Source organism: Mirounga leonina, unplaced genomic scaffold (assembly GCF_011800145.1).
Source record: "Mirounga leonina isolate KUSES-001 unplaced genomic scaffold, KU_Mleo_1.0 Mir_201, whole genome shotgun sequence".
Taxonomy (NCBI): Eukaryota; Metazoa; Chordata; class Mammalia; order Carnivora; family Phocidae; genus Mirounga; species Mirounga leonina.
The window spans coordinates 20271462-20408096 of record NW_023270504.1 but is presented as its reverse complement, the minus strand read 5'-3'; the positions used below and the strand labels follow the sequence as shown (position 1 = coordinate 20408096).

Here is a 136635-nt window from a genome sequence, read left to right as displayed (position 1 = left end):
AGAGGCTCCATAGGGGACAGCAAGGACGTGTAGAGGTAGTCTGTATTCTCAAGAAACTTACAACTAAAAAAGAAAGAAACAACTAGCTGGGGGGGACACAACTCATAAAGCGATTTTCAGACGACAATGTATAATACAGGACTGAACTGTGTGGTCAAGACAGTATTTACTATAGAAGTCCGGAAACCAGGAGATCAACACAGGCTGCAGTCCTCAGAGAAGGCTCCATGAGAACTGCGGCAAAGACAATGTTCTTTACCTTGCATTCTGCACTAGTCTTCCTTGGCCTTCTCTGTAATTGTGAAATCCTGGTATAAACCTTTTGCATAGTTCAAACATTCTCGGTTTTGGAGGCTACAGTGATGTCCTTCATACCATGTCATCTGAATGTCACTTCATCTTTATTGGCACATTTGGGGGGTAAAACCCCAAAGGTATGCAAACACCGTCATGGATACTTGCTTCAAGCCATGGGAAGTTTCATGCAAAACCAGTTTCTCAATAGGGCAAATGTTGTGTAAGGTGTAAGAAGCTTGAGAAACCAGTTAAAGGCAAAGCCTGTCACAGCAAGAACCAGATTTGAATGGGGACACTTGCCTGTCTTAGTCACCTCTTAGTCTGCCTCTGGCCCCTTACCTGTGGAGACCCCATGCTTAAACATTTCTTCAACACTTTGGCCCAGAGGTCATAGGACTTTGTCCCATTTGGTAGGAACCTCTTATCTCTATAACAACCACCCCCAATCTGCCCACTCTCATGTGCACTCTACTGATAAGAGACTCTAGGTCTGAAAAATTGGTTCAAAATTCTGGATCCGTCCTCACCCTCGGACAACTAAGTGTGTGTCCCTTTCTCCAAATTCTACCCTAAATATAATCAGGGACTGTGATCCCAAGAGATGGTCTGAGTTGATACAGTAGTCCAGTAGATTAAATATTCACCATATTTACTGTGTATTCCAAAACAATGCTAGACTGAGGGATATTTTCCAAACTAGCTGAAGACACAAAACGAATATACAGGAAATAGTATCTAAGCATACCATATGCTAAATCAAGGGTAACTGTTTCAGAAATGAGAGGAATTAATGAATACAGAAGTAATAAGAGAAAGATATATAGAGGCAGGGTTTAGGACTGACCTTAAATAATGGGAAGAATTTGGATAGTCAGGGAAGATAAATTATGACATTCTAGAAAAGAAAAGTACTCTAACCAAAGGCAAGAGAAGTGGAAGATGTCTTCATGGAAAGCCAAGGTGGTCACTCTGTGCGGAGGAAGGGTGGCAAGACTATGCATAGCAGGAATTCGTGGGAAATGAGATCAGATGGATATGATGAACTCATCAACAGAGTTAGCAAACATTTGTTAAGTGCTGATTAGGTGTCCAGGACTGTACTAGATCTCTTGCACATAATAATAATAGCTTACACCTACTAGAGTTTATAGGGTACCAGGCACTATGTTAAGCACTTTACATATATTATTCAACTTAACCATCACTACAGACCTATGACATACACACTGCTAATATCTCCATTTTACCAAAGAAGATGAAGCCCTGAGAGGTTAAGGAACTTGCTCCAGGCCATATGGTTCTTGAGTGAAAAGGCCTGGATTCAAACCAAGGGAGTCAGCTCAAATGTGGGTTCTAAGCACAATACAAACTCGCTTCCACACATATTATCTCATTAAATCCCCATAAAGTTCCCTACGACATAAGCATTATCCCCATTTTACAAATGGGGATCCAAGGCTCCAAGAGTCAGTGAATTATTGCCCAAGGTGGTTCTGCTGAGTACAGAGGTGGCATTTGAAAGCAGGCCCACTAATTCCAAGTCCTTTAAACTTTCCATTACAACATAGCTGCCTGGCAGAAAGTTTGTCTAGAATGGGATCAAATTAGGGGAAACTCTAATAGCCAAAAAGGGCAAGAAGCCTCTATGATGGGACAAGTTAAGAACTTCAGGGTTTTTTGTTTTTGTTTTTTTTTAAAAGATTTTATTTATTCATTTGACACAGAGAGAGCAAGAGAGGGAACATAAGCAGGGGGAGTGGGAAAGGGAGAAGCAGGCTTCCCATAGAGCGGAGAGCCCGACTGGGGGCTTGATCCCAGGATCCTGGGATCATGACCTGAGCCAAAGGCAGACGCTCAACGACTGAGCCACCCAGGGGCTCCAAGAGCTTCAGGGTTTTAAACAGACAAGACTTGTTGAATAAAGATAGGTGTAGGCCTGGCACAGGAAACTGAATTGGGGAAAGAGTGGATTTGAGCACTGGATGATAGTAGAGGTGGTAAGGACCTAAAAATGGGCGTAGGGGAGAGGGGGAGAAGGACAGAAACAATGACCAATATTTGAAGGAAAATCTGATGGTTCTTAGGCAATGAATGGCTGAGGGCCAATGAAAGGAGATTAAGTCAAAGAGGACTTTGCTTCTGGTCTCAATGACTCACTGGACTCTTGACATGGAACCAGAGGTTATAAAAGCAGCTGGTTTGTGGCAAAAAATGAAGGTTGATTTTGAACATGTTGCAATCTGCTCCGCAGAACAAATGACTGGCACATTCCGCAGAAAATGACCAGTAGACAGTCAGAGAGGTGGGACTGGAGCTCAGGTAGAGAGCCAAAGCTGTCAATCACATCTGACAAATAAGCTATGCAGGACCGCTGAAAGGGCAGACAAGTCAGATTGCAAGGAAAATAGGATTTTCATAGTCAGAATAAGCCAGGAGTCCAGGAGTTGGCAGAGAACAAAAATGCAGCATAACAAAAGAAAGTAGGCCCAAGGGCAAGCAAGCCACAGGTCTGGACAAGTTGTTAGGGCCAAGGCAGAGAGATAAAAGAATTAAAGGGACACAGCAACAAATGAGATCTCACTCCTATCAAGGAGAAATGACTGCTGAATAATTTCCTGTCCTGTTGCTGCTATTTGGGAGTGTTTCCCTATTGCAGGAGCCAACCCAGCCTAACCGAGGGGTGCTTGCAATCCGACCCAGCAGAATAGTCAGGAACTTTGCAACAGGGAATATACAATCGACATCAGTATAGGGAGAGAACCAAAGTCACCCAAAAAAGTCCTCTCCACTGGAACGGATGCTTAAAACCGATCACTATGGTAAAATTTAGATTATATATCTTGTACCACAATAAAAATAGAGGAAGGCGTCTCTCCCGAAAACATAAACGTCTATGGATCCCCCCACCACACGCAATTTCCGAAAGCCCATTTAATTTAGTAGCTCTTGGACTTACCCTTCTTTGTCCACGATCTTGATTTCCTTGCCCAAGTTGGTGGCTGTGCTGCTGAGGGAATGAAGGTACTGAAACCAGGAATGTCACAGCTATGCAGCTCTCATGTCCCTTCCGATCTGGAAAGAGAAGGGGAGAGTCAATTATGGTCAGTTTTCAGTGGAAACTCCTCTTCTGGCCTTTCTGCTACCTCTGTCCTTTTTCCAGAACGTGGAGAGCATGATCCATTGGCCATAGCCCCACCCTCCGTGACCTCTTCAGCCTGACAGAATTAAGAAAGTGAGACATAGAGCAACTCAGCCAATACCTGGGAGGGAGTGAAGTAAGACAAGAACCCGGGAGTCCTGTGATTTCAGTTCTTGCTTGTTGCTTTTCAGACACTTCCTTTTAAAGTTCTAGGTCCTTTTTAATTGGCTTCACAGACATCACCTCCAAGCCTACACACAATTCCTTTCCTGCGCGGGATACAACCTGGTCCTAGTTTAGGGGTCATCCATAAACCTATATACTCTTGGAAGTAGCTACACAGGGTTCCTCCCCATTTACAAGTAAGGAAACAGGGCCCAAGGTTATGGAGTGGCTTGCCCAAGGGCATACACCTGGTTAATTGCAGAACAAGAAGGAGATACTAGCTTTCTAATCCACTCTCTAAATCTCTTTTAGCTAGACAAAGAGGTCCCCGCTGAAATATTTGGAATTCTATTTTTATTAAAGCTTTGCTTTCCCCATGATGAGTCTCCTCTGTTGCCTTTTTCTCAAAAGATGTTTGAAATGCCTGATAATGCCAGATTAGGGGTTCTGAAGAGAATGATAGCAGCAGGGGTGGAGTGGGGGAGTGCACTGGTTACCCACAAAACCATCTCAGACTACCTATTATGTTGTGGCTAAAACTCAGATCCCTGCCCTCCCTCAGCCCTCGTACCGCAGAGCCTCGGAAGCGGCCCCTGTGTGCTAGGGCGAAGTCATTTCTGCCATTGCCCCATATTGACCTTGATCTCTGCCTCTGAAATCCTTGATTACCAAAGTCAACAGGCAGCTGGTTGGCTTGGGAGGGGCCCTCCAAGGCTATGGCAAGATAGAAGAATGACAGTTCAGCTCATCATAAACAGATTTATCAGGCAAACTTCAGGAAAAACTGGTTGCTCGAGCTTGCCACCTCAAGAAAAATAGTTTTGTGTAAAGCTTGACATGACGTGAAACGTACGTACACAAGTTGCTTCCATTGCCACACTCATTTTGGGAGTTCTTTGTGGGTCACTTCACACAAAGAGATTTCTTCTCCCTCCCCCGCCCCCCACCCCCGGAGATAATTCAAGCTATAAAGTTAACCAGAGAAATGGATTATCTATTTTCATCAAGCCTATAAATCTTGTCTATGGCCATTTCCTGAAAATGCAGGAACTCAAGGTTAGAACTTGAAAGTTACAGTCATATGTTCATAAAATAATAGAGCTGTATGGGACGTGGAAGTCATCCAATCCAGCCCCTAATTTTGCAGATGAGGAAACTGAAGTTTTCCACTATTAGGATTTTGTACTTCTACTAGGCAGCCTAAGATCTGGCTGGTTAATTGCAGAACAAGAAGGAGATACTAGCTTTCTAATCCACTCTCTAAATCTCTTTTAGCTAGACAAAGAGGTCCCTGCTGAAATATTTGGAATTCTATTTTTATTAAAGCTTTGCTTTCCCCATGATGAGTCTCCTCTGTTGCCTTTTTCTCAAAAGATGTTTGAAATGCCTGATAATGCCAGATTAGGGGTTCTGAAGAGAATGATAGCAGCAGGGTCTTTGGTTTATATAGATATATATATATATATATTTGGTTTATATATATATATATATATTTGGTTTATATATATAAACCAAAACTGCAGTTGGCTCCAAGGAGCTAGTGGTTGACATAAAACCCATGGTGCTTGTCATGTACACACTACTCAGCCAGATTTTCCCCACCCCAGCTTTATACCATAAATTTCCTAAAATTTTGTTCAGGAGTTTACATTTTCCCTTTCCATTCCTTTTTAAAATTTATTTTTATTTATTTATTTATTTATTAGTTTTAACTCCATATTCCAGCCTATGGTTTGAATTTTGGTTCTGTCCTGAGTTTCCTAAGGGTGTTTGGGAAAGGGGAAGATCATTTGCTAATGTGCACTTTGCAGTGTGCTTGCCATCTCATATTTAATAGCTAAATTGTTCTAAATAAAACTATAAAAAGCATTTAATTTGGAATTCTCCCACCTTGTTTTTTTAGATCCTCAAGGAAGATGGACAATTTTTCTCCCTTATTTCTTGAAGGAGCTCTAGAATGGGCCTTTCCTCCACAGGGCAGAAGAACATTCTCACAGCTTGTATCTTATCAGGAACTGGTGTGCCCAGGGGAATGCAAGGAAAGGCCACCCTCTCAACTGCAGAGTGGAGGAGTCTTTTTTATGTCCAATTTGATGTATCATTTTAATGATTTATCTTCCATTAGCCATGAAAGCTGGAGGAGGCAAGAAATTTAGGAGTAGGGAGGAAAGGAAGGATTACCTAATCTCTTCTGTCCTCAAAAGGATTGTCTGTTGTATGCAAAAGGAGAATTAACTTGAGTGAAATACTGAGATCACTTTATATACTGTAAACAGCCAGAAAACTAAGAATTAGCCCTTACTTCTTCCTCTCCTTCATCCTCCATCTTTAATAATAAGAATGGCTAAGATTTATCAGGCACTTGCTATGTGCCAGATACTGTGCTAAGTATTTTGCAAGCCTAATTTAATCTTCACAACAGTTATCATGATTTTTCTTTTAAGATTTTATTTATTTATTTGACAGAGAAAGAGAGAGTACAAGCAGGGTGAGTGGCAGGCAGAGGCAGAGGGAGAAGCAGGCTCCCCGCTGAGCAGAGAGCCCAATGTGGGGCTCAATCCCAGGACCCCGGGACCATGACCTGAGCCGAAGGCAGACACTTAACTGACTGAGCCACCCAGACGCCCCAACAGTTATCATGATTTAACAGACCACTCACTTGAACTCACATATTTAGCAATGGTAGGGCCAGATTCATACCCAGGTTATTGTGACTCCAGATCCCCAAAGCTTACCCACTATAAGTTTAGTCCAGGTTCTCTGGGAGAGCCATCAAACTATAATGTAGGTTTGACCCTATGAATCATGGAGGAAGGAAGGAAGGAAGGAAGGAAGGAAGGAAGGAAGGAAGGAAGGAAGGAAGGAAGGAAGGAAGGGAGGGAGGGAGTGGGGAGGGAGGGAGGAAGAGGTGAGAGAAGGAAGGCTGGAAGGTTAGTTAGGTGGAAGAATCTTAGACTGCGGTTCAGTTCTAAGAAAGTTCAGCAAAGCTGATGGAACATCTGGAGCTAAAATGTCTTACAGAAAAGTCCCACATTTCCCAGGAATGGGCCTGCCTTAGTATCCCTCCCATACTCAGTAATAAAGCAGCCTGCCTGGAAGCATGACCTCGGCAAGAAGCAGTGATGGACTTCAGAGCACAGAAGCTGGGTTTCTCAGTCAATTGTGATTCTTTCTAAGAGGTGCATTTTCTTTTTTTAAAAAGATTTATTTATTTTTTATTATTTTAGAGGAGAGAGGGGGTGGGGGGGGAGAAAATCTCAAGCAGACCCCCCAATGAGCACAGAGCCCAAAGCGGGGCTCAATCTCATGGCCCTGAGATCATGGCCCTGAGATCATGACCTGAACCGAAATCAAGAGTCGGATGCTTAACCACCTGAGCCCCCCAGGCGCCCCTGAGGGTACATTCTCATTGTTACCTTATTATGTGACACTATCTCTTCAAGCAAATCTGCTGATTTTGTCTTCAACAGATGTCTCTACCTACTTCCTTGGTTCAGGCTTCTGTCATTGCTTACCTAGACAATTCCAGGAATGCTTTAAATTATTTCCCTACCTCCAGTCTCAATACCCTTAAAACATTTTTCTGCAAGGCTACCAGGATGATCCATTATATAAGTGCAGCTATGTCAAAACCTAGTTCAAGAAGCTAGGTAGAAACTTCTTTTTGTTAATCTTAGGATAGGTATGATGATCCTCTAACATATAAATGACAAGAATCCCACCAGCTTTCATTAATTAGGCTAATTTCAAAATTGTCTTATATTTTTTGGTTAAGGTCATTATCGTGATATTTATATATAGGGCTATTCCAGTTACCATATATCATTCATCTGTTTAAAAACTCTTCAAACATTTTTAAGATAAAACCCAAGTTTTTGATGATGGCGTACCAGGACCCCCAGGACCTGGCCAGTCCTTACTTCTCCAACATCATTCCAGCCATTCCTTACCTGGAATTCAGTGCTCCAAAAATAGAGTACTGAATTATTTTTTAAGATTTTATTTATTGGGGCACCTGGGTGGTTCAGTCGTTGGGCGTCTGCCTTCGGCTCGGGTCATGATCCCAGGGTCCTGGGATCGAGCCCCACATCAGGCTCCCTGCTCAGTGGGGAATCTGCTTCTCCCTCTCCCACCTCCCCTGCTTGTGTTCCTTCTCTCACTGAGTCTCTCTCTGTCAAATAAATCTTAAAAAAAAAAAAAAAAAAAAGATTTATTTATTAGAGAGAGAGAGCACCAGCAGGGGGAGGAGCAGAGGGAGAGGGAGAAGCAGACTCCCCGCTGAGCAGGGAGTCCAACAAGGGACTCGACCCCAGGACCCTGGGATCATGACCTGAGCTGAAGACAGATGCTTAACCGACTGAGCCACAAAGGCACCCCAAACTACTGAATTTTTTGTAGCTCCTGCGATTCTGTATCACATATCCATGCCTTTGCTTATACTCTTCCCTCCATCTAGGATGCTATTCTCTCTTCTCCTCCTCTCCCTTTTGTGCCTATTTGAATCCCATTCTAGATTTGGCTCAGCTGCCATCTCCTTGGGGGAGCTTTCCATGGCTCATACACACCCCAACTCAAAGATCATTTGGTCCAATTTCTAGCCCAATTCAGGAATTCTATCTAAGGCATCCAGGCAGAGAGTGTCATCAGAGGGAGAGCTCATGGCTTCACAAGGCAATTGGCTTTGGCCCACACTCATGGTCACATAAACCAGTCAAAGCCACCTCTTATTTTGTTTCATGAGGCAGTCTGTTCCTGCTTCCCTAGTTCTTGTGTGGATGGTGATTAAAATAGGACCCACCTGAAGCTTCAAGATGAATGGCAGTCAGATTTTGGAAGCCTAACTGGGAAATTCTCTTGGCAGGTCCTGTAGAGGTGATCTCTAGCTTTGAATTTCCATATCTTGTTGAGGGGGGCGGGCAGAGGGGTGGTGGAAATGATGAGGAAGAAAGACAACTCTTGCCAACATGCCATTTGTCATTTCCTTCTGGTTGTAATTTCTGAACTTTCTGGCTTTGTATTTCTGAATCCCCTATCTGTAACTCACAGGTGTTTCAAGAGACCTTCAGAATGTCTGTGGCCTTCAAGAGGGAGGATGTAGCCTACGGTAAACCACATAAGGGATAGAATTCGACCATAGTGACTGCAGTTGCTAAGTTTTCAAATGTTGCCTTAGTGCTTTTTGGTAAATCTCTCTTCTTCCAAGACTGAAAAGTTGCATCTCTAAATACTTAGAAGGGAGATATCCTGGTATGGAGGAGAAGATAGTGAACAACGGCTGATTCTGGGACCCTACAATTATTGGGATTGTGGGGTGAGAAGCATGATGAACATGAGCTTTCTTTATCCACATTCTAGCACAGACCTAGTGTTTCCAATTTGCAATAGGTACTGCCTGATGTCATGCATTTTAGAGGGTTCAGTATGGTGGCTGAGTAAACACCGGGATATCGTTAAGTAGTTTTAGCCGAAAGTTTATTTATACAAGAAAAGATATAATATATATGATCAAATCAGAAAAATTGATATGAATCAATGTTGTTTACACTGCAATATTAGAAATGAAAACAACAATAAAAATCATACAGGTTATTAAGAATCATTAGATTATCTTACCAGCCATTGTTACTCAGTACAGAGCATACAGTTACACTTCTTTTTTTCTTTTTCTTTTTTTTTTAAGATTTTATTTTTTCATTTGACAGAGAGAGAGAGCACAAGCAGGAGGAGCAGAAGAGGGAGAGGGAGAAGCAGACTCCCTGCTGAGCAGGGAGCCCAATGTGGGGCTTGATCCCAGGACCCTGGGATCATGACCTGAGCCAAAGGCAGACGCTTAACTGACTGAGCCACCCAGGCACCCCTACAGTTACATTTCTTATTGGCACTTGAGTGTAGATCATCTGGAAATATAAACATGAAAATAGAGTGATGAAAGGAAATTGGTTCTGTTAGAATTTTAAAATTTTAATTTAACTTAACTTTTTTAAAAGACTTTCTTGGGGCGCCTGGGTGGCTCAGATGGTTAAGCGTCTGCCTTCAACTCAGGTCATGATCTCCAGGTCCTGGGATCGAGCCCCACGTCAGGCTCCCAGCTCAGCGGGGAGTCTGCTTCTCCCTCTCCCTCTGCCTCTCCCCCTGCTTGTGTGCTCTCTCCCTCTCTCTCTAATGAATAAATAAAATCTTTAAATAAAAAAAAAAAAGACTTTCTTTTTCTAGAGCAGTTTTAGATTTACAACAAAATTGAGAGGAAGGTACAGAGATTTCCCATATATCCCCAGCCCTCACACATTCATTGCTTCTCCCATTATCATCACTCACCAGAACGGTTCATTTTTCACCAAGGACAATCGTACTTGACACATCATAATCACCTAACTGCCATACTTTACCTCAGGGTTCACTCTTGGTATTGTACAGTCTGAGTTTTGACAAATGTTTAATGACATATATCAATCATTATAATATCATACAGAGTATTTGCACTGCGTTAAAGCCATTAGGTTTTTAAAATGTATTCTAAAGCTACTACTAAAACCACTGATATACTGCTGAAATAGGCAGATCAATGGAAAGAGGTAGATGGTCTGGAAATGGACCCAAGCGCAAACAAAATAAGTTTTATGATAAAAGGAACATTCCAAATCAATAGGAAAAATATTCCATAAATGCTGTTGGGATAAGTGGTTAGTTTTTTATTTTTTTTTTTAAAAGATTTTATTTTTTATTTAATTGAGAGAGAGACAGAGAGAGCACAAGCAGGGGGAGCAGGAGAGGGAGAAGCAGGCTCCCCACTGAGCAGGGAGCCTGATGTGGGGCTCAATCCCAGGACCCCGGGATCATGACCAGAGCCAAAGGTAGACGCTTAACCAACTGAGCCACCCAGGCACCCCAAGTGGTTAGTTTTTTAGAAAAAATAAAAATAGAGCTGTATTTTTCTCTGAACATCCAAAATAAATCTCAGGTGGACTAAAGACTTAACTATAAAAGTGAAACCATAAAAGTACTAGAAAAAAACAATGAATTTTTGTAATAATCTTGTCATAGAGAAGGCTTTTTCTAAGTATGACATAAAATCCAGGAGTCATAAAGAAAAGATCAATAAATATGACTACTTAAAAATGGAATCTTCCTGGGAACCTGGGTGGCTCAGTCACTGGGTGTCTGACTTCGGCTCAGGTCATGATCCCAGGGTTCTGGGATCGAGCCCTACATCGGGCTCCCTGCTCGGTGGGAAGCCTGCTTCTCCCTCTCCTGCTCCCCCTGCTTGTGTTCCCTCTCTCGCTGTGTCTCTCTCTCTCTGTCAAATACATAAATAAAATCTTTAAAAAAAAAAATGGAATCTTCCAAATAAAACGTCACAATCAACAAAGTCAAAGACAAACAACAGTCTGGGCAAAAAAAATTGGTTAACACGTAAGATATCAGTACCAATTCCTTTAATATAGAGAGAGCTTTTAGAAATCTATAAGGAAAAGAGCAACCACCCATAAAAGAATAAGCAAAAACATGAACTGGTAGTCCTCAGAAAAAGAACTACAAAAGCACACACACACACAAAGAATACCCAACTTCACTGCCAATTCAATACATGCAAATTAAAATAGCGCTAAGATACCATGCTTTAACATAAGAAGTTAGCAAAGGTTTAAAAGTTGGGTAACAAAACATGTCTGGCGAGTGGGGAGACATGCACTACTGGTAGAAGAATATATTTCATTGCCCTTTTGGAAGAAAACTTGGCAATTTCTGCCAAAATTCAAGTGCACATATACTTGACCTAGGGGCCCTTCCTCTAGAAATCTGCCCTACAGATAAATTCACACGACAACAGAAAGATCTATAGACAATGTTGTGTATTTCTGCATGGCCTAACTAGTAAAAATAGAAACTGGAACAAGAAATAAATTCTGAAGGGAAAGAAAACATCGCTGAAGGAAGAGGATCGTGTCTCATATACAGTGATATGGAATAATATCCAATGCATGTTGTTCGTTGAAATATGCACAACAGCATGTTTTCTGTAATTCCATTTGTATAAAAATGAAAGGGAGATACCTATACTTTCTGTAGTACATGGAAACTTTGTGGAGGATATACAGTGGTTGACTCTGGAGAGTGAGTCAGAGAGATGGGGTCGAGGTTTTCTCCTTTGACCTTATAACCTTCTTTACTGCTTGAATGTTTTATCAAGGGAACATACTCGTTATGAAATAAAAAGCTATCTTTTTTTTTACTTTTACAAATGAAAAATAGAAATTTCATCTGGTTAAGGAAAATTCCTGTGGAGAACATTGGGTTTTCTTTAATTTTGTCACCTTTCTTAATATATTTTCAACTCTTTTGGGTAAATGGAAGATTCTAAATTCAGTCTCTCTTATCTGTCATCTCTTCTATCTATCTGCCCAACCATCACTTCTTCTTAATACTTGTTACAGGCGCAGCATGGGGGAAATGAAGGGCACTGAGAATTTTTAGTCTGTCTTCTCTATATCCATTATAGTTATCACTCGCCTTGCAAGATGGACATAGTTCAGCAAAGTTGGAAATAGAAGGTTTCTCTGGAGTGAATTCCGTGACTTCCTAACATGTTAAAACTTACTGTCCTTTCCCAGAGATATTACAATAAGCTGAATTAAAATTCTGGGTGATGGAGGGGTTAAAATAATCTCTGGAACATATATTAGGCATTGTCATGTAGCTACAGTGTTATACCTATGGAGACATCCCAACTTGTTGCTTGTGCATGATAGAAAAAGCCCTTCAAGTGGGGAGGTTTGGCCTGTGGTTTTGCCAATACCAGCAACATCTGACCAAGGGTGAGAGACTTATAATGTCTGAGTCTTCATTCAGTCATCAGATATTCAGTAAGAGCTTAATATAGGCCGGGCCCTTATGCTATAATAGTAAATTCTATATGCCATAGATCATGCCATCATATAGCATAGACTATAAGTGTGGCATGATATGGTATAATAAAATGTTTTAAAATAACATAAAAAGTATTGAGGAAGTGCCCGCTGCATGTGAAAGAGCCAAGTTCCCCCAAATTTAATTATTACTCTCCTACTTAAAGTCTCAAGGGTTCCCATATGCCCTCAAATTAAGTCGCACTCCTAAGCTTAACGTTCAACAGGCTTCATCCTCTGTCTCCCGACTACTTCTTTGGCCCTAGCTCTTGACACTGTTCTTCCCATCTCTTGAGACTGCCTGTGTTATGAGGAAACCGAATTGTTTGCAGTCCCCTATTGTTATTTCACACTAGTATGCCTTTGCAAATGTTTCTTTTCTTGCCTGCTTGAACAACTTATACTCGTCCTTTGAGACCTGGCTCAGAAATCAACCAATCAGCAGTCTTCCCCTAGATCCTCTCTATATTTTATGGTATACCTTTATTATCACACTTAACACATTGCCATGCAGTTATTCATTTACATACTTAGAGAAGGATGCAAATGAATTCCCCCTCTGGTGTGTAAGCTTCTAGATGGCAGAGACCCTGTCTCATTAATCTTTGTGGATCTAGCAAATGGCATAATGCCTGGTGAGAAGGAGCTGCCCAGTATGTTTATAAATGAACGGATAAAAAAAAAAAAAAGAATTAATCACAGTACAACTGAAGGACTTCTTTGTAGTTGACATTCTTAATAGTATAATAACAAATCTAGTAAAGTTGCATCTCTCTTGGATTCCATCTTATCTCTACCTCAATCCCAATGGAACAGGCGCCACCCAGGCCATTGTGGTGAGGTTCTTGTAACAATTGCTTGTCAATTGTAATGCTGGTGCAATCTTGCATAGGGAAAGGTTAGCTTAAACACACAAGTCACTGAGTATATATCATTTTAATCTTGACAGTGTACTTTTAAGCGGATGCCTGAGTTTTTCTTCCTTCACATAACTAGCATCTCTCCAAACAAGCTTAGATAGCAACCTGTTTTCTTTGGCAAATTGATTAATGGGAGCATTACTCATATGCCTGGTTGTATGACATGTCCAATAACATTGTCATTTTGTTTATGGGGTGTTGGGTAAAAATATCCAGGAATTCACCTCTAGTGGAGTGACCACCTGTTGGCTGGAAACAGTTGAAGAGGGAACTCTGGGGAGGCAGCCCCCTTGAAGAATGCCGAAGGGGGTCTAATTCCATTACCAGCCTCCCCCACAACAAACTGCCCCCTCCAAGCTTAGCAGTAGCACCTGTGGAAACAAGAGAAGAACCTCACTGGATACCTTAGCACTTTGGTTGGCTGGGAATTGAGCTGCCCGGCAGGCACCTGGAGGAACTGCTGAAGTTGCTGCTCTTCCCAAGCCCCAAAGGATGGCAAAGCTGGGGAGCTGTCAAGCGCCATGCGCATCAGTGGCCAGGAGAGAAGTCCATCTTGATTTAGGAGTAGAAACAAGGGAGCAAAATGTGAATGAGAGAAGGCACTGGAAATGGGGAGGAAACACAACTGTAGGGCAGAACCCTGGGCAAGTGTACCCAGTACTCCTTCCACCTTGCCCCGGGGGAATCCTACAGTGTCGGTGGGGGAGGGGTCAGGAGGATAGGGGTTACCATGCACAGGAGGTGTGACCTTGCCCTCTGGAAGCTTATGAGCAGGTAGGAAGGGAGCAAGCATGGATTCGGGCCTCACCTGCAGCAGCCAGAACTGAGCAGATCAACAGACAAATTCCATGCCAAGTGGGAAAGGAGGCTATCTAAGGGAAACAGAAAGCCCTGAAGTTTTCCAGACAAAACAAACTGGAGAAAATCTTACAGGATTAGGGAAAGGATAACCCACTTCCAGGACCTGCTGTCTGCAAACACAGAAGGGCAAAAACAACAGAGCACAAGAACCATGTGGGGAACAAAAAAAGGGAAAGGGCGAAGAGCAGAGAGGGTAAGAGTCCAGGCTGACAACTGAGGTCCAAACACACCATAGCAAAAGATCAAGAGTCTTCTCCCATCCCAAGCCTGGTGTGCATCAGCCACCACGAGGCCATCTTGAACTGGCCTCAGTGCAACTCAAGAAGCTTATTTGAGGGGTGCCTGGGTGGCTAAGTTGGTTGAGCCTCTGCCTTCGGCTGGGTCATAATCTCAGGGTCCTGGGATTGAGCCCTGTGTCGGGCTCCCTGTTCAGTGGGGAACCTGTTTCTCCCTCTCCCTCTGCTGTTCCCCCTGCTTGTGCTCTCTCTCTCTCAAATAAATAAAATCTTAAAAAAAAAAGAAGAAGAAGCTTATTTGAGGAAGGCAGCATCACTTAAGACACAGTGACTTTCTATTCTAGTTTAGAAAACCATCTACAGGCCACAGCTTAAATGTAAAGTAAATCTATAAAATTTGCAAAGACATGTATGTACTCCTGGTAAAAAGTGTTAGGAGGGTGTTTCGTGTTTTGAGTCTCATTACTGGGCACCAGGAGTGCCAGGAGAGACTGTAGCACCAAACTCTTAAGACTTCTACATTCCTGGGGCACCTTCATGCCTCAGTCTGTTGGGCGTCTGCCTTTGGCTCAGGTCATGATCCCAGGGTCCTGGGACTGAGCCCTGCATTGGGCTCCCTACTCAGTGGGGAGCCTGCTTCTCCCTCTCCTTCCCACTCCTGCTCTCTATCTGTATCTCTCTCAAATAAATAAATAAAATATTTTTAAAAAGTTTTACATTCCTTTTTTTTTTTTTTTTTAAGATTTTATTTATTTGCGAGAGAGAGAATGAGAGACAGAGAGCATGAGAGGGAGGAGGGTCAGAGGGAGAAGCAGACTCCCCGCCGAGCGGGGAGCCCGATGTGGGACTCAATCCCGGGACTCCAGGATCATGACCTGAGCCGAAGGCAGTCGCTCAACCGACTGAGCCACCCAGGCGCCCAAAAGTTTTACATTCCTAAAATGAGGAATGAGAATTATAAAATGAGAATAGCTAGCTGTATAAACTCTCAGTTCTGAAAATACTATCTTGTCTAAAGATCTAATTTAAAGGGAAAAAAAATGAAAGGAACGGGCGCCTGGGTGGCTCAGTTGGTTAAGCGACTGCCTTCGGCTCAGGTCATGATCCTGGAGTCCCGGGATCGAGTCCCGCATTGGGCTCCCTGCTCGGCAGGGAGTCTGCTTCTCCCTCTGACCCTCCTCCCTCTCATGCTCTCCATATCTCATTCTCTCTGTCTCAAATAAATAAATAAAATCTTAAAAAAAAAAAAAAATGAAAGGAACAAAGAGCTTATTATTTGCATAGAAAATATATATATACCTATGCAAATTTCCTATAGATCCCTGCAGTTATGTGGTTACATGTCCCAAAAGTTCTAGTAGAAGGCCCCAGAACATGTCAGGCAGCACTAAGTCCAGAACAGAAATGAAAACAGAATAATGATTTCAATCAGATTAAAACACGAACGAACAAAGAAGCAAAACTATGGTTCTTTCACACACATCCACACACGTGGGATGTTACTGATATCTTGCCCCTGGAAGGAGAGGTGATGGCGTCAGACGCTGCTCAGAAGTCAGGCATGGGGAAAGACTTTCATCTTGGATAGGTAAAGACTGAGAAATAGCACAGTGTGAATCTGTGAAAATCATAAACAGTGAGGGTAGAGTCAACACAGACTTGTTTACGAGGATCAAGGTGAAACTTGGTTGAGATAAACTTAGAATACATCTTTTAAAGTTTGTTTGTTTGTTTGTTTACATAATCTCTATATCCAGTGTGGGGCTCAAATTCACAACCGCAAGATCAAGAGTCATATGCTCATGCTCTTCTGACTGAGCCAGACTGGTGCCCCTACAATACATATTTTATTTTATTTATTTTAATTTTTTTAGTTTTTAAAAGATTTTATTTTGAGAGAGAGAGAGATTGAGAGAACTGAGTGGGAGGAGGGGCAGAGAGTGAAGCAGACCCCTGGGATCGAGTCCCGCATTGGGCTTCCCGCTCCTTGGGAGCCTGCTTCTCCCTCTGTTTCTCTCTGTCTCTCATGAATAAATAAATAAAAATCTTTATAAAAAAAATAAATAAAAGGACTATTTCATATAGCACAGAAAAAAAATCTTTAAATGATTTGGACACATTTATGAATGACAGAGACAGAAATGGCTACTCAGCAGAACTATGCTATCTAACTTTTTTTTTTTAATATTTTATTTATTTATTTGAGAGAGAGAGAGAGAGAGAAATCATAGAGGGGAGAGTGTCAGAGGAAGAAGCAGACTCTCCGCTGAGCCAGGAGCCTGATGCGGGACTCAATCCTGGGACTCCAGGATCGTGACCTGAGCTGAAGGCAGTTGCTTAACCAACTGAGCCACCCAGGCACCCCTAACTTTTAAGGATAACCTTAGCTAGAACAACCATGTCCTTCTACCAAAGGACTGCTGTTGGTGACAGAAATACTGGTAGCATGATTGGTTGGATTCCATGTGGCAATACTTTCACTCCTGTGAGATAATATTCACACAATCATTTTTGGAAACTGTAAGTGATATTACTACTATGGGTATTATATGTTATCACACAAAATATCAGGTGCTATACCATTCAGGTAACATTGTATATTGACCCAAGAAGATTCACATTAACCACCTTCAGACTTAAATGTCTTTGAAAATAATCCTATGTATAAGCAAAAAAGGTTAAAGCTATATCCTGGAATAGAAGTCTTCTTATATAGATGAGAGAAGACTTTCAAGTCAAAGGAATTGAAAATATGCTTTACAAAACTTCTTAACCTAAATACATAAATGAATCAAAAGATAAATTAAGATATGTGATACCAAGCAGAAAAATCAGAATATCTATAATATTAAAAGATAACAGCAGAAAGAAGGAATCAAAGGTATTTTACATTAGCAATAGGTATTTACATTAGCAATAGACAGCACCTAAGCAGATGTCCAAAATATTGCTAACACTTACATACTCATAAATATTGTTTGTGCCTTTTTGAAAATTTCATTAGGGTCATCAGTAGATCTGATAGGGTCCCAAAAATAAATTTTAGGTTGCGGGTTTTTTTTTTTTCCCTTACAAATGGAGAAGATTAAAGCAAAATTTGGAGCAGTTAAGGCTATTCATAAAACAAAAGGTGGGGTGCCTGGGTGGCTCAGTCACTTAAGCGTCTGCCTTGGCTCAGGTCCTGGGATAGAGCCCCACATGGGGCTCTCTGCTCAGCTGGGAGTCTGCTTCTCCCTCTCACTCTGTCCCTTCCCCCACCCCGGCTCATGCTCTCCCCCTCTCTCTCTCAAATAAATAAATTCTTAAAACACACACACACATACAAACCCAAGAAACAAGAGGTAAGTCCCCCCTGTTTCTCTTGTGAGGTATCCAAGTACCAAAACCACACTTTCTCCTGGATAACCCAGGAATCATCTTTTGTTCCTTAAAAACTCAAGATCCTGAAGAAGAGCACTGTCAGATTTCCATTCAGCAAACCACTCTAGGTTTACCAAAGCTTACACTGGAAACAAGAACCTCAAAAGTGAACTTTGATGGAAAAAAGCTGCTTTTTAAAAAAGGTTCTAAGCTTTAAATGTAGGCTGAGTGTTTTCACTTACTCCATAACACGTGCCATAGTAAATTAAACTTCTACAGGTCTCAGTCAATTGAATAAAACGTGCCTGTCTTATGTGTGTGTGTTGGGTAAGCCCTCTGGAGAATTGTGAAAGAAGGTACCTGATGGGTTCTTCATTCTTTTTGGCTCTCCTATCTCCCCCCACCCCAACCCTCCCTAGCTGTTTGCTGCTTTTTCAATGCTCAAACCCTCGCCACAGGAATCAGATCTACCCAGATCTCCCCCCATCTTATAACACCTATCCTTCAAAACCATATATTCCTCTTTTCTCCCACACCTCAACCCCATGTTAAACTAACCTTTAGGTAGCACGTAAGAGAGAAAAGAAAGAAGCACATTCATACTAGAGTGTAAATGACTAAGAGTGATGCTTGGCAAACCATCTCTTACCAAGAGTGGTTCACTTTTAAACAGTTGCTTACTGGCCAAATAATTATCCTATTATTTCCTCAAATAAGGGCACACTTGATTCTTTCCTATTGGGTGAGGTATACATTTGGCTTAGGAATAGCTGCAGCATTTGAAGTAGAAATGGAGGTCAGGACAATATTAAGAAAAGCTGTTGTTGAGTTTGAGAGAAGTTCTCTAAGTTGGTGAAGGGGAAGGGGTATGGGAAAGTTTGAACATGGAAGGTTTTGGTTCCGTGAGCTTCATTTTCTCTTCCTTATTTTTATGCTGATTAGGGCTTTTTTCCCTTCCTTTTTGACAGACTTGTTTCAGTCCTTCTCAGCCTTATTTATTTATTTTGCTCCTGCTGACAAGAGGGAGGCTGAATTATGGGCTCACTCTTAAAATGTTCCTTTAGGCTCTTGCCCCTGAGCTTTCTAGCCAATGCAGTCAATAGGTACTGTGCTGTATGCAAATGCAGGCATATTTGTCCGTGTAGGCCAAAGGAGGGGAGGCATTTTGCAAAATGCCTGAAGAACAGAAACAAACTTCTGCAATGGAATATCTGATAGCCTCATGAAAATAAGCTAAACTTTTCAGAAACAAAAAGTACAGAGAAATACTTATCTATAAAATAAGTTGGGGAAAAAAAAAACCTCACACAAAACAAAACATGACTAATACTTGAGCAGTGAGTTCACCTCAAGCATTTCATGAATTTCACATGACCCACCCACTTTTTCTCTGTACCTCTGCGGATTACCATATCAGCAGCAATAATACTCTGTTGTTCCAGCACCAGATTTACATATCAACGTAGCCATGGCATTCTTGAATGTAGAATATTGTACTGTTCCCCTTGTTTGTGGTTTCTAGAATAAGGTTAATTTTTTGTTCCCTTGCCTTCTTCACTTAATCGCATCCACCCCCTACCTCTCTTCAATCAGTGGTTTGTTTTTCCCTTTGAATAGCTATCCTCCTGTCCTCTCTCAGCCTGTGTGTCATAATTTGGACTACCCACAAATTCACTGTACGACCATGCTGCATTTTAAAATTTTTATCACTCGACCACAGACGATCAACTCTCTGAAAAGACAAGGCAGGGACAGAGAAGTCACGATGGGTCACTCCTGGGCTGACTCTGGTATACCTTCTTCCCCAAACGTATGGTGTGTGTTAGGGTGGGTCAGAAGTTATCACGGTAGATTTCATGGCCACCTTTGTTTTCTCTCTTGGTAGGCTTTGTTTTTAATTATGGCTATTTCGAGTTCGGAGATGGGTCTAACCAAAATCTCCATGCCAGGACTGAGGGAAATGGTTTTCATTTCCAAGGAAAGTTTGGAAAGGGCTGGATAATTTTTAAATTCTTAGACTCATGTGTCAAACATAGTGGGAAGCCAGCTGGAGCCTAACAAGTTATTTTAATGAGCTTCCTTTCTTTCTGATGTTCCCCAGGGAATATGTGCCAAGCAGACCCATGTGGCCCAGGGAGTAACATGATCATCTCGGCTCTGTTTAGACACCTGTGCTCTTTCAGCCCTATTGGTAAGGGGAACAGGAGAGAGAGATGAGGGCATGGAAGGCATGCAGACCTAGTGGGAGTGGGTGTGTGCCATGCTGCTTAGGAATTCACTACAAGAAACTCCTCGGCAGGAGCAGAGGCTTGATGCATCCTAGGCCAACAGTGCCTCTACGTGGGGTGTCTGGGAGTCTATGAAACGTGTTTGTGTGTGTTGGGGAGGGAGAAGTGGGGAGGGGAGGGAGGAGAAAATTATATGCATTTTTAGAAGGACTTGCATGCCTAGGAGTTTCCTTTTGAGAAGGAAGAAAAGACTGAAGATCATGAATATAGAGCAGGCTCAGCACCCTGAGAAAATATTCTTCTTCTAAACTTCCACCCACTCCTTTAGAAATAAAAAAGTACATTTGCTGTGTTCACTTTACCTTTCCAGGGATTAGTCTGATGCTTGGCGCTCGCTACCCACTCTGAGCAATCTAGCACATGGGTATTAAGTTCGGTCTATATCGTTTTCACTGGATGCCCTGTTTAGTGATTGTTCAGTCTCCTGTATGTATGAATATCTTCTTGGATTATAAAGTCCTTGAGGATTTATACTTATAGAAACTAATTCTCTTGTTCTTCCTCACCTCTTTGTTACCAATTCTGGGTACTTCTCAGCAAATGTTTAACATATGACTACACAATACTTCTTCGTAAGATTTTCTGTCCTTTACAAAGTCTTATTTTATGATGTGATTAAGGTTTATTTTTATAAATTAAATCTAAAAAATATTTAAAGTAGTTCCACAGTTTTTAAAGTGAGCATGTTTTTTTTTTTTTTTAAAGATTTTATTTATTTATTTGACAGAGAGAGACACAGTGAGAGAGGGAACACAAGCAGGGGGAGTGGGAGAGGGAGAAGCAGGCTTCCCGCAGAGCAGGGAGCCTGATGTGGGGCTCGATCCCAGGACCCTGGGATCATGACCTGAGCCGAAGGCAGACGCTTAACGACTGAGCCACCCAGGTGCCCCTAAAGTGAGCATGTTTATAATTCTTATATTTAAATTTCTATTTTAAGGGGTGCCTGGGTGACTCAGTCTCCCTTGGCTCAGGTCAGGATCCTGGCATCCTGGGATCCAGCTCAGTGGGGAGTCTGCTTCTCTCTCTGCCCCTCCCCCTGCTCATGCTGTCTGTCTCTGCCTCTCTCTCTCACTCTTACTCTCACTCTGTGCTCTCTCTCTCTCAAATAAAATCTTTAAAAAAAATTTAAAAATAAATTTCTATTTTAATTGTGTAATGTTTCAAATGTACAGAAATACAAAGACAACAATACAACTCCACTTCCAGAGTTAAAATATTTGCTTCATATCTTTAAAAGTTAAATATACAACTAACCACTCCTCACCCCAAGCCTGCCCCCAACCTCCCTTGAGAAAACCACGCTCCTGAAACCGGTGTACCTACTTTCCTGCATGTTTTTAGATTTCGACTTCATAGTTCAAAAGGTCTTAGTTCTCCTTCCTGAAAGGCTGGTGATTGAGTCTGCAAACAGCTCACACACAGCCTCTGTGGAAGGACGAGACGGATAAGTGCCATTGCAGAGGACCCGGGGCACTTTTGTCGGCTGGGATGCAGGAAGGGAGAGGTAGAGGATTAACCCAGGGGGAAAGGAGTTGTACCTCAAAGAAGAGGACTTAACAACCAGGGCATAGCTAGGGAAGCAGGACTGAGGCCAGGCTGGGCACAATAGAAGGAAGCTAGAAAGGGGTGGAAAGCAGTCCCTGGAGGTGTAGAACTAAAGGGGCATTAGGGGAGGCGGAGAAAGAGAGCTCCTCCCAGGAGCACACACTTTTGCTCCCCTGATCATCAGAAAGGATGTGGCTAGGGGTCTCTGACACCTCCATGAATGCAGTTTGGGGGTTACAGGTGCACCCCTCGGTGGGCCCAACTGCTGAAACCCCAGCATGCCAGACCCATTACCAGCCGCAAGGCCTGGCTACGTGGCTTTTACTTGGAGGAAGTGACCTGCTTTAGTTCCTCTGAAGCATTATATAGATCAGTCAGAGATGACTCAACTTTCCTGTTACAGGCATGCCTCAGAGATATTGTGGGTTCAGTTCTCAGGCCACTACAATAAAGCAAGTCAACTGAAATTTTGGTTTCCAAGTGCATGTAAAAGTTAGGTTTACACTAAACTGCAGTCTATTAAGTGTGCAATAGCATTATTTCTAAAAAAAAAAAAAAGTGTACATACCTTAATGAAAAAATCTTTATTGCTAAAAAATGCTAACCATCACTCTGAGCTTTCAGTAAGTCATAATCACTAATCACAGATCACTGTACCAAACATAATAATAATGAAAAAGTTTGAAATATTGTGAGAATTGGGGCATCTCAGTGGCTCAGTCAGTTAAGCAACTGCCTCTTGGTTTCGGCTCAGGTCATGAGAGCAAGCCCCAATGCAGACTCCGTGCTCAGCTGGGGGGGGGGGGGGGTCCTGCTTCTCTCCCTCTCCTTCTCCCTCTGCCCCTCCTCCCTGCTCTCTTTCTCTCTCAAATAAATCTTAAAAAAAAAAAAAAAGAAATATTGTGAGAATTACTAAAATGTGACACAGATACAAAGGGAGAAAATGATGCTGGGAAAATGGCGTTAATAGACTTGCTCAAGGCATGGTTGCCACAAACCTTCCATTTGTAAAAAGCACAATAAAGTGAAGTACGATAAAACAAGGTATGCCTCTATTACCCTTCCTCAATTTGGAGTTAAAAGATAAAATAGAAGGTACCCAGTTAAATTTGATTTTCAGATAAACAACAAATGCTTTCTTTTTAGTAAAAGTGTGTCTTAAATATTGTATGGGACATACTTATACTAACAAGTTACTTGTTTATCCTAAAACCAACTGTGAGTGTTTTGTATATTTATCGCTAAATCTAGCAACTCTACCTCAATTGAATTTTGGAAGGGTTTTAGGAGTCTTTGAAAAGGACTGGTTCAAAGAGCTCTCCAGAATAACATTAAGGAACATTAATGAATCTTTATCAAATGCTCAATGGTTTAATTTAGGCTGAAACAAAAAACTTTATTAAATCAGCGGTATGCAAAGGCCATCTTAGTTATTTTTTAATGGTTTTATTGGTATAAGTCACATATTGTAAAATTCACTTTTTTTTCATTTTTAAAAGTGTTTTTTTAATTTTAATTTATTTACCAGAGAGAGACAGAGGTAGAGAAAGAGAGAGATCACGAGCAGGAGGAAGGGTAGAGGGAGTAGATTCCCTGCTGAGTAGGGAGCCCGAGGTGGGACTTGATCCCAGGACTCTGGGACCATGACCCAGTCCAAAGGCAGATGCTTAACCAACTGAGCCACCCAGGTGCCCTGAGGATCACTATTTCTTTTAAAATTTTTAGTTAATATTCACTGTATTTGGCTGCAAATATATCTTTAACTCATAACTCGAGATCAAGAGTCCCATACTCTACCCACTAAGCTAGCCAGGCGCCCTTAATTTTTGAACATTTTCAGTACCTCAAAAAAGAAAACCAGTGCCCATGAACAATCCCTCCCCATACCTGCCCCACCTCCCTGCTGTTCCCCACCCTAGCCCTTGTCAACCGCTTGCTTTTTGTTTCTTTCAATTACCTATTCTGGATCTTCCATTATAAATGGAATCTACAAAATGAGGCTCTTCATTTTGCATGTTGTCAATGCTCACCCACACTGTAGCATGTATCAGTACTTCATTCCTTTATATGGTCTCATAACATTCCTCTGCACATACGTACCACGTTTATCTGATCCATTCATCCACTGATGGACATTTGGGTTGTTTCCACTTTTTGACTATTATGAATAATGCTTCTAGGATAGAACATCGCTGTACAAGTTTTCATGTGAAGGTGTGTTTTCATTTCTTTGGAATTGTTGGCTATATGGTAACTAATATCGTGAGAACTGCCCAATTGTTTCTCAAAACAGCTGCAGCACTGCACATTCTTAGTTTTCTTTTCTTTTTTTAATAAAGAACCTTCAGGGTTTCCTCGGTGTCCCGCAAGAGGGCCTGCCCCCAGGGCTCCTCCTTGGGGCGGGCTTCTGCGGGGCCCCAAACTCGCCCCACCGGTGCCCAGAGCGCTGGAAGTCCAGAACAGCGCACTTTTGGAAACGTAGTCTGGGCTCCTGGCTGGCTCCTCCCCCGCAGCGCTCGCCGGCAGGAGGAAAACCGACGCCTGGCTGAGGGTATGTGGACATTGTAGTTTTCTTCCTAGTCAGTCCTGCAGAGAGTGCATTAGGGAAAACTACAATCCCCAGAACGCTGCCGACTACGGCAACCGAAGAGGCCATTCCGCGAGCAGTGCTCCCGCCCACCCTCCCGTCCGGGCCGCTCTCCAGGGCGTCTGTAAACACACCCCGAGACTGTCATGGAGGGGGAGGAGGACGCGGCGGCGGCGAAAGGAGGCGTTTTGGGCCGCCTCCAGGGTCCGCTCTGTCATTCCTGAACTGGTCCCTCGTCCCCGTGACTGTGGCATCAGGGAAGCGAACTGTTAGGCGAGAGGAGGAGACAGTCAGAACCATATCGCCTTCTTCCCCCGGGGCGGGGGCCGGGCCGGGCCAGGCCGGCTGAGCCGGGGGAGGGCAGGGGGAGGGAGCGCCTGGCCAGGCCGGCCTGTCCGCCGAGATGGATGACAGTAAGGTAAGTCCTGTGGTTTGCACGCGCAGCTGCCGCCGCCGCCGCCTGCTTGTCGCTAAGTGCTAGACCCGCCGCTGAACCTCAGCCTGGTAGCCACGCTAACACCCAGGAAACACCTGCCTTAGACATCCCTGCGCCTCCAGTTATTACCCCATGGTACCCAACCAGGAATTCAGGGATCGGGGGGCTGCGTCTTTCCAGAAAGGGCCCTCTCCTCTGGAGATTTTTCAGTCCCAGGGCAAGCCTGTTAGTCAGCTTTTCCAGGTAGTGCAAACCCTAGTCCTTGACTTGCCTAGCGAAATAAGTGAAGAAAGTACCGTGCTTTTTCTTTTTGCCTTCCCTGCCCCCCTCCCAGACTTTCTCCAGTTTGGAGACCTTAATTAGGGCACCCTGAACCAGCCCTATTCCCCTTGAAGGTTCCCCTTTATTCTCTCAGGCTCTTTTACTCAATGCCCCATTCATATCATCAGTTCACTCCCCCTCTGAGCTATTTTCCTGTGGTTGGTTGGAACACTCTGCTAAGCTCCTGTTGCTATTCGTCCAGAATCTAACCTCCTCTAGAAAGCCTTCTCTAAGAAAAGTAGTGAATTCCTTCTTGTTAATCTATCTTAATATCTTACCACCATCCCCCTTTTGCTGTCCAAATCACTTATTCCTATGATTCTAACAGGCATTGTTCATTATTGGCTAGTTCATATAGGTTACATATAACCTATTTCTGTCTTTATGTCTATCCACCTTAGTGTTGTCTAGTTTTAGTTCATGAAGATAGGGATGGTTAGCTTATTGATGTTTTAGAATGTTTAGGAAATTGAACTTTTTTTTTTTTTTTTTTTTTTAAGGAGTCAGACTTCTTGACTTTGCCAGTTTTTGAAGTAGAAATCACTCCTTCTCTTGCCTTTCAGAGGTCTTACTTTCCACAGTCTCTGGCATACTTCGAGCTAGGATTTTCCTTTGTTTGGGTGCCCTTTCCCCCTCCACCAAACCATTAATACTTTGCTGCTTTCATGTTTTTGTTTCACTCATCCTTAGAGAGAATGAAAAAATTTCTAGCTTCTCTGCGCTGCTTGCTTTATTCTACATTATCTCCTCTTCCTGTTCTTACAGAAGGCTCTGAGCAAAGTGATAGATGAAGGGAAAGCCCAATGCAGTACTTTGGAATTGAGACTCACCTGGAGAAACAGTTTGCTTGTGAAGTAGCAAACCCTAACAGAAAGTGGTGTTTCCAAGACAGAAAGGGGGAGTTCTGAAAGTTTTCCAGAAACATCAGAAAATAATTTTTTCATGAAAGTCTTGCTAGCTTGATTGTTCAGTATTAATTTTGGAAGTAAATCTGAATACTGTATCCATTATCTTTTGCAGAAAATAATGTTATGGTTCTTTAAGGATGTTAAAATAACATTGTTCTTTTTTTTTTTTTTTAAGATTTTATTTATTTATTTGACAGAGACAGAGATAGCGAGAGCAGGAACACAAGCAGCGGGAGTGGGAGAGGGAGAAGCAGGCTTCCCCTCGAGGAGGGAGCCCGATGTGGGACTCGATCCCAGGATCCTGGGATCATGACCTGAGCTGAAGGCAGACGCTTAACGACTGAGCCACCCAGGCACCCTAAAATAACATTGTTCTTTAATTTCTGTAATTTGAGGCTCTCACAGTATATTCTATAAAATTTTTATTTTCCTTTTCAGACTTTTGAGACATTTAATAACTTTCTCAAAGTCTTCAGTAGTCTCAAGTCCAAGAAAAATACATAGGATTTGGAGTTATTTTACTTACCTATAAAATCACATAGGAGTTATTTCTAAAACTATCAAACTGTAGTGGAGGGTATAAAATTGTATTGTTTTCCCTAAGAGAGTGAAGTTAAATCTGGGGGGTAAACTATCCATAACTTCTTCCTGTAGGGTTCACAGGTAAGTAAAATGAACTCAGTTCTCATTCTTTTTTAATACATTTTTTTTTTTTAGAAACCAGCGGTTTCTTAAATCTTTAATGATTATGGAAAAGAAAATCCATTCCACATGTCTCTGGATGGATAGTGCCTCTGTGAATACACAACTTTCACTTTGAATGCACGTCGTAGTTGTGGATGAGTAATATTTAAATGCCATGTACAGCAAGATCGGACTGCTCTTCCAGCAGTCAGGCAGTAGGAAGCAGCCCTTAAGTCTTTGGCACCTCCCAGCCCTGCCTTTTTCTGTACCCTAGTTGTTATAGTCCTGCAGAATTAAATTGTCCTCCTAGCATAGACATACATATGTACAAAACACATTTTCTCCTCACATTATGTATATATAGGTGATGGAGTCTCAGGTTCCATTTTCTCCTGTATAAGGGGAGGTGAGACTTGGGGCTTGGAATTACAGTGGTTGTGCATAAAGTATGATGGGAGAGCATAAAAGATGACAAACTGGCTGACAGCAAGGCCAGGGGAATAGGAAGAGGATGAACTGGGTAGGAGCAGCAGTTATAGAGAGACAGTATTTGAATGAGCAGGTCAGGGAAACAGGTGATGATGATAAAGATTCTGTATTCTGAGTTAGGTTTTTAAAATAATCTTTTTAAAGATTTTATTTATTTATTTGACAGAGAGAGTAGGGTGGTTCAGAGGGAAAAGCAGACTCCCCACTGAATGGGGAGCCTGACACAGGGTGGGGCTTGATCCCAGGGCCTGGAGATCATGACCTGAGCCAAAGGTAGATACTTAACTGGCTGGGTGCCCCTTCTGAGTTGTTTTCATCAGTGCTGACCCAGGTGCCCCTTCTGAGTTGTTTTCATCCGTTTTGATGAATGAGTTTGCCAGGAGCTCTCCACATTCTGTCACCTAGCTTTCTGGAGTCAGAGTAGGACAGATTTGAATGGGAGTGCAGCTTTGCCTTTCTACCATCTAGCAATGTGCCTGATACAGCATAGAGTACTCACTAATAGTGATTGGATTAAGTTGGAACAGAGTGGCATTAAGAAGATTGCCCTGACATACCTGGGCTTTATTATAATCAGTGTGCTCCATTGAGCCACCCAGCCAGACTATATATAGACAATGGCACATGGCAAAAATAAAGCAAGAGGTACATGGGCATCCAAAAGTGGGGGCGTGGGAAAGTGCTAAGTAGCAGAGCTCAAACATTGACTGAGTAGATCTCTTCTAGGCCAGTTGGGAAAGAAAAATCTTGGCTGATTAATTAACCTTTCTGAGTTTCCATTTTATCTGTTAAATGGTCAATAACTTTTTCACAGGCTTTGTTGAGAATAGGGATAATGCATTATTATAAAGCATTGAGTACAGAGTCTAACACATAGTAAACACACACAAAAAGTGTTGTTGTTACCCAGGAGTGACTTCTTTGGTCCTTGGCACAGTACAGTTGGTACCTGAGATGCTCATTTTAGTAATTCTTAATTGTGTGTTATTCCTAACATTTGCAGCCATGTTTATACCTACACTACCCTTTGTTCCTAACTGTGCCCCAGATGGGACGGGGCAATGGGATGGGGCATGAAATGAACTTAAGCTGTGTATTTAACTGTCAGATTGTGTGAGAAAGGTAGTCTCCTGAGCCCACCTGCATGTCCACCACCAGGAAGAAGTGCTTATTTTTATGAAAGCTTCTTCCTGACCTGCTTAATTACAAAGAAAATAAAAGTGTGTTATTTTCAGAGGCTTTGATCATAGGCAGAAGGTTCTTATTTTTTTATTTTATGTTTGACTTTTATGTTTATTGAATCAATGACTGATGTAAATTGAGATATCCTAGATCAGATGTGATCCTGCCACAGACTAAGCTGGTAAAAGACTGCCATCCTGTATTGCCTGACAGTTTAGGGCATCAAGATTCAGTTGAGCAACTGACAAGAGAATGGGCCAGGCGCTGGCCACAGTGTGCTAATTTGGACGCTGTTCTCCTTCATAGACTTCATAGACCTCTTGTCTACCTGTATTACACACAATTATCTGAAAATAAGGTTTCTCACACCTTCCTTACCTCTTAGGTAAGAAGATAGGGTCTTCTGTTCCATTCAGTTGTTCTGTGTAGCATTGGTTCTCACAAAAATTTTAACTTGGCCAAAAAATGTCTTTGACATTCCCAGATCTGTCCTTTGGACCCTGAATCCTATTGACCCTTTATCCATCCTTTGCTGTAGTTGGAGCTATCCGCCTTGAGCAGTGCCACAAAACCCAGATATTTTCTGCTTTTCCTATTCTCCTCTTCATTAGTGCTATCCACAAAACCAAAACAGAAGAGTCAGCTCCTCTACTAAACAAATCTCTGACAGATTTAATGTGCCTTCCTTTCCTGTCTAGGTTACATGCATATTTTACCTAGGGTACCTCAAAAGATAGTTTTAACCCTAAGGAGTAATTTCAATAATTCAGAAACCAGTTGAAATCTAAGTTTACATATTCTTATTCAGAATTATTAGCTCTTTTAAGGTTTTCAGAAAAGTTTATTCATTCATTAATTCACTAAATATTTGTTGGACACCTAATATGTACATGCATTATGCTAGACAGATACAAAGGTGAAAAAGTTTATAACTATTCTTGGGAGCTTACATTTCAGTAAAGGGCTAAGCAGACATATAGAACAGTCATTACAATATAGTGAGGTAAAAAAAAGGGCAATAGAGGCAAAGTGCTTTTGGAGCAGTAGGAACTGGTGCCTGTCTAGGCATGTCAGACACGGGTTCACATAGTAGGAGTGAATCTGTGAGGAAGAATAGGAGTCCCCGAGAAAATGGGAAAGAAGGAATATCTTGCACTGAAGCATACTGCACTGGATAATAAGTATTGTGCTATAAGTTAGAGCAGGAGTTGGCAAATTTTCAGTAAAGAGCCATATAGTAATTATTTGCTGGCCATTTTGATCCCTGTTGCAATTACTCAACCCTGCCAGTTTAGCACAAAAGTAACCATAGGTGGAACTTAATGACTGGGTGTGGCTGTGTTCTAATAAAACTTTATTTACCAAAACTGGCAACAGGCTGGGCCAGCAGGGCTATAGGTTACTGACCCCTGAGCTAGAGCATAAAGCACAAGTAGAGGTATGGGCAGAGATAAGGTTGGTAAAATAAGCAGGGGCCAGATCATGATATGCCTGGCAAGTTAAGCTAACAAATTTTGGTCAGTATTTTTCAAAGTGTGGAATAAAGAAAACACCTGCTGACCCAGAATCTTGAGAATGGGGCTTGGAATTTGAATTTTAATTAGGCTCCCCAGTTGAGTGGCTCATATGCTTACTGAAGTTTAAAAACCAAGGCCATAGATGTTGGGGAGCCGTTAAGGATTTTAAAGCAGAGCTGACAATATCGGATGTGTGTCTTTGAAGGAAATAATGCTAACAGCTATATGGAGAATGGATTAGGGTAAAGGTGTAGGAACTGGGATAAGACTAGAAGTAGATGGTGCAATTAGGAAAGAACATGGATTTTGGCATATAACCAAAGTTCAAATCTCCTTTCTACCACTTTCAAGCTGTTAGGATTTTGGACAGATTATTTCATCTCCTCCAAACTAAATTTCTTCATTGGATGGGTTAATAAAACTTTAATAAATTATTGTGAGAATTAAATGTAATAGTTGACCCTTGGGGCATCTGGCTGGTTCAGTCGGTAAAGCATGCGACTCTTTTTTTTTTTTTTAAAGATTATTTATTTATTTATTTGACACAGAGAGAGAGAGTGAGAGAGAGCGCACAAGCTGGGGGAGTGGCAGGCAGGCAGAGGGAGAGGGAGAAGCAGGCTCCCCGCTGAGCAAGGAGCCTGATGCAGGGCTTGATCCCAAGACGCTGGGATCATGACCAGAGCCGAAGGCAGCTGCTTAACTGACTGAGCCACCCAGGCGCCCCAAGCATGCAACTCTTAATCTCAGGTTGTGAGTTCAGGTTCCACGTTGGGCATAGAACTTACTTAAAAAAAAAAAATCAGCTGACCTTTGAGCAATGCAAGTTTGAACTGCACAGATCCACTTACACGTGAATTTTTAAAAAAATATAGTACAGTAAATATATTTTCTCATCCTTATGATTTTCTTAATAACATTTTCTTTTCTCTAGCTTTATTGTAGGTTTATAATATATAATACATATAACATACAAAATATGCATTAATTGACTTTTTATGTTATTGGCAAAGCTTCCAATCAACAGTAGGCTAGTAGTAGTCAAGTTTTGGGGGGAGTGAAAAGTTACAGACGGTTTTTTGACTGCTTGGGGGTTGGCATCCATCACCCTCACGTTGTTCAAGAGTCAGCTGTATATATGTGAGCCCATACCAAAAGAACTTAGTACCTCATGGGTTCTCGATAAATGCTAGTGCTTTCTGACTCTGCACCAGCTCGGTTAGATTGCTCATAAGAAAGGCCTGAGCTAAAGACCATATTGAGACTATTACAGTTTGGGTTGTGGTTGATGGAACATGCATAAAATCCTTCAGGGATGAAGAGTGTAGACAGAAGAGAGAGCTAAAGACACAAACCCTAGAAAACAATAAAATGATCAGAAGGGGCTGAGGAATAGGACTCACCAACATAAACGGGAAAGGAGAGGTTAGTGATACAGGAGAACGAGAACAAAAAGGGCTATTATGCCATTTATCTAAGGGAACAGAGAATTTTAAAGAGCGGACTTAGTCTACAATATGAGATGCTACAAAAAAAAGGGGGGGGGGTCAAGGAAACAGTTAAAAAGTATCAGTTGGACTTGGAAAATAGGAGATTGCTTATGAACCTAGCAAGAGAATTTTCCCTGGAGTGATAGGGTGGAAGCCAAAATGTGGCGGTTGAGAAAGAGGTGGGCAGGAAAGAAGCAAAGACAATTAGGTATAGACCACTGTCAGTGAGTCAGTTTGTAGTATTACATTTAGCCTCAATCAGCGGGGGGCCAGGGCAGGCATAGGTATTGGGAGAGGAGAGGCAGGAGTTAACTCAGTTCAGAGAGGCCTACTTTATCTTCTTTCTCCTTCCGTTGACTAGAAAAACTGGCAGAAAGGTTAGCAGCAGGAAGATGTGATTAGACTTTCTTTCTGAAGATCTGGTAAATAAAAGGCCTAACCCACAGCTGTGAAGGAAGTTTTGGGAGTCTTAACACCAAATGAAAATGCAGCTACTTGTTTTTTCTTTAAAGTGGTAAACAGCACTACCTGGGAACATTCATATCTATCTTATTTTTCTTTAAGCAGTTGGAGATAACTTTTCACTTCACGTTTTTAAAAAGAGTGAAACAAGCCCTCCTGCTCTTTTTTGTTTTTAGCTGGAGCTGTTGCTACCTACCCCTTCGTGTAAATGCGATAATTCTGTTAGACTTTAACAGCTTGAAACTTTTATGAGTTGCCTTAAGAATTAGAGCATTAGGATGTAAATAAGTGCAAATAGGGTGGTAAAATAGTTAAGGGTTCTTAACTGGTTTTTCAGATTTTGTATCCCTTATGAGGGAGCTTTTTTTTCTTTTAATGGTTTCTATAAGTTGGCAGTCATAGTAGTGATATCAACTTAAGTCAGTTTCACAGTGTTCCTAATTTTTCTTTGCATTTATTTATTCAGTGATCAGTCTTTTAATAAATGCCTGGCTCTGGGCTGGATAGAGTTGAGGTTGCAGAAGTAGAAAACACAGCTTTTGGGCCTGAGGAGCTCACGTTATTTGGAGGAGATAGAACTTAAATCTGTGAGGCCTCTAAAAAAACCAATATAACATATAAATTCAATGTGTTCACTATATGTTCCAGACATTGGGAGAAGAAAAATGACATATGGGAAGAGGGTGACATATGGGAAGAGGGTCAGGGAGAGCTTCAGAGGAAGAGGGCTAGAGCTTACCCTAACCAAAGAAAGCGTAACAGTTGCTGTTCCAGATGTTGGGGAGATGGAGAGAACATTTAGAGAAATGGTGAAGATAGGAGGGAATGCAGGAGATGGGGTGAGGTCCTAAGGAGGCATGACTTGATATGATGCCCCTGTTGGGAGTAAGAAAGAGAAGATTGGCTTGGTGAGCAGGAGCCTGGATGAAGTGGGCTGAATGGTGGCCCCTATAAAGATATATCTGTGTCCTAATCCCTGGAACCTGTGAATATCACCTTATATGGTAAAAGGGAATATTACCTTATTCGGAAAAAAAATGTGATTCAGTTAATGATTTTGAGAGGAAGAATTTATCCTAGATCATTTGGGTGGGCCCTAAATCCAATGACAAGTGTCCTCATGAGAGTGAGGCCAAGGGAGATTTGGCAGACAGGCGTGAAGGCAGTGTGACCCAGAGGTAGAGATTGGATCGATAGGCCACAAATCAAGGCATGCTCATAGCTGCTAGAGGCTGGAAGAGGTAAAGGATGGATTCTCCCCTGTGGTCTCAGAGGGAGTGCAACCCTGCCAAACTTCTGGCCTCCAGAACAGAAAGAATACATTTCTGTTGTTTTAATCACCACCAAGTTTGTGGTAATTGTCCCAGCAGCCACAGCAAACTGATATACTGGATATGGTGACCTAGTAAGCAGTGCTGAGTCAGAGATCGTCTCTTGCGCTGGAGAGTAACATGGCCAAAGGGCCATTAAAGTTTATTCTTTCTATAATGATCAGATACTACTTTTTTACAATGAAGGAAAATACAGCAAAGTTATTTTAATAAGCTGAAAAGAAAGCTTAACTTGGCAGCTCTTTGCAAGATGGATTAGCTAGGAAAGTGGGAGTGGAAAAGGAGAGATGGTAGGAAGACCCACTGAGAACCTATTGTAATAACCTGTGAGTGGGGCTCGGACTAATATGGGTAGTAGGAGTAGAGAGGAAGAGCTAAATCAGAATTTTTTAAGGAATAGATTGGCATGACTTCAGTTGGTGGGCATGGAGAGCCACAATAGTAGAGGGAAATTTCAAGGAAGCATAAAATGAAAAAGTTTGTTAGTTAACCTCTTCGCCACCACCCTCCATCAAGTGGCTAATGTCACAGTGAGCTGGAGTAGATGAATGACTTTGTAGCATTAATATAGTAGTGCATATTAAAGCACCTGTCAGTTTTAGAGCCTTTTCAGGGCATGATACGATCAAGTCAACCAGTCCTACCATGAAATCTGGGGGAATAGTCATACTTGATAGTGAGTTAACTCATAACAAGTTGCTATGATGCAAATCAGGGGTCCTAGGTTCTGGACCCTGCTCTGATACTAAAATTCTCTGGACTAAAATTTTGTCATCTATAAAATAAAGAGATCACTATGCATCTCTGTGTGTGTGTTTATACATGCATCCCTCCACTCCTGTATACACTGATATCCTGCCCTTTATGATGTTATTGTTTATTTCATGTTTGCTGCATTTCGTGAGTCTATATTCCTTACAGTTTAGGACCCCATCTTCTTATATTAATATTCCTGGAGTTTCACAGAGTTTGGGGTGTGGTAGGTGTTTAATAAATGGTTATTGAATAAAGGAATTAATTTTCCCCTCTTTACCTGAAAAACATGAGCATAATGCTGTTTCCCCTGAAATGGTGTGAAATAACATGAGATAACATGTAGAGTGCCTAACTCAAGACCTTGTCCATAGTGAGTCCATAGTATTTAGTCTGGACACTGGAGCCTTCCTCACTCCTCTTCCTATGAAAGTTAAAACTTGTTGGGGTGCCTGGATGGCTCAGTCAGTTAAACGTCTGCCTTTCGCTCAGGTCATGATCCCAGGGTCCTGGGATTGAGCCCCACGTCTGGCTCTCTGCTCAGCAGGGAGCCTGCTTCTCTCTCTCCTCTACCTGACCCTCCCCCCGCTTGTGTTCTCTCTCTTTCTCTCTGTCAAATAAATAAGTCAAATCTTAAAAAAAAAAAAGAAAAACTTGTTGACTGGGAAACCTGTGCCATCCACACTCAGGCCTTTGCAGACTAGGTTCTTTTCTTTCTCTGTAATGGTTAAATTTAGAATTATCAGGAACTCCCTCTTGGCTAAACTCATAGATTAGAACCCTTAGGCTTGACCCCTCCCCTCTATAATATCCTTTCTCCTCATAAGCTTGTGTCTCCATGCCACCTTGATACTTCCTTTTCTGCTAGTCTTTCTGCTTTTAAGATTCATATATTTTTTTAATAACACTATCTTTTTAAGATAACAGCTTTATTGAAAAATAATTCACAAAAAAAAATAATTCACATACCATAAATTCATCCTTTTAAAGTATACAATTCTGTGATTTTTAGTACAGTTGACTCTCAAACAACCTGGGTTTGAACTGTGTGGGTCCACTTATATGTGGACTTTTTTCAGTATAAATGTATTTTCCTTAAGATTTTCTTTTCTTTTTTTTTTTTTTAAAGATTTTATTTATTTATTTGAGACAGAGAGAATGAGAGAGAGAGAGAGAGAGCACATGAGAGGGGGGAGGGTCAGAGGGAGAAGCAGGCTCTCTGCCGAGCAGGGAGCCCGATGCGGGACTCGATCCTGGGACTCCAGGATCATGACCTGAGCCGAAGGCAGTCGCTTAACCAACTGAGCCACCCAGGCGCCCCCAAGATTTTCTTAATAACATTTTCTTTTCTCTAGCTTACTTTATTATAAGAATATAGTATCTAATACATATACAAAATATGTATTAGTTGACTTTTTATGTTATCAGGAAGGCTTCCAGGTAACAGTAGGCTATTAGTAATTAGGTTTGGGGGGAGTCAAAAGTTATACATGGATTTTTTTTACTGCTTGGGGGGGGTCAGTGCCCCTAACCCTCTCATTGTTCAGGGGTCAACTGTATATTTACAGAGTTGTGTAGTGGTCACTACTATCTTTCCAGAACATTTTCATTACCTTAAAAAAAAACCTCTTATAAATAAACTGTGGTATATCCATATAATGTATTATTAATCAATGAAAAGAAATGAACTATTAAGCCACAAAAAGACAGGGAGGAACTTATTATATGCATATTGCCAGGTGAAAGAAGCCAGTTTGGAAAGGCTACTTACCACGTGATTCCAACTATATGACATTCTAGAAACACAAAACTATAGAGGTAGTAAAAAGTTCAGTGGTTGCCAAGATTTTGGGGGCGGGGGAGGGAGGAATAGGTGAAACATGGGATTTTTAGGGCAGTGAAAATATTCTGTATGATACTATAATGGCAGATACATGATACATGCATTTGTCAAACCCACATAGAACTGTACAACACAAAGAGTGAACCCTAATGTAGACTTCGGATTTATTAATAACATTGGTTCAGGGCGCCTGGGTGGCTCAGTTGGTTAAGCGACTGCCTTCGGCTCTGGTCATGATCCTGGAGTCCCTGGATCAAGTCCCGCATCGGGCTCCCTGCTCGGCAGGGAGTCTGCTTCTCCTTCTGACCCTCCTCCCTCTCATGCTCTCTGTCTCTCATTCTCTCTGTCTCAAATAAATAAATAAAATCTTTAAAAAAAAAAAAAATAGGGCGCCTGGGTGGCTCAGATGGTTAAACGTCTGCCTTCGGCTCAGGTCATGATCCCAGGGTCCTGGGATCGAGCCCCATGTCAGGCTCCCTGCTCGGCGGGAAGCCTGCTTCTCCCCCTCCCTCTGCTTCTCCCCCTCCCTCTGCTTCTCCCCCTGCTCATGTTCTCTCTCTCTCTGTATCTCTGTGTCTCGAATGAATAAATAAAAAAATCTTTATAAAAAAATATTTAAAATAAATAAATAAAATAAATAAATAACATTGGTTCAGCAATTGTAATGAATGTACTACACTAATGCAAGATGTTAATAATAGGGGACACTGGAAGGGTGGAGGAAAAGGGGATATATGGGAACTCTGTACTTTCTGCTTAATTTTTTGTAAACCTAAAACAGCTCTAAAACAAAATATATTAATTTTAAAAAGAAAAAAAAAAGAAACCCTTTAGCAGCCACTCCCCATTCTCTCCTTTCCTCCCCCCTGCCCTAAGCAATCAATAATCTACTTTTTATCTCTATAAATTTGCCTTTTCTGGACATTTTATATGAATGGAATCATACAGTGTGTGGCCATTTGTGTTTGGTTTCTTTTACTTGGCATAATGTTTCCAGTATTCATCTATGTTGAACCATGTATCAGTGCTTCATTCCTTTTTATGTCTGAATAATGTTCCATTGTATAAACACACTATATTTTGTTATCTACTCATCAGTTGACGGACATTTGGGTTGTTTCTACTTTTTAGTTATCATGAAATACAGTCCTATGAACATGCATTGTACAAGTTCTTATGTGGACATATTTTTCATTTCTTCTTGGGATATACCTAGGAGTGGTTATATACCTAGAATTGCTGGTTGTATGGTAATTCTACGTTTAATATTTTTGGGAACATGCAGATGGTTTTCCAAAATGGCCACCATTTTATATCCCCACCAGCAATGTATGAGAGTTCCATTTCTCCACATCTCCACATGTTATTGGCTGTTTTTTATTATATAGCCATCCTAGTGGATATAAAGTGTTATTTCTTGGTTTTGAGTCACATTTCCAAAATGACTAATGATGCTGAATGTTTTTTCACATGTTTATTGGTCATTCATATATTTTCTTTGGAGAAATGTCGAGTCATATACTTTGCCCACACTTTAACTGGATTATTTGCCTTTTCTGTTGAATTGTCAGAGTTCTTTATATATTCTGGATACAAGTCCCTTATCATATGTATGATTTACAGATATTTTCTCCCATTCTATGGGTTGACCTTGATGATGGTCTTTGAAGCACAAAATTTTCAAAGTCCAATTTATTTTTTCTTTTGTTGCTTATACTTATGGTGTCATATCTAAGAAACCATGGCCTAATCCAAGGTCACGAATTTATTCCTATGTTTTCCTCTAAGAGTTGTATAGGTGTAGCTCTTATATTTAGGTCTTTGTTTTACTTTGAGTTAATTTTTGTATATGGTGTTTTGTAGGAGTCCAGCTTAAATCTTTTGCTTGCAGATAACCAGTTGTCCCAGCACCATTTATTGAAAAGACTATTCTTTTCCCATTTCTCTTTTGTTGTGGCACCTTACTGAGTATCAGTTGACCATAAATGTAAGGGCTTATATCTGGATTCTCAGTTCTTTTTCATTGATATGTATGTTTCCCCTGTGCCATTGCCACACTATCTTGATTACTGTAGCTTTCTATTAAATTTTGAAATCAGAAAGTGTAAGCCATCCAATTTTGTTGTTTTTCAGGATTGGCTGTTTGGGTCCTTGTATTTCCATATGAATTTTTTTTTTTTTTAAGATTTTATTTATTTATTTGAGAGAGAGAGAGAATGAGAGAGAGCACATGAGAGGGGGGAGGATCAGAGGGAGAAGCAGACTCTCTGCTGAGCAGGGAGCCCGATGTGGGACTCGATCCCAGGACTCCAGGATCATGACCTGAGCCGAAGGCAGTCGCTTAACCAACTGAGCCACCCAGGCGCCCTCCATATGAATTTTTTTATTATCTTGTCAATTTCTGCAAAAAGGCAGCTGGGATTTTTTTTTTTTTTTTTTAAGTAATCTCTACACCCAACATGGGATGGGGCTCAAACTCGGGACCGTGAGATCAAGAATCAGATGCTCTACCAACTGAGCCAGCCAGGAGCCCTCAGCTGGGGTTTTGATAGGGAGTGTGTTGAATTTGTAGATCAATTTGGGGAATATTGTCATCTTAACAATATTAAGTCTTTCAATCCGTTAACATGGGATGTCTGTCTTTTTATTAGATCTTTAGTTTCTTATAATAGTGTTTTGTGGTTTTCAGTGTACAAGTCTTACACTTCTTTTGTTAAATTTATTCCTAAGTCATTTTGTGAGGCCAATATTAGCCTGATACCAAAACCAAACAGAGATACCATAAGAAAACTACAGACCAATATGGTTTATGAATATAGATGCAAATACCCTCAATAAAATGCTATTCTAAATGGAATGTTTTTGTGCTATTCTCAATGAATGCTTTTATAATTTCATTTCAGATTGTTCATTGTGTATAGAAACAGAGCTAATTTTTGTTTATTGATCTTGCCTCTTGCAACCTTGCTCAACTCATTTACTACCACTAATAGTTTTTTGTGGATTCCTTAGAATTTTCTTTTCTTTTTTTTTTAAGTAGGCTCCATGCCCAGCATGGAGCCAACAGAGGGCTTGAACTGCTGACCCTGAGATCAAAGACCCAAGCTGAGATCAAGAGTTGGGTGCTTAACCAACTGAGCCACGCAGGTGCCCCAAGAATTTTCTATATAGAAGATCATATTATCCCCAAATAGAAATAATTTTACTTTTTCCCTTCCAATCTGAATGAATTCTCTTTTTCTTGCCTAATTGCTGTGGCTAGATCCTCCAATACAATGTTGAATGGAAGTGATAAGACAAGATCTTTGTCTTTTTCCTGATCTTTGGGGGGAAAGCTTTCAATCTTTCACCTTTAAGTGTGATGTTAACTGTAGGTTTCACGGGGTGCCTTGGTGGCTCAATCAGTTGGGCATCTGCCTTCAGCTCAGGTCATGATCCCAAGATCTTGGGATCAAGCCCTGTGTTGGGCTCCCTGCTTGGCGGGGAGCCTGCTTCTCCCGCTCCTGCTCCCCCTGCTTGTGTTTCCTCTCTCTCTGTGTCAAATAAATAAATAAAATCTTTTTTTTAAAAGTTTAAAAAATTACAAAAAAAATGTGGGTTTTTCATAGGTACCCTTTATCAGGTTGAGGGAGTTCCCTTTATTCATAGTTTATTGAGTATTTTTTTTTTATCGTATGAGGTGTTGGATTTTGTCAAGTGCTTTTTCAGAGTCTCTTTAAGAAAAAAAATATACCTTTGGCCCTTTTTTCCTATTGATATGATATATTACAGTAATTGATTTTTGGTTGTGACACCTGCCTTTATCCCTGGGATAAGTCGCATATAGCCATGGTGTATAATCCTCTTTATATGTTGTTAGATTCAGTCTGCTAGCAAATATTGAGGATATTTGCATCTATATTGACAAAACATATTGATTTTCTTATGACATCTTTGTTAGGTTTGGTATCAGGCTAATAATGGCCTCATAGAGTGAATTTGGATATGTTCTTTTCTGTTTTTTTGGAAGAGTTTATAAAGAATTAGTGTTAATTCTTTAAATGTTTGGTAGAATTCACCAGTGAAGTCACTTGGACCTGTGTCTTTTCTTTGTGGGAGATTTTTCAGTTACTAATTCAGTCTATTTGTTATAGATTTATTCAGATTTTCTGTTTCTTCTCAAATCAGTTTTGCTACTTTGTGTCTTTCTAGGAATTTGTCCATTTCTTTTAGGTTTTCTAGTTTTTGGCATATAATTTTTCATAGTATCCCATGTAACCATTTTTATTTCTGTAAAGTTGATAGGGATGATGTCTCTTTTGGTCTTGATTTTAGTTTAGTTTTTTTTTTTTTTTAAAGATTTTATTTATTTATTTGAGAGAGAGAGAATGAGAGACAGAGAGCACGAGAGGGAAGAGGGCAGAGGGAGAAGCAGACCCCTGCTGAGCAAGGAGCCCGATGCGGGACTCGATCCCAGGACTCCAGGATCATGACCTGAGCCGAAGGCAGTCGCTCAACCAACTGAGCCACCCAGGCGCCCTTGATTTTAGTATTTTGAATTGTTTTCTCTTGACCAGTTTAGCCAGAGTTTTGTTGATTTTTGTTATCTTTTTGAAGAACCAACTTTTGGTTTCACTGATTTTCTCAATTGTTTTGCCATCCTCTATTTTATTTATGTGTGGTCTGATATTTGTTACTTCCTTCTATCAGCTTGCTTTGGGTTTAATTTGCTCTTCTTTTTCTAGTTTCTTTCTTTTTTTTTTATTTACTTGCGAGAGAGAGAGAATGAGAGACAGAGAGCATGACGGGGGGAGGGTCAGAGGGAGAAGCAGACTCCCTGCTGAGCAGGGAGCCTGATGTGGGACTCGATCCCAGGACTCCAGGATCATGACCTGAGGCGAAGGCAGTCGCTTAACCAACTGAGCCACCCAGGCGCCCTCTTTTTCTAGTTTCTTAAGGTGGAAGGTTAGGTTATTGATTTCAAATCTTCTTTTTTTAGTTTAGGCATTTACGGCTCCCTCTGGGCCCTATTTTAGCTGCATCTCATCAGGTTTTGGTATGTTGGGTTTTCCTTTTCATTCATCTCAAAGTAGTTTTCCCATTTCCCTTATGATCTCTTCTTTGACCCATTCATTATTTAGGAACATCTTTTGTTTTTATCTGCTGTATTTATTAAATAATAAGTGTACTAAGATAGAATTATATTTGAACTAAGATAGAATTATGTGACAGTCCCTGGTGCTTACCTTCTAAAAATAACATCTAGTTTTAGCTTGTCTCAATGGAGAAAGTATTAAAAAAAGAAAAAACAACCAAGTAGTTAACAGAAAAGTAGGATCTTCACTCTTAACTTGCTTATAATAAATAGATTTGAACATTTTTAACATATAATGAAGACAACTTGGTATTGCAAAAGCCCTACTGAAATCTAACATCTCTACTGTCCTACCTTTGTGTAATAAATTCTCTGTGGAGAGTATGAAAAAATCAATGGCTAGTAAGTTTGTTCATGGTGAGGGCTAGGGACACAAGCTTTCTGAGTGTTTCCCTTGGGGCTTTCTATTTCTGGCTCACAAATGTGTGTGTGAGGGGTGGGGGGTGGAGAAGTAAAATGGGTAGTGGATAAAGATACCACTGTTGGGCGCCTGGGTGGCTCAGTTGGTTAAGCGACTGCCTTCGGCTCAGGTCATGATCCTGGAGTCCCTGGATCGAGTCCCGCATTGGGCTCCCTGCTCGGCAGGGAGTCTGCTTCTCCCTCTCCCACTCCCCGTTTGTGTTCCCTCTCTCGCTGTGTCTTTCTCTGTCAAATAAATAAAATCTTTAATAAAAAAAAAAAAAGATACCACTGTTTAAAGATAGCTATTTAAAATTTCATGTGGCTCTATATGAATAGAAATAAAACTAGAAAAAGCTAAATTTCATATTATTTTCATAGTTTTCTTTGGCGTTTGTGTTGGTGCATAAAATCACTTTTACTTAGCCACATTAATGTACTTCCTTACAGAAGAAACAGGAGAGAGCAAGGGGACAATGTGGTAATCACTGAGTTCGTGAAAATTTTATGAAACATTGGTAAGGATGATTTTTGGGCCAGAGATATTTGGGAGGAATTTGTGAGGTTGATTTCAGTTTTTGTTTCTGGTTCCTTCATTGATTTCTCCTAACCCTCCCCTAATCATTACGGCTTATAAAACATACGAAGTTCAGTTGTTAAGGAAACTAGTATACCAACCCACATTTGTATAATACATTTTTCTTTCCTTTTTAAAAAAGATTTATTTATATATTTTGAGCAAGAGGGCATGCGAGTGGGGGGAGGGGCAGAGGGAAAGAGAGAGAGAGCATGGAGCCCGACGTGGGGCTTCATCCCACAACCGTGAGATCATGACCTGAGTCGAGATCAAGAGTTGGACACTTAACCAGCTGAGCCACACATGCGCCCCTGTATAGTACCTTTTTCTTTACAAAATGCTCTTCTACTTAAGATTCCCAGTAATCCTGCAATATAACTGATTCTCTTGAAAACTGGTACACTAAATCGATTTTAGCTGGCACCCAAAGCCAAAAATTCAGTCTACCATTGAGGAAAAAATTAAACTAGAGAAGTGGTGGTTATGTGGTTTTGATGTAATTTTATAGGAGAGGACGTAAAATACAGGAATCCTGGATTTATTTACTATGCCTTGCTAATTAAAAAAAGAAAGGAATAAAATAATATTCCTACCATGAAAACTCAACAAAGGGTTATAACTACTGTTGGATTTTTATGACTGTGTGAGGTTTGTTTAAAAAATCGGTCAAGTCTCTGAAGTACAGTGTCCTCTTGCTGGTTTCTCAAAGGCAGCCTCTCCTGAATTAATTACAAACAGCAATATATGAGGTATTAGGTTATAGTATGGTGTGATTGATGATTCACTTCACGACATAGAGAACAGATGTGATTACCATTTATTTTACTATAGACCTGAATTTATGCCGTAAATATATTACGGCATATGAAACATTGGTAAGGATGTTTTTAAAAACTGTAGCAAGGGCGCCTGGGTGGCTCAGTTGGTTAAGCGACTGCCTTCGGCTCAGGTCATGATCCTGGAGTCCCGGGATCGAGTCCCGCATCGGGCTCCCTGCTCGGCAGGGAGCCTGCTTCTCCCTCTGACCCTCCCCCCTCTCATGTGCTCTCTCTCTCATTCTCTCTCTCAAATAAATAAATAAAATCTTAAAAAAATAAAAAATAAAAAAAAAAACAAAACTGTAGCAATAGCAAATATACTTTATTTCAATGATTTCAAAATATTAGATTAAAGTTGTGTGGTTTTCTGAGGTGAATGTTATTATATTGGAATAAAAACATGGTGATGCATCTTATAAAAAGCTTTAAAAGACCTGTTTTTGGTTTTGTTTTTAAGAAAGAGTGCTAGGGGTCCGGTGGGGGGGCTGTGGGGGGGTGAGGGGCAAAGGGAGAGGGAGAGAAGCAGACTCCCTGCTGAGCGCAGAGCCCCATGCAGGGCTCAGTCCCACAACCCTGAGATCATGACCTGAGCTGAAAGCAAGAGTTGAACACTTAACTGACTGAGCCACCCAGGCGCCCCTAAAAGACCTATTTTTGAAAAGTTGAAACTAATTTGGGAGCAGTACTGAAGCAGCCAGCTTTGCGATAGTGCTGGAAAGGGAAAGTTTTGACCCAGAGCCTTGGAATATTCAGTCTTATTTCAGAGCCATCCTATAAAATGCACGATGCAGTGGTTGACCATCATGTTATCACCCAGGGTCTGGTAAATGTGGCTGATTCATATTTACAGTTCGGTTTTCCACCTAGCCATTATACTTAGTAATGATCTGATCCTTGTAGGGCACTGGGCATTGTTGGTGTGTGATATTAATAGTGTTTTTCAAACAAGCAAATGAGAGTTTTTATATCTACATGAATATTGAGTTTGAGTTTCATTACCTGGTAAAGTTGCTACTTTATTCCAGTGATTTGTCAGTGTTTGAGTTTTGCATCTTCTCTTTAATAATTGCCTTTAAAGCCTCAGCAATATTCCTTTCAGAATACTGAAGTTGTGACATTTTTATTCCCTGAGGGTAATTTTCAGAAAGATCTAGACATCATTCAGAACCTTGTCAGATAAAGTAGATAATCTGAGGCAGACTGTGTTGTAGCTTGTAAGAAACTAGCTCTAAAAGCACTTTCCCAAAAAACTTGTTCATTGGAATAAATGTAACCCCTTTCAAGGTAATTGCTTTCAAGAAAATTTATTTGATGTACAAGTTCAGGTTGATGTATTTAAAAATTCATCACATTTAGCTCATAGTTACATGTTGTATAAGAACTTGGAGAGGTTCCAAAGCTAAACAATGAAGAAGATTAAATTACTTTGTCAGTGACCAAAAAATTATGCCATTGCAGGTAAATGAATAACAGAGATTCTGAAAAGATGTCATATGACCAGTGGGAGCAGGTAAAAATCTCCTGAGACAGTCTAGGGTTATAATTAAAGGCTTGTAAAGGCAGGAGAGAATTATCCTGAAGATGTCAGAGACTTGCTGTGTATTCCTTTGGATTCAACAAATTTGAAGAGGGACTTCATAGCCAAATTGCTTAGGATACATATTTATAAGTATATATATTATATAGGGCACTTGGGAGGCTCAGTCGGTTAAGCGTCTGCCTTCAGCTCAGGTCATGATCTCAGTGTCCTCGGATCAAGTCCCACATCAGGCTTTTTGCTCAGTGAAGAGTCTGCTTCTCCCTCTTACTCTCCCTCTCTCTCAAATAAATAAATAAATAAAAATTAAAAATCTTATAAATATATATAGTATATATATTTGTATATACATACATACAATTTTTATACAGATTTTATGTTTCTAATTGTAAACATTTAAAAATCATAAAAAGTACAGATGAGAAAAAAGCTATTTATAATGACACCTGTCAGAGAAATCCTTATTGATGTTTTAACAAATATCCTTTCTTCTGGGTGTTATTTTATAATGTTGAAATCACACTGAACTTAGAATTTTAAATATTGATTTTTTTTTTTGCTTACTATTTTCTCAAGTCAATAAAAATTCCTTGTGAACAAAATATTTAGTGGCAGTCTTTTAGATATTAGTATCCAGCTACATATGGTTCATAAAGTTTACTGTTAAACTACTTAAAGTTTATTATTGAAGAAATAATGAAAACTTACAGTATTTCTTCTCTCACACTCATGGTATCAAAAGTATCAGGAAAAAAATCAGGAAGCAAAGACTCATAAGATATTTCATGGGATTATGCTTTCTTAGTTTCATCTATTTATTATTTGTAAATGTTTTCCTTACTAATATGCCGCCATAGTCACTTTCCTAGAAACAGAACTGAGAGAAAAAAATAGTTTCTTTTCTCTCTTGCTGAAGGTGGTTGGAGGCAAAGTAAAGAAACCTGGCAAACGTGGTCGGAAGCCAGCCAAAATTGACTTGAAGGCAAAACTTGAGAGGAGCCGGCAGAGTGCAAGAGAATGCCGAGCTAGGAAAAAACTAAGATATCAGTATTTGGAAGAGTTGGTATCCAGTCGGGAAAGAGCCATATGTGCCCTCAGAGAGGAACTGGAAATGGTAAGAAAGTCCACCAATAAACACATGAAAAAATCAACCTAAGCTTAGCAGTCAAAGAAATCTACATTAAAATATGAAGATACTGATTTTCACGTATCCGTTTGACAAATACGGGAAATAATATTAATCTCTTAGCCAGGATGTAGGCACAGTGCTGGTGGAAGTAGAATGTACATGACTATTTCACTGAGGGACTGTTTATCAAAGAAAAAAATGAAAAATAACCCAAATGTACAACAATAGGAGATTGGTTAAGTAAATTATACTAATTCATATGTGGGACTACTTTGCAGCCAGTAAAAATCACAATGCAAATATATATTTACTGGTGTAGGAAGACATTACAAGACATTATATTGCTAAGTGGAGAAAGCAATATAGCAATATGTAACAATATGTATAGTACATCATTTGTATTTAAACATATCTATTTATTCAGCATGTTTCATTCATTCATTAAGACCTTGGGTGGTGGCTGTAGAAATGTAAAAGAGAATAGAAATCTCATTACTATGACCTAAAGGGAGGAGGTGACAGGTTGGAGAAGAGAGAGAATGCTACCATGATTATTACAAAACTGGGACAGGCTACTACCTCAGCATTTTAAAAGGCAAGAAATAAGGTTGGGGCCTGAAGAGAGTCCAGATATATACAATTCAGAGGCTGTAAATTATTTCTCACATTCTACAGCATAAGCCATTTGAGGGTATAACCTTTGAACTGACTAATCTTTGTATACCCCCAAAGTCCATAGTACACATTCTGGTAGAAAGTAGATGTTCAGTGAATGTTTATGAAAGAGAACAGAAGTTACAGAATTACTGTTTTAGGAGTAGAAATGAGGGCCAGCAAAAAGAGGATTCTAATTAGTGGCACACTGTGGGGAGATGTTCTTTTCACCAGAGGGTCCTTCTGAGCCTGAAGTATTATTGCCAGTATTAGCACAAGAAGATCCTTCAGCTGTTGCCTATCCTCTTCTGAAAGATGGCAAGCCTCATACATGTGCTACGTGGTAAATAGGAAATGCGGTGGAGGGTAGGATTCCCAGCAGCCAATTTGACCTCTAGTTATGGGAGTTACTACGTCTAGGATTTCTACCACTGGTTCCTGAACTCTGACTAGTAAAATTTTACTTAAAAATATTTTACATATTTCAGTACAAGCAGTGGTGCATGGCAATGGACCAAGGAAAAATCCCTTCTGAAATCAAGGCCCTACTCACTGGAGAAGAGCAGAGCAAATCTCAGCAGAACTCAAGCAGGCACACAAAAGCTGGAAAGACAGATGCTAATAGCAATTCCTGTGAGTACAATGAGTGGGAGAGTTTATATTTAGAGGAGCATCTTAAGGTAGGGTTTCCATGGTATGTCATTAAAATGTTGATTTTATTTATAATACACTAATAAGCAAGTGAAATAGTGTTACATTCTAAATATTGAAATGAATTTTATATGGGATCTATGAAGAGTTATTTCTCACGTTCTACAGCATAAGCCATTTGAGGGCATAACCTTTGAACTGACTAATCTTTGTATACCCCCAAAGTCCGTAGTTTTCCACAGTGGATGAAATCTTCTACATTCCCACCGGTAACATGAAGCTTTCCATTTCTGTACATCTTGCCAACGCTTTTTATTTTCCATTTTTAAAAACTCTAGCCTTCCTAAGATGTGAAGTAGTATCTGATTGTGTTGTATGTTTTTTTTAAGATTTTATTTATTTATTTGACAGAGAGAGACACAGCGAGAGAGGGAACACAAGCAGGGGGAGTGGGAGAGGGAGAAGCAGGCTTCCTGCGGAGCAGGGAGCCCGATGCGGGGCTCATTCCCAGGACCCTGGGATCACAACCCGAGCCGAAGGCAGATGCTTAATGACTGAGCCACCCAGGCGCCCCTGATTGTGGTTTTGATTTGCATTTCTCTGAAGACTAATGGTGTTGAGCATCTCTTCTTGTGCTTGTTGGCCATTTGTATATCTTCTTTGAAGAAATGTCTAAGTCCCTTGCCCATGTTTTAATTGAGTTGTTTTTCATTTTGTTCTTGAGTTGTAAGAGTTCTTTATATATTCTGGGTTCTAGACCTTTATCAGATACATGATTTGCAGATATTTCTCCCATTGTGTAGGCTGTCTTTTCACATTCTTGATAGTGTCCTTTGGTGCACAAAACATTCAAATTTTGATGAAGTCCAGTTTATTTTTTCTTTTGTTGTTCATGTTTTGTCGTATGTAACAATCCGTTGCCAAATCCAAGGTCATGAAGATTGACCCCTGTGTTTTCCTAAGAATTTTTGGTTTTAGCTCTTATATTTTAGGTCATTGATCCTTTTTGAGTTAATTTTCTATATGGTGTGAGATAGAGGTCCATTTTAATTCTTTTGCATGTGAATATCCAGTAGTTCCAGCACTGTTTGTTGAAGAGACTGGAAAGATTTTGTAATGAAGATGTCATGGATTGGTTTCTTCATCATCGTGACTGCTTTGGGAGCACTTGTAACAATTAAAAGAAAATGCCAAAAACTTTTTATCTTTAAAAAAATTTTTTTAAGATATTTTTTTGAGAGAGAGAGAGAGCGGGGGGAGGGGCAGAGGGGGAGGGAGAGGGACAAGCAGATTCTGCGCTCAGCGCAGAGCCTGATGTGGGGCTCAATCTCACAACCCTGAGATCATGACCTGAGCCAAACCAAGAGCGAGCCACCCAACCGACTGAGCCACCCAGATGCCCCTCTTTTAAAATATTTTTATAAAATTGAAGGGTTTGCTTTTTGATAGCTTTTCTTAGATGAGGTAACATTTGCCTTTATCTAAACTGAATTAATGAAAAAAAGCCAAATCAGCTCAGTTTTCTTTCAGGCTGTATTTTAAAAAAGCCTTTCTCTGTAGATACTAAACAAACAAAATGCATTTTAAAACATTAACCAAGCTTCATTGACTTACAAGCATTCTTACACTGGTAACTTTGATTTATTTTTCAGGGTGAAGATTATATAAAATGACGAGTCACTGATTGAAGTCAATATTCTGATTCCTATGGAGGATGAAAGGGCAAGATTGTACTTCTTGGCTCCATTTACAACCTACTGCTCAGTAGTCATCTCTGTAAATCTGCAATTTCTACCAAAATCCCAAAGGATTTTGCTTTAACTTTCAACACTTAGAGAATTTATAAACATTCAGATCTGTTCTGGTTGGCCTTGCCACCCATGGCATCGAACATGTTGCAATGCTTGAAAACACAGGAGTAGAGAGAAGTGGGTGAAGATTGTATTTTTGCACCTTAACTCCACATTGCTTTATTGGTTAATTTATATTCTTTCCATGTATTTCATGTCATTGTATGTGTATGTGTGTTTAGGTGTCACCTATGTTTTTGATTGCCCTACAAAGAGAAACCAAATGGGCTGATAACCAAGTTCTCAGCCTTAATGGACCTAATTTTATTTGTTTATATTTACTTGAGTAATGTTTATTTTCTGCATGAACCATGATTTCTCCTGTGAGCCATTCCAGCATAAGCTGTGAATATGTATTAACAAATATATACATTTCTATTTTTATAATCCATAATGATATGCCTGTTTTAAATAATGTACGTGTTAACAAAATCCATTAGGAAAGCCCTCAAGACAGCCTCTATTTAAAACTTTTGTTGCTGTCTTCTCAAACTATATTTATAAAAGTTTGCTAGGGCCTAGTCCATACTTGGAAAATAATTAGTCAAATTTTATTTTTAAGCAGGAAGTAACCTTTTAGGCATTTCTGCAGCATACATCATCTTGACAACCTAGAGTGTTGTATATATGTATGTATGTTTGTATGTATGTATGTGTTTGTATCGTATGTCTGTATATGTATGTGGGGAGGGTAGGAGTGAATGTTCACACACATTGCCTTGTGTAGTCAACTAACTTGGAGAATTTTTCTAAAGAAAATAGGATGAAATTAGCTGCTGAGATCGAGTTTCTGCCTCAAGAGATCTGGAACAAAACGAGGGAGAAATTGCTAGTAGATCTAATGGCTGTAGGCATAACCAGAACACTTAGTTTCTTCCCTGACATGAGTTTCCGTATGAATGTGTTCTGAGCCAGGAAGAAACACACTGTGGGTGTGCCTCTGGTTCAGCCCTGACGGCGCCTCCGCTCTGGAGCGAAGCACTGAGCCGGCGTTGTGCATGGCTCGGCGGCTGGCAGGCCGGGCAGGAGGTGCACAAGGCCAGGGTTTCCAGTTCCCATCATAGCTACATTTACTTTCTTCCTGACTACAAAACACAGTGATGGTTGAGGAATCAAGCTCATCATATTCTACGTGCAGACCAGGAATCTTTCACTTTCCCCACTGAGACACTTTATCACTCTCTCTGCTCTTTCCCATCGTTAAATCAGGAGTTGTGTTCTCTGTTGCTGCTAAATTATAATTGTTCTTAGCTCTAATGAAGCAAATTTTTGGCTTCTAAACAGTATGTTTTGTTATGAAATGGCAGTTTAAGAGGAGGCATCATAGTCTAGATTGTGAGATGGAACAAGAGATGGACCACATAGTTTCAGATTACAAGGTACTCTCCCCCCTTCTCTTAGGCCACACGTTTGAATAAAGTGCTTCCCTTTAGCCTGAGTTCCTGAAGATCTCTTGTGTGTAGGTTGCAAACTCAGATCTAGTCTAGTCCTGTGTGACTACTGATAGACCACTAGCCCCGCCTGTTGGGTCTCTCTGTGTTTTGGAGGACTGGGGATTTAAGAGTATTTAATGTCTTTTTAGGATCACAAATATAGATAGATTAAAGATTGTTAATATACTGACCTTCAGAATTTAAGTGTTTTAAATATAGTGTTCAGATTATAATGGGTATGTTTTTGCCATCTGGTCTACTCAAATGTATATTTTTATTTTGCAAAACAACTCAAGATTTACTCTGTGTTGCTTTGTTCAGTACCTTTTGAATTCCCCAGAAGAGTTGTTTTCAAAGCAAACATTCCAAAATGAATGTGGCTCTTCAATGGAATGTCTCCATTGTGCTTGAAGTATTTCTTCTCTGGTTGTAACTTTAAATTACAGGGTCATTTGAGCAACCCTCCACCCCCACCCCCAGTATCTTTACAAGAGCAGTGACTTTGTCCTCAGGTAGAGGATGTGTGATTTTGGATGAAAGTAAATTACAACTTACTGAGTTTATTCCTAAACTGATCTTTTTGGTATTTTAAAGTAGATCATACCAAGAGAAAGTTCCTTGGTCTTAAAAAGGAATGTTTTGATTGCTTTGGGTATTGTGCTGGCTGCACGCTTTGGCCACTTGAAGCATGTTAATAAATGTCACTGATTAAAACAGCTGGAGCATTTCTTTTCCCATTCCAGTTAAGAAGCAGCATACTGAAATCCTAGCATCTCTCACTTACTGTAATGACAACATCCGGGCTGAGAGAGAACAGAAGAGGGTGAGAGAATCATTGAGCTCTGTCCCTCTGGATCCGTGCTGTTCTCTTTGCTCCCTGAGTAAAGAGAGTAATGTTTTCTTTTTCTCTTTTTTTCCCCCCAAAGAAAGGAAGGTAAGGGGAAAATATATATTTGTGTATTTAGACCAGTCATATTCTGTCATTAACTTAGCATAGACCTGCCATATATTAGAACAACTGAATATAATATGGAATAAGTTTGACCAGGTCAAGTTTTAGGATGTAGTTGACATTCTTAAAATTTTTTTCCTATTTTATCTAAAACCTGTCTGTTGTATCTAAATCAGAATCTGTCTTACTGCAGCAAATTCCTATCACTGTGTACCAGCTAATTGACAGTATTTATCAGCATCACCATTTAGCATTTTATTTCATCATCTTTGAATTATGATAGACTTGATTTGGCTCATTACAAAAAGCATAGGTTTAAACTGGACTTAGCTTTAGTTAAAATAAAGGCAAAGAAAATTTAAAAACATAAATATATTTCACAAGAAATCAGTTGCATATTATCAATTACATACTTAGTTTTAAAAGAGGAAGATTATTAATCCACGTGGTATTGGGGGCATTGAGGGAATTTTTCTTTCTCTGAAGAGCATTGTACAATTATATTTTTATGAAAAATAAAATATCTTCACCAGAGACATCTCAAATGGTCTGTTTCACAATACTGAAATATGTCTGTGTTAGCACAGAGTAGTAAAAAGAGTGAGATTGAGGCAGAAGAACTGGTCTTGGATCCATTTTCTGAGTCACCTCTTAGCCTGTTTCCTCATCTATAAAAAAAGGGGAGGATAACTTTCACAGAGTAATTGGCAGGCTAAATAGGAGTTATGAACAACTGCTTCTTAATTAGTAAAGAACTACATTAAATTTAAAATAGTCACGTATGCCTGGGTTTGACTCTTGTTAGGATTTAAATCACTGAAGATAAACATTTATTTGATAAGCTGGAATTTAAACATGTAGGGTTGTAGGTATCACATTTCTGAAGTCTTTTTAGCTTTATCATTATGTCTACCCCGGAATGGTATAGTTGGAAGCCATTTTTAGCAATAATAGCCTTCTGTTAATTAAGCTAATTTTAAGAACAATTAGTGTTCTAACTGGTAATAATCCTATAATCTGCATAAAGCAGGTTTTCAGGCTGCTAGGTCACTTGGTTCTCTTTTCCCTTATTCCATCCATTTTACTTAACTATAGAGTAGTCATGAATCAGAGCCAAGACTGCCGTGTAAGTTTCTGCCAATTGTGCACTGCACAAAGGCACTCAGTTGAGGAGGTGAATGGGCCTAAAATCTAGCTCACATTCCCTGCAACAGGCCATGTGCAGAGGAACGGGCACCTGCCAGGTATCTCCTCACCAGGGCACCTGTGGTGCAGGTCTGCCCAGCGAGGTGCCTTTTTAAAATTTGCCCTAAGGGAGTACCTTTCTTAATTCTTCCACCCAGAGGGTGCCTTTTTAAAAATGCAAAACAGTGCCATGCTGCAGCTGGCCTATGGCTGGCTCCCCAGAGGAATGCCAACTGTGTGCAACTCTTCTCAACTCCGCGTTGAGTGACATCCAGTTGGTAGCTTTTAATCGGCAACAATTGGAGTATTTTTTTTAAAAGACTTTTTATTAGTTTATTTGACAGAGAGAGACACAGCGAGAGAGGGAACACAAGCAGGGGGAGAGGGAGAGGGAGAAGCAGGCTTCCCGCCGAGCAGGGAGCCCGATGTGGGGCTCCATCCCAGGACTCTTGGGATCATGACCTGAGCCAAAGGCAGACGCTTAACGACTGAGCCACCCAGGCGCCCCCGATTGGAGTATTGACACCACAGAAATCAGTGAATGCTACAAATCACGAATTACCGCCCCCTCCACCCGCCCCACCAGACTTGGTTTCCAGCACACCAATGAAAAAGGCCTAGTGTAGGCTAGAATGGCCCTGACCAGAGCAGGCATAGTAGAGGCCTCAAAAATGTATGACTGGAAGACCCCCGGAGCTGGAAGGGCTCTTTTTGTAAGTCTGTAGGCAGCTTGGAGATGCCCATATCAAAATCAGATTGCAGTTGACCCTCGGACAAGCCAGGTTTAAAGTGCGCAAGTCCACCTAACACACATCTTCAATACACACAGCACTGTATTTTTTAATAATTTAAAAAAATACGGAGAAACAGTGGGGGCGGGGCTGAGGGAGAAGGAGAGAGAGTTACAAGCAGACTCCACGCTGAGCACAGAGCCCAATGCAGGGCTGGATCTCGTGACCCTGAGATCACGACGTGAGCCAAAACCAAGAGTCAGACACTCAACCAACTGTGCCACCCAGGCGCCCCAACACTATTTTTTTTATGATTCTCTTAATAACAATTTTCTTTTTTCTAGCTTACTATATTGCAAGAATAGAGAATATAATACATATACAAAATATGTGTTGACTGTTTATGTTATCAGTAAGATTTCCAGTCAACAGTAGGCTATTAGTAGTTAAGTGTGGGGGAAGTCCAAAGTTCTATGTGGATTTTTGACTTTGTGGGGTGTTGGCACTCCTGTCCCCTGCGTTGTTCAAGGGTCAGCTGAACTTCACAAGACAGATGATGGTTGTGACTTAGAAACTGTTAACGGTCGCAGAGAGATACTCGGCCCAAATCTTGAAGTGACTAAGAGGTAAATCAGCTGACTTCTTAAAGCAAGCCCTGGGGTCCAAGTGGACAGACTCATTCACCTATTGGGCTGTGACAGGTCCCCCAGACATCCCTGGGCTGGGGGTTGGGCTGGAGTTGGACAATGAGCTTTGGCTTGCAGGCCATTCTGACTGGAAAAATACATATTTGAGCAGGAAAAATTTCCTGTGGTTCAACAGAACCGATTCCAAACTTGCCACGCCTCAGTGGCCCTCTGCTGAGAAGGAAAGCAATGCCTGCTAAGCACTTCACAGCCCCAAACCCAACATGGAACCAAGTTAGCAGGCTGACAATGACCACTTTGCCTACACCGACTAGACTTGGATAGTCCAGAACCAAACAGGCCAAAGGCCATCCCAGGCCTACACAGAGTTTTGGATCATACCATTTCAATGGAATGAAGACCATGCCTGCCAGCACCACGAGGAGAGAAGGTATAGGATTTATGGCTAAATAAATAAATAAATGTATATATAAAATTCCCCTCAAGCGTCAGGCCAGGACAGCCCTAGGCCCCAACTTGCCGCATTAGAAAAGGAAGGAAGGAAGCCAAAAACAAATGTCCCAAGCCTTCTCCCAAAAGGAGGCCTTCATGTGGGCGTCAAATACAAAATCAAAGCTGGAGGTGCCTCTTCCCTTGTGAGAGTAGCCCTGTGTTTTTACCACTCCAGACAGAAAACAGAAAAGCCACAATCCCTTGAGCATTTTTAGGGAGGCAGAGGAAGAACCCTACCTACCAGTACCCAGTGCGGTGTCTTTAAAGCAGAACTATGCACCCTTCCTGGCATGGGACAGAGTGAAGAGAGCCAGAAGAGGTGGGGAAAGGGAGGCTTGAGGACAAATCCTAGCATGACTGGGTTCAGGAGATGCTGACTCTGTACCCAGCCAGAGATACTGGAAGTATGAAATAGGAGAAGGTCCTTTTTCAAATTTTATAAAGGGCTCATCACGGAGTTCCTCTCCATTATCCCTCCTTTAGTGAAAATAAATGTTTTATTGATCATTAACCACATCATTCTGTACTTGGGGGTGACAGAACAACATCAAGCTAAAATGTGCTCATTCATTTGTTATCAGATAAAGTGAAAATCGAGTATCTCTACAAGTATAATAGGTGCCTGTGGCATTTTGAGTCAGATGGCTTTTTGGAAACATTTTTGTTGAGTAAAAAGAAGTAGCCAGTTGTGTGCTGATAGATGTTTAACGACTGACTCCTGGTTGGGGGAGGTCTGATTTGTCGTATTTACCAATTTCTGGGGTGGGAAAATTCCCACCGTGGTTGATTTCATGCTGTGTTGTCAACCAGCAAACAACATTTTTTGAAAATTTGAAATTGGCTCTTGCAACACGTATGAGCCACCTTCACACCACTGGATAATCTGTATAGAACAAGAACAGGAAATCTGTTAGGAGTCTTTCAGGTGAGAATAAATACCCAATTGAAATTGTTATAAACAACCATGAGAGTGAAAGTTATGGTGGCTTGACAATGTCATGAAAGACGTTTAAAGTCATTAAAGACTCAGAGTATTTCCTTCCTTTTGCTCTACCATCCTCAGTAGGTTGGCTTTTGCCCTTGGCTTATCCTCTCATAAACATCTCAAACAGTAAACTCGTGTGTCTTTTCTTTAAAAAAAAAAAAAAAAAAAAATTAAAAAGCCATAAACCATTCTGTTAGTTTAAACTTTTCTTCAAAATAAACTTAAATGTTCCTTACATTATTTGTGTTCCTAAGTGTGAGTCTTTGGGTTTTTATTGTGTTTCTTTCCCCTTCAACTCCAATTACCAAGTAGCTTTTTTTTTTTTTAATACCATCACTTGGGTTTCACTTGATTTCATTGAGATTTGTTTCTAGTTCTAGTAATAATTCATTTATGGTTTAACTGAAAATAGACAGTCGTTACATGTTTTAGCTCCATAGTTGCCTCTGATTAACCATGGCCTACAGTGACTTAGGTTCTGTTTCACTGTTTTTTCATATTCTGCTAGAATAAACAGTTAAATTAACAGACTGATTTTCCCCCGTCAGTTTTCTCTTCCGTGTAAGTGGAAACCCCAACAGAAGAGTGATGATAAAAGTCTACATTCTCAAGTATTTTATGTCTCCTGTTTTTAGACCATTCCTTCTTAAGAAATATCTGAAGGGGGAATAATTTCCTTTGGGGTGAGTAGAGAAGTAGCTCTACCACCTATGTCCCTTCCATCCAAGTTCCTGCTTCCAATTGTTCCTTCTCCCTTGAGTCTGTAAAATCTTAGCAGAACTTAAAAAAAAAAAAAAAAGAGCTAAGGGAAGAAAACAATGCCACAATTTGAGAGTAGCATTAAAAACCTGTTTCTACTAATGTTAACACATGGTAATAGGTGCCAAGAAACTTGAAAGTTGGAAAAACTCATTGGGTTAGCAATGGCTAAAGTAAAATAACCATAGAAATCTTTATTAAGGGCTTCTCCTGTGCTCAGTAATGCACTGAATGATTTACAGGGATGTGGGCTCATTTTACTACTACAATTCTATAAGGTGGTGTGATGATAAGTCGTACATGTCAATTTAAAGATTTAATTTATTTATTTATTTGAGACAGAGAGAATGAGAGAGACAGAGAGCACATGAGAGGGGGGAGGGTCAGAGGGAGAAGCAGGCTCCCTGCCGAGCAGGGAGCCCGATGCGGGACTCGATCCCGGGACTCCAGGATCATGACCTGAGCCGAAGGCAGTCGCTTAACCAACTGAGCCACCCAGGCGCCCCTGTACATGTCAATTTAGCTAGCTGTAATACCTAGTTATTTATCAAACACTAATCTAGATGTTGTTGTGAACGTACTTTGTTGATGTGGTTAACATCTACAATCAGTTGACTTTAAACAAAGATTATCCTTGATAGTATGGGTGGGACTTACCCAATCAGTTAAAGGCGTTAAGAACGAAAATGCGGTTTCCCAGAGAAGAAGAAATTCTGCCTCAAGACTACAGCTTCAAATCTTGCCTGCTGGCCCAATCTATAGATTTCAGAAACGACAACACCAACCGTGTACCTGAGTTTCCAGCCTGCCTGCCTGCCCTACACATTTCAAGCTTGTCAGTCCCCTCAATGGCCTGAGCCACTTCCTCCAAAAATCATCATCTAACTATGTCCTACTGGTTCTATGATTAGGGTTCTAGAGAACTCTCATACAGGTAGGCACTGCCATGTTCCCCATCTTAAAAATGGAGAAGCTGTGGTTTGAGAATAATTTGCTGGGTTAAACAGATGGTAAGCAAAAACCTGAACTTCAACACAGAAGTTGACTTCAGAACCTTTGAAAGCAATCATCATACTATTTGTGACGAAAGAAAACTTTGCTGGCTGGATATATCACTGGAATGTTGTGCCTAATTTTCACTAATGTTTATTTTTTAAAGATTTGTTTATTTTATTTTAGAGAGAGAGAGCAGGGGTGGGGAGAGGGCAGAGGCAGAGGGAGAGAGAGACTCAAGCAGACTCCCTGCTGAGTGTGAAACCCACACTGGGCTCCATCCCAGGACCCTGAGATCACGCCCTGAGCCAAAATCAAGAGTTGGATGCTTAACTGACTGAGCCACCCAGGTGCCCCATAATTTTCACTAACGTTTAAAGAGTTATTCAAGTAGAATGCACCTGCCTGGAGATTCAGAGAGCCCAGAAGTATAAACGAATCTAGATAGTCAGAATATACATCTATTCTCCGCTACTGTGCTGCCTGTCTCTCTCCCATCCAGCTCCTCACAGCTACTTCTCTGCTCCCCCATTATCTTTGCCATGTCCTCATCTTCGCACACTCAGGGTCCTACTAGCAGAATCCAGTCTTCTTAAAGAGACTATTCTTTGGAAGACACAACGGGGAAGCAGAAGAGAGGATGCACTCAAAATTCCCTTAGAGAGTTTTAATCCATATCTAGCTGTTGTGGGCAAATCGCTGCTCTATTAACTGCCTGCTGAAAACCAGATGATGTTCTCAAGCTTCCAGACCTACATCCTAATCATGAAGCCAGATACTCTTGCACCCATCATGGCAGAGCCCAGAGCTCCTTGGCAGTCTTTTCCTGCAAAACTAAAATCGCACATTCTTCAAATTATAGGTGAATCCTAATTGTAGAGCCCCTAACTGTATAACTCAGGGTTGATAGGGGGGTTTTCAAAGCAATCTTTGAAAGAGGCTTCTTCTGGAAAAGAATATAGAACTTTTGAACAGAAGTGTTCGGGCGCCTGGGTGGCTCAGTTGGTTAAGTGACTGCCTTTGGCTCAGGTCATGATCCTGGAGTCCCTGGATCGAGTCCCGCATCGGGCTCCCTGCTCGGCAGGGAGTCTGCTTCTTCCTCTGACCCTCCCGACCCTCCCCCCTCTCATGTGCTCTCTCAAATAAATAAATAAAATCTTAAAAAAAAAAAAAAAAAAGAAGTGTTCAGCTGAGCAAAAAAGTTCAGAATGGTTCAGGCTGGGCAAGTCTGGATTGCACTGCTATGAAAAGGGCCACGAATTCTCAGAGTGGAATGGTACAGGGAGCAGAAAAGAGAGAAAGAGGCCTGGGTTAAGTGTGGGCGGCACGACCACCACTTTGGGGTCTGATGGCATTTTTCGAAAATGATACCATTTGTAAAATGGGTTTAAAATACTATTTTGACTGGTGATTTCATGTCCGTAAAGAGTATTAATTATTTTGGGATTTCCTCCAATGTTTAGATGCTCCGTCTTTGGAACACACTGATTGATTAGTTAATCTACAGCTGCTCCTGGTGCTCAGCAATTTTCCCTGTCTTGTTGCTAGGAGACCAGGACTGCTCCGAACCGGCCTGTGTGACAGGCATCATGAAGAGGTGGTGGGCTCTGCCGACGAGCCACAGTGCCATCAAGCGGTCACTCTGCAAAACGGTTCGACAGAGTGGGTTTGTGTCCCCTGTTCTCTAATTAGAGCACTCAGGTTGTCTTGGTTCCAGACGAATTAGCCGGTTCGCTGAACCGCGGGGAGTTGTGTATTCTCTCCGTGCTCTTCCGCACACAGTGAGGGGTTTTTTCCTTCGATAAATGAATCATGCCATGGCAAGCAGGATGGTGAAGTTAAAAGAATGCTGGATAGGTTGGCAGAAGGCATTTTAGTTCGCCCCTACTCTGACTTCTCTTGGTTGTAATGTCTTCCTCTAAACAAGGAGGGGCGTGTGCGACGTCTCTCAATGTCCCTTCCATCCCCAAATCTCCAATTCTTTGCTACTTTCACACGCAGTTCTTCCCCAGAGGAGCTTATCCTTGCAGCTGATCCTAGTCAAGGAGCTCCAGCAGACCTCGGTGATGTGGCTTCACGGTGAGTTTGAGCGGGTGGAAGCAAAGCTGGAGGGGGAAAGGCAAGGACTGTGCCCACCACCACAGGCCAAACTGCCAACCTTCTCTGGCAAATGACTGCTCCCACATGTTTGGTGGAGTCCCCCTGGGTAAATCTGTCTTTCCTGAGCAAGGAATTCTGGCCCAGGGAAGCAGCTCCAGGCATCTTGGGTAAAAACTTGTGATGTAAGGTCCACAGAGAAGTGCATCTGAGCAGGATGTGCTTGTGGACTCTCAGCAGAAGGCTGGCTGGACTCATGCTTCCACTGAAGATTAGAAGAGCAGGAGAAATTTGCATTCCACCCACAGGATGCACCCCTGTCCCTTCTCTGACAGTCTCTGGGAGCCAGGTAGGACGATTGGCTCTACCCTGCCCCCTGCCCCCCATTACCTTTCTTCAACTCCTGTTTGGAGGCCCCATGAATCCAGATTCATGGTGCACCTCATCATGGACCCAGTGCAGAGACTGGGGTCATTTTTCACTCTCTCCAACAACCTGCTTCCCTGTGGATTTAACTCTGCTTCTTGCCAGGCAGATGTGAGTTATGGTGAATGTTGTGCTTGTCCTGCTGGGACTTATACAAATCTTCATCAATCTGTGCATTATGTCCAGTATCCTCTGATTTCAGGATCAAGTGAGACAACCGGAATCCTGAATATTAAACAAGCCTGAACCAAAATACAGTGAATTATCAACATGCTAAGAGAATACAGCTGAATTATCGTAGGCCATGAGACTATGATTTGGTTGACACTTTTGTCATTATTGGGGGGATTCTTTAAAAAAAAAAAACCACCATGAGATTGTCTCACTGAATTGCCACCTACTGGGGTAAACTCACAGAACATTCAAGACAGAATGGAGCTTAGTACTCATCTTTTAGTTTAAACTGAGACCTGAAAAGATGTATCAAAATAAAATTGAGATGAATTAAATTTAACTTTTTACAATCTAACTTCAAAAAATATACCATTTAAAGGGATCAAAATAAAAGTATGCACAAAAAAATGGACAAAAATGCAAAGGTCTTCTCTGTTTTTTAACAGGTCTGAACCTCCGAATTCAAGAACCAATGGGAGAACTGTCTAGCTCATTCAGTCATTTTAGAGTGCCATCTGCTGATGGGATAAGTAAGAAGATGAGGAGGAAAAAGAAAAGGAAGAAAAATATGAGATGTTCTTTTTCTCTCTTCAATCTGTTGATTGAAGGAAGCACCTCCACTTAAAAACATCTCTGTAGATGTTTTGCAGATGAGATATTTCATGGTGTTTGTTCCTGGCCCTGAATATCAAACCTAGTCTTGTGTTTCTCTGTGATTGTATCTCTGACACTCAGCACCACAAGTCCAAGAACCTATCAACCTATCCATGGCCAAAGAAAATATGAGGGCCAGCTCATCAAATTTCACCTAGACTCTCCTTTTAAGAATGGCCAGATTTTCTTAGACCTTCCTTAAATTTCCACCAAGGCAGCAGCCAGGAGGCCCAGTGAGGCCTGGCTGGGACTGGCCACTCACGTGTTCCTTAGAGAGACTTCTGTAATGTCAAGGGAAGAGTGACATACTTGCAGTGAGAGGACCCAAGTGTGACTACCTGCCCTGTCAGACTCCAATGTGGGCAAGTCACACACCATGGCATCCCAGGTTCCTCATCTGTGAAGCAGAGGTGACAAGTACATCGCAGAATTCTTTTGAGAGGATAAAATGAGATCATGCTGGTAAAAATCACTAACAACTGGAATTATTATTTGCAGCTCTGAACTGGGATGTGAAAATGCATACGTGTCTTGTCTGTAAACCTTTTATTATTTAAATAAGAATGTTTTTTTTAATGTGCTGGCCCTAGATTTGAAATAACCGAAACTGACAAGCAGAGAAGAAAACCTCGAGATATCACAGGCAAAGAAGAGTCTGGGCTTGGCAAGGGTGTGATGATGTATCCTGCAGAGAGATGAGGGGAAAGAGGTGCTGGCAGGGGAAACGGCCTCATGTCCGAGTCTCTAGGACAATGAAGAAGGTGTTCCTTGTCCTTGGTGTCTTTGTGTGTAGGGTAGGGATGGGCAGCCAAAGACCTCTGCCCGAACTGCAGAGCCCAGAGAAATGCCACCTGCCGTTTCTCCCGTTGGCACTTTCTGGGCTTGCCTAGCAAGGACATCTACTCACTGGCTTGAGTTTAACTCAAAGAAGGGAAGTAAACGTCCCAGACACAGCCTAGATGGGACACAGATGTGAGAAAAACATCATGACTTCAGAATTTTCAGGGCATCATCAGTTGCTTAGGTAAGGGAGAATGGAGAGAGAGACAAAGAGGGAAATTAGGCAACTTGATTATCACTTTTCTTTCCCTAAGAATCCTGATTAAAATTCAGTCACAGAAGGCTTCCCAGCAAGTTCCAGTATATTCCATCCTATGGAGTGCATCCCACAGGAGATCTGGACAGTGGTTACTTGGAAAAAGGTGATGTAAAAATATGTACAATATTAACACTCCCTCAATGTTACTTAGTCGGAGTAATACAAGTCTCTGAAATAATGTGTCACATTAGATTTCATTTGCAACAGAAGCCCACAGTTACAAAATTTCAGTAGGGAGGAGAAAAAGCAGACAGAATAAAACTAAGTAGAGTCATGAATCAAAGACTGTGTGTATGGTTTATGTTTTTTGGACCCAATCAGGGTAAGTAAAAAGTAGAAAAGCATTCTCTTTTTTATGCGTGTAACATAGTAAAAGGATTACCAACCATAGCTCAAGGTGAAAGCTTCCTCTAAAACCAAAAGCAACCAAAATAAAACCACAGAAATGATAATCAATAATTAAATGCATTTTGCAGCATAAAACATTTCCCTCAGAAAGTTGATTAAAAAAAAAAACATTTAAAAAGCTCCTGTTTTTAGAGTTAAAGCTTTTTAATCTCTGGCACATAACAATAATTGAAAGAATTCTGCGAAATTACACAAAAGTATTTGGTGGATTTGAATTAATGGGCCAAGCAAGCTTTTTTTCCTTGGCTTCTCTGTCAAATGAATCATAGATCGAGTCTTTGGTTATAGTTTTGGCCGTGGGAGGAATTTCTGAAATGCCAACGTAGTTTTTTTTGGCCATCCTTGAACTGGTTGTGATAGTATACGCATTGCTTCGGTAACATTTCATTGAGGACATGCAAAAAGTCTCTTTCATTCCTCTCCTGAAATTGGCATTATAGATGGAATACAGCGTAGGTTTAGAGGCCGAAGAACTAAAGGATATCCACGTGATGGCTGTGAAAACAAGGGAACTTTTCTTAGAGTCTCGTTCATGGGGGTGCCACAGCTGAGCCACATGGAAAGGCAGCCAGGAGAGGAAAAACAACAGATTTAAAATGAGGAACATCTTGATCGTTTTCACTTTTGTCCTTGGGACAATGTTCATGGTCCTCCTCACTGTTCGGCCATCAGTGCCTATTCTCCAAATGTACTTCACGACCTTCTGGTAAAACAAGATGATGAGGACAGACGGCATGACGAAGCTCACCAAGAAATGGATGATGGTATAGGCAGTTCCTTCCCAGGAGGAAGGGAAGAAATAGTTGCAGTGACTGTCCCAGCTGGAGCCAAAGAAAAAGAACACGGGGGTCACAAAGGCGGCATCGAAGATCCATGAAGCCGCGATCATTTTCTTGGCTTTTTCTCGGGACACCTTGAAGCTCAGGGGATAGACAATGGTGTAGAACCGGTCTATGCAGATGGAGAGGAGAACATAGATCTGGACACCGGGGGTGAGATACTGGAAATAGCGCACAACCTTGCACATCACGCTGCCCAGCGTCCACCTGCCAGTGGCGAACTGAAGCAGGACGAAAGGCGTGCTGGCCACGCTGACGAGAAGGTCAGCACATGCCATGGAGACCACAAAGTAGTTGGTGGTGGACTGAGTCCTCCTACTCCGGTGGATGACCAAACAAACCAGGGAATTGCCAAAGACAGAAAACAACCACAGGGCCCCAAAGAAAATGCTGGCTGTGGCCACTTCGCCGGGTTTCAGCCCAGGCTGCAGGTCTGTTGTGTTGCTCCTCCAGCCGCGCTCCTCGTGGAACGCCGTCCGCTCGTGGCGTGGCAGGGCGGAGGCTGTTTCCGCACAGCTGTGGTTTTGCAGGGGCACCAGCAGCGTGGGAATAACCAAGGGCGGCTTGCCGTTATCCATTCTGTGAGCGAAAACCATACTCACTTGTTTCCTTTCAGTTCTGGATAAGAAAAGAAGAAGGAGGCCTCCTGTTAAAACGGTGTCATAAAGAGCGACTCCTAAGGCTAACGATCTTATCTGACACTTAGATGGGTTGTCATTCGCCAGGAAGGAGGACTTGAGCCTTGGCAGGACAACTGGACTCCTATCCGGAAACAGCCCTGGCTCCGTCTCTCTTTCGTTTCAGGAGCTGTTTTAGCTGATCCCAGCTCAAGCTCTCTCTGGCCTCCCCTTCTCTTGACCTTTCGTCAAGTGAGGTGGACTCCAAGCCCCACCCCTGAACATCCCCTTGGCGCCTTCACTCACTGGGGACCACAAAGGGTGAGGGTGCTCGGATCTGGCTCACGGTGAGGGCACCACCCCGCAAATGAAGAGCCAGTGGAATGCGGGGCCAGTAGGTGAGAAGTTCCTAAATGTCATGACACTAAAGCAGTGAGGCTGTGAGTGGAAGACGTGGGCAGATGGAAACACACACAGATGTCAGCTATGGAAATAGCTCCTAGGAATCTGCAGTCAGACTGGCTGGCTCCTGCAAGTGGCCCCGTTCTTCCTTCTGCAGAGTTTCTAGTTCAGAAGCATTAGGGAAGTACACGGAGCCACTGTATGTAACACTTAGAAGAGCCAGAATATCACCTAACTAAATGACATCTAAGAACGGCTCGCTTTTTTCCCAAAGATGATGTGCTTCATGTTCTAATAGCTTTGCCACGTATCCAGGACATATCTTGATGTCCTTCTGCTGTTACTGTTTCACAAAAGGACATATTGACAGGAGAACATACAAGACGTCCTCTAAAGAATGTACCCAGGTTACTGGAAAGCTTATGGCCTCTGCATGATTAAAAGCAACCAACTATTAACTGTTACTCAGCAGCTTTTTAAAAGCTTATGATCCTTAGATATAGAAGAATATTATAAAGTTTAGCCTTTTTTTTAATTTTGGGGGGAACTATTTGGTGAGGAAAAAAGTTATCTTTTTTAATAGGTAAAACGATTATATAATTGTGGGCTATTCAGTTAAAACTGGGGTGACTTGGGTTGCAGTTGGATTATTAAGGTCTAATTTGATCTGAATCTATGAAGCAGAAAAGAGAAAGCACAGCACCTAAATCCAAAATAACCAGAGGGTGCCAGGGTGGCTCAGTCATTAAGCGTCTGCCTTCGGCTCGGGTCATGATCCCAGGGTTCTGGGATCGAGGCCCGCGTCGGGCTCCCTGCTCGGCGGGGAGCCTGCTTCTCCCCCTCCCTCTGCTTCTCCCCCTGCTCATGCTCTCTCTCTCTCTTTCTGTATCTCTGTGTCTCGAATGAATAAATAAAAATTAAAAAAAAAAACATTAAAAAAAAATAACCAGAGCAATTCCATGTGGGCTGTGGACAAGGGGAGGGCACTCCAGCAGCAGGCTCCAGCAGGGCCCAGTGTCCCCCACGGTGGGCTCCTATGACTAGCCTCACAAAGAAACGTTCCTGAAGTTTTAGAGGTGGGATTAAAGAACAGGTTTTTTGTTTGTTTGTTTTTTAAGATTTCATTTTTTTAAGTAATCTCTACACCCAACATGCGGCTCAAACTTAAAACCCCGAGATCAAGAGATGCACAGTCCACCGCTGAGCCAGCCAGGTGCCCTAAGGACAGCTCTTAATGAAAGAACGTTCTTAATGGCCCGCATTTCCTTGAAGGACTTTTGCGCTAATTTGTGGCAGGGAGAAGAGTGTTAATATATACTGTCCTCACCAAGAAACCACATTCAACAAAAATCTGGAGCTCAGGGCAATAATGTAGTAAATGCCAGTCCCGTATTATCTTCAGGCTTTTTTTGTCCATGAGGCAGCCCTACTTGATTTCTCAAAAGAAATGTCGTAATTAGGCATTTGACTACTAGAAGACCTTTAAGCATGGATGGCTGGTTGATAGTTGTAAGAAGAGCAACCATACTTCCATATAAAAAAATCAGGATACGCAGCCTGAAAACAGAACATAAGATCTAAAATTAGCACTGTCCTAGAAAATCTGGAATGCATGACCCTTCTACTTCTAAAATTGAAATTATCTCTTCACCTTCGTATGTGTAAAACCTACAAAATGCCCCCAATTTTTTTATAAGGTTTAAACTTTAGGGGTGCCTGGCTGGCTCAGTCAGTGGAGCATGCGACTTGACCTCAGGGTTATGGGTTCCGAGCCCCACGTTGGGTATAGAGATTACTTACAAACAAAATCAATAAAATAAAATAAAATATTTAAAGTTTAAAGCAGATGAGCAATTTTCCCAGGCAGGAGGAGCTGTTCTAAACTTTTTGGGGATGCCTGTAGCCTAAATAAAACAGAAGTTGGTGGCATAGGCACGATGCTGCAGTCAATACACATATTCTGAAACCTGTGAACTTACTTTTGTTTCTCTCTTCCTCTCATAGCAAAACCCTGCACGTGAAACTCAAGTTCACCACCACAACTAAGGCACCGTGAGGCCTCCCATCTGCCATCATTTCCTCCAGCTGCATGTCACCAGTGAGTTCGTCTGCCCACTCCTCTAGCCCCACCAATGGGAAGCAGAGGATCCCACTCCTCAGAAACTGGACAAGGGAGCCTTGAGGAGCTCCTGAGTCCAGGTCTCCCCTGATGATGGCACGGCTGTTCTGACTCTACCTAAAACTGCTGCAGCCCTGTTTTTTCATTCAGTAAACCAAGACACTATGCTAGGTACTAGGGAAACAAAGATTAGTAAGGCCCAGAAGAGGGCAAATGTATAAACAAGCTGCCTGACCATATTATAACTAAATTCTGTAATAATTATAACTGATGCTAACAAGACAAGGAGCTAAGTGGCAGAGAAAAACGAGGATCCAATTTTGTATGGGATAGGAGAAGAAAAGGGAAGATTTCACAAAGGAGATGAGGTCTGAGTTGGGGACGTGGAGACTAGAACTTCTTCAGGAAGACAAGGGAGTGAAAAAAACATTCCAAGGGAGAGACAGAGCACGTGGAATGGTTGGTGGGGGGGGTCATCTTTTCTGGGTTGATCATTTTGGGGCCCTTTTCCTTTCAGAGACGACATTTTCTGCAAACCACACCTCCCAGAGTTTATCGTTTCTAAATGCCCTACAATCAGACTGACCTAACTTTTCCCCAAGGTTACAATGAGAGGTCACATTTTCTGCATTCATGGGCTGCGATGTGGTCAGACAGTGGATGAGAATATTGACATATCCAGAATGGCTGTGGTATCCTCGTTCACACAGCACTTTACTACAGCATTTTCCAAGTGTGTTTTGCTTTATAGCAACGGTTCTCTAGCTTAGCAACGCATTGGACTCTTCCAGGGAGCTTTAAAAAAATACCCCTGCCCTGTTCCTACCCCCAAAGATTCTAATTTAATTGGTCTGGAGGGCAGCCTGGGCAGTGGGAAATTTCAGGGTTCCCCAGGTGATCCTAATGGGCAGCCGAGATCAGGAATCCCTGCTTTAGAACTGTTTCCATGTTTCTGTCTTCCCCCACCAAGCTGGGGGCTCCCAGGGGAAGAATGTTATTCTTTTTCTTTACATTAATAATTGTTTATTAAGTATTTACTGAATGGAATCTGTAAGGACAGAGAACTGAAATGCATGACTCCTGCTCTAGGGGGCTCTGCTAGGAGAATTCAACCAGAGACAGAGAGTGATTGTGTCTTCTGAGCTGAAACACTGGTGACCATGGAGACGGGGAAAACAGACTCCTGAGCAGAGCAGGGCAGGCGAAATTGAAGTCACCCTGGACTACTTTGCTACCTGCAGCAGAATTCTCATTGAGGGGAGAGTGAAGGTAGCCGAGGTGTCCTCAGACAGGCTTCTGCAATCCCCACTCTGGAAAAAAATTAGTCTGCCATATTATAAGTAAGTTCTAGGGTCCCAAAGTAAAATTTCAAAAAGGTCTCCCCTACTCCATTAAGTTGGAAATAAATCCCTCTTCAGGGGAGAGTTTCTGAAATACAAGGGCTGCTTAACTAATTATGTCTGGGTCATCCATATGCAGTAATATTAACAGCAAGAAACAGAGTATCTTAAGCAGACTCCACACCCAGCATGGAGTTGGTCCCATGACCCTGAGATCATGACCTGAGCCAAAATCAAGCCTCAGACGCTTAACCAACTAAGCCACCCGGGCACCCCAAGAATCATGATCTTAGCTTTTTGAAAATCACGCTGAGAGGTGGATGAATGTATGAATGATGAGAAACACAAGAAAGGACCACAAAGAGGCACAGAGGGGCTCAGCTGACAAACTCTGTGTAGTCACAGGTCTGCCAGGGGCGATTCCTGGCCAAGCACATCAACTTCTGCTTAGGCTTGTTCTCAAGTCCAAGAACCCTAACAACTGATTTCTTTTCCCTCATGAAATTATAAAGATTCACAGACATTCTCACAACATAGGAGGACCATTTTTATTTCTGACATTTGTTCAAAAATTTAATGTCAAACTAGAATTTTTAGAATGTTGAATTTTTACACGATTTGGTTGGGAAAAAAAAAACTGTAACATTTTCTGTAGAATGGTAAGCATCTGCTGGACCGAAGCCAACACATAAGATAAGGCTGTTTATTAATGAGCAATAAGATTAATTATGAGGACAGCAGTTATAACATTAATACTACGGAGAGTTGATAGATATTTTGTGCTTATCATGTGTCAGGTACCTTTGAGGTAGGTAATATTATTAGCTCTATTTCACAGATGGGAAAAACTGAAGTTCCTCCCCAAGATCATAGTTATAAACGAGTCACCACAGGATTGCCTCATTCCAAAGCCCATGCTCTTAACCACCCCTGGGGAGGCCACAAAAGGCGGGATCTGAATTCAGAGGGTCAAACTGGCTGTACACGGATAGGTTTTTCTTGACTCCTCAATCAAACGGAGGAATGTAAAATTATTCTGCCACAGCCTCTTGCCTACCCACAGATACATCTGTTCAATATGCTAGCTCAGAAATATGTGACATAGTGAACATTTGGGGGGAAAAAAAAATCACTCCCACCACATACTGCACGGAGGCTTGGCATCAAAAGTGCAGTAGACATGTTGGTCTGGAAATACAGCCTTTCTTCAGAATAGAGAGTATGAGACTACTGGAAATCCATTATGACAGATGATGAACTGTTGTAGCCTTTAAACACAGGATGAAAGCAGAACTCTAAACCAGTGTGAACTGAAGTGAGAAGTCTGATCAGTGGTATTAGCCCAGGTAAGAAATTGTCTCCTTTAAATTTTAATTGTTGTAACTTAGAGAACATGATGGTGGAGATTTTCTCTTAAACCTTTCATGGTGATGTACACTTTGTGTATACGTGAAAATAAATGCCCAGAACAGGGGTGGGTGACTGGCTTGCCTAAGCTGCCCAGAACCAGCTGCGCACATTTCTTCCCAACTCCAAGTTCAATGACATCATGTTGGCATAAATCAGCCACAGGAGGAACAGTCACACCATGGAAATGGACAAACACCACAAATGAGGTTTTTTGCCCCCTGTGCAGCCAGTTGTCCCACATTTACCAGCCTACCAACTTCCAGTAGAACACCATTTACAGGGCGACATCTCCCGAAGCCCTGAATTTACAAATGGCGAAGGAGGCCACAGAAGGCGTCAGAAGCTTCCCGAGTGGCTCTCTTGCTATCTGGCCCTGAGCTTTGGCTCTGGTGTGCACACTGAGCTAAGTGCTTCATGACTTTGGTGGGGGCACAGGAAAACCAGGGAGGATAAGACACATTCTCACAACGTGCTACCCAGGTACGGCCGCCAGATGAAATACAGGATGCCTGGTTCAATGACATTTTCAATGACATTTTCTTAGCATAGATATGGCCCATACAATATTCAACTGGTGTCCTCTATTACTATTAGCTAAATCTGGCAAACTTACACCCAGAATGGAATCCTGTGCTGAAAAACATCTATTTATCATCTCACAATACAGGGATATTGCAAAGTGGATATGTACGCAGGCTTTGAGGTCAGACAGCTGAAGTGCGAATCCCACCTCTGTCACACACTAACTAGTTGTGTCACCCAGACACATTATCTAACCCTCTTGAGCTCCAGTTTTCTTACCTGTAAAATGAGGATAATTAGCCCCTATCTCACTTGATTACTATGAAGGTTAAATGAGATAATACATGCACAGGAGTTAAATGAGTTAACACAAGTCAATCTGCCTGGTATGAGGAAAATACTCAGTAAATGTTATCCCTGTATGGTTCTATAAACTATCTAACACGGTGTCTCGCACATAGCAAGTGCTTAAACAATTAGTACTCTTGGAGTACCTGGGTGGCTCAAGTCAGTTAAGCGCCCGACTTCGGCTTAGGTCATGATCTCAGGGTCCTGGGATCCAGGCCTGTGTCGGACTCTGCGCTCAGTGGGGAGTCTGCTTGTCGCTCTCCCTCTCCTTCTAACCCTCACCCTGCTCCTGCTCGCTCACTCGCGCACTCTCTCAAAACCTTTTTAAAAAAATTAGCACTCTTGTGGAGGTTCCTCAGAAAGTTAAAAACAGAACTACCTCATGATCCAGCAATTGCACTTTTGGTATTTACCCAAAGAATAAAAAAATACTGATTCAAAGGGAAACATACACCCCGATATTTATAGCAGCACTATCACCAATAACCAACTTATGGAAACAGCCCAAGTCCATCGACTGATCAATGGATAAATAGATGTGGTGTGTGTGTGTGTGTGTGTGTGTATATGTATGTGGAATATTACTCAGCCATAAAAAAGAATGGAATTTTGCTATTTGCAATGACATGGATGGGGTTAGTATTATGCTAAGCGAAAGAAGTCAGTCAGAGAAAGACAAATACCATATAATTTTACTTATACTAAAAATTTAAGAAACAAAGGAGCACAGGGAAAAAAGAGAGAGAGGGGGCACCTGGGTGGCTCAGTCGTTAAGCGTCTGCCTTCGGCTCAGGTCATGATCCCAGGGTCCTGGGATCGAGCCCCGCATTCGGCTCTCTGCTCAGCAGGAAGCCTGCTTCTCCCTCTCCCACTCCCCCTGCTTGTGTTCCCTCTCTCACTGTGTCTCTCTCTGTCAAATAAATAAATAAAATCTAAAAAAAAAAAAAAAAAAAAAGAGAGAGAGAGAGGGACAAACCAGAAACAAACTCTTAACTATAGAGAATAAACTGATAGTTACCACAGGGTAGCAGATAGGAGGGTGGGTTAAATAGGTGATGCGGATTAAGGTGTGCACTTGTGATGAGTACCAGGTGATGTATGGAAGTGCTGAATCACTGTATTGTACACCTGAAACTAACATTATACTGTATGTTAACTGGAATTTAAATGAAAACTTATTAAAAAATTTTAAAGAGGCGCCTGGGTGGCTCAGTCGTTAAGCGTCTGCCTTCAGCTCAGGTCATGATCCCGGGGTCCTGGGATCGAGCCCCGCATCAGGCTCCCTGCTCAGCTGGGAGTCTGCTTCTCCCTCTCCCACTCCCCCTGCTTGTGTTCCCTCTTTCGCTGTGTCTCTCTCTGTCAAATAAATAAATTTTAAAAAAAAATTTAAAAAAAAATTTTTTTAATTAGCACTCTTCCTATTGTTAGCCCATTAAGTCTTAAAAGCCATATGACAAGCAAATTTTAGTAACCACATCACACATCACATACTATAGAGTGATAATACTAACATTAGTCACATAATTTAGCTGTGTTAAGAGTGAATGGCTTTTGGGGAGGAGCCTAGGTACCTAATCATCATTCACATTGTTGGTTTTAAGGGGAAAATCACTGAGATCCAAATAAATCAACACAACCTTTCTCCAAGTTGGGCATGATTTTTTTAGTGCTATATTAACGCATAAAACTTTTTTCTATACCCTAAACCAAAACATGTAATACAATGAATTGAGTATTTCTCAAAAGCATCTAAAATCCACTCTGCTAAATTACTTCCATTAGGTAATTTGGAATACTTGCAAAACAACCTCACATTTCCACTGAAAAGAACTTTCCCCTCCACCATCTGAGACTCCTAGTATCACAGGCTTATAAGCCTAGAATTTTCTTGAATGCCATTTTCCCCTTTCCTGCTATATATTATATATTATATAATACATACAAGTATTCCTCTATAATATTCCAGCTCTGTGCCTTTCAATCTGTTTCCCGACTGGGATCAAGCTTAGTTTCCTAAGATCAGACTGGGCACACCATCTTTGTATTTGGATACTGGTTGTCCAAATAACTAGATTACTCTTCTACCACCTTTATCTTTCTTTGTCCTTCATGTGAATTTTAAAATATCAGTAATAAAGAGTCAGCATCATAGGAGTGATTTCTGGAAGTGAGGAAGGCTTCTATCCCAACTTCTCTTACCACTAGGGCATAATTCTTTTAAAGTCAAGGCCCCTATTAAAATGTAAATGCTTCTTTTTTTCTAAAAACTATTTTATTTTTAAGATTTTATTTATTCATTTGAGAGAGAGAGAGAACGAGTCGGGGGGAGGGGCAGAGGGAGAGGGAGCAGACTCCCTACTGAGCAGGGAGCTCAACGCAGGACTTGATCCCAGGTCCTGGGATCATGACTTGAGCTGAAGGCAGACACTTAACCGACGGAGCCATCCAGGCGCCCCAGAATGTAAATGCTTCTTAAAGAGTACATATTTTTACATATTATCAGTAGAATGGTGATCTCTGAGATCTATGGTCTTAGTGGAAATGAAAACAGAAGAGATGCTGAAACAAAAGCCTTGAGGACAGTCAGCATCTAGGAGAATGGGGTGCCGTTATGGAAGGGAGCAGGTGAAGGGTGAAAGACTGATGGAGAAGCACCTACTTGACGGTTCTGTGTAGGGATGGCTAGCATTGGAATAAATGTCGCACCCAAAAAGAATGTAACAGAAAGGAGCCCAAGCTTTACCCCACATGGTTTCTGTTGGCCGCAAGCTGCAGTCCTCCCCAAATTCTTTACGAACAGTGTTGCAGGAGAAAATGTTAGGTCATATTGGCACCCCACTGTGGGTAAGTATAAAGGACACTGGCCAATATTTCTCACCCTACTGCCACTTAGTAGAGTCCTGCGTAGGAGGGATGCAGCTCCAGATTTAATAATACTGAACTTCTCCCCTCTCTCTACTGTTCATGCAAAATCTGTAAAGTCAGATAAAATGGGGGGAAAAAAGAGAAATAAACACCAAGAAACTTCACCCTAAGAAATGACTATGTTGTTACGATGGTATATGTAAAATCATCTTCTATTATACATTTACCCAATAGTCTTTTCATACATAGTATGAACCAGGATTGTGCTAACTGCTGAAGTACAGAAGTTAACTAGATAGACAAGGTCCCTGCTTTTGTGGAACTTATCTCTAGGGGGGAAAACAAATAACAGTAAAACAAATACATACATAGTAAAGAAATGGCTGGCGCTATGGAGAAAAACAAAGCAGAATGAGGGACCAAGGGTCCACGGGAAATGGAAGGACAGGTGACTGGATGGTCGCCTAATGGCCATTCCCAACTTCTCCCTTGCCTTCCTCTATCAAGAGGCTGAAAAAGCAAGATAACCACTTTCCGCTATCCCTTGCAGCTAGGGATGGTCACATGAACATCATCTGCTTCTGGCAAGATAAGAGGAAATCTCTAGGAGGGTGTTGGGAAGCTCTTGGAAAAATGTTTCTTTCTTGGTAAGAGGAAAGAGGCATGCAGAGAGGGTTCTCTTTTGTGGGCCTGGCTGCCCCTTGCTTCTCCTTTGTAAACTGTCATGTGAAGACGTCAGGGCACTGGGTGGTATCTTGTGAAGTCAGGGGAAGTCCAGAGACTCACAAAGATACTACCCAGTGTCCTGACACTGTGGTGCTGCTAGAATAGCCATCACTAGACTTATTAAATAAGCAATATGTTATGGCTTTAAGCCCCTTTCAGTTTCTGTTATTTGCCTCTAAAATCATCCTGACTGACACAGGGTCTTATTTCAGATGGACTGGCCAGAGAAAGGTTCTCTGAGGAAGTAATACTAGAGCGGAAACCCCAGTGATGGGAAGCCAGCCATGTGAAAATCAGAAGAGCATTCTGGGCAGAAGCAATGTGTGCAAAGATCCTGGGGCAGGAATAAACTTGTTATGTAGCTGGAGCAGATGAATGTGGAAGAAAATGGCACCTGATATAATCAGAAAGGTGGGCAGGGGATTGGATCACACGGCATTGGAGGGCACAGGTACTAGTCCTACCGCAGTGAAATCCAGTGCAGGTTTTATTCTAAGGAGTGATAAGATTATGACCTGATTTATGTTTTAAAAATACAACTTTAATTGCTGTGTAGGTGGCTGAGAGAAGTGGGGGGCACCAGTTAAGAGGTTATTACAATAACCTAAATAAGTGATATTGATGGCTGATAGCTAGTAGCCATGTAGGTGGAGAAAAGTAGATGGATACTGAAAACATTTTGGGGACAGCCAACAACTTCTGCTGATGTGTGACAGGGTTTGGGGATAGGAATGACTCCCTAGGTTTGAGGGTCTGAGATGCGGGGAGAAAAGCTTGGGGAGCTGGAAATCAATAATTTTATTTTGGGTGAGTTGCATTCTTACTGGATACCCAAGTAGAGATACCCAGTTGGCAGATGAATATTAAAGTTTGGAGAAACGTCTATTCAGATTCTTTGCCTGTTTTCATTAATTCATTCATTTTTCCGTAAACACATTTTAAGATCATACCCTTTGCCAGAATGTACTGTGCTAAGAACCATGTATACAATGGCCAATAAAACTGTGTCCTTACCTTCATGAAGATCACGGTCTAATTATGACTGTGTTGCGGAGGGATGCGGAGAAGAGTAATAAGTAAAAATAAAGACAGTAAGTTGTAATGAGTTCTGTGAAAGAAAAGAGCAGAGCGTGGCAGGAGGGCCCGCTTTTGGGCTGGGTGGCCGGGGAAGCAATGAAAGCAGCAGGAACCAAGACAGAGAAGAACAGGACCGTCTATGGGTAGACTCTCTAGGACTCCTGCTGCAGACAGATGACAGGACAAGGAAATCAAGTCACCAAGCTGCCTTGGATACCAGCCACCTTTCAGATCCTGAGAAATGTTTCAGGCTCCTTGGGGCCTGGCCTTAGTACTTGTGATAGGCAGTTTCCCTTGAGGCAACTCAGATTTCTCTGCAGTCCAAAGAACCTACCACACAGTGGGGGGTGGAGGGGGGAAGAGATAAAAAGGGGTAAGCGGGGGCCTGGAGGGACAAAATGCCTCTGGGAACTTCCCTGCACTCTTGTACCAGATGGGTTCCCCAATTCTCCCACACTATGTCCCCAATAGGTCATTTAGGCAGGAAGCAAAGAATGCCTTCATTTCTGCTTAGAGGAGGAAGGAAGCTGGGTAAAAGGAGGAGGCCTGACTCCCTCTCCTGCAGGTCACTGCTCCATGGAGTCAGTGCTGTCCACTGATAACTGCAACTGGAAGACTCCACCACACTGTACAAAGGCAAGACAAGTCCCTGCGGGTACTGATTTGTGCTGTGCTCCTCGCTGAGATTTTCCTATTCCCTTCTGAGAATGAATCCAGACCCTAAATGCTGCCTTGTCTTGGAGGAGAGTCGTATCGCTGGGCCCCGAGACAACCCTGCTTCCTTGGCTTTCGTGTGTTATAGGCTGAGTTCTCTGAGAGGACTTCTACAGAGCGTAGGAGGGAGAAACAAGGATGTCTGAACCTGGATGTGGCTATGGCCCTTGGAGCCATGCAAAAGGCAGGCCTGGATGGTCAGAAGAGATCTTTTTGGGGATGACGAAAACGTTCTGAAATTTGATTATGGTGATGGTTGGGCCACTCTGTAAATATTAACACAAATCACCGCCTTGTAACTTAATATGAGTGGGTGCTATGCTATACGAATAGAGCTGTTTAAAAAAAAAAAAAAAGAAAAGAAAAAGATAAGCCTGGGACCCTTGCCTCACTTCCCCACTGCACTCCAGGTAAGTGACAAGTGGTAATGGAGGAGTACAGCTAGGGGGCTGGATCCAAGGCCGGACTTAGAAGTACAGTCTGCCGCCCCAGCGGGGTACCAAAGCCACAGATCTCCCAGCTTTCAAGGACACACACCAGCTCAGACAATCACATGTCTGCTATGACCAGAGGGGATCCAAGGCTAGAGGGACCACCCGTACATTTTGCTGGGTTTACAAGCCCCAGGACCTAGAAAGAGGAAGAGAGTCCCAGTAATGTTTGTCACTGACTTTCCCATTAGCCTGGTAGGATGGAGTCTTGCAGAATGGCCCCCTAAGGATGTCCATGCCACACAGCAAAAGAGACTCTGCATATACAATTAAGGTTATGAAACTTAAAATGGGAAGATTATGCTGGATTATCCAGGTGGGCACAAACTAATGAGCCCTTAAAAACAGAGGATCCTCTCTGGTTAGAAGCAGAAAGATGAGGAAAAAGAAGTCAGACAATGATTCCAAGCATGAGAAGGAGCTGGCTCTGCGATACAGGGGCTCCCGTGCAAGAACCAGGGAGAGGCCACTAGGAGTTACGGATGGCCTCCAGCTGACAGCCATCAAGAAAATGTGACCTTAGTCCTACAACCACAAGCCACTGGATTCTGCCAACCACTGCAAAGAGCCTGGAAGGGGAATCATCCTCTCAAAAGGAACACAGTGGGGCGCCTGGGTGGCTCAGTTGTTAGGCGTCTGCCTTTGGCTCAGGTCCTGATCCCAGGGTCCTGGGATTGAGCCCCGCATCGGGCTCCCTGCTCAGCAGGAAGCCTGCTTCTCCCTCTCCTGCTCCCCCTGCTTGTGTTCCCTCTCTCGCTGTGTCTCTGTCAAATAAATAATAAAATCTTAAAAAAAAAAAAAAGGAACACAGTTCTGCCAACACCTTGATTTCAGCCTTATGAGCCTCAAAGCAGAGAAACCAGCCAACCCACCCAGACTTCTGACCTGCAGAACTGTGACATAAGAAACATCTGTTATCTTAAGCCACTAAATTTGTGCTCATGTGTTCTGCAGTAATAAAAACTAATTCAATATAGCCATTTCTTAGATAATTCAGTGTGAACGTTAAAATTCATACCAGCCATTCTGTCACTTTCCACTACCCCATCAGCATCTAGAGTATCAGAAACCTTGAGAAGCTTGAATAGTGTAGTGCTTTCTGGTTCACCTGAGACATGGGACTGGGGGCTAAGAAACCTGGGCTCTAATTCTGAATATAAGCACTGAACAGCAAGACAAGAGACACAAGGTCTTATTTCTAAGGACCTTAAGTAAATCAACCTCTCGGAATCTCCGTTTCCATGGCTATAATATAAATGAGTTGGTCTAGATGATTTTTGAGGTCCTTTTAGCGTTAGGAACTAAAACTGATAGGTAGACATTGTGATGAGCAGCACACATTTGTTTAATTTATAACTCACCACCTTCACCTGGCAGAGAGCTCACCCCAAGAGTGCATTTTGATGGGAGGAGAGGGAAGCTGGTTAGGGCTGCTGGGGCTTCCCTGAGCTTCTGATATCCAAGATCAAGAGTATGGGTCTCCAAAGGAGGGATAAATTTTCTTTCCCTAGAGGTCAGCTAAGCACCCCTGTCCCAATAATTACCTTTGAAGGGCCAACAATTTCTTACTGAAGATTCCCTGCAAGAAGTTGTCTGGTCAAAGAGGACTTCCAGCTGTGTCTGTCTGCCTTTCTATCTACTACCAAGCTTCTCAGAGAGGAGAGACACTTACTAGAACCCCTGGCTGTCCTCTACCAATTTCCTACACCTCTCTTCTCAGTATGGAGGCTTTCAAATTCTGAAGGAAACAGTCTGGCCAAGGGATCTGCACCTCCCCTAATTCAATTTATTTCATTTTTTGAATAGCTGCTGTGTGCTCGCTGAGTCTAAAGTAGAGGCAAACAGTTGTTCTGGGGATAAGCATTCAGTTTCATTTTCAAGCTTGTATTTCAGTATCAACATCTCTAGTTGTGCAACTTAAATAGGAAAGAAGTGAGGAGGCAAAGACAGATGCATCACACTCAAAGCAAAGAACTACACAGTAGGTGCAATTTACAGCAATTTGAAAAGGTGAACTTTTTGTTAAGCACGGAGTACAAACACTAAACAAAGAGTTACTAAGAACTGTTTTTCAGAAACATATTCTGTCTTACATCAAATTCACAGCAACACTCAAGGTAAATTTTGATCTGCACCACTGTCCTCAATCAGGGTGTTCCAAGAAAGCAAACCTTTAAGTTCATGGAGAAGTTAGATTTGAATTTGCATTCATGTGCATTTTTCATGGACAAATTATGCAATTGTACGTAGTCAGCTGTCATTGAAAATATGTTGAATGTGTATTTGCATGTTTCACATGGTTAATATATATTTTAGTACTGTATATTTTTGGACATCTTTTTTTTTTTTTTTTAAAGATTTTATTTATTTATTTGACAGAGAAAGCGAGAGAGCACAAGCAGAGAGAACAGTAGAGGGAGAGGGAGAAGCAGGCTCCCCGCCAAGCAGGGAGCCCGATGTGGGGCTCGATCCCAGGACCCTGAGATCATGACCTGAGCTGAAGGCAGACGCTTAACCATCTGAGCCACCCAGGCGCCCCTGGACATCTTTTAAGTTAAAATGATACTGCTGTCACCTCTCAGTGCTTCCTACTTTAATTCCCTCTGCGCATCAGTCATGCAACCCAAATCACCAACACCAGCCATTTTTAGTCTTTCCTCCTCAGAGACAGATGTGATAATGTGTTCATACATGCAACACACTCCTACAGATATATTCAGAATTATGTGCAACTTTAGGAGCTTGATCTGTAACTCCAACAGAGTCCTCAACCTAAGAAATCATGTGGAGAAGAAAATTATTATGTAGACATCCTTAACTTTATTCTAATTAATTAAAAAATATATCACTAGCATATCTTGGTATTTGATTTATTAGCACGCAATAATTTGCAAAAGACATCCTTTGTTTGGGACATATTTTGACACCATGGTTGATAAGCGCTGCCCTGCTACACCATAAGTGTACACCTGAAATCTGAATTTTTTAAAAAAGATTTAGTTATATATTTGAGAGAGAGAACATGAGAGCGAGCGAATGAGCTGGGGGAGGGGCAGAGGGAGAGGGAGATCTCAAGCAGACTCCCCACTGAGTACGGAGGCTGAAGCGGGGCTCAATCTCAGGACCCTGAGATCATGACCCTGACATCATGACTTGAGCCGAAATCAAGAGTTAGACACACTTAACCGACTGAGCCATGCTGGTGTCCCTGAAATCTGAATTCTTGAAGGCTAAGGGTGCCTGTCACAGAGAACCGGGGAAAAGACTGTAAGAGAGAGAAATACGGTTATTTTTCCAACTGGGCAATGGTGGGAAACTATAAACCTGTTATAAAAGTCTACTAAGGAGCATTTTTCTGGAAGTGACTAATCTCCTACCTATGATCTATAAAGCCGCTGATATTCCAAAAGGTTTATAGGCTGCAACCAAACTTGAAGGTATGTTTCCTTCTTTAGATGTGGAAGAAAAGAACTCTTAGCAGATTTTAAATATGAAGGGGCTATATAATGCAGTGATTGGGAGCATGGGCTCTTAGAGCTGTGGTTCACAGGTCATTTTGCCTCCCAGGGGACATGTGGCAATGTCTGAAGGCATTCTTGATGTCACACCTGGGGAAGGGGGGTATTACTGACATCCAGTAGGTAGAGGCCAGGGACACTGCTAACCATCTACAATAAACTTGGACAGTCCCCCGCCACACAGATGTAGCTGGCCCCAAATACCAACAGTGCTAAGGTTGAGAAACCCTGCCGTAAAGCAACCAGCCTGGGTTTCAGATCACTTAATACCTGTGTAGCCTCTACCAAGTTACTTAACATCTTTGTCCTTATTATCTTTACCAATGAAATTAGGATAATAATGGTACCCACCTTATTGATTTGTTGTGAGAATAAAATAAATGACGCAAGAAAGGAGCTAAGAACAATGTCTGAGACAAAACCAGTGCTCAACAAATGTTTCCTTTCATAATCACTGGATGTACTGAGAAAGACTGAGAAAGAAATATACCAAAATTTTAATAGTGGTTGTTTCTAGGTGACAAGATCATGACTGGTTTTTATTTTTGTTACACTTCTTTTGTTTTTTTTTAAAGATTTTTATTTATTTGAGAGTGACAGAGCACTCAAGTGAAGAAGGGGGAGATGAAGAGGGAGGGAGAAAGATTCTGAAGCAGACTCTGCACTGAGCACAGAGCCCGGCATATGGCTCGATCCGACAATCATGAGATCATGACCTGAGCTGAAACCAAGAGTCAGATGCTTAACTGACTGAGCCACCCAGGTGCCCCTATTTTCCTTACACTTCTATAATTTCTCTTCATTTCCCAAATTTTCTAGAACTGTATTTATATTAACTTAATATCCAAAAACATATTTATTTTTAAAGAATACAGAGGAAAGAACTTTACTTGTGATAGAGCAGAAAGAGCACGGGGAATTCAGATCCTGGCTCTATTTGCTGTGCGGGACTCTGGGCAGGTTGGTTAATGTCGCTGGGCTTCAGTTTCCTGGATCAGAAATGGGGGCTAATAACCTATATCGCAGAGTCTCTATCAGGATTACACATGACAGACATCCAATACCTAGGAAAGTATGCCGAATGAGAGGCTCCCTGAGATGATAGCTTTAAAAGTTTAGCCAAGGGAAAATGACCCTATAAACAGGAAAATATATTCATTATGGTACCCCTCTTTTACTTTTGAAACTGTCCTCTTGGAGAGACCACCTCTCAGCTCATGCCATTTTTTTGTCCTGGTTCATAAAGGAGAAGTTGCGTCCATACTCTGGTTCTTCTGTCCATTGCTTCCTCCTTCCCTACATACACATATGCTAGGAAATGATCCAGTCATTGGGCTCGCAGGGCCTGACTCAGGTGGCAGGGTTTACTAGCAGCGGGCAAGTGACTGTGCCTGAAAGGCAGGACCCAGGCCTCACTTTCTCTTATCTGTGCCCCATGCTCACTGCCCCCTTCCTATCTCCTCTTTCATCCCTAGCCTCCAAGTTGAACGCACACTTGGCAAGGCCTCTCCATAAGGGGATGCCTCTCTACTTTCTCTCTGTTTGATCTGGGTTGAGTAGAGCTGGTAGATTTGAGAGATGAGTGGGAAGCCCAGCGAGGCTTCCAGACCCAAGGCTGTAGAGGACACCAGTCCCACTTCTCTGAGAAGCCCTGCAGGAGTGTGGTGGGCATGCAGCGCATGCCTGGCCTTACTGGGCTTCCAGCAGGGCTGTTTCTTTTGCACAACTCACTCAGCAGGTAACACTGGAGGTAAGGAGGATGAGTGGATAGGATTCAAGGACCCACACCTTATCTACAAACCGTATTCTTCCTCTCCTTAGTGACTTAATTAGATGGGAATAATAGAATAGGTTCTATTATTCAATCTCTACACCCAATGTGGGGCTCGGATTCATGACCCTGAGATCAAGAGTAGCACGGGAGCTCCAAGAGAGAGGATTATTTTAACCCCAGTTAGCCTGCTAACTTGAATTCAAATCCTAAGCAACCTTTCCAGATACCCTGAGACAATCTTTTGCACTCAAGTCCTAGCTGCCATGGTTTGGGAAAGGCAGCCTGGCTCCAATCTACTCTGACACTAACGATCCCAGGGTTCTCGGGGCGGGGAGTCCTCTAGTCCTGTGAGCTCTTGGTTCAGCATTCTGAGGACTGGGAGCCACAGCTGATTAGGAGAAGCCTGCCTGGAGCCGGAACTGACCTCAACACGTTCAGTTTCAACCCAAGGTGAACTATTTCAGTGTTGGTAGATGGTGCCAGGCAAACACAAGAAGAAAATAAGACTGTTAGGGCGCCTCTATATCTAGATATAAATAAAAATACCAGGAGAACTTCATTCTAAAGATAAATGAAATGTCAGGGGGATTAGTAATCCCCAGGAAAGAATTTATGGATAGTTCTTGGACTCTACTGTGCTACTGCTCGAGTTAGTCTGACTGGCATGTATAAATTTCAGACATAATTTTGGCTGTTGTCAAGGTCTCTCCCACTACACATGTACTTCTTCACTGTCCTCCCTATAAGTACATGCAGAACAAAACAGACATGGGCCCCCAAACAGGCCCCAGCAGAATGCTTTCAGAGCTTTTGCAAATGGATATCGAGAGCTTATCATACACCAGGCCTGGTGCTAAGTGCTAGAAACCCAATGATGGAAGATATGGTCCCTTCACTCAAGAAGCTCACTTCAGGTGACTATAATAGTGTAAATGTGGTATTTGTCCCAGGAAAACAGATTTCAGCAGGATCCAAGGCTTAATATAAAAGACTGAAGTTCAGTATTGTAGGGGACACACAACCACTCTTCAAAGTATTCTTCAGTGAAACCCTGAAGGGAAATACCTCATTTAGTAAAGAATTTCACAATTTTAGATTTCTATCCCTTTTCTTCCTCCTTATTATCTTTAACCTAGTAATTTCCCTTAGTTTTTCTGTAGCATATAAGATTGAGATCAGTCATCATTTATTGTCAAGAGCCAGAAGGGAAACTCCACAGACCAAAAGGAAGAAATCTTTATATTTCAGAAATTTCTAGAAGTTAAGAAAAAAATTCCTTTTTCCCTTAAAAACCTAATATAATTTGCAAAGAGAGTAATCTATTCTCTTGAAGTATGGTAATATTATTTTAAAGCAATAGATCCAGTCCGTTCGATACCACAGTTTGTATTCATAATTTTAAAAAGTTTTTAATCTATTTATTTTATTTTGAAAACCAAGTAAGTGCTTTTTAAAGATAGTATGTTTAGGCTGGTATTATTACTAAGGTTCAGAGGATGAAAGAATGTTAAGTTCAATTAAAAAAAAAAATCAACCATGATGTAATTCTAGATTTCTTTTTTGCCTTTGGACATCATTTGGTCACCATAGTAACACAGTATTTTACTACCAGATATCTATACAGCACAAAAGGAAGAGAAGAACAGGCAATTACTTACTGGGTTATCTGGGGGTACAGAAGGTGACTATTGAGATAATTTAAGATTAAATATAGATTCCCCTGGGGATCTGTTTCAGCCAGGCAAGCTGATTTGTTCTTCTAGTAGCGTCAGCTGAACAAAATTTGTAGCCAAATCAACTGTTGACATTATTTGAAATAACACAAGCAGGGAAGAAGCATAGGTTAGTAGTTAAAATCATGGACTCTGGGGTCAAGTTTCTTGGGTCCAAATCCTGTTTCTAGTATTTGCTAGCTGTGTGATCTTGGAAATGTTCCCTAACTTCTCTGTGCCTTAGTTTCTTCATTACCAAAATGTGAGTACTATTACCTCCCTCAGAGGGTTATTATAAGGATTAAATGACTATTTGTGCTTATAATGACGTCTTGCACATAGCAAGACCTTTTTAAGTATTGTTAAAGATGAAATAAAATTTAAATTTGCTAGCTTCCCTCTTTGTGCTGGGTAGAAATGGTAAAGATACCAAGATTTGAGTATATGGCAGGTTATTTTAGGCTGTAACTTTGGAAGATTCCTTTGAGAACTTCCTGGGAGCCTTCTTGATAGCTATTCTGTAAGATTTGGAAGTCAGTGGCACTCTACTATCCCAAACAAGAGATGGAAATAATCATGAGCTCTCCTGGTATCAGGAACATCAGAAGACAGACAACTGCACAGCACAAAGAAACAGCAAGCCTGCCCACTCAGGCTCCCTAAGCCACTGCCAATCACCTCTGGGAACATGGGCACACAGAATAAGCAACTGAAAAGGGAGACAAGATTTTATTGCAGTGACAATGAAATTTAGTTGATTTCAGTAATATTGTTTCCTCTTTCCAGGACTCAAAGAAAAAAATCACTGTCATCAATTAGTGCTTTGTTTTATTAATTATCACTGCACACAATTTCCATCAATTTTTCTTCAACAGGCACTTACTCTGGTGAATCATTCATTTTACAGAACTATCTAAGCAGCTTTTCTAGACCTGTAACAAATCTAAAGCCCCCTAACCAAATCTAAGCCAAGACAAAAATCTCCAAATTGCCTGGAAAAAAGAAGGTATTATGTCCTGTAAGCCAAATTTCAGCCGCGATACCACGGGATCCCTAGCACATACCTTCATCTGGACTTGATTTCAGAGATGGTCTCCTTGGGTCTTCTTGGTCAGGAACGACGCTTGCATAGGAGTTTGGAGAATGCCATACACCACCAGAAAAGCTTGGGAGCACATTCATTTCTGTTCTCTGCCTTCCCCTTGGCTCATAGCCTGCTTCCTGGTAGGAAGACAAGATGACGCTGTGCTGGTTGACTGTTAAACCATCTTCCCGCCCCCAGCCCACTCTCTTGGTGCCCCTCCCTTCTCCTTTCCAAGGCTCTGGAATGTGTCACATGGGAAATGGATCATGTGGCTCAAGGGGAGAATGTGGCCATCTTCTATCTCCCTTCCCCCACTTTTCCTTTCAGGAGTAAAGCAGCAGAAATCTCTGACCTGATTGGCTCTGACCAAAAATCTCCATATGAAAAGGAGAAAATTCAACCAAACCTCCAGCCTTCTCCACTTTCTTTTTTGTTTTATTTTTCACCTGAACATTTTATTCTGGACATTCAGAGTTGCTTGGTAGGGAGGGGAAGGATACTTTCTTCCCAGCCTCTTTTTTCTTTCTTATCATCAACACCCTAACGTGACAAGGTGCTCCCTCACTCCCCTCTGGAGCCCCCTTAGCACGTCTGAGACAACAGACTGTTCAGCACCAAGGACAGCATTACACCCCCTTCAAGCGCTCATTAAAGGCATTTGTCTATTTCACTCTCAGGTAAATAAAAATATTTTTAAAATATTTCTCTGAGGCCTTGTGTCTAAATATAAGTCAGTCCATATAATTAGGGCTCTGGTTTCCCCTACTATCAACTTATTGTTACCTTATAAACATAAATATAATTTTTATGTTTCATTAAACCCAAAAAGACCATCCCATGCCTACCTCCCTCCCAGTCCCCATTCTACCCCACCACCACCACCCCTTAGATACGCTCCATGTTTTGGGGGGAGGGGAAATTCTCATAACATAGTCTACTATATGCCCATATATCTATGCTTATGGACAAAACAAAATAAAACACAGAAACACATAGGATTTTTTTGAGTGTGTATGTCAAGATGTCCTTAGCCCCATTCCTAGGCCTCAGGCAGGGTTGAATTAGAGAGGCAGGGAGGGAGCCTGGTAGAAGCTGTTTTGTGCAGGGTCTATCCTGCTTTGCTGACGTCCCTGTTGCCATGGTGCTAGGTGACTGCTGAAGGGGATGATTTCTTTCAGAACCGGTCACCATGGGACCCTGCTGACTAAAGAAAGGGAGAGGGAAAAGGACTGAATTGCTGAGGAGGACTTTCAATTAGCATTTTCAGAGCCAAATTTACCTAATGGGCCCTCTCCTTACTGAATTGTTGCTGACCCTAAATATTAAAAGGATTCTGGAAATTAGTATGGACACTGCGATGGTCACTCCCTCCATATTCCATTGCTTCTTTCTCCTAAAGATCTATTTAGGTGCAACTGAATGAAAATGCCAGCTTCACAGAATGACTGTGGAGTGCCATCCCAGAGGAGGGGGAAAGGACACAGGAGCAGATTTCTCCAACTAAGTCCCAACAGCCTTAACTGGGAGATACTTCAGAACCACACCTGACTGCTGACGCAAGGAACAATTTGTGAATGCTTTACAATGTTATGGGAGAAAGAACAAATATTTTCTAATGTGAGTTGCACAATCATTTTGAATAAAAATAAATTAGACTAGTTTAAGGTCAGTCCTTTAGACAGAATTTGGACTACCCCAAATCAGGAATTTAAGCTAGCTCTACATTTGTCTCATGAGACTGGCATAGAACTGATTGTTTCTAACTCAGAGTCCTTACCATGGCAATTCTAAATATTTATTTTTGGAGGCAGAAATACTTTCAATGTGCAGGAATGCAAATTCTGTTAAAAAAAAAAAAAAAGAGGTTGCACAGGGGAGCTGGAGTATAATTTCAAGAAATCAAAGTTCCTTCCTGGCTCAACATTCACAGCTTAAGACATAATTACTTCTGGGGTGCCTGGGTGGCTCAGACGTTAAGTGTCTGCCTTCGGCTCAGGTCATGATCCCAGGGTCCTGGGATCGAGCCCCACATCAGGCTCCCTGCTCGGCGGGAGGCCTGCTTCTCCCTCTCCCACTCCCCCTGCTTGTGTTCCCTCTCTCGCTGTGTCTCTGTCAAATAAATAAATAAAATCTTTAAAAAAAAAAAAGACATAATTACTTTTTATTTTAGGAGAAAAGTCAGGTTAATTCCAGTTTTTCTATATAAGACTCACAGAGAATTGCAACTCTGCTAATTCTGATACTTGCTGCTTTTAGAAAATTCATTTATCAGGAAAGCTAGATAGATGTCTGAAGAAATTCTTAGAGAGCCAGCAGGATGGTGACTTCAGTATCATCTCCCTTTTCTTAGCCAGTAATAATAGTAACAACAACAACACAAACAGTTAATATGTAACATGTGCCAGGTGTTTAGCACATGTCACTTAGTCCTACCAAACTGTGAGACAGGTACTATAATGATCTCTCCTGTTTTATAGATGAGACTGAGGCTTCCAGAAGATAAGGAATGTGCTCTGAACTGCACAGCTAGTTAGTGTGGGAACAAGGCTTTGGAACTATTTAATCGAACTCCAGAGCAGGCACACTATACTATACTATTCTGCATCGTGAATAATGGACTAGACTAAAAATAAGTTGTCAAATGTAATGTAATGTGATTCACTACTAAGGGCCTCCAACAGGAGAAATCAAAAAGATTGCTTCTAATTACTTGAGACAAAAAAAAAAAAAGACCAAATTATTCATTCCTTTTAGGATGATTACATGGGTACATTATGGCTTAATGATAAAATAATAATAATTTTTCAAGGAATCATAATCCAGAATATTATTAAACATGTGGTGTAATATACTAATTGTGCTTAAAAAATCTTAAACTTGTAATCACCAAACTTATTCCTGGTCATTTGGAAGAAAATAAAAAGACAGTGTCTTCCATCAAAACTCCACAATACTTGTAATTGGGGTAATATTTTGAAAATGATTTATGTGATTTTTTTTCTCCTTTGCCTGGGAATCAATTTGCCTTGGAAATAGGGAGTGTGGCACTGTTTCAAGTTACAAAAGGAATGGAAAGAAAGAAGGAATTAATATATTCAGCTTCTGAAATTCAAAACAGGAGTGTGCAACAAGACAAAAGCCTTGAAATCCAGGCTGTTCTTTTGAAAGTCATTCTTGAAATTCCTTTATTTATGCTTTTACTTGTCATCAACCAAACATGGGAGAATTTGCTTAGAGTGTTTGGTACTCTAGAGAGGTCTTGAGACGGGGGCAGACAAAAACTTTCCAAGAGGTCCAAGAGCATGCAGACAGTTTTATGGGAACTAATTTCTAGACCCTCAACTTCCACAAGTATGCTTTCTAAAGCTGATCTTCCTGAAAACCTGTGCAGTCAGGATGCCATACTGATTCTTGGTTCCCACCTACTAGTTTTCCTTCCATTTTATCATAGAATGGTGAACTCTCACCCACCTTTACCTCAAATCCTACAGTGGTGCACTGCCTGAATTTAAAAAAGCTCCTGAGAACTGAAGGAACAACTGGAAATATTGGGGATGATCTTGAGATATTAGTGACCGGCCCCCAAAATTGAGTAACAAATCCTTTTAAAAATCCTGAGTTTTCTGATTGCTTTCAACAAAACTGAAAGCAAACCACTATCCAACTTGCCACCGAGAGATTCATTAAAATAGTTTTCTCAAAAGAAAGCTCTTTTTACAGAAGAATGCCAGCTAATGAATACAGAGTATAATAGCTAGGGCACCATTTTTGCAGCCCCCAATGAAATAACTTATTCAGGCAAGGACTAAAATGGGTATTCAAACTATCAAATGAGAAGTTGTTGAGAACAGGTTGTTTGTAGATTATTTGCAAACTGCAAAGGGAAAAGTATCCTTTTCCATGGTGAGACTGGAAGGGGGTAGGGGTCACCATCTTAACCAGGTGACCAAATTTTAGCATCACTAGTAGTAAGACAGCCTGAAATTATGTGCCTAACATGAAGCAATGTGACCTACCCAACATCACTAATCAAGTATTCTTTCTAAAAAATGTTTAATCTGAGTCTAATCAAACTTCTATCCATAATGCCTAGTTTCTTAAAAAGGGCAAGGGTTGGAGAACAAGTTGTAAAACATTATGAGGAAATAATCAGCCAAACTAAGAATACAGAATATTCTACAAGGGGACTCGTCTGGACGTATCAAAAAGTCAATGTCACAGGGCACCTGGTGACTCAGTTGGTTAAGCGTCCGACTCTTGATTTTGGCTCAGGTCATGATGCTCAGGGTTGTGAGATCGAGCCCCATGTCAAGCTCCACACTGGGCATGGAGCCTGCTTAATATTTTCTCTCCCTCTCCCTCTGCCCCCACCCCACCACTCGCATGCTCTAAAAAAAATTAATAAGTCAATGTCTTGAAATAAAAATTAAAAAGGTGTGCTGTTTGCAGGGTATGCTGTTACAGATTCAAAGAGACTAGAGATCACAACATAGGATTTGCTGAGATGCTAACTGGGGGGGGAGAGAGAATAGATATAAAGTAGCTATAAAATATTTTTGGGACAGTTTGGGAAATTTGCATTATGAAATGGATATTAGATAATATCACAGAGTTGTTATTTATATTAGGTGGGAAAAAGGAATTGTGGTTTATTGGAGAATTTTCTTATTCTTAGGAAATGCTGACATATTCAACATAAAGTGTCAAGACAAATGCAAGTTACCCTCAAACCGTTCAACAACAAGAAAATATATGTATGTACATATACAGAAAGGGCAAGTAAATATGGCAAAACATTAACAATTGGTGAAATCTAGGTGAAGAGTATATGGGTGTTTAATATTGTACTTATCTTTAAACTTTGTCAGCTGAATGAAAAAGTAATAAATACTGCCCTATGGCAGAACAAGGACATGCCACATGGAGTCTCTCCCTTTCCAGCTTAGGTTTAGTGAGAAAGAGATAAAGGAGAATAAAGCTGTCAGGAAACTAGGCCTGACCTCTTTCTAGGCCAAAGTTGGATTTGAGTGTATTCATTTTTTACTGTGGCTATAACAAATCACCACAAATTTAGTGGCTTAAAACAACACAAATGTATCATCATACAGTTCTGTAGGCTAGAAATCGGACATGGGTCTTACTGGGCTAAAATCACGGTGATGGGAGGGCTGCACTCCCTTCTGGAAGCTACAGAGGAAACACTATTTTCTTGCCTTTTCCAGCCACCCACATTCCTTGGCTCATAGCCCCCTTACTCCATCTTTAAAACCAACAACTTTGTACCTCTCTAACCATTATTCCATAGTCACATCTGCCTTTGACTCTGGCCTCAGACTGGAAAGGTTTTTCAAAGACCCATGTCATTAGATTGGGCCCAGATAATCCAGAGTAATCTCCCCTCTCAAGGCCCTTAACTTAATCATATCAAAAAGTCTCTTTTATTTTATAAGGTAACATATTTTTGGGTTCCAGGGATTGGGACATGGACATCACTATGGGGCCCTTATTCTGCATACCAATGAGTTACCTCCATTTTGAGGTAATTGGTACTTTTGGGACGACTGCCCAGGCCCCTCAACCTCACTCTCTGCACTTTCTATGGCTGTTTGGGCCAATGGCAAATCTCCAACAGTGTAGTCAGACAAAGAGAGCAGTCAACTATCCTAAGCTGTTCCTGTTCCCTTGAAGCATGGATGCTGAACTAACAGCCAGGGGGGCTGCCATGGCCAGGTGAGGTGACTCCACAGCAGGGCGAAGGGGCAGCTGAGTCTGCAAGGGGAAGTAGCCAATACTCCCTGGGAGATCTGCCTAAATCTCCAAGCCAAAAATGGGCCATGAATTCACCAACTGCAGGCTTCAGCATCACAGGCCAGCAAGTTGCCCAGTGATCAGGCCAACAAGAGGTATCTTGCCAGAAAACTCCCAGTACATACTCTAGGTCCAGAATGAAGCCGGGGACACCATCTCTCTCTTCCACAAGGATGTGTACATTACTGCTCTCCACCCCCCATATAAATGATGTTATCTTTAGAGAAAGATGCAGGACTTCCTTGGCAGGAGTTATGAAACATGAAACATTTTTATCCAAAGGAGACTTAAACTACTTAAAGGAATTGTTTAAATAATGAAATTGAACTATATTCAAAACTGAATTAGACACTTAGGGTTTTTTTCCTGTAACCTAATAATTGTGGTGGGGTTTTTTTGTGGTGTGTGTGTGGGGGGGGGGTGGTTTTAAAATGTGTCCACAAATTCTTTGATATGCCTCCCTTCAAATAATGATATTTAATACCACTCTCCTTGAATGGGGGCCTTACTTAGTAGCCTATTTCCAGTGAAGAAAATGTGGCAGAAGAAATTCTATGTAACTTCTGAAGCCAGACCATAATAAGGATAGTTTCTGCCTGGCTCTCTAACATCTTGGATTACTCATTCTGGGGGAAGCCAGCCACCAAGTCAGAAGGACATTCAAGCCATCTTGCGAAGGGGCCCACATATGGAAAACAGGCCTCTCACCAACCAGCACCAAGGAGCAAGCAGCTGAGTGAGTCACCATGGCAGCAGATCCTCCAGCCCTTGTCAGGTGACTGCAGTCCTTGTCAACATCGGGACTGCAACTATGTTGGCAGACCCCAAGCCAGAAATGCCCAGCTAAACTGCTCCCAAATTCCTGACCTGGGAAATTATGAGATAATGTTTATTATTGTTTTAAGCTAGTAAGTTTTAGGGTATTTTGGGTTTTATAGATTTTATTTATTTATCTGAGAGAAAGCAAGAGCGGGGGTGGGGGGACGGCAGATGGAGAAGGAGAAGCAGACCCCCACTGAGCAGAGAGTCCAACGTGGGGCTTGATCCCAGGACCCTAGGATCATGACCTGAGCTGAAGGCAGACGCTCAACTGACTGAGCCACCCACGTGCCTCAGTTTTAGGTTATTTTGTTATGCAGTAATAGATAACTAATACACAGGTGAAAACTCTAGAAAAAAAACAAGATACCCACTCTTTCTAGGCATAGCTGAGCTGTAATAAGTGAAATAAGTATCCCTGCTGCATATGTGTGTTCCTTATGTGGAAGGTATGTGGTTTCATGAGGCCAAGACATTAGGAAGGGGAGAACACAATTGGCCACTTACAGTGTTGTTTGGGGGGAAAAAAGCTAAGTAGGTGGAAGAAGATTATAAAGACTCAGAAGAACGGTATAGAACTCTAGAACAGGAAGATGAACCTAAGATGGGACCGAAATAAGAGACCAGAAAGCTGTCAGAGCGAAGACAGCCACTGACTCTCCCTTTCTCTATGAGGCTACAATGCCTATTGTCTCCTATTCCCTCTTCATTGGCTACATTCACCTACTTCTCTTTTGAGATCAGCTCATCCTGCTTTACACTGCATCACTGGCCCGCAAAGGCTGGCCCCAACAGGCCGAGTTGGTTCTGAAACATGCATGACCTTATAAGTTCAATGCTCCTATCGAAGTAACCCAATCTCAATTAAAAACTGAACTACCATATGATCCAGCAATCCCATTTCTGGGAATATCTCTAAAAGAAATAAGATCAGTATCTTGAAGAGATATCTGCATCCCATGTTCATCGAAGCACCATTCACAGTAGCCAAGATACGGAAACAGTCTAAGTGTCTGTCAAAAGATGAATGGATAAAGGAAATATGATACACACATAGAGAAGAATATTATTCAGCCTTTAAAAAGAAGGAAATCCTGCCATTTGTGACAACATGGATGAACCTGGAGGACATTATTCTAAGTGAAATAAGCCAGACAGAAAGACAAATACTGCATGATCTCACTTATATGTGGAATCTAAACAAGTCAAATTCATAGTAACAGTGAGTAAAACAGAGGTTACTGGGACTGGGGGTTGGGCGATATAAGGAGATTCTGGTCAAAGGGTACAAAATTTCAGTTATAAGATAAATAAGTTCTGGGGACCTAATATACAGCATGGTGACTACAGTTAACAATAATGTATATTTAAATTTGCTAAGATAGATTTCATCTGTTCTTACCACACACATAAATCTAACTATGTGATATGGATATACTAATTAGCTTGATAATGGTAATAATCTCACAATGTATATGCATATCAAAACATCACACTGTAGGGGCGCCTGGGTGGCTCAGTCATTAAGCGTGTGCCTTCGACTCAGGTCATGATCCCAGGGTCCTGGGATCGAGTCCTGCATCGGGCTCCCTGCTCGGCAGGAAGCCTGCTTCTCCCTCTCCCTCTCCCCCTACTTGTGTTCCCTCTCCCGCTGTCTCTCTCTCTGTCAAATAAATAAATAAAATCTTAAAAAAAAAAAATCACACTGTACACCTTAAATACATACAATTTTTATTTGTCAATCATATTTCAGTAAAGCTGGGGACAAATACATGACCCAGTCTCTCAATGTTCTGATCTATATTCTTAGGAGGCAGAGTCTGTCTGACTCAGCCTAAGTCAGATACACAGCTGGATCCAATCAGCGGGATGGAGAGGCGTTCCCCTACTACCCTCTCAGCACTCTCTAATTGGCAAATTTTATAAAAGGGCAGGGCGAGAGGGAGGAAATGAATGATAGAGGAAATGACTGGCATCTCAGCGTGTGTGTATGTATTTTTACAATTCCATTAACTCTCCACAGGTGAACCCACCAACAGCCCAACTCTAAACTCATAATATCTGTGGCCTCCAGCTCACCTGTATTTTAATCACCCTTCACAGAGTGAAGGCTATGCACACCCTTCACTCTGCTTGTAGCTCTCCCACACACAATGCTGTTTCCACAGCTAAGACTTGACACACAGTGTCCTCTGCCCTGTCTACCTTGGAAACATCTATTCCTCTCTCAAATCCTGTTGGGTTTCATCTTATGTGCTGTTCTTTACCCCCACCCCCTCCAAAATAAGTTACTCATATCTTCCTTTTTACTATAGTACTTCTTTAATTCTCACATATATTACTTCTGTTGTATATATTATATTGCACTGTGTTCATAAATTCTTATAGGAAGGAATGTCACCCAGTTCATCCTTATACCTCCAGAATTAAAAATACAAGAAGGTGCTCAACAATAATGTTCCAGCACATTGAACAAACTTGATTTCGGGGACTAACTGAAGGCAACTTCTTATTTTCCACTGTCCCTGTGAAAACACTCTGTAGGGGTTGGTTCTTCTCCCATTCCTGAATGAAAACTTGGGCAGTCCCATTCCTTTTACTGGTCACTTTTAGTTAAGTAAAGTTAATAACTGGGATGCCTGGGTGGCTCAGTCGTTAAACGTCTGCCTTCAGCTCAGGTCATGATCCAGAGTCCTGTGATCGAGCCCCGCATTGGGCTTCCTGCTCAAACCCCGCATCGGGCTTCCTGCGCAGCCGGGAGCCTGCTTCTTCCTCTCCCACTCCCCCTGCTTGTGTTCCCTCTCTAGCTGTCTCTTTCTCTCTCTGTCAAATAAATAGATAAAATCTTAAAAAAAAAAAAAAAAAGAGGTTTTTATGAAAGAAAAGAAAGAAAAGAAAGAAAGAAGAAAGAAAGAAAAGAAAAGAAAAGAAAGAAAGGGAAAGGAAAGGGAAAGGAAAGGGAAAGGAAAGGAAAGGAAGAAAGAAAGAAAAAGTAACTAAAATATCCAGTCCTGGGCACCTGGGCGGCTCAGTTGGTTAAGCAACTGCCTTCAGCTCAGGTCATGATCCTGGGGTCCTGGGATCAGGCCGCACTGGGCTCCCTGCTCAGTGGGGTAGTCTGTTTCTCTCTCTCCCTCTGCCCCTCCCTCTGCTGTGCGTGCTCTATCAAATAAATAAATAAAATCTTTAAAAATATATATATCCAGTCCTGTATAATAGTCACAATTTGCCACCTGACTTAAAGGCTTTCCTCCTCCTCCCAGTTTGTGCCTGCTACAGAGGGAAGCTTACATTTAGGGAAAGAGTGTGGCCACTTCCCTCTCCCTGACTTGTTTGTCTAACAGCACTCCAATAACTCCATTCAAATATCCTCTTTGAAACCCCTTTACCAGTCTTCATCTTGAATTTTTATGCCCTTGATATGGGTGAAAGTTCAAGAATAGTCTAATCAGTTCTCACCCTCTTATATATTGTGAAAGTCCTACAGAGAGGTCTGTCTGTGATATTTCTTGTCATAGAACCTCAGGCAGCACTCCCATTTTAACATTTTTATAACAGTTAGACTAAACTGTCACTGCTTGGGATTTTTCTTTTTCTAACTTTCAACATGTTTCCCCCCTTACCCCAAGTCTCCTATCCTCCTACCCTATTCCACTCGTCACTTGGGCATATTCTGCTATTCTCCTACTTCATAAACTTTGACTACTGACCCCTGCAGTCTGAATCCCTCTTTCCTTATCTAGCCAATGTTTAGTCATTTCCCCAGTGCTCTTGCAGGGGACCAGACAAACTAATGTGCTTCTCAAGAAAAGGGACCCAATTAAAGACAGGCTACCCTATATGGCAGAAGATACTCCTGGCCATTACTGCTACATTTGGGTCTAGGCATCCAAAGACTCAAGTAGCATGTTGGTTTCAACCTCTGAATCACTTATAACCCTAGAAACCAGAGTTGTCCTACTAGAAAGTCACTTGTCATTTAGAAACTCAAATCCCTGACCCAGACATGCCATTCCTCCTGTGCCTAGAGATTCTCTATTCACTAAAAGGTTACAAAAACAGGCTTGCCTCTCACCTTTCTTATCTGTTAGTACCAACAAAACTACTGTGTCATCAGAACAGCTACAACAACCCTGATAGGTTTCATTGTCAATGGCCTGCTGCACATGCTTTCCCACAAGCACCTTCCCACTGGAGAAGAACACCGTGATGCCATGGTGCCCCTCCCCAACCAACAGAGCAGAGCCAGCTGTAAAAGGTTGCCCCACCCCACTATGGATATCGTCCCAAGATTCACCACATGGTAAAGCAATAAAGACATCATCATCTGTGTTGCCTGTGCTAGCTCAAAGGATCAACTTGGGAGGCTCAAAGTCCTCCATCTCTATAGCAAGGCCCATATACTGCTGGGGCCTGTATTAATGACCTCATCAACTGCCTATCCCAAACCCGGAAGCCTACCACATTCCTATCACAGTGGCCTCTTTTCCTGAATATAGCTCACTATGCCTTACTCATCTGCCCATCTCAAGCACTAGCCTTTATTCCTCTAGAAATTTTTCAAATATATAGCGATACAGATAGATGGTCTTAAATCACAGGTCTAATTTTCTTCTTCTAGAGGGAACTTTTTTTTTTAAGATTTTATTTATTTGAGAGAGAGAAAGATAGTTAAAGCAAGCACAAGCGGGGGTGGAGGGTGGAGAGAGGGAGAAACAGGCTCCCCACTGAGCAAGAGCACGATGCGGGGCTGGATGACAGGACCCCGGGATCCCTGAGCTGAAGGCAGACATGTAACCGACTGAGCCACCCAGGCACCCTAGAGGGAACTCTTAAAGTAGTCGTTCTAACTTTAGTAGCAAAATGAAGAGTTTTAAAAAATACTGATTTCAGGCTCCAGTACCAGAGATTCTGTTTTAATTGATCTAGGGGGCAGGCTGGGCATTTTTTAAACCTCCCCAGGTAATTCTAACGTGAAGGCAAGGTAGAGAACCTGTCTTAAATACAGATGGCTTTATGCTACATAGAGCTTCCATATTTGAGGGGCAGATGGCATACATAAATGTGGGAGGCTCAGGGAAGAAACTTTCATTTGTTGATCATAAATTATATATCAAGTTCTATGTAGTAACTCGTGCAGCCTTCTAAACAGTACCTCATTTCATCTTTACAATCATCTATGAGGTAGGCACTGTTATCCTTATTTTACAAAGAGGGAAACTGAGGCACAGGGAAGTCACGCAGAGTAACTGGCATAACCAACTGAGGCAAACCCCAGGTCTTATTCCCAATTCCACACACTTTCAGTGACACCATATTGAGATGTCATGCCTTCTTCAGCTAGATCCCAGAAATCCAATTCTACTACATCAATGAATTTTTTTCTGGAACACTGTCCCATGAATGGCACACTAGAGCCCAGCTACTAGGCTGTATTTTAGGCTGCTAAAATGGAGTGAAGGGCTCCAAGGGAGAACTTCTTGACTGGGGACTACCATGTCTGGGTCTTTATTGAAATACTTCCATTTAAGAATTAATACCTGGATCCTTTGTCCATCATTGTTAACTTAAATCCTGTGGCTTTCTATATTTAGTTTTCCTTACAGATGAAGCTATATTACCTACCTACAAACCACTGCTTTGGTCGGCTAGTAAAATTATATACTCCATCCCTCCTCCGCCTTGTACTCCACACAGTACACAAAGAATCAACATATAGTGGCTAAGCTGCATAAAACTGCTGCCAGTATCAAGATGGACTCTGATACCTAATGAACTGGGAAGCTAGAACTAGAAGTAGGTCTTTTTGTAATGCACCAGTGGTATGTCTAAGGGACTTGGTAACTAAATTCCACTATTTCGCTCCACGAAATCCACATTTCATTCTGGCTGAGGTATAGAGTGGATGGGAGGTGGTAGGAACCAGAGGACTTACTGGGAGAGAGCACTTCAGGTGTCTGGACGGTACCTTTCAGATGTTGCAGGGCAAAATCCAATGCTTGTGCAGGTGTCCCCTGTACCCTGCAAAAGAGGTAAGATTAGTCAGTTCTCTCAAGACAGTTCCCAAATTCCTGACTCTTGTGACCTTAAACCATTCTTTCTAATCCTAACCTCAGCCCGTGTTCAGAACTATGGCTTTTAGAACCCTCCTTGTTCCACTCATTCAGGGACTTCCCAATTTTCCCCTTACAAACCATGCCCTAATCATTTCTACCCTTCTGTTTACAAACATACATAGGTTCACACTACTTTAAGGAACTTTTTCTACTGCCAACAGTTGCATTTCTAGTCTCACCCTCCCGTGTGCTGTATAGTTACTGCCTTCATTTCTCTCTCCAATTTTCCCATCTTCTCCTTCCCACTGAATTACCTTAGTTCAGCACAGTCTCCCTGAGTCTCCATTAAGGAAAACAAAAACAAAAACAAAACCTGGCCCCTCAGATTTATTCCTTCAAGTCGCTCCCCGAGTTATCTTTCCAAACACATAGAAGGCATCATTCTCATTTTAAAACCTGGATCCGCTCTCCCACCCCCACTCCTATACTACTGGTTTGGCTGAAACTACCTCTCTCACAGAATTCACGGCCACTATATAGTAACGGAAAGAAGGGACGACCATGCAATCATGCACAGTTGTGACGGCAAAGTCTCGAAGAATGTAGTGTTGTGTGCTTGAAGCCCTCAGACCTTTCTAGAGGGCCAGATTTCGTTCACTACCAAGGCGGCAGAAAGTTTCAAAACTCGCTCGCGCCACAAAGGATTACTCAGGGGCATGCGCAAACGTAGCCTCGGAGGTTCCGCCTTAGGCTCGGGCAGATCTCGCGTGGCTTGGGGAAGCCTCAGCCTAGGACTTTTTTTGTAGCGTAGTGCGGCCTTTCCCCTCCCCCCAACCCCCCAACCGGGGTGGATTTGTGCTGTAAACAAATAAAGGAGATCAAGACTCCGCGGCGAGAACAAATGAGGCTGGAACAACTAGCCGACGCGCTAGCCGCAGTTCTCGGGGACGAGGAATTCTGTCTGCAGGGCCCCGAAGGCCGCGCCCGTTCCTCAGAAACAAAAGCCAGAAATAAGTAAAAACAGAAAAAGCCAAGCACTTTATCACCTTAAGCGGCAGCGTTTTGTTTTGGTTTTCCACTTTAAGCTTTACGAAAAAGCCCCCAGTGGCTACTAACCCATCGGTTTACCCTCCTGCTGTCAGTGCGCCTGCGCGGCGTTTGTTTACCAACTCGGGCGACCGCTCAGTCCCGCTTCTCGGGCGCTGGCGTTTACGGTCTTGATGTGTAATTCATAATGGAAGTCCTGCTTTCAGTCAGGAACACGGACTGGAGGTTAAGAACAGGTCATTTGAAGTGTTAAGTCCGAAACTAGTGAAAATACGAACGGTAATGAAAACCCTGATTATTCAGAAACCGTTGCCTTGTCAGACCTGCCGTGGAAGGCGCTAGCACCACTGTAACCATTACTAAGAAGTGGCAAGCAGCAACCGTAAACCCAAAAGCGCAGGTAGTATTTAGGCACTTATGCAAAATGTGTACTCTGTTATGGAAAAGATGCAAATAAGCCTCGCCCGAAAGCCGTCTTGTTCGAGCAAACCCCGAGCAGTACCTGCATGATTAAGACTGACTCTTGAAGCAGAGGCAAAAAGGCCGCCATGCAAATTTTGAAACTAAAAAGGGGTAACTCTAGAAGCAATCGCCATTAAAAGCACAGAGCAACAAGCAAATTTTAAGAGATGGTTTTAGGTTCCCATCGGAATCCATTTCCGATGGTTGAGAAGTCTATGATACTTAGAAAATGAGATCTGGTAGAACTTAGTGTAATAGATTTATGACTGAATCTGTTTGAAAACACAAAACAAGGCAGGCAAGCTGATTTTTTTTAAGTATCTTTACGGAAGAATTTCTATTGATGCATTTTAATGTGCTCAGAAACAAACACATAACTGGTAAATTCAGCTAAACCTGAATCTTTGTCTTAGAATTGGATAAAAGCATAGATGTTAGCAATTGGCTATTAAGTTTTGAGGGATGAAGACTTGGATTTGGGATAGAAGAAAATTTCTACAAACGAAGGTGAGATTTTTAGGTAGCAGGAAATTCAGTAGAGAAAATGTATGGACATGTGTGCAGGTGGGGCCAAGCTTTGGACATTTGCAGTATGGTTCACATAGAGCCTTCACCTTAAAAAATTAGCCTCTGGGGGCGCCTGGGTGGCTCAGTTGGTTGAGCGTTACTGGGGTGGTGATCTTGGGGTTTCGGGGTCATGGGGTCTGGCCAGGTAGGGCTGCACACTGGGCACTGGAGACTGCTTGGGATTCTCTCTCTCCTTCTCCCTCTGTTCCTCCCCCCAGTCCCTGCTCACATGGTTGCGTGTGCTCTCTCGCTCTCTCTCAAATAAATAAATAAATTAGCCTCTGGAATATTCTTATTATGTTCAATATGATAGTAAAATTTAGTAAATCTGGTAGTTTAGATACTTTTTAAGGCATATTTGTACCAAAGTCAGAAGTGACTTTAAAATCCTGCTCTGTTATCTAGAAGTACACTCATTTGGTTGAGGAAGGTGATAACCAGTTTTTTAAGCCAGGATTGAATTGACATTTTCTTCATGAAGGGAAAGAAATGTAGATAAGGTGAATTGATTCTTTGTTCACCTTAATGATTAAGACTGACTCATAAAGACGGCGGGCTTACTTTGTCAAGGCAACCAACAACTGTAAAACAAACTGAATACTTTTATTGCACTGGATGAGATGGCTCTAATGAAAATTAAGTATGGGAATTGGATGAAGAGTTGATAAAGAACTGTGAATCCTTTGAGACGCTTGGTTTGTTTACATGTGATAAAAATGTCAGTGTAAGACTAGTAAGTGGTCAAATAAAACTTCATCTTTGTTCACTGAAAAGCTTTGATGAGTAAAAGAAAATCACAAATGGATTGGTTACCTATTTAGTCTGTCATATGACTCAGCAGGAAATATACTTACCAAAATTTCCAGTCAGTAGCTGAAAAAGTGACCCATACCATTTTTTTAGCAGCATTCTGGGCACACTGTCCTGTTATTACCCTGACACTACAAAGCAGTAAAAACAAACAAACAAAACTGCTGCCATTTTTATCCACATATTTATGTGAATCTGGGTTCTTGAATTATTGTGACCCCGAGACAAATAAGAAATTGCTAAACAATGAATCTGATATGCATTACCAATTACTCAAAATTGGTTGAATCAACACAATATAATCTTATTAACTGAGTCATGGAAATTTTTTTTCAGGATAGATAACGTAAAACATTTTTTAAAGTATTAAATACATATATAACAGGCAAAGTGCAGTGTTTGTGCATGAAACCTTAATGATAAGGGACTTCAAGGAAATTTTGCTGCTGCTTCTAACTCTGCACTCTTTTAAGTGTTGGGAGTAATTACAGGACTCTTGTCATACCTAAAGAAAGAATGTTCTCATCAGTTAGCAAGGGAGGGATGGGAGAAAAAAAGGTGAACCTCAGTTGTGAATATTAAGCAAAGCACATTGAGGACATCTTCTCTGCCGAAGCACCCTTCCTCCTGCTAGGGAACTCTGCCCCAGCCTCCCTCCCACCCCCATATTTGCATGGCTAGCTGCTTCATTGCATTTTCATCTCTAATAAAAGATGCCTTTCTGTTCTGCCATCCTCAACATATTAAAGAGTCTTCTATCATAGTCACAAGATGGCTGCCATAGCTTCAAACATCATGTTCTTGTATCAAATGTTTCAAACAGAAAGAAAGGGATATGGCAGGGGGAAGGGGGTGCTCAGCTTTCTCCTTGTGGCCTGTCTCTTCTTATCAGGGTGAAAAATTTTCCCATATGACTTCACAGACTTCCCTTTACATTGCTCAGAACTATATCATATGACTACCCATGGCTGAGAGGAAGGCTAAGAAAGCATGTACAGGAAAAACAAGTGTTCTTTAAAATGGTACACTAAGGGTGCCTGGGTGGCTCAGTCATTAAGCGTCTGCCTTCGGCTCAGGTCATGATCCCAGAGTCCTGGGCTCAAGCCCCGCATCGGGCTCCCTGCTCCGCAGGAAGCCTGCTTCTCCCTCTCCCACTCCCCCTGCTTGTGTTCCCTCTCTCACTGCGTCTCTCTCTGTCAAATAAATAAAATCTTAAAAAAATAATAATAAAATAAAAATAAAATGGTACACTAAAAATAACAGGACTTTACAGAAAATATATAGGCTTAGGAGCAGACCTGTGCAACTTTGTTACCTGAGGACAATAAAAGTTACTATGCTAATAAAAAATAATACCAATTAAATCTTCACTGGCATATGTGTTCAACTTCACAGTCATCCTTTAGAGCTATGCTGCCCAATATGGTATCCATTAGCCACGTGTGGCTCTTGGGCATTTAAATATGCTAATCCAAATTGAGATGTTCTATAAATGTAAAATATACAACAGATTTCAAAGACTTAGTAAGAAAAAAAAGAATGTAAAATAGCTCATTGATAGTTTTTATATCGATTACGTGTTGAAATATTTCACCTGTTCCTTTTTACTCTTTAAAAATGTGGCTACTAGAAAACTTAAGATTACATACATTTCTCATATTTCTATTGGATAGCACTGCTTTAGAAACTTTAACCCTGGAACACATGCTTCCTTCTTGTACATATAGATCTGGAGGACATTTGCTTCCAATTAAAAGCAGTTTCATCAAAATTAAAAATATGATCCAAAGGGCGCCTGGGTGGCTCAGTCAGTTAAACGATTGATCCTAGGGTCCTAGGATTGAGCCGGTGTCTGGCTCCCTGCTCAATGGGGAGCCTGCTTCTCCCTCTGCCTGCCACTCCCCCTGCTTGTGTTCTCTCTCTGTCAAATAAATAAATCTTTAAAAAAATATATATGATCCAAGATTTAGCCTCTCAATCAGTGCCCCCCCCCCAACACACATAGGAGAAACTTTCATTTACACTGTGCAGCTTCACCATTGTGAAAAGCTTAAAGGTTCTTAAAGATCCAAACAAGCTTCTATTTGCACTAAAGAAAGGCATTCCTGAGGAATTGTTTGCTTTTTTCTTAAAGTCTTTATATTGCTAAGGTTTTCTACTTGATTGTGAAAAGGCTTGCCCCTGATCACTTCAAAATGTAAGTATGCCAGGAGATATAATGAGTGAACCAATGTAATTTCTGAATTATATTGACATTATTTCCCCCATTTACCAATTGCGTATGCGCTAATAATGACTCTATCTGGCATGCAAAGCTTTTATGGTGAGAGATAAAATTGCCACTAGGCAAAAGGGAGAGAGAATTTCAATCCTATATTTTTAAAGGATTGGTATATGATTATGGGCTATCTTGAACAGTGCCAGTGAACAATAACAGGGGAATAGGATAACTTATTTTTTTTAAGATTTTATTTATTTATGTGACAGAGAGAGAAAGCATAAGCACGGGGTGTGGGAGAGAGAGAAGTAGACTCCCTGCTGAGCAGGGAACCCGATGTGGGGCTCCATCCCAGGACCCAGAGATCAGATCATGACCTGAGCTGAAGGTAGACGCTTAACTAACTGAGCTACCCAGACACCCCTAAGATGACTCTTCTGGTTACCAAGTTAACATTTAGTAAATTGTCCCATTTGATTAGCTCAATTACCACCCCCCACACCCAGTTAAAATCCATTGAGGTTTTTTTTTTTTTAAAGATTTTATTTATTTATTTGACAGAGAGAGACATAGAGAGAGAGGGAACACAAGCAGGGGGAGTGGGAGAGGGAGAAGCAGGCTTCCCGCTGAGCAGGGAGCCCGATGCGGGGCTCCATACGGGGGCTCGATCCCAGGACCCTGGGATCATGACCTGAGCCGAAGGCAGACGCTTAACGACTGAGCCACTCAGGAGCCCCAAAATCCATTGAGTTTTTAAGACCCATTTCAAAAGCAATCTCTGAAGCCTTCCCTGATCTCCGCTCTAAAAACTTCGTAACACTTTGCTTGTACTATATTTTTAAAGCATACATATTTGGCCTTGCATTAATGTTATTGTCTCTTTGTTTAATTTTTATATATAGAATAACACCCCCCCTTGAAGACAGTGATTGTATTTTACTCACTTTTCAAAATTCCTCTAGTGACTGACGTTATGGTTCATACAAATTATGCACACTTAAGTATTTGTTGAATTTAATTGTGTCATATCCTATGGTCATTTAAACAACAGACTATTTTAAAAAACTTAAAGTATGAATTGGTATTTGACTCACATCTCTAGTGCTAAAAAAAAAAAAATGTACAACAGAACCCTCTGTATAGAATAGTGTATATTGGGCGCCTGGGTGGCTCAGTTGGTTAAGCGACTGCCTTCGGCTCTGGTCATGATCCTGGAGTCCCTGGATCAAGTCCCGCATCGGGCTCCCTGTTCGGCAGGGAGCCTGCTTCTGCCTCTGACCCTCCCCCCTCTCATGTGCTCTCTCTTTCTCATTCTCTCTGTCTCAAATAAATAAATAAAATCTTTAAAAAAAAAAAAGAGTAGTGTATATTTTATATAGGGAGAACAGTTTTTTGCGGTTTTTTGTTTTTTTTTTTTTTTTTAGAAAATCAAACTCGGGGCGCCTGGGTGGCTCAGTTGTTAAGCGTCTGCCTTTGGCTCGGGTCATGATCCCAGAGTCCTGGGATCGAGCCCCACATCGGGCTCCCTGCTCTGCAGGAGGCCTGCTTCTCCCTCTCCCACTCCCGCTGCTTGTGTTCCCTCTCTCGCTGTGTCTCTCGCTGTCAAATAAATAAATAAAATCTTTAAAAAAAAAAAAGAAAAAATCAAACTCAACATGTTAGAGTATGTACTGGTGGATTTTTAAAAAATTATTTCAAGTGATTATATGACTAAACCACAGCAAATATAGACCTATGATAAATCTGGATGCATCCATATAGTGATGACTCATGTTTTAAAATATCCTAGTTTTCTGATCTCCCTTCTCCCTTTCCTCAGTGCCTGTTCCCCCTTCCTCCTCTTTAAACTCCCTGTATTTTCTTTACTTCTCTAATTTGATAATCACTCAAAATAAGATATCAGCAAGGGTTGCCTAACCCCTACATCTGAAATATCATAACCACATTTAAAATCCTGAGAAGCCAGCATTCATATTAAATAATGGTCATGATGAAATTATTAATTATTAACCCTGTCCATCTAATTACACCATTCTACATCCCAGTGATCAAGGCATTCAAGAATGACGATATAATTCGGCTCTCGTCTTTTCACTTTGGGTATATATAGTATGTTGACACAAATCTCATGTTGACTGATAAACTGAACTTGGGTAGAAGAGCTCTATCAGAATGACTTACAAGCAAAAGAGAATCTACTGTTTAGGCGATCGGTATACAGTTTTTCTAAATTTTGTATACTTTGTTTCTTGTATAATGTTCTCATGCCTTTACTGCTGCGCCGCCCTCAAGTACAGAGAGCTTGTCTTATTTGCCACTGTTGCTCATTTGTCTCTGTAACTCCAGATTACCCATGTAATGGCTGATATGCGATAAGTAATTAATAGATACGGAGTGAATGAAGTACAGCTTTGATCATATAAGCATATGGTTCTACGTGAGCTTGGTTGGGATTAAATGTGTGTTTATACTGGTTATGGAACTTATCTGTGGGTGATGGTTGTAAGGAACAGTCTCATTTCTTACCTTGAGTAATGTGTGGAATATGTGTGCATGTGTGTTCATATGTGTATTCATATGATTTTAGCCATACTGCCAAGTCCTTAGAAAATAGAAAGCCAAACTATGGAGCCTTGAAAGGGTCCCAAGTAAACAGGAATCAAAAGTTCATTTGCGACGATGGGGGTTCTAGATGCCTTTGCCATGGAAATCCATGGCCTGTCATTCCAACACATAGTGACTGCAGGATCCCTGCATGTCCTCTCTGTATCTGTTCTCTTTTCACCATGACCTTCTGATTCTTACTATACTTCCCAGTTCTAAATCTTGAGTCCAAGTGTCAGATTGAATTAGCTAACTACCATTTTGCTTCTGGGCAGAGCTCTCTGTATCAGGCCCCAGCATAAACCAGCTCTTGGTCAGGGCCTGTAGGTGGGGCACCTTCTCTCGAAAGGGGCCGCAGACTTGATGGATTCCATGACTGCCATTTCTAAGACCCCCTAATAGAATGCAATGGGAGAGACACACCTGGGTGGCTCAGTTAAGTGTCTGCCTTTGGCTCAGGTCATGATCCCAGGGTCCTGGGACTGAGCCCCAGGTCAGGCTCCCTGCTGGGTGGGGAGTCTTCTTCTCCCTTTGCCCCTCCCCCTGCTCATGCTCTCTCTCACTCTCATTCTCTCTCTCTCAAATAAATAAATAAATAAAATCTTTAAAAAAAAGAGAGAGAATGCAATGGGAGTTATCTATTTGAGCTATACTGGAATGTGTGTATTGGCCACTATTGGGTGCTACATACTTTGCATTTATTTTGTTTAGAGGATTGGAATTGGGCTCAATGGAGATACAAAAAAGATTAAAGAGGGGCGCCTGGGTGGCTCAGTCGTTAAGCGTCTGCCTTCGGCTCAGGTCATGGTCCCAGGGTCCTGGGATCGAGCCCTGCATCGGGCTCCCTGCTCAGCGGGAAGCCTGCTTCTCCCTCTCCCACTCCCGCTGCTTGTGTTCCCTCTCTCGCTGTATCTCTCTCTGTCAAATAAATAAAAAATCTTAAAAAAAAAAAAAAAGATTAAAGAATGTAGATTTATATCTGAAGTCAAGGCGAATATGTCATGGAGGCAGTGTATGTATTTGTGTGTGTTAGGGGGCTGTCTTTCTGAAAGAGCTTAGTAGAAAAGGATCAGGTTTAAGTTGTTACCTTGACTTTACACCTAATTGTGTGTGACCATAGACAAGTCACCTTTTACCTTTATTTCTACTTCCTCACTTGTTAAGGGTTATAATACTTACCTTGACTGACTGCACAATTATTAAAACACTCTGCTATGATCAAATAAATGTTAAATTCAGATCAGTATGTGAGTAATGTACATATCATTAATGTATAAGACAATCTGAAAATGTTTAATAGGTAGAATCTATGCAAATTTAGTGTTCAATTCAATTTGGTGGGGATTAAAAACTCTTATGTACGCATTTTAAAAAGTGGATTACAAATATGGTTGTGGTTTGGCATAGCTGCAAGGATTAAGGCTGACAGTTCTGGCCTTGTGCTGCCCTCCTGTGCTGTTTAAACAGCGCAGCAGGTCAGTCACATTCCTGCCTGATGAATGCTCTGGGCGGGGAGGGGGGAGTGGGAGGGGTGGGATTCTATCTTATTACTTACCCTCTTCTGTCCTCATGTGGCCACAGAGGGCCTAACTATTCTGGATGTTCCTGTTTTCTTCAGTAAAGAAAGAGATGGAAAACTACTCTGAAACATTCTAGGCCAGAAAATCTAATCCTGAGTTAAGGAAAAAGGCAACAAATTGCATTTGACACTGGAGATCTAATTGGTCCACTGATATAGGAAGATCCTAAGCAGATTGTTGAGGTTTGTAGAAGAATACCATTATGACAGAGTAAGGAAAGGCTTTTTGTCAAGAATAAATAAAAATGCAACTCACTGCCCTTTTAATACGCTAAGAATTTATAACAGAGCCTTACACTGTTTCTTTGGTAAATAAGATAGTCTATTATGGTGGGAACAGAAGATGCTGTTCTACAATGAATTTCTAAGCAGAACGTTAGCTAGTTGAAATATGAGACTCACAAGCAAAGCTAATTCCGTGCTAAATCTCTTAGCACATTCTCCAAAAGTGATTCCTTTCAAAGAGGTTTAAGGAAGTTTGTTGACATGACAATTTTTTAGGAAAGTTCAGAAAAGATATTGAAAGAAGCATAGTGAAACCATACAAAGAAACAAGTTGAGAAGATAATCAACGGGAGGCACCTTTATAATGTGTTTACTCCACATCTGCCAAGGCTCAGGCCTTACCCCTGGCCTGCTTCCAGACTGGTTGACTGATATTAGAACCTAGCTACCCTCTGCCTACACTAGGTACATGTATGCATATTTTATTCATGTGGGTATATAGCAGTCAGGCTTTCATATCTTCCAGTCTACCAAAACTACATCTTACCAAGATCACCAGTGACTCCTGTGGCAGAATCCAATGGTAGGTCTTCAGTCTTCATATTTCTTGTCAGCAGCACTTAAACCATTTGATTTTTCACATGGTTTAATAATAATAATAATAATAAACACATTATTTAACTTGGTCTCTGGATCACCTCTCTCTAGGCTCTCTTCCAATCCAATCAGTGGCTCCTTTGCCTAGATCCTTCCTATCTTCTTGATTTCTAAAAGTTGTAATACAATAAGGCTTACTGCTCAGGCGTCTTTTCTTCTCTGTCTAAACTTCCTTGGTGGACTTATCTGGTCCCATGGCTTTCTAGTCCCAACTCCTAAATGCTGAAAATTTCCAAATTTGTATCTCCAGCACAAACCTCTCTCCCCTGAATGCCAGACTCATATATACATCTGCTTTTACTCAACATCTCCATTTGGATGTCTATGGATCTCTCAAGCAAAACACATTCAAAGCAAAATATGCCCATCTCTCAGCCAAGCTTATTTCAGCAACCCCCTTTCAGCTTTTCTTCAGCTGCTTAGGCCAAAAATTTTGGAGTCATTATGGACTCCTCTCTCTAATACACACATTTCCAACCCTTCAGCATATCCATTGGCTATGTCTTTAAAAACACCTCTATCAATTCTATCCTTTTTCTGCTTACACTGCTACCATCCTGGTCTGAGCCAACATGACCTCTTTTTGGATTATTGCAGTGGTCTACTAACTGGTCTTCCTGCTTCTCTCTTGCTCCTTTGAAGTACTTCCCACTCAGCAAAGTGATCAAGTTAGCTAAAGTCCCATCAAAACTCTCTGCTCAAAGACAGCTTATCTTGATTGGAATAAAATCCAAAACCTTTAGCATGGCTTATAAAGTATACATCATCTGGGCCCCTACTTACTGTCTGATTTCATTTCCTACCTCCAAGCCCCTACTTTATTTCTGGCTTACCAGTTCCCTTACTGTTCTTCAGCCATTCCAGGCACATTCCTACCTCAGGGCCCTGGGATTTGCTATTTCCTCTGCCTGGAACATAGAAAATTACATAGTCAATGCCCTCATTTCGTTGAGGTTTCTATTCAAATGTCACTTTATCAACGAATCCTTTCCTGTTAATATAGCATCTGCTGTCATTACTCTCTGTACCCTGAAGTAGTTTATTTTTCTTTCTAGCACTTGTAACAACATGACACACTATGCTTATTTGTTTGTGTATTGTCTGCCTTCCACACTTGAGTGTAAGCTCCATTCCATGAAAGCAGGACTTTGGCTATCTTTGTTTTCTACTGTGTCCCCAGAAAAGCTGGCGTCTGGTAAGGGCTCATTAAAAATTTAATGAATGAAGGAATGAACAAATATTCATGTGAACAGTTATTCAGAGAGTGGTCAGGAGTAGAAAATGAACACTTTCTCTCCTCTCTCTCTCTCTCTTTTTTTTTAGGTGCAAGTGTGTATAAACTGAAGACTGAGATCATAATCGAGGGAAGTTTTCTCCTTCATGTTTTCTCAGTTTAAAGAATAGAATGTAGTTGAAAACAGTGAATTGGTAGTGAACATGTTTATTGTCCCAAATTCCACATTCTAGTCACAGAAGTTGTCCACTTATGTTTCAATCTTGGAAACTGAATAAATCAGGTAAATAAATCACATAAATCAGGTATGCAGTCACAAATCCAGGTTTTTCTATTTATTTCCCATACTTAGGAAACCAGCAATACTCGTAAATCTGCATTTGCTTACTACATTTTGTTTGAAAATGCTGATTTATCTCTAAGTAGAGATGCTTGAGGTATTTTTTCTTTAAACCATGACCCCACTTATCAATTTGAAACCCTTCTTGAATCCAGTTTCTTTCAAAGGTGCTACTTTTCTTTCCAGGAATTTAACTCTCATTTCCCCCAGAAACTTCTTCTTTTTTTTTTTTTTTTAAGATTTATTTATTTATTTGAGAGAGTGAGTGCGCTCGTGTGGTGGGGGAGGGGCAGAAGGAGAGAATTTCAAGCAGACTCCCCCCTGAGCCACTGAACATCAGACACCAGCCTGGGGCTGGATCCCAAGACCCACAACATCATGACCTGAGCTGAAACCAAGAGTTGGAGGCTTAACTGACTGAGTCACCCAGGCACGCGTGCGCCCCCCCCACCCCCTGAAACTTCTTTTTATGAATAGTGTATTGTAGGTAAGTTTAGGCAATGATGCCTCAGTCATAAAATTTACAAACCCACCACGTCATTGCATCTTCTGTAGGTGTCGTCACCATGGACTCTGGACTGCTTCACAAGAGCAGGCACCCTAGTCTTCGTGCCTTTTCTGCTCTCTTCCGTGGCTCTGGAACACTCAGCCTTCTGTCTCAGGGCTTCATCTGTGAGAGAGCATAATAGCATTCATCTCATAACTGTGGTCTCATGACGGCCAAATGTGATGACACCAGAGAAGCTGCTTTCAAATATGTAAACTATTGTGTTCATCAGAACATCTTGGGTTCAACTAACAGAAACCCATTAACAAACTAGCTTGGGGAAAAAAAGGGGGGAAACTTGTTTTATAAACACAGGACTGCCCCACAAAACATAAGTCCAGGGAGTGGGACCTCATGAGCTGCAGGATCCAGAAACTGGGGGGTCTTTGGTTGCTAAGGGTTATCTTTCTTTCTAAAACCCATGGTCTCTCTTCTCTGCCCCTCTTTGCATGTCCATTTCTTTCTTCTGACACTCTACAGGTGATCTTTATCTGCAAATCCATCATATACGAGTCAAAGATACCTTTCTTAAAACAGCTCTTTCAATTCCAAATCTGCATTACCTTATTAATCTCTAACTTACAATTTATTAACTGAAGTTTCTGAGACCTGGTTCCAAATTTTTAGGAGAGAGATTTTGGTTGGCCATGTTTCAGTCAGATAGGACGCCTCCTCTTCCCTCATTGGGTCAAATTCAGGAACAGAATGGGAACTGTGTCATGTAATCTGCTGTCCCTTAGCAGAAGAGTTTTTTTTTTTTTTAAAGATTTTATTTATTTATTTGAGAGAGAGAGAATGAGAGAGAGCACATGAGAGAGGGGAGGGTCAGAGGGAGAAGCAGACTCCCTGCCGAGCAGGAAGCCCAATGCGGGACTCGATCCAGGGACTCCAGGATCATGACCTGAGCCGAAGGCAGTCACTTAACCAACTGAGCCACCCAGGCGCCCCTTAGCAGAAGAGTTTAAGGGAACAAACTCTCTGAGAAAAGAGCATGGGACAGTGAAGAAACAATGAATGTTGCATACCTCCAGTGTGATACAAACATAAAGGGATTGAGAACACCTTGTACATCCTTATTCCCATACCTTTGTAACTTTTAATCTGCTAAGTATCTGATGTGGCCATAAGATTAGTGACACATTTGTAAATATGAACAGGTCTCACAAAGCCCCACCAACCATGACATCCCTTCACATTACGGTTCAGATTCATGTTTCTAATACTATCTCTGTTAACAAACATGGCCTCTCTTTCTTTTCTTGAGGATCCAGTTTCAATGCATATACCGACTGTATCAAATTCTTAATCTTCCCTGTTCCTTATCTCCCCAACTTCCCCCTCTATATTAATTAGAATTGACTGCAAGATGCTATAGCAAATAGACCCCAAATGTAATGGCTGAACGAAATAGAAATTTGTTTTTTCTTTCTTTCTTTCTTTTTTTTAAAGATTTATTTATTTATTTGAGAGAGCGAGAATGAGAGAGAGAGAGTACATGAGAGGGGGGAGGGTTAGAGGGAGAAGCAGGCTCCTCTCTGAGCAGGGAGCCCGGTGCAGAACTCGATCCAGGGACTCCAGGATCATGACCTGAGCCGAAGGTAGTTGCTTAACCAACTGAGCCACCCAGGCGCCCCTGTTTTTTCTTTCAAATCAGGTCAGGGACCCAGGTTGATGTGGCTCTATCACCTTCAACATGTGGCTTCCAGGGGCATCTGGCTGGCTCCATCGGTAGAGCATGTGACTCTTGATCTTGGAGGTCGTGAGTTCAAGCCCCACGTTGGGTGTAGAGCTTACTTAAAACAAAAGCAAAATGAAAAACATGTGGCTTCCAAAGTTGCAGTAGTATTCACCCTTATAGTCCATGGGAAGGGGGAAAGAGAGAGGCAGAAGTAGGTGGTTGATGTGACAGTTTTTATGTACTGGACCTGAAAGATACATACCACTTTTCCTTACATTCTGTTGGAAAATACTTGATCACAAGTCCACATCTATCTGCACAGGGGCTGGGAAATTTAGTGTGGCTGGGCAGCTGTAAGCCCAGTTATAATTCTGAGACAAAGGGAGAAAGCAAGAATGGATTTGGGGGGACAGCTAGCAATTTCTTTTACAACCTCCCTCTGTGTTACCGCTCTTCTTTAATGCATGACTCTCTGAAACACCCAAGTGTGAGTCCTTCAACTCATCCTCCATTGCTCCATCTTTCCCCAATCCGCTTTGCTCTTCTAACTACCTAAGCAATCCTACGTTTGCTCTGTGCTTTTCATTCCCTCCTCCAAAGCACTGCGTCATGCTGTTGTATCCCTTGCTTGAACCACTGCAATCAGCCTCCAAAATTACCAGAATTACCTCCCTGAGTCAGCCTTTTCAGGCTCATACCCATCTTTTACTCTGTTGTCAGATGCCACTTCCTACTACAAAGATCTTGTTGTCCAAGGCAAGATCTGCAGCTATGCCTTTGCAGTTCAGGTGATCATACCAGATTGCCTCCAACCCTCTGTTCCAGATCTTCTCATCCTGGTCTTGTGACCCATGCTTCTACCCTCTTGCCTCACGTCTATACTTCGCCCAACAACCAGCTCCTTTGGATTAACACCGTAATGGGGCTGTCTACCTAGCTTTCCACTTAGCTCTGTCCCTGGACACTATCTCTCAGGGCCCAGGCTTGCCCTTGTCCAAGAGACAAACCTGGACAATGATCACGTTATTCACTTCACTGAAAGGTCCATCAGTTCCCATTGCTTATTGGATAAAAGATTTTTTTTTAGCATGCCATCCATGGCCTGCCAACTGTCTGATCCCATCCCCCAATTACTACCCCTACCAATATATCCTGATAATCCTGACATTTTTCTCCTTCTTCAAGATCTGAAGATAGATACTCGTACATCACTTCCTTGAAGGCTTCCTCCTCTCCTTCCTTTGTAGTCCATCTTTGTGCCCTGTTCTTCCATGTACTGCTTTCTACCTCTGCAGTTTCTTGTGCACAGGGTGGCCTCCCACACACCTGATGTATAGTCCCTAAAGGCAGGGATTGTGACTTAAGTCATCCTGTTAAGCTCCATGCTGTTGAGATCAATGCTGTGGGGAATACCTTGCATATGGTAAGAGCACATCATTCCGCTGCTTAAAACTTCCTAATGTCCCAGTGACTTCCCATATCACTCAGTCCATGATAAAAACTCCACATAGGCCTAGATGGTCTTGTATGCTCTGAGTTCCTGCTACTACCCTTCTTGCTCCTTGCTGTTCCCAGAACACATCAGACAAGATCTCACTTCAGAGGGTTTGCATTTGCTGTTCCCTTTACTGGGACACCCTTTCCCCAGCTATCGGCATGGCTTACTTTCTCAAGTCCTCAGGGCTTCTCTCCAAGGCCACTTCCTCAGTGAGGCATTTCTCGGCCACTCTGGTCACTTTGGGACCTCACAGCCCTCTTTTTTCCTTATCCCTGTTTATCCTTTCTCCAGAGCATGTATCACTTCCTTACATAGTATATCTTTCCCTCCTGTATTTTTGCGTTTATTTTCTGTCTCCTCTACCCCTACTAGAACGTAAGTTTCGTCCTAGTCTAAATCTGTTCGTTTACTTCTGAATCCCCAGCGCCTAGGATAATAATGCCTGATATATGGAAGGTGGTCAGTAAATATTTGTTGAAAGGAAAAAAAGGATAAGCAAATTAGTAGAAGGTGCCCAATAAATATTTGTTACATTGAATGAAAACGTCAAAAACAGTGGACTGTGAAGTTTTCAAACTCTAAAAGTATGTGGGTTTAGGAGAATAGTGAAATTGAGCGAAAGCTGCCTCATTATAAACATCCTCGAGGAAGGATTAACATTGGGCACTTGCGGTGGGAGGGGCAGCTGGGCCAGGAAACTAGAACCTTCGCAGAAACAACATTTGGGGGCTGCCTAACTTCCCCCTGAGAGGACCGCATCTGGGAGGCGGGCTCGCCCTCCCTCCCCATTAGGACACTTGACACAGGTGTTTGAAGTTATTTTGGGGTCTGCCTCTCTCGGTTTGTGAAGGACACGGAAATCTGGGCTGGCTTACGTGACATTGCTCAGTTCTAAGGAGGAAACTATCCGGAGGGAAAACGGCAACAAAAACGCCGCTCAGGACTAGAGTCTGGGTCCTGGGGGAAGCAGAGCCCATTTTAGAGCCGTGCGAGTGGAACTTTCTGCCTTCTACCCAAGCTCCGCCTACACACTGTTTTTCTGAAATTTTTCGCCCTGGCTTACTCTTTTGCACAGCCGCCCGCTTGCCGCAGGAGGATGGCGCTCTGATCTCCACATTCCCTCTTCCCTTGGGGACTCCATAGTATTTTTTTCACGCTTGGTCGCTACCACAGCAGACGCCTGCCTTCTCATTATTTGCCGCACCGATCTCCGGTGCCTGGACTGTAAACAAAACACTTTAGATCATAGCTGCCTTTCTGCTGGCGGCCAGTCGTCTTAAGGTGGCGTGACTGTGGCTCGTTTACTTTTCAAGATTAACAAAGCAACAAAATGGTGCTCCTACATATTACTCCAAGAAAGATTCGGGGTGTGTAGGGGATGGAAATACTAATTTTCTACTTCTTTTATTATTTTTTAAAGATTTTATTTATTTAATAGAGAGAGAGAGACAGCAAGAGAGGGAACACAAGCAGGGGGAGTGGGAGAGGGAGAAGCAGGCCTCCTGCAGAGCAGGGAGCCCGATGCGGGGCTCGATCCCAGGACCCTGGGATCATGACCCGAGCCAAAGGCAGACGCTTAACGACTGAGCCACCCAGGTGCCCTGATTTTCTACTTTTACTTAAGATAGTAATTCCGTTAATAAAATCAAACTCTTGTGGTGGTATGTTGTAATGCTCTAGAATGTCTCCATTTACATATATGTGGTAGTTTGGGTACTTACACATGTGAATTTATGCTTATAGAGAATATAGAATTCCTGTGCAGGCTAGCAATTATGTAAAAATGTCAACAAGGACCTAATTTCAGGAATAGGGTATAAGTTATGGTATGGAGGCCTACCCTAATTTTCCTATCCTTCTCCCCCCTTCTCCAGTCCACTAAATTAAGTAGCGCATTCCATGTGGAAAAATGAAGAGGAGAGCTCTCACTTGGATCTCAGGTGAACTATTTTCTGTAAAGCAGGTAGGAAGTCCTGACTTTGAAACAAGTTTGGGGCACTGCCTCTCCCCGCTCACTGCTCTCTGGGGATCACCCTTGTCCTTTTGGAATCTGCATTTTAGTTGAACTAGTGCATAGTGATAGGAAAGGCCAGTGACCGCTGCGTATAAATATCAGTGACCACAGGCCACATCAAGGAAACATCTGCAGGCAGCGCAGGGGATGAGCAGGAGCCATTTTGAATCACTTGTAAGAGAGGAGGACCTGCAGACGGCAGCCCAGGCGAATCCAGACAAAACCTGAACCATTAGGAAGGAAAGAAAGAGAAAATGAACCAGCCTGAGAGTTCGGAGACCTGCCTCCAGGCCTGGCTCTGCTATCAACTGGATACGTGTCCCGGGACAGGAAACCTCTCCTGCTCTCAATTTCCTCAGTTGGTAAAAAGAGAGGGTTGAGCCACAGGGTTCTGAAGGGCCCTGTCAGCTCTTACATTCTGGGGTGCGGAGGTGAGGCCGGCACCACACAAAGTGGAGCGCCCAAACAATATGTGCTTAAGAAAGCAAGTTAAAAATCAAACTCATCTGTAGCATAAATGCGTAAGAAAACACTGCTGCTGTGGACGATTAGAACCGAAGGAGCTTAGTTTCCAGTTAAATGTACTGACTTTGGCCCAAACCAAGATTACACGTATGGGGGTGAGATGGGGTGGAGTGGGGACACAGTGAAAGACCCTTTGAGCTCTGTCACGGATATGACAGCCCTCCCCATACAGTTTTAAGTCCCACCATCCTGCTCAGGATCGTATTGGTAGGTAATTTCCAGCTGCAAAGGGGCGGGTAGAGAAACGCCCAAGTAATAGTATCAGACGTGAGAATATGGTTGCGGTGGGTTTTATGAATCATTTCATAATCTGGACTTTCAGATTACTTTCACCCTTCAACGACTTGTAGCCCTCTAAAGGCATTCCCTTGCATCTAAATTTTGTTCTGGGAGGGCCAAGGGAGTGAATCTGGTGGGAGAGAAAGGTGGAGGAAGGAAGGGGCTGTTGTATTTGGCGGCGGACTCAGGTAGAGGAAACTGCTACAACCCGGGAAAGAATTGAAAAATACAAAGAGGAGACGAGTTCCCACACGCAGCCCATGTCAATGGCTTTAACTGTGCTCGGGAAGCCAGAACCTGGGTCAGGGGTGTAACCTCGCTTTTGAAACGTAAGCGTGTCTGAGACAGCTACAAAGTTTATTAGGGACTCGGGAGACCAGTGGAGTTTTTGATCTTGAAATCCTTATTTTTATTGAGGGAGAGCTTGGGTTCAGAATACATTATAAGTGCTGCGCCTACGGTCGCCTTGGCTTCTTCCCAAAGCTCCCCGCCTCCCCCAGAACAGCAGAGACTTCTAGGTTAAGAGTGAGCTAACCACTGCTCACCCCCAGCTGAGGTACCCAGGCGGGGGGGGGGGGGCTCCCAGCCCCCGGGCGCAGGCTACCCTGCCTCCCCACAGTGCCAGAGGCGGGGAGCCACCGGCGAGAGCACAGTTGGGGGCAGAGCTCCCACCGTCTGCCTCCGCCCCCAGCGGCCCGCGCCCCAGGCTCGGCGAGTGCCGGGAAAACAAGATCGCCACCGAGGCGTAAAACCAGCCGCTAGCCACCTTCGAGATCGTCTGATCCTGCCCCTCCGTCCCCCCGGCGAGGAGCGGGCGCGCCAGGCAGCGCAGCGCCGCGCGGGGACCTGAACCCGAGGCCCCGCCGCCCCCGCCGCCCCCGCCCCTCCCCGGCTTCCCGGCCGTTTGGCGAGTTTGTTTGTCTCGTTTTTAATTTCTCCAAGGCCAGCCGGAGCAGGTTTGCTGGCAGCGGCACACCTCCGGCAGTCACGCGACCAGCCAATCTCCGGGCGGCGCTGTCGGAGTCGGCGCGCTCGGGCAGGCGGGGAGGCGTCGCGGCCGCGCCGGGCCACCTTAAGGCCGCGCTCGCCAGCCTCGGCGGGGCGGCTCCCGGCGCCGCAACCAATGGATCTCCTCCTCTGTTTAAATAGACTTGCGGTGTCAATCATTTTCTTCTTCGTCAGCCTCCCTTCCACCGCCATATTGGGCAACTAAAAAAAGGGGGCTCGTCTTTTCAGGGTGTTTTTCTCCCCCTCCCCTCTCCCCATTGCCTCGCCGCTCCGCGACTCCGACGCCGGCAAGGTTTGGAGGGCCGCTCGGTTGGCGGGACCCGCGGGCTCGCTGCAGCCCGGACTTGGACTGGCTTTGCCACCCCCCTCCTCTCTCCTCTCCCCTCCCCTCCCCGCCCTCCCGCTCGCCGGTACACTTGATCGGCGGCGGCTCTCGGCTGCCTGGCCGGGGCTTCCCCTCACCCCTCCCCCAGAGCCAGCGCGCCCCTGACGCTCGGGCAGTTGCTTGTCCGGGTTTGTTTCTCTTGGCCCCGAGCGCGGTCGCAGGGCTTATAAGAGGGGTTCGGGCTGGGTCGGGGCGTTTTGTTTTGTTCAGTTTTGTTTTCCGAGCGCGCGCGCGAGGCGGCCGTGAAGACCGGGGAGGAAGATGTCAAACGTGCGAGTGTCTAACGGGAGCCCGAGCCTAGAGCGGATGGACGCCAGACAGGCGGAGTACCCCAAGCCCTCCGCCTGCAGAAACCTCTTCGGCCCGGTCAACCACGAAGAGTTGACCCGGGACTTGGAGAAGCACAGCAGAGACATGGAAGAGGCAAGCCAGCGCAAGTGGAATTTTGATTTCCAGAATCACAAGCCCCTGGAGGGCAAATACGAGTGGCAGGAGGTGGAGAAGGGCAGCTTGCCCGAGTTCTACTACAGACCCCCGCGGCCACCCAAAGGCGCCTGCAAGGTGCCGGCGCAGGAGAGCCAGGACGTCAGCGGGAACCGCCAGGCGGTGCCTTTAATTGGGTCTCAGGCAAACTCAGAGGACACACATTTGGTAGACCAAAAGACTGATACGCCCGACAACCAGACCGGGTTAGCGGAGCCGTGCACTGGGATAAGGAAGCGACCTGCCACAGACGGTAATGACCCTTCCCCAAACAGAAAATGTCTGTCTGTCCGGGGCACCGCTTTGGCCTGCTTTGAGGGTCCTTAACCTCCGCTTTCTTTTCGGAGTATTCCGCCTTAGCTTTGGGGGAGCGAACTGTCCTAATCTTAGGTTTTAGATGCTGTCCGGCTGACCGCTTGTGTGTGGGTGATTTTTAAAGTCAGGAGCCCGAGATGGTATGATCTGGTAATTTCTCCAGCCGAAAACATCGCAGTTCCTACCCGCTAGCCGGCGGTGGGTCTGTGATTACGTTGGGATGTTTATCAACGGCCTCCCTCTTTGCATTGCAGTGGAGAGAGGGCTTTGGGGCGTAGAATACACTTTCTGTTATGTGAAAACAACCTCATTTTGTGCCCTTAAAGGCCACTGAGAATGAGGGATCCAGGATTGTGGGTGGAGGTGTGGGTTTTTCATCCCCTGACTTGTGCCAACTTCTGTCAGCCATTGTTTTCCTAATAAAGGTTGTGTGTGTTCTTTTTAAAATTCCCTCTTGCCCTTAGATTCCTCTCCTCAAAACAAAAGAGCCAACAGAACAGAAGAAAATGTCTCAGACGGTTCCCCGAACGCGGGTTCAGTGGAGCAGACGCCCAAGAAGCCGGGCCTCAGAAGACGTCAAACGTAAACTGCTCGGTGGGTTGATTACTGGGAGCAAGTAACTGACACCCGAATTGGGCTTTCAAACCCCGAGATACCCGATCTTAGTGGTTGCTGGCAGACTAGAGCTTGTGGGTTTTTATTTTGCTTATATTTTGTGAGGTCAAAAAAGTAGGAATAGGGAAGGCTGGGACTCCCTGGTGGGGATACTGGAATTTTTTCACAGTTTCTACGTCCTGAGGTCATTTTTCCTTGAAACACGGAATAACCAGAGCAAGTGTCCTAGCCAGGTACTTGTGACCAAGGCCCGATGAGTAGGAAGGTCCATTCCTTGTGAATCCCACCAAAACTTGTTGGGAACAATAGCTTTCTTTCCCCCAGCGGAACAAGAACTGGGATATGCTTCAGTCCCACTTCATGAGAATTCATTTCCCAGAGATTCAAGTTGAGTCAGTAATAGATTTTGAGCCATACGTGGGAACATGGCAAGTAAGTCATTAAATTTAAAATTTGAGGGAAAAGTTAGGTACAGATGGCTTGTATTTGGTTAATCCAGTCATTAACAATGTGAATAGAGAGATATGTTACATTCTTTTATCATTTTCACAAACTGCCACTTTCCCTGTTTGCTTACAAATTTGGGGAACAGGAAAGGAATGCTGTGTATTTAAAAAAACAAAACAAAACAAAATGGAAAGCTATAAAATGGAAAAATACTAAGCTTCCTACAGAATTTCTGACAACACTGAAGTTGCAAAGCAGAAGTTAAATTAACTCTGCTGGAGTAAGCAATCCAGGAACACGTCAGCATGTGTATGCTAATTGTCTAATTGTGCTGTAACAGGATGATTGGGATATTTGTAGGGAAAACGGATAATAGATATAAGGGCTGGCAAGGGTAGGTCTACCCCACACAAGAGAAGGGAGATTGTTTTCCATCTACTAAAATCTGATCAATATGAAGAGCTAATTTGAATAATTCAGCCCTCAACTTTCTGTGGATTGGCTGTCCATAATGATCAAAGTGCATATGTTAATAGTTTGAAAACTTCTTACGGACAAGGACCAGGACTTCTTTCCCCCCCCCCCCCAAACACTCATAGCTTCACATATAAAGAGATCTTAGTAGATGTTGATATTATTTTAAAAATCCCCATTTACAAAAAGGTAAGAATAAAAAACATAAGAGATTAAGGTGAGATTCCAGTTTCCTGTGTTTTTAGATCATAGTTTCTTCACACACATCACGCATTTTTCAAAGCTTATACAAAACATCACTGTAGAACCTCTATATTACATTACAGCTGAATATGAAGTGGGAAAATGGGATGAAAAAAATTTTCTGAAGCAACCTGCAGCTTGGGACTTGTGGTTTGTGACCTGTAGCGTAGCTCATCAGATGAGCCGCAGTGAATCACACCTACTGGATTTTGATGTGACCCCATTCTGACATACAGAGAGGCATTTGTTAGTAAATATTGCCAGTTCAGAGAATACTAGAAATAGTAGTAAGAACCTACTCAAAAGCATTCATGTGTATATTTTGCATATGACTAAGAAACGGGAAGGTTTTTAAAAGACATTAGTAGAATTTTCTTTGGAGAGCATTTATGTTATAGTTCCAGTTATTTTTCAAATTTAGAAGATTCTGATACTCTTAAGTATTACAGTTTCTTAATTTTCCTTGCTTTCTTACTGTCTTTGACCCCGATTCTCTAGACCAGGGTTTCTCAACCTCTGCACTATTGACATTTTGGGCTGAATAATTCTTTGTTGTGGGACGCTGTCCTGTGCATTAGTAGAATGTTTGGCAGCATCCCTGGCCTTTCCCGACAGATGCCAGCAGCACCCTCCTCACCCCCAATGTGACAACCAAAAATGTCTCCAAACATTGCCAAATGTCCCCTGGGGGGCAAAACTGCCCACTGGTGAGCCCCACTGCACTAAAAAATACACGACACAGAGGAGGATAAAAATCCAGTGAAGGAAACATTGTATGGAGAGGACTATAGTCATCAACATTCAGGACACACTTTCTGTTCCATCGCTCAGGTATTTCACAATTAAGACAGTGACAAAATGATTCCTGTACGTCATTGGTAATGTTATTCTAGTGCTTTTCTCCTAATTCTTTCTTCTTTTTTTTTCTTTTGCAGAATTAAGAGTATGTTTCCTTGTTTATCAGATACATCACTGCTTGATGAAGCAAGGAAGATACAAATTAAAATTTTTAAATACATATCGCTGACTCCATGGAATGGACATCCTGTATAAGCACTGAAAAGCAGCAACACAATAACACTAAAATTTTAGGCACTCTTAAATGATCTGCCTCTAAAAGCATTGGATGTAGCATTGTGCAATTAGGTTTTTCCTTATTTGCTTCATTGTACTACCTGTGTATATAGTTTTTACCTTTTATGTAGCATATAAACTTCCGGGGGGAAGGGAGGGTAGGGTGGGGCTGAGGAATTGGCATGGGGGGGTATGAAGAGCTTGCTTCCATTTAGAGCAAGGAGAAAAATATTTGACTTGCATGGAGAGAAGCAGTTTTGGGGAAGGGTTTGAATTGTTTTCTTTAAAGATGTAATGTCTCTTTCAGTGAAAACTGATACTTCATTTAAAAAAATCATCTGTATTTGAACACTGGTTGCAAATAATGGCTAATTATTTTTACATGAAGCTTGTTGTCATTTGGGAGATACGATGATTCCGTTATATACTGGCAAATGGCCTTTTTTTTTTTTTTTTTAACAGCAAAAAACTATCCTCAGTCCTACCCCCTTCCACCCTCAGTTCCTCTTAAAATTGGAATTTACCAGTTAATTATTCAGCAGTTAGGTAATCATTTCAGGTAATTCTGGGCAAAAATGTGGGATGTATGGGGGCAGTTCTGAATGCTCAGAATCAACCGTCTAATTTTTTATCAGGTTTGTTGAGAAATTTTCTTAATTTTATTTGGACTTTGGGCTATGTAGACACAGTCAAAAATGATTCAAATCTTTGGATATTTTTTAAAGATCTGTAACTTCACATAAAAAATAATGAAATAATTTTTAATTTAAAGTTTCTCATTCTGTTTGTTAATTTGCCCAAAGGAAATGGTGATTTTAAAGCAAAGTGTGTAGAGAGAAAAGCACACGTAGAATTACTGAAATGGATACTACATCTTTAAACAGTATTTTTACATTGCCTGTGTATGTGTATGAAACAAAACCATTTGAAGTGTACCTGTGTACATAACTCTGTAAAGACACTGAAAAATTATACTAACTTATTTATGTTAAAAAGAAATTTTTTTTTTTTTTAATCTAGACCATATACAAGCCAAAGTGGCATGTTTTGTGCATTTGTAAATGCTGTATTGGGTAGAATAGGTTTTTTCCTTTCTTCTGTTAAATAATAATGGCGATGCTTCAAAGGTTGCATACTGAGCCAAGTATAATTTTTTGTAATGTGTGAAAAAGATGCCAATTATTGTTACATATCAAGCAATCAATAAAGAAAACTTCCATAGCTATTCATTGAGTTGAACTGTAATGTACTTTATTAAGCTTGAGGTATTTGACCTGGCATTCTAGTCTTACTTACACAAATATAACATGAAGTAGTAAATAATCTTGATAATTTAGGCCCACGTCTGAGGTGAGGTTTATGTGGCTCTGAATGTAGTAGACACTATTTTCCACTTAGTTCTGTTTGAGTGAGCAAAGCTTTAGACATGTGAAGTGGAAAAGCCACATTTTCATATAAATAAGATTGTCAAATCTCCATTAGTTCAAATATTTAGGTCTTATAGGATATGTGTCAGAACCAAAAATTTTTACGTAAGTGTAGGCTGGCTGATCACACATTTGCAGGATTGAAAATGAAAGTAACATGGTGACTTCTCTAAATTCTGTATTTACACATGGAAGTGTTGTGAGAAATGAGAGCAATTGTTCAGACCATTTAATCTACACCTCTTGTCCAAAGTATTAAGATATACATAGGTCCTTTAGAAATTGGCATGCATTCCACACTAATTTAGATAGAAAAGGTATTCTTCAAATTAAACTGGTCATAACAAATTCCTCAATTTTGAAATTTCCTGGTTATAATCTACACAACCTAAAACTGGTTAATCTAAATACCAAATCTGAGGGTTTGGGGCCTCATATCCACGTGGCAGAGATAGATAGTTTTTATTTAAGTAAGAAAAATTTAAACAAGGCATTTTAAAGTCAAATTTACTAAAAAATGATGCCTATTATTTTACATTCTCTTAAAAATGTAGCTAAGGTGTAAAAGTAAATTATTTTTTCTAGGCATCTGCAGATGGCTAAATTGCAAAAATCTGAATTTAGGTTAAACTGTTCACCTCAAATAGTTGCATTTACATTATTGCACCCCAAAAGGGGCTCTAAACAAGAGAGTTTCAGCTTATTTTGACCTGAAGTTGCTTAAAAAAAAAAAAAAAAAAAAAAGGTTGACTCTCTTCGGCTGCCGGGAAGGGAAAAAGAAGGTCCTTTGGTGGCTGGGCTACATCTTCCAAGTAGGTATTATTTTAATTAAAGGCTAAAGGTGTTTTTGTGATTCTATTCAAAACACGCAGATGGGGTGTTTTTCAGGAAGACACTGAGAAAGCAAGAAAAACAATTCAAAATGGGGAGGAAGGAATGGAGAGTCAGGAAATAATAAAATAAAATTAGTTTCTCTGAGCCAAAAAGAGTACTTTAAAAAAGTGTCTCTGACAAAGGAAAAAATCCTCTTAATTGCTGCCTGTACCCCACTTTCCTTTCCTCAAGAGGCATCTTTAATGTGAATTTTGAGAGACTGCGTTTTAGGAGTGCTGGGCCAGGAAGAAGTGGATGCTCGCCGCGCCAGGCACGTTCACAGGAACGCAGCCCCCAAGTCACCGGGTCGGTCCTTTACACGTCTGTGTCAACTCTCCAAGTGCGTCCCCGAGATTCGGAGCGTCCTCTCCCCGACCCCAGACGGCGGGGATCGCAGCGGGCGCCCCTATGACGGGCTGCGGCCGCGGGCGCCAGCCACCCGCTCCCCAGGCCGGTGCGTCTTCGTCTCCCCAAACTGTCCCGAAGCCCCGCACCCGACCGCCGCGGCAGTTGCGGGGTCCGGCTGGCTGGCGCCCCGGGCGAAAAGCCCATCGAGTCTCGCGGCTCGTCTGCCACTTGCAGCGCCCGCGCCGCCGGGGTCACTGCGCGCAGTTCCCGCGCCCGGGGCGCCCGCAGGCCGTGGAGGGAGGCTGCGCCCCGGCCCGCGCAGTGGCACGGGGCGGTTTCTCACAAACTTTCCTCCCTCATCATCTCCCCTCTGGGCTAAGAAAGAAGGGGAAGCCCCCACTCCTTTCCACAGTCATACCCCCCACACCAGCACCTTGCCAGTTCTAGAGCGGCGGGGGGATCTGAGCGAAGGGGAGAGAACCTTTCCGAGTCCGTGGACCCTTCAGGGCAGCAGCCCGCTCCCACCCCCACCCTGGGCTCCAATGATCCGCAGCCCCGCGCATTTCGAAAGGCTTCTCGGCTCGCGGGCGGCCAAGGAGGACCGCAGCGGCGCGCAGGAGGGGCCGAGCGCCACAGCCGCTTGCGGGGTCGCTTCCAACCTTACGGCCGCTTTGCAAAGTGCCCCCCCCCCCCCGCAACGCATCCCCCGCTGTCCAGCGCGGGGGACTGGGGCAGGGAAGAAATAGGAAAATGTGGGGCCAGGGACATGACTGGGGGACGGAGGGGACCGTGGAAATCCACAGGACTGGAGCGGGGCGCGCGGCCTTTTAGGCCACGGTGCGCCCACCTCCCCGGCCGCGCGGAGCGACCTTTCCCGGCGGCCGGGGACGCTTCCTTCGCCATTTCATCTTCATCATTGTGAGCGTAGACACTTGCTCTTCATAAGCTTTTGTGGATTGAAAAGGTGTTTTAAAAGCACGTCTGGGATCTCCAATCTGTTTTTCAGAGTGTGAACTTCTTTTTTTAAATTTGCCATCTCTTTCACCTGAGCCACACCCTACACCCGCTCCCCTCCCTCTCCGCCAACATTAAGGTAAAAACCCTGCAAAAGAACTGGGGGGGGGGGGGGCAGGGAAGGAGGGCCCACGGTCCTGCTAGATCCCCTCCACCCACCCGGGGCGGGGGGGAACCTCCCGGATCTCGGCTCGCGTGGGGGTGGGGTGGGGTGGGGTGGGGTCAGCCTCAGTCAGACCCTGCAGAAGCGAAAGTTAGTATTTGCACGGACACCCAAGTCCCCGTGCGGCCGTCCGCGTCCCAGGCCTGTCTCGCGTGGGGACATACAGGAGGCAGTTGTCAGAAAGCACGAAATACAAAAAGAAATCGATGCGTGTTGGGCGCGAAACGTCGACGCGCCTCAAAGGAACGCGAAGAAAAGGCAGGGAGAAGGGCGCGCAGCCGGGACGCGGGGCCGGGGGATTGCATCACTGCAGCTCCCCCTCCAGAAAATGGGCTCCGAACCGCGGCGACCATCATGGCGCTCGGGTCGGGCCGCGCTTCCCGCGCGCCTTCCCCGAGCGCTCGGGCCGCGGGCACTGAGCCCCAAACGAGCGTTTTGCAAACATTTCCCCCCCGCCTCGGGCGCCTGTCCCCCCACCCCCTCCTTCCTTTTGTGTGCCAGTGTATGTATGTGAGTGCGTGCGTCCGTCTGAGTGCGTGTAGGACTCGAGAACTTGAAGATTATTTTTTTTTCCTTTTTTTCCCTCCCGTGCTGGTGGTTGTAAACTTGATTGGCATTGGCTGCGCCCACTGACCCCTGCGCCGAGTCCACTGAAGATTTAAGGTGGATCCGAAAGGCTGCGGCTTCAGGCGGAGTCTCGCGCTTTAGCTGGTTTGGGAGGAAAGGGAGGAAAGGAGAGGGAAAAAAAAGGAAAAAAAAGGCCCCGAACCGTGCGCCCGGCGCGTTTTCACGAATCCCCTGCGGTACCAGCCCCCGCGCCCGCCCCGCCCGCCGCGCTCTTCCTCCGCCCACCTCCCGCTCCTTCCCCATTGGCCCGCCGGTGCAGTTTGAATTTTTTTTTTTTTTTTTTGGATACTTGTTTTCTTGTAAAAAATACAGTACCCCACCTCGTACAGCGAAACCCACTTCGGCGGCCCGAGGTGGGGTGTTTTAGTTGCGGAGTTTTGGGGAGGCGCGGGGGCGGAGCATCTGTGCCAACATTTTGCCCCGAAGTGCGGTTGACATTGTGCAGGCGGGTGGAGGAGCGTGGGGCCGCGGTAAACAAACTGAGTAGCTCCGGCGGGGGCAGAGATGTAGTATAAAACGTTAATGGATGTCCAGGGCGCGCCGTTTCGCCGGCTGCTGGCCAGAGGTGCTAGGGTGGCGCTGACAGGAGCCCGGGAGAGGATGCACCTTCCCTTGCCTTGGAAAGGTAGACTTGGGGAGGGCTGGGGCTGGGGGTGAAGGTGGCCCGGAAAAGAACACCTCCTCACAACCCAGGTGGGAGGGTGGGGGAAAGAAGAAAGAAACAGGGGAGATGTAAATATAGCTCAGGTCTATTATTTCAAGCGCTACTCAGCTAGCATGCATCATAATTCAGCCAGTTGCTGTCATTTTTATTGGATTTTTAAAAAAAGTTTTCTTTTATTTCCAGAGTGCTTTTGAGTAAGGAAAAATGTTAAAATAAAATTGAGAAAAAAAATTGAGAAAGGGAATATGACTTTTAAAGTGCCTTTGGTTTCTGGGTCTGGAAATGAATTCTTTTGATAAAGTCCTTTAAGATTTAGGATAATGTTATTTGTATTACAAGTCTAATAGAAATGATATCCCTTACTAATTGTAACTCAATTATGTTTTAATTTGCTGTGAAAATTTCAAAAGTTTATAATAATTCAAAGTGTTATTCAAATCACTCTATCTTCAGATTAGTGAAGCCGGCATATGTATATACATTTTGGGGGTCTATTACTTTTCTTGCGGTGTAGCTAACGATTTTAACCAGACGCCCAGCCCAACCTTCAGCCCAGCCTTCAGTCTTAACAGTTCTTAACTTCCCCAGCCATTTTTTAGTTCTTAACTCCTCCAATCCTTCGTAACCCAACTAAGCCTTTACTTGCTCAACCTAACTAAGCTCCTCCGACCACCATAAACCAACCTACCTGTGCCCTTAGTAAGGAATTTGTCTGAATTGAGAAAGCCCCCAGATGGATTGGCTAGCCTCAGGAAACAGTGAGTTCATCATTCCTGAAGTGTGAATCAGGTACTAGTCTGGATGACCCCTTGATAGGGACATTGTAGACAAGGGACATATATCAAGTGAGTGTGAGGACTAGATACCTCCGAAGTCTGTTCTAGACTCTCGAGATACTGTATTTCTAATCTTGAACTTTATGGATATCCAGTAAATTAAGCAATTTTCCTTGGTCTTTACCATTTTCTAGAGTTGTACTGTCCAGTATGGTAGCCAGAAGCCGGATGTGGCTGTTGAGCATTGAATGTGGCTAGTCCAAACTGAGATGTGCTGTAACTGTGAAATACACACCAGGTTTTCACGAACTAGTACGAGAAAGAATGTTAAATACCTCATTAATAAGTTTTATATTGATTACATATTGAAGTGATCATATTTTTGATATATGGATTAAATAAAAATATTAAATTTCATCTGTTTCTTTTTACTTTTTTAGTGTGGTTAAATGGACAATTTTAAGTTGCATATGTGACTCCCATGATATTTCTATTGGACATTGCTGTTCTAGACCAACACCTATGATAACTTGAAGCACTATCTTTTTTTTTTTTTTTTTAAAGATTCTATTTATTTGACAGAGAGAGACACAGGGAATACAAGCAGGGGGAATGGGAGAGGGAGAGGGAGAAGCAGGCCTCCCGCAGAGCCGGGAGCCCAATGCGGGGCTCGATCCCAGGACCCTGGGATCATGACCTAAGCTGAAGGCAGACGCTTAACGACTGAGCCACCCAGGCGCCCCTTTATATATTTTTTTAAAGATTTTATTTATTCATTTGAGATACAGAGAGAGGGAGAGAGAGCATGAGCAGGGAGAGAGGCAGAGGGAGAGGGAGAAGCAGGCTTCCCGCGGAGCCGGGAGCCCAATGCGGGGCTCGATCCCAGGACCCTGGGATCATGACCTGAGCCGAAGGCAGAGGCTTAACGACTGAGCCACCCAGGCGCCCCTTGAAGCTCTATCTTTGAGAGTGGAGAATAGTAATACTGAGGAGTAACTTCTTGCTGCCATCTGAACTTCCCAACTGAAAGTGAGGCCCAAACTCAGCCTCTGGAAACTTAAAAAAGAATCCTGCCAACACCTAACACCTACTGTTTCATCCTTTAGCACTTAGTATTGGGTTTGAGCCCAGACTATGGAAATATGGTACAGATATGTCTGATAAATCAGACTTGATAACAGCTTTCCACATTATGTAAATAGACTGAGGAGTCCAATATGTTAGGAATGACTCTGAAAAACAATTTAGACCCCAAACAAGTGTCCACAGGTAACTTTTCTCTGTAGTGGACAGGAAGGCAGGGGGGCAGAAGGAGCCGTGTTCTCACTCTGTGGATGGATCTCTAACGGAAGACTTGAACAAATAAAAATGTGTGCCATACTCTTGGATAGAAATACTCAACATGATAAAGATGGCAATTAAATTTATACTTTTATACTAAATTCTGGTAAATTCTGATTATCCTATTCCATTCCATTGTTCTATCAGTTTATGCAATCAGGACTATATTATTTTAATTACTGCAAATTTAGAGTCATGTCTTAATTTCTGGTAGCACTAATCCTCCATACCCAACCAGTCCCTTTACTCTTCTTTTTTTCAGAATTTTCCTGGCTGCTTTTGCTTGGCTTTTTTTCCCATTTGGATTTAAAATGAATTTGTCTAGTTGGAAATATATTTCCTATAGGCATTAAAAAAAAATGGAGTGGGATCCTTATCTCATACTTTATACCAGTATCAACCCCTGGAGGACAAAAGTGTAAAAAAAGTGTAAAAAAATGAAATTACAGACATACCAGAAGAAACTTCAGAGGATTTTTAAAAAACATAATCTGAGAGTTGGGAAGTTCTTTCTACATATGAGACAAAGCAGCACTATTAAATATAATATTGTTAAATTCAATGACATAAAAACAAAAATGTTCTGCATGGCAAAAGCTATCAGCAAAGTCAGAGACAATGACATGGGGGTGATAGTTGTACAACAATGTGAATATACTTAATGCCACTGAGCTGTACATTTAAAAAATTTAAAAAATTAAAGTGGTGAATTATATGTGTTAAACCCTAATAATACATACCTACATGCCTACATACTTAGATACATTCATATATATATATATATGGATATATATATGTGTGTGTGTGTGTATATACACAGTACGGGAAAAATTTTAAAGTTGTCCATTTTCTGTCTCAAAGAATCTCACACATAGTGTTGTGGGTCCCATCCTTTGTGAGACACTGGTTGCATTTCAGGCTCAAGTCAGACTGCTTGTGTTTGAGTCCCAGTCACCTAATTCATTGCCTGTAAGAGCTTTTGCAAGTTAGTTCAACTTTTAAAGTTTCTATTTTTTGGCTATATAATGAGGATGCATTTAGCTCCCTCATAGGGTTATTAACCTGTTCAGTGGGATATGTATTGCAGTACTTAGCACAATACCTGTTATTTAGTAAATACTAATTGTTATATATATTTAAAACAATATAACATCCAGTTCATATTTTGGATTCTCAAGTAACCAACCACAATCAGCACTATATTAACCTTGTAAATATGTTTCTCGGTTTTAATTACTGCTATTATTACCCTTAAGAAGAACAATTTTTTGGGCATTTAATAAACAATCAATATATTGCAAAAAACGGTTAAAATGGTAAATTTTATGTTACGTATATTTAACACAGTTTTTAAAAAATATTTATTTGAGAGAGAGAGAGCACAATCAGGGGGAGTGGCAGAGGGAGAGGGAGAAGCAGATTCCCCGCGGATCAGGGAGCCCCATGCGGGGCTGGATCCCAGGACCCCAGGATCATGACCTGAGCCGAAGGCAGACGCTTAACGGACTGAACCACCCAGGCACCACTATTTAACACAGTTTTTAAAAAAAGCTTAAATAAGGCATTTGTTGAGTTTAGGGCCATTTCTAATTATCTCAGAAAGGACCTGGTATAGATTTGTTTGTGGTACTGAATCAATAACATGCACACACAAACAAATAGAATGGCAAACTGGGAAAAACTTCCACAACCCATATATTAAAGGGCTAATTTCCCTGATAAATATAGAATTTCTACAGATCAACAAAAAAAAAGCAAACCAACAGAAAAATAAGCAAAGGATATGAATGGAATTTTCAGAAAAGGAAATACGAAAGGCTCTTAAAATATGAAAACATGCTCAACTGTAGTTTAAAACTATGGGGCTATAAATTGTATACAGAACACATAAATTAAGGCAAATATAGTCACAATTAGCATTACTCAGATACAAAGATGGCCATTATCCTTTCTTGATAGTTTAACCTTTACTTCCCTCCTTTCTATCCTGAAAGGCTGAGTGATTCCCCCCCCCCCAAGCTTCATTGGTGACCAGAGAAGCAAAGAGTTTGCATGTGTGGAAGCCGTGACCACCTTTCAAATTCAGTGTCAAATTCCTCTCATCCAAACTGGCTAGTCTTCGATTTAGTGCCACCTTTTTTGCCCATAGAAATCCCCCGAATCAGCCTCTTAAAGTGAGTCCAGCCACTTTTCTTGACACATCTCATCCATTCCTGCTTTTAATTCCTATACATCGGCTGATAATCTGAGCCTCTCCCAAGTCACCACTTTATCCTGGCTTTTCCTTCAAGTTCTCTACTCTCTTAAAAGCTCAAGCAGAGTTTATTATATGATAAACACAACATATCAAATCAGTAGACAAACTACTATGGAATAAATGGCACTAGGGTATAGGATTATAGGCAGCTCTGTGGGAAAAATGTGAAAGCTCTCCTACAAACACACATATGCATACATTGCATTCTACATTATAGCCTGTGGGTTTACTTTTTGATTTAACAATTCCTTTTCTACAAATTTACTTTTGGGAAATAATCAGATGTGTGACTAAAGATATATTTACCAGAATGATCTCTGTGAAGTTATATATTTGATTATAAAAAGAAACAAAAAAGTAAACAACCGAACAACTCCTTAGACATGGGAATATGGGATTGATTATTTGAACCAACTATAAAATATACAAGAATGACACAGACTGCAGTCATTAAAACACCCCAGGTTGCTTTATCTATGTTCATAGGAAAAGTTGTCAATAATACTAAAGCAGGTACAGAGCACTGTTTATGGTATGACCCCATTTTTGTAAAACAAAAATTATTATTATTTACTTATTTATTTAAAAAAAAGATTTTATTTATTTATTTGACAGAGAGAGAGAACAAGCAGGGGGAGCCGGAGAGGGAGAAGCAGGCTTCCCTGCTGAACAGGGAGCTCGATCCCAAGGGCTTGATCTCAGGACCCTGGGATCTGACCTGAGCCTAAGGCAGACGCTTAACTGACTAAGCCACCCAGGCGCTCCCCTTGTAAAAAATTTTAACAAGAAACAACCACAAAGATACTTCAAATTTGAAAAATAATTATCCTTACAATTCTTGAATGCAGAATAAGTTTCTCTTCGTTTCTCACATTCTGTTTTCTCAGACATCAGCAGAGAACAAGCATTTCTATAATTCATTTCCCCTCTGTTTTTCTTTCTATTTAGTTTCAGATATCATTAAATTCCTAACAAGCCATGAAAATTGAGCCTATTCCCCATCTTTTTGGCACAAGGGATCCTGTGGGTAACATTATCCCAAACCTTACATTCCTTGATCTTTGGCATTTGGCACACCCAGGGATTCTGCCCAGAATTCAACAGATTAACTCTCTGTCTTAGTTTTATTATTTAGGACATAGTGCTGGGGAGATTGTTTTAAATTTCTAGTTAGCAGGCCAGTCTTGAACTGTCACGCTCCATGGGACTGACTTGGGACAAATCTTAGAATCTCAGAATACCAGGTGTGGGAGATCACTGCATCCAGTGCCCATTTTATAGACAAAAATATTCTAATCCTTGACTTCCCGTAAAGTGGGGAAGTTAAACAAGATGATTTATAGGTTCCTTCTGGCTTACAATTCTGTGATTTCTGTTTCCTACTCAGAATCACATAGTCCATCCCTGTGGATCAGGTTATTTTCCAGGGAAGCTAGATTCCTGATTTTTGGCTGAAAACCATATATTCTCAGGAGTCAAAGGAAGATGATCGTACAGTAGTGTAGACTGAACAGTGAACATTTATATCTTCCTAGAAAAAAGCATGTGATAACTTAGTGGTTGCTTAGTGATGCCAAACACTGCGTCATTGTTGCATGCGGATTCGGCAAGCCCCTGCTAAGGGCCGGGCTCTGTGTCTTCACTGAGACAAACAGGAGTATCGCCCCCTTCAGGCTACTGGAGGAGATGGGCAGGGAATCATAGCCATACTTATTAAATGGAATTTACTTGAGTGTTCAGAAGGGTCAGTGGGATGAAGGGATCTCGAAGCTTCTGTTTTCTGCGCCAACAGTTTGGGCCCCATGCAAAGGTGTCTAGCTGAGGGAGCAAAGCAGGGAAGGGCTGAAATCCAAACACCTTCCCCAAGCCTGCCTGTGTTTGCCAAAGAGAAACAAGCCTTTAAAAATCCAGCCCTCCACGAGGGGCCTTCTGTAGTTTGTGGAAAGTCCCCTGTGTGGTAGCGACTGCCCTGTAGGGTGCTGTAAGAGTTTGAAATGGGGTGCCTAACCTGGTGGTGGTGGTGGTGGTGAGGAAATCTCTCCAAAGAAAATGACCTTCAACTGAGATCTGGAGACTGAGCAGGAGTTAACCAGTCTAAGGGAGGAGGGGAAGGAGAGTGACCCAAGCTGAGCTGGTCCAAGGCCCCAAGTCAGGGAAGGACTTTGAGGAAGTGAAAGAAGGTGCTTGTGGCTGGGATGCCATGAACGAGGACAGCAGGAATGAGAACTCTGATGGAGCCGTGGGGAGGTCCAGACATGTCGGGCTTTTTAAGCTGCATTAGGAATTCTGGACTTGACTTTAAGAGAAATGGGAAAAGCCATTTCTTCTTAAGCCATTACTTAAGCGAGTGACTTGTGCAGGTTCAATTAGACTTGATTATTTCCTCCTTTTATCTAAGTCTAGTCAAAGCCCTTAGTCTTGATCAGGATCATTTCCATAGGATGTGGGCAAGAATGTTTAGGCTGGCACCTTTATGTTTCTTTGTGATGCTGTTTAACATACACAACAGAAAACATGTTTTCAAACTCTGGTGTCAGTAATTGAAGGGGATATGGAGTCTTTGGACCATCAGGGCAGATACTGGCCACAACCGATAAATTGTAGGTTCAATGGGGGGGCCCTCACCCTCACCCCAGAAGTCCCATCGCCTGGCATCCTCTGTTGAGGGAGGGAAGCTGAAGGTGTGCATGGCACCACTTGGGCTCTACCCGCTAGCGGTTCAGCTTGACTTCTCTTCTCATTGCCATGGTGAGGCTCTTGCCTCTTGTTTTAGGGGACCAACCTGGTGTGCCCTTTGCAGGGACAGTGGGTGTGAATCTTCTAAGCAGGCAAAGAGCTTAGGGGTGAATACTGCATCGTTTTTTCTTCAAATAACTCAATCAACATTTTTTGTCTTCCATTTTTACTGGGCGACTGATACTTCGGCCAAAGGATTCACTATTTATTTGGTTTTGGAGGGAAACTTTAGAGGAGGGATGAGAAAAATGGGCAACCCATGGAGTTGGGTTTTTTTGTTTAAACAAACCCTGAAGATTAGGAAAAGAGAGACCTCTGCTGGCTAACCTGGGATAATGCCCTGCCCTTGGTCTGTGACTCCAGGAGAAGCTGTCCCTTTAGTGGGTGCAGGTGTTCGCACATTCCCGGCTCACTGTTCATCTCCTCAGCTATCAACTCAGGTGCTTTTGGAGCAAATCTAAGCAAATCTGTACTTCCCAGGCCCGGTCCCGGTGACTTCTGTTCCAGTCTCTAGGAAGAGTGTCAGTCTTTTCATATTTCTCGAAAACCAAAGCTTTAAATAGCAGCACCGGCGAAAACCCAGGCCTGAAACAGCTCCTGCATCTTCTCTTTGTTTCCTTTCTCTTTTCTGCCCTTCGCCTCCCTGCCTCCCCTCTGCCAGGAAAACAAAATCAAACAAATCTTCCCTCAAAAGGGAGCTAGTGCTGATGGAAAGGGAGAGGGAGGAAATTGCCGCTTATCTGTAGCCTATCCTCCACTGAATGTGGCGGCAGGGGGCCCAGGGTTGGGGTGATACGCCTGAGTAGAGCTGTGAGCCCTGTGGAGGGTGCCGGGGGACTCAATCAGTGGGAGAGCCGCTGATCCTCTGGAGGGTAGAGGGTGCTTATGTGGGAGGAGGGAGGAGGAGGTCTCCTCGAGCCCTTTGGTTTGTCGCAATGAGGACAATGATGAGTGCGCTTCCTTTAGGACGCCCACACTGTCCTTGCTCTGTGTTGTGCGGAAGATGGTTTGTACTTTTACTTTCTGCTCTTCCTCCCTGGTTGCCTGTCCACCATCCCCTGTTCTGAGGCCTCCCCTCCTTCATACTGCACACAGACAGCCCCGGGGGCCAATTACTGCCGCCACCTGGCAGCTACTCTAGGCAGCCCCAGGCAGCTTTCCCTCCCTCCCCACGCTCACCTCTTCTGTTTGCACTTTGTTAGTGCAGTAACAAATCACTTGACTCACACGTTTACCAAGCGATGTTCCCAGACCCTCTACCCTTCTCTGAAATGCCTATTGATGTTGGCATTCCTGGGCTGCTAGGTAGTCTTGAGTATTTTTCATGTATGCTTTAAGTTTGTGTATGTTGGAAGTTGCCTTATCCTTATTTTAACTCTCTCTGATTCCTCGGCATTGTACAGTGCCTTGGACTGGAAACATAGTCCCTTAACCCAACAGAATAAATCTCTAACTCTGGCAAAGCCAGGTACTGTGGAAAGCCAATTATATAGATATTTGAAAGCAGGGTGTCCTTTTCAGAGTTTCGGATTTTACCGTATAGTTTCTAATATGGTGCCCTGGGTATCCTGTTAACATTTGCTAGTTTGTAGATGATCAATCGTCCAACTGCAGAACTTATTCATTCATGGATCTGGCGGTTATTGAAGGAGTACCCATAAAGTATGGTGCACTGCGTTAGGCCCCTGAAGGCATTTAAAAAAAAATTGACAGCTGCCTGTCTGTCCGCTTCTGGCTGCCTGGAAGGGGGATAAGACGGATGCAACCTGAGGAGGCATCCTTTGTTTCTGAGGATAGAAGGTGCATTGTGGAGCACAAAGATGCAGGAACTATAGGGGATGCCACGCCAGCTCTGCACCGCTTATCTCCAGAATTCCTTTAAAGAAAAGAAAAATACACTTTTATCTTGTTTAAGCCACTATTATTTCTGGTCTCTGTTACTAGCTGCCAAATGCAAATCTTAACTGATAGAGAGAAGTCCTTGAGGATTTTTGAGCAAGGGACTGGTTCTGATTGGTAGCTATGCAAGAGATAGAATCCGGGAGGGTGGTGTGTGTTCCGGGGCATATAGAGATAAAGTGGGCTTGGCAGGTGGGGACGGATGGGGGGGGGGGGAGGCTTTGAATGAGGAGAATACACATCTCGCACGGGGGTCATTGAATTTGTTTCTTTTCCTCCAGGACACCTCTGCTAAACTCCTAATGTACAGTGGTTACTTAAATATGTAGTGACAGAGTGACTTGCATTGTGCTATTGTCAGGTGGCCTGAAAGCTAGGGAGATTGAGAAGATGGGTATCCTTTGTGTCTTAAAAAGGAGCAGGCAAAAACTGGCCCGGGAAAAGAGTATCAGTGTTACAGTCAAGTGAAGTTACTATGTTTGCTGAACTGCAGGAGACGTTTTCAAGGAAAGGAACTTTTGTTACAAGGGACGGTCTAATCAAGATACATTTGAAATGTATCCTCTCCTGGAGAGCAACTGTAAATAATATTTAAAAAATATATCTTGGAGTAACTTGCAGGGTAAAGATACATTTCATATGCTAAAAAAATTCTAAAAGGGGGAAAATCTACTTTATTAACTTACTCTCAGCTTCCCATCTTCCTAGTGCATTTTTCCTCTTGAGGTTGGGCAGGTAATTTCACACCTCTTAGATTAAAAGACATTTCATTCTTGTTTAAAGGGGCTAGAAACATATGATAGTGGAGCTATGATCTAGCATAGTTTTCCTGTGAACTAGATGTGCTAACTTAATATCTGGGTCTCTCTGCTTCCTTAAAAATTGGTTGACAATTCCAAAGTTCCTTCCAAGCCTGGCTCAAACAGGTAATTGGAAACCTACTACAAATTTCAAGGTCCCTTAAGGCATTGGCCTTCAGCCTTTCTCCCCCTGCGCATAGAAAGGCAGATGTGCCCAGTATTACCTGAAAATTCTTGCTCATTAATTATGTCTCCCCACTCTTGCCCTCACTTGGAAAAAATGCATTTGAGTGCAAGCAACTGGGGGCGCCTGGATGGCTCAGTTAGTTAAGTGTCCTACTCTTGATCTCAGCTCAGATCTTGTTCTCAGGGTCGTGACTTCTAGCCCCACATTGGTCTCCATGCGGGGCGTGGAGCCTACTTTAAAAAAAAAAAAAAAAAGAATGCAAGTAACTGAGTATTAGTTGTACCAGGACTACCTGTTGCAAACTTCTATAATTTCCTACCAGTTCAATTTTAATAGCATATATGATTGTCCCTCATTTACAATGGGAAGAAACAGAAAAAAAAAAAATCCAAATATTAAGTTTTGATTTACACCTCCCTGAAGTGCCTGGGTTGAATCCCCAGTAGTCTGATAAGCAGATGTTCTCTCCCTACAGTTAAATAGATTAATAACATGAACCAACATTTCTGGAGCACTCAGGCTTGCCGAGCCACTTATCTACATTATTTCTTTTAATCCTAATGAAAATTCTGAGCACTAGCTGTATCGACGAGGAAACTGAACCTTTGAACTATTGCTCACAGTCACATTAAGCAGCTGAACAAGGGCCCAAATTTAAGTCTCACTGACTGACTCTTCGCGTGGGTTTAGAGGCCGTCCTGTTATTCTTGTAAATAATCTCGATGAGAACAGGGCCAACTGGCTCAGTGTGACACTCGATCCCAAATCATTCTTTTACTTTCTGCCAGATTGGAAGACTGTCTAGTGATTAAATATTTCTGCCCAACAATATCTTGCCATTTATGGAAAAATGATACCCCCTAATCTTTAATAATTGTTTCATTAAGAACAAAAACAAAGCGCCTGCAAAACTTTGGTATGACTGCAGGAAAATCTCAGTACTTCTTGCACCTTCCTCTCTGTCTCTCCTGGGGCAAGATGGAAAGAACACTATCGCTTTCCAAAGTTGCTTTAGGAAGAAGACAAACAGAGGATGCTACTGAGTTATGATTAGTAGACACTTTCTGTGGCAGGCTACGCCTAGCACAGGACATTTTAAGGTCAGGAAACCCCTTCTTAAGGGATAAGGCCATTTTGTGTTACCATAAGCTTGGAGGGCCTAAGCAAGGAGTTTTTAAAAAATAGGAGCTTGTCTCAGAACCTCCTTTTGCTTTTTAGCTCCATAGAGATTCTGGTGTTTCCCCAAGGCTGCCTTGTAAGTTAGGGAAGAAGACCCAATCCTCTCTTTGCTAAACGCGTTCGTGTTAGGTTTCTTACCTCCTACTTCATTGGCCTGGGAGGGGGGACCCAGCTTGCTTTGGGGGAGGTGTAGCAGGTAAGAGCCAAGTGATGTTGCTAATTTGTTTATTTAGTGAGGAGGGCTCACTAAAAGGCTCATTTTCTTTGTGTGGCTAAAGAGCTCCTTGGGAGGTTTTCTCATTTATCTGGGGTTTAGGTCCTATTTTGAAGATAATTCTATAAAGAACAGTTAAGGCTCAGGTCTTCTTTTCAACCTGGCAGGCCCTGGAAAGGCCAGTTGCTTCTTGGATAGGAATACACCCTCAGCTGCGGGGAGGAGTGGGGTGGGTGGGCACAGGCAGAGCTGATTACTTGAAATCTAAGGCAATCTTCCTCAGTGGGCCACGGCAATGTCTCCGTGAGCTGGGCCACGGCAGACTTGTAGGTGGGGTCATAATCTTCGTATAGGATGCCTAGCTTATGAGGGATACTAATAATTTCCCCACAAGGTTGTTTGTTTGTTTGTTTTTAAGATTTTATTATACTGTGATCTCACACACACACACACACACCTCTGAGCTCCTTAAGGCCTTTATTTGACAGAGAGAGACACAGCAAGAGAAGGAACACAAGCAGGGGGAGTGGGAGAGGGAGAAGCAGGCTTCCCGTGGAGCAGGGAGCCCAACACAGGGCTCGATCCCAGGACCCTGTGATCACGACCTGAGCCGAAGGCAGTCGCTCAAACAACTGAGCCACACACGCGCCCCTCCCCACAAGGTTGTTATCACGAGCCACTGAAATGAGGTATCTGAAAGTGCTTTATAATTATAGGGGCGCCTGGGTGGCTAGTCGTTAAGCATCTGCCTTTGGCTCAGGTCATGATCCCAGGTTCTGGGGTGGAGCCCCGCATCGGGCTCCCTGCTCTGCGGGAGGCCTGCTTCTCCCTCTCCCTCTGCCACTCCCCCTGCTTGTGTTCCTTCTCTCACTACCTCTCTCTCTGTCAAATAAATAAATAAAATCTTTAAAAAAAAAATAAATACATTATTATAATGTGGGAAAATGGTGGCTAATGCAAGTGCTATAAAATGTCAGCTATTATTAATAGGCGTGCAATTCAATATTAGGCCCTCTTGGAGAAAGCTGATTTATCCACACATGTGGCAACATCCTCTCCCTAC

General features: G+C 42.4%; 3 protein-coding genes across 5 annotated transcripts; 2 read left to right on the top strand and 1 right to left on the bottom strand.

Moving 5' to 3' along the window:
- Positions 1 to 24402: 24402 nt before the first annotated feature.
- Positions 24403 to 51260, top strand: CREBL2 (cAMP responsive element binding protein like 2). The gene is made up of 4 exons (XM_035028197.1): positions 24403 to 24719; positions 45096 to 45293; positions 46451 to 46595; positions 48266 to 51260. Exons 1-4 carry the CDS (start codon positions 24705 to 24707, stop codon positions 48268 to 48270), a joined length of 363 nt encoding a protein of 120 aa, XP_034884088.1. The 5' UTR covers positions 24403 to 24704; the 3' UTR covers positions 48271 to 51260.
- Positions 51261 to 61486: 10226 nt separating this feature from the next.
- GPR19 (G protein-coupled receptor 19) lies at positions 61487 to 97040 on the bottom strand. 3 transcript variants are annotated; one of them, XM_035028194.1, is made up of 4 exons: positions 96249 to 97040; positions 95619 to 95704; positions 83037 to 83193; positions 61487 to 62955 (listed from the first exon to the last, which is right to left on the bottom strand). In XM_035028194.1, the coding sequence occupies exon 4, from the start codon at positions 62931 to 62933 to the stop codon at positions 61686 to 61688; it is 1248 nt and encodes a 415-aa protein (XP_034884085.1). In that variant the 5' UTR covers positions 62934 to 62955; positions 83037 to 83193; positions 95619 to 95704; positions 96249 to 97040; the 3' UTR covers positions 61487 to 61685. The 3 variants fall into 3 exon arrangements, with proteins under 3 accessions (XP_034884085.1, XP_034884084.1, XP_034884086.1); XM_035028193.1 differs by lacking the exon at positions 96249 to 97040 and adding an exon at positions 96054 to 96093; XM_035028195.1 differs by lacking the exons at positions 83037 to 83193; positions 95619 to 95704; positions 96249 to 97040 and adding an exon at positions 71974 to 72048.
- An 18152-nt stretch (positions 97041 to 115192) lies between these two features.
- Positions 115193 to 120292, top strand: CDKN1B (cyclin dependent kinase inhibitor 1B). The gene is made up of 3 exons (XM_035028192.1): positions 115193 to 116152; positions 116679 to 116808; positions 118929 to 120292. The coding sequence occupies exons 1-2, from the start codon at positions 115678 to 115680 to the stop codon at positions 116798 to 116800; spliced, it is 597 nt and encodes a 198-aa protein (XP_034884083.1). The 5' UTR covers positions 115193 to 115677; the 3' UTR covers positions 116801 to 116808; positions 118929 to 120292.
- Positions 120293 to 136635: the final 16343 nt, after the last annotated feature.

Coding starts and splice junctions, on each gene's coding strand:
- CDKN1B (XM_035028192.1), top strand. CDS start 115,678: ATGTCAAACGTGCGAGTGTCTAACGGGAGCCCGAGCCTAGAGCGGATG. Junction 116,153..116,678: donor GAAGCGACCTGCCACAGACG/GTAATGACCCTT, acceptor TCTTGCCCTTAG/ATTCCTCTCCTCAAAACAAA.
- GPR19 (XM_035028194.1), bottom strand. CDS start 62,933: ATGGTTTTCGCTCACAGAATGGATAACGGCAAGCCGCCCTTGGTTATT.
- CREBL2 (XM_035028197.1), top strand. Junction 45,294..46,450: donor TCAGAGAGGAACTGGAAATG/GTAAGAAAGTCC, acceptor TACATATTTCAG/TACAAGCAGTGGTGCATGGC.